This window comes from Mustela lutreola, chromosome 11 (assembly GCF_030435805.1).
Source record: "Mustela lutreola isolate mMusLut2 chromosome 11, mMusLut2.pri, whole genome shotgun sequence".
Taxonomy (NCBI): Eukaryota; Metazoa; Chordata; class Mammalia; order Carnivora; family Mustelidae; genus Mustela; species Mustela lutreola.
The window spans coordinates 64,442,543-64,564,405 of NC_081300.1; the positions used below are offsets into that span (position 1 = coordinate 64,442,543).

At 52.0% G+C, this 121,863-nt stretch overlaps 8 protein-coding genes across 14 annotated transcripts in view; 4 read left to right on the forward strand and 4 right to left on the reverse strand.

The window, feature by feature from the left end:
- LOC131811485 (immunoglobulin lambda-like polypeptide 5) overlaps positions 1-7,291 on the forward strand; it is a 7,608-nt gene extending 317 nt beyond the window's left edge. Inside the window, exons 1-3 of the mRNA XM_059140095.1 lie at positions 1-266; positions 5,588-5,706; positions 6,837-7,291. The exon at positions 1-266 is cut by the window's left edge and continues 317 nt beyond it. Of these exons, the coding sequence (XP_058996078.1) occupies positions 67-266; positions 5,588-5,706; positions 6,837-7,153 (636 nt within the window). The 5' untranslated portion in view covers positions 1-66 and the 3' untranslated portion in view covers positions 7,154-7,291. The remainder of the gene's footprint in view (positions 267-5,587; positions 5,707-6,836) is intronic.
- Positions 7,292-33,198: 25,907 nt separating this feature from the next.
- On the reverse strand, positions 33,199-41,588 carry ZNF70 (zinc finger protein 70). 3 transcript variants are annotated; one of them, XM_059139708.1, is made up of 2 exons: positions 41,348-41,588; positions 33,199-37,892 (listed from the first exon to the last, which is right to left on the reverse strand). In XM_059139708.1, the coding sequence occupies exon 2, from the start codon at positions 37,813-37,815 to the stop codon at positions 36,469-36,471; it is 1,347 nt and encodes a 448-aa protein (XP_058995691.1). In that variant the 5' UTR covers positions 37,816-37,892; positions 41,348-41,588; the 3' UTR covers positions 33,199-36,468. The 3 variants fall into 3 exon arrangements, with proteins under 3 accessions (XP_058995691.1, XP_058995692.1, XP_058995693.1); XM_059139709.1 differs by lacking the exon at positions 41,348-41,588 and adding an exon at positions 41,133-41,337; XM_059139710.1 differs by lacking the exon at positions 41,348-41,588 and adding an exon at positions 40,914-41,101.
- A 1,103-nt stretch (positions 41,589-42,691) lies between these two features.
- VPREB3 (V-set pre-B cell surrogate light chain 3) lies at positions 42,692-47,661 on the reverse strand. Of its 3 annotated transcripts, none has more exons than XM_059140179.1 (3): positions 47,574-47,661; positions 43,861-43,988; positions 42,692-43,093 (listed from the first exon to the last, which is right to left on the reverse strand). In XM_059140179.1, exons 1-3 carry the CDS (start codon positions 47,579-47,581, stop codon positions 42,825-42,827), a joined length of 405 nt encoding a protein of 134 aa, XP_058996162.1. In that variant the 5' UTR covers positions 47,582-47,661; the 3' UTR covers positions 42,692-42,824. The 3 variants fall into 3 exon arrangements, with proteins under 3 accessions (XP_058996162.1, XP_058996161.1, XP_058996163.1); XM_059140178.1 differs by having other exon boundaries at positions 42,692-43,141; XM_059140180.1 differs by lacking the exons at positions 43,861-43,988; positions 47,574-47,661 and adding an exon at positions 45,226-45,960 and having other exon boundaries at positions 42,692-43,141.
- A 317-nt stretch (positions 47,662-47,978) lies between these two features.
- Positions 47,979-49,551, forward strand: C11H22orf15 (chromosome 11 C22orf15 homolog). The gene is made up of 5 exons (XM_059140177.1): positions 47,979-48,106; positions 48,706-48,792; positions 48,884-49,021; positions 49,257-49,331; positions 49,412-49,551. Exons 1-5 carry the CDS (start codon positions 48,082-48,084, stop codon positions 49,549-49,551), a joined length of 465 nt encoding a protein of 154 aa, XP_058996160.1. The 5' UTR covers positions 47,979-48,081.
- Positions 49,552-50,466: 915 nt separating this feature from the next.
- On the reverse strand, positions 50,467-52,465 carry CHCHD10 (coiled-coil-helix-coiled-coil-helix domain containing 10). The gene is made up of 4 exons (XM_059140181.1): positions 52,306-52,465; positions 51,820-52,027; positions 50,786-50,933; positions 50,467-50,683 (listed from the first exon to the last, which is right to left on the reverse strand). The coding sequence occupies exons 1-4, from the start codon at positions 52,344-52,346 to the stop codon at positions 50,664-50,666; spliced, it is 417 nt and encodes a 138-aa protein (XP_058996164.1). The 5' UTR covers positions 52,347-52,465; the 3' UTR covers positions 50,467-50,663.
- Positions 52,466-54,774: 2,309 nt separating this feature from the next.
- On the forward strand, positions 54,775-65,100 carry MMP11 (matrix metallopeptidase 11). Of its 2 annotated transcripts, none has more exons than XM_059140789.1 (8): positions 54,775-54,921; positions 60,026-60,255; positions 61,193-61,336; positions 61,416-61,549; positions 61,689-61,930; positions 62,010-62,226; positions 62,831-63,088; positions 64,264-65,100. In XM_059140789.1, exons 1-8 carry the CDS (start codon positions 54,811-54,813, stop codon positions 64,395-64,397), a joined length of 1,470 nt encoding a protein of 489 aa, XP_058996772.1. In that variant the 5' UTR covers positions 54,775-54,810; the 3' UTR covers positions 64,398-65,100. The 2 variants fall into 2 exon arrangements, with proteins under 2 accessions (XP_058996772.1, XP_058996773.1); XM_059140790.1 differs by lacking the exon at positions 54,775-54,921 and adding an exon at positions 54,960-55,137.
- A 1,127-nt stretch (positions 65,101-66,227) lies between these two features.
- Positions 66,228-103,755, forward strand: SMARCB1 (SWI/SNF related, matrix associated, actin dependent regulator of chromatin, subfamily b, member 1). 2 transcript variants are annotated; one of them, XM_059140791.1, is made up of 9 exons: positions 66,228-66,498; positions 70,357-70,495; positions 72,144-72,273; positions 77,238-77,375; positions 79,398-79,525; positions 90,157-90,323; positions 95,796-95,986; positions 102,926-103,057; positions 103,408-103,755. In XM_059140791.1, exons 1-9 carry the CDS (start codon positions 66,406-66,408, stop codon positions 103,445-103,447), a joined length of 1,158 nt encoding a protein of 385 aa, XP_058996774.1. In that variant the 5' UTR covers positions 66,228-66,405; the 3' UTR covers positions 103,448-103,755. The 2 variants fall into 2 exon arrangements, with proteins under 2 accessions (XP_058996774.1, XP_058996775.1); XM_059140792.1 differs by having other exon boundaries at positions 70,357-70,468.
- Positions 103,756-105,646: 1,891 nt separating this feature from the next.
- DERL3 (derlin 3) lies at positions 105,647-108,072 on the reverse strand. The gene is made up of 7 exons (XM_059140794.1): positions 107,732-108,072; positions 107,554-107,619; positions 107,378-107,464; positions 107,138-107,227; positions 106,482-106,677; positions 105,971-106,085; positions 105,647-105,871 (listed from the first exon to the last, which is right to left on the reverse strand). The coding sequence occupies exons 1-7, from the start codon at positions 107,822-107,824 to the stop codon at positions 105,790-105,792; spliced, it is 729 nt and encodes a 242-aa protein (XP_058996777.1). The 5' UTR covers positions 107,825-108,072; the 3' UTR covers positions 105,647-105,789.
- Between the last annotated feature and the right edge of the window lie 13,791 nt (positions 108,073-121,863).

Below are 121,863 nucleotides of genomic sequence, written 5' to 3' on the forward strand. Positions count from 1 at the left end.
ACCAGGGTACCCACTGTATCTCCTCCAGGGATCTCCAGGCTGCAGGTCCTTTGACCCTGAAGGCAAATGAGGCCAGGGACAGGTCAGGTGGGCTCTGAGGCCCCCTGGGGGCAGAGACCTGGCCCCAAGTCATGCTGGCCCCTGCTGCTGCTGGGCTTGGCTGTGGGTGCCCAGGGCCGGCTGCCCCCCAAGACAGTAGCCCCACCGAACAGCACCCCAGAGCCCAGAGCCCCAGCAGGAAGCAGCTCTCGGAGCCTGTGGGACAGGTAAGGGACTGAGTGAGTCATGGGGGTGCGGGAGGAGAGCGTCTTTGCTGCCAGAACTGGGCCTGGGACACTGAGCCACTATGAGGGGGACAAGAAAGACAAGGGAAAAAAATCAGTGAGAAGAGAGGCAGCCTGGACAGACCCTGGCTTTATTTAAAGTGTTGACATTTTGTCCAGGGTATACTTGTTTGCTTTTTTTTTTTTTTTACTATTGCATTAAAATATTATTTATCTGACTTACTGCACTTTCTGGCACTCCAAAATTTTGCACCTAAGGCTAGCGGCTCACTCACCTCACCTTGGTCTTCTGGGTAGGGAAGAAACAGGAGGCAGGGGCAGGATATCCATGTGGGTGGTGGGTGCTGTGGCTGGGCCAGGGTGCCCAGGCCACCTCCTTTATGCTGATGAGTCACCTCCTTGCCCTTCTCCTGCTGGGCAGGGGTCACCCCCTGGAGCACTAGGGTGCAGGCTTCCTACCTCAGAGTGGGCCTTCCCTGCTGTCCCCAGGTCACTGGACCCTCTGCCAAGCATCTTCAACCAGAGCCACCTCCTGCAACCCACCCCCTAAGAACTCGAGCCACCCAGGGTGCAAGCTCCTCCATGGGAAAGGCCCCCACAAGGGTCTTTTGGGGAGCCACGGTCAGCCCCCACTTGCTGATTGAACCCAGCCCCCGCCTCTCATGTATGGGTGGGAAGTCCCTGGGCAAAGTGCCAAGTGTCTGGGTCCGTTCATGATAATGGGTGACACAACAGCACCTTCACTGTGGGCACTAATCCCTTTAGGGGCAGAATGTCCCTGAACAGCCCCACAAGGCACAGCCCACTGTCATCCCCATTTTACAGATGAGGATGGAGGTCCAGAGAGCTGAGGGGATCTGCTCAGTGTCATATAGCTGGTGCAGACTCCAACACTCATAACCAATGGCCTGCAGCTGTTCCCACCCCGATCTCCTAACTTGGGGGTGCTGACAGGTCTGCTCCTCGCAGCCTCAGCTGCCTACCCTGCAAAGCAATGGGTCCCAATTGGGTGAGGGCCTTGTAGTCTGACGCCCACCCTAGGGATGCTGGTGTCGTTGTGGTGAAGGGCTAGAACAGGATGAGATGCGTCTGTTCTGTACTGGCAGGCCAGCCATGGAGGGTGGGTCAGCACCTGTGGGGGTCGGGCAAGGACTGGTATCTCAGCGTCCGGCAGGGTCCAGGGAAACACGGAGAGAGAGATGGAGCCCCATGCAGGGTCAGGCCTTGTGCTGGGGCTGGGATACCAGGGGAGGAAGGTTTGGCCCCAGCTCAAGGTCCCTCGGGAGAGGGGCAGGTGAAACAGTAACCACACCTAAGGACAGTGGCAAAGGGGTATGGGTACAGAATGCCCGAAAAGCTGTCAGTGGTCTGCAGGGCTGGAAGGAGTGGGTACTGGGGCCAAGATGGTCTGAGAAAAGGCCAAACAGGTGACCAGCGCCTGACCTGGCGGACCCACCTCGAAGGACAGATTTCATCTGGGGCATCCTGGGGAATGTTTGCAAGGAAAGGACATGACCAGACTTGGGTGATTGAGGGTGGGAATCCAGGGCTAGAAAGACTTGGATAGGTGTGTGGCGGGTTCCCTGGCAAAGTGCCCGGATCCTTGGAGATTGAGGAGGTGGGAGTAACAGGAAAGGGAGGAGCCAGGATGCCCCCACCCCGGGTTTTTTGCTAGCCAGTTAAAGGAACGCTGCGACACACCAGTGTGTCCTGTATCTTAACAAAATGGTCCAAGAGAAGGGGTGCCTGCAAGGCCTTGGTCTCGCCCAAGGACGTCCACTCACTTTCCTGACACTCAGGGCCAGTGGATATAGAGAGAATGGGGCCCAAACAAGGAGCTCACATGCCGTCTTGAGGACAGACCGATAGACCATTTTCGAGCAGTAAGGTGGGAGGAGGGAAATGACCCAGCTGGTTTCACAGACAAAACGCTGTTGGCTGGTGATGGGATGTCTCCAGGCAAAGGAAGTAGCCAAGGCTGAGGGGAGAGTGAGGTGCGAAGGCCACGTCAGAGACTGGGGGAGGGAAGAGGGAGACTGGTGGCAGACTGCAGGGGCTTTCACGCACTGCTGCTTTTTCCTGAGATCCTTGAGGGACTTACTCGTGGGGACTCTCAGAGTCAGATCTGTGTCTTGGGAAAATGGCTGCGGATTTTTTGACGGCAGATTAGAGCTGTAGAGAGAGGGCTGTCCACACAATGACCAAGCTCACCTGTGAAACTGGCAAGTGAATTTAAAGTGATGACGCCAGAGGGTTGACGGAGAAGGACTGGGCATTCTCATGGATGGTCAGTGGGAGACGAAATTCTTGGAACAATGACACCATGTGTCAAAATTCATAAAAACCTGCGTTCCTTTTAACCAAGTAATTCCACTCCTAGAAATTTATCTTGAGGAAATAATGAGAATTTGAGCTAAATATTGTATGTGTGTTCAGAGGAAAAAGTAGAAACACCCTCAAAGTCCAACGATAAGAGAAGGTAAAATTAACTATGGCATATCATGGAAGAGAATAATAAATGATATATAGAGATACAGATATATAGAGATAGAGACATAGAGATATGTATTTGGTGGCTATAATAACATATTAAAGATTTCTATTTTTATTTTGCTTTAATTTATACAGAGTAAAATTCCCTCTTTTTGGTATAGTAGCTGTAAATTTTAATAAAATCATAGAGTCATGTAACTAGCACCACAATCAAGATAGAGAACATTTCCATCACCCCCCAAAATTTCCTTGTTTCCCTTTGGTAATCAGTCCCTTTCTGGGCCCCAACCATGGCATCCACTGATCTCTCTGTGACCCTATAGTTTTGCCTTTTCCAAACTATCATATACATGGAATAGTACAGTATATAACCTTTTCATAAATTAAACTTTTTATTTTTAAATCATTGTAGATTCACATATAGTTGTAAGAAACAACACAAGGGCCCCAGGTCCCCTTCACCTGGTTTCCCCCAAAGCCACCCAGGTGTCCCAGTTCTCTCTGTGTTTTCTATTTGTCAGTCTGGTAAACATTTCTCAAAGCTGTTAAACTTCGAAGAAGCAGCTTTTGATTATACTGGTTCTCTTTATTGTTTTTTTACTCTCTAATTCATTTATTTCTACTCTAATCATTATTATTTCCTTCCTTCTGCTAGCTTTGGAATTAACTTGTTCTTCTTTTTCTATTTCCTTAAGGTAGACTTAAGCTATTGGTTTGAAATCTTACTTCTTCTTCTTTTTTTTTTTTAAGGTTTTTAAATTTGGGGTGCCTGGATGGCTCAGTGGGTTTTACCCTGCCTTCGGCTCTGGTCATGATCCCAGGGACCTGGGATGGAGCCTCACATCGGGCTCTCTGCTCAGCAGGGAGCCTGCTTCCCGCTCTCTCTCTCTGCCTGCCTCTCTGCCTACCTGTGATCTCTGTCTGTCAAATTAAAAAAAAAAAACTTTGAATTTTTCATGAAGTCCAACTTGTCTAGTTTTCCTTTGTTGCCTGTGCCTTCAGTGTCTTATCCAAGAAATCACTGCCAATCCAATGTTGTAAAACTTTTGGCCTATATTTTCTTCTAAGAGTGTCTTTGTTTTAGCTCTTATATTTATGTCTTGCATTCATTTTGAGTTCATTTTTGTCTATGATGTTAAGTAAGAGTCCAACTTAATTCTTCTGCATGTGAATATCTATGTTTCCCAGTACCATTTGTTGAAAAGACTGTCCTTCCCCCATTGAATGGTCTTGGCACCCTTGTCAAAAATCATCATTTGAGGGGCGCCTGGGTGGCTCAGTGGGTTGGGCTGCTGCCTTCGGCTCGGGTCATGATTTCAGAGTCCTGGGATCGAGTCCCGCATCGGGCTCTCTGCTCAGCGGGGAGCCTGCTTCCCTCTCTCTCTCTGCCTGCCTCTCCATCTACTTGTGATTTCTCTCTGTCAAATAAATAAATAAAATCTTAAAAAAAAAAATCATCATTTGATTTTATGCATAAGAGTTTATTTCTGGGCTCTCTGTTCTGTTTATTCCATTGGTTTGTATTTATGTCAATACCACACTTTCTTGATTGTTGTAGATTTATAGTAAGTCTCAAAGTCTTATACTGTCATTTCTCCGACTTTGCTCTTTCCTTTCAAAATTGTGTTAGCTATCTGAGTCCTTTGTCCCTCTATAGAAACTTTAGAATCAGTTTGCCAATATCAACAAACTAATTTGCTGGGAATTTGATTAGGATTGCATTGAAGCTACAGATCTGGCCTGAGGGTTGAGCAGTGAGAGCACTCATAGTCACATGTGACAAGATGAAGACAGAAAAAGAGCTGGGTTGGGGGAACAGTGGTCAGTCTCATTTGGGTATGGTAAATTTGAGATTCCTGTTGAACATACAGCTGGAGATGGTCAGTAGCAATTTAGGAAGAGTCAAGGAGAGGGTTTGGAGCTGAAATAGACTCGAGCCTCACCCAATGGGCAGTAGTGGGAATCCACAATGTAGGAAGATGGCAAAGAAGGAGGATCCAGGGTGCTGGTCAGGGAGTCAGCTGCCATGCATGGGCAGGAGTGAAAGGGAGGTTAGGGGAGGAGAATGGGAGGTCTCAGGTACCAACAGGAAGAGGGTCACTGAAAAGAGAGGCTGACTCTATGTTGCATCCTGTAAAGACATAATGTACAGCAGGAATTGGGAAAATACCAGGAAGAGGGCCTTGTTGGCCTTGACCTGAGAATTTTCAGGGAGAGATGAAGATGAAAGCCAGGGAGGCCCTCCATGTCTCAGGATATGAAACAGTGCCTGGAGCTACTGTTGGATGGATAGATGGTAAGTGGATGGTTGGTTGGAAGGATGATAGATGGATGAACACATGGATAGGTGGACAGAAAAACAGCGGTCTGAGAGATCAGAGAAAAAACTTCATCAAAGAAGTGGGACTGCATTGTGCCTTGATGTGTAGAGAAAAAGTGGGGGGTCTTCACATGGGAGAATTATGAGTCAGGAATGTCCCAGTCCCAGACCAACCAGTAGGCCCAGAGAGGAAGCCACCTGGCTGGACCATGGGAAATTGTATTTTGAGAGGAACCCTTGGAAGCTCTATGTGAGGCTCAGCGCTTTACTGAACACCTACTCCATGCAGTGTCACCATCAGCCCTGAGGATTAGGAGATGACCAGGACAGCCTTGGAAAGGGGAGAAATATACAAGACATGGGCAGCGTCTACCTCAATCAGTGGGTTGGGTATGGGGACACCTCTGGGCTATGGGGTCATCCAGGTGTGTCACAGCCTCTAGGAGGCTGACTTCCCAGCCCCACTACTACAGCTTTATGCCCATCACAGGTTCCTATTCTGGCCCGGGCCCCACGGGGCAGGCCCCAGGTGCTGGCCTGGTGGATTTTGGCCTGAAAATCAGTCACCCTGGTATGTTTTCAGTGACGGAACCCAGCTCACCGTCCTAGGTAAGTGGCTCTCACCACATTTCTCAACCTGTCACACCCCTCTGTTGTCCTGGGAAAGTTAGTTTTCTTTGGGGGCTGCTTCCTGTCCACTCTCCCAACCTTAAAGACAGAGCCCCTAGCAGATCTGTGGGATCTGGGGGAAGTGGATTGGCCTGAGGGAACCAACAGGAAGGACCCAATGGTACAAACATTTATCTTTAGAATCTGACAGTTGAATGTGTTCAGATTGCAGGGGCCTATGCCGGGGTTGGGGGGGGTATCCAAAAATGGATGTTCCTTCCCTTCTTCCAGGGCAGACAGCTGTGTGGGGTCTGAGGCAGGTTCTGACTAGGGGTCCTGGGGCAGCCTTACATAGAGTCCCTTCAGGTCTTGGCCAAGGGCTTAATAACATCCAGGCTAGGAGGGCCACACAGGAGGCTGGGGACATGGCTGGGGCTTGTGAACCCAGCCTCTGGGGACACAGAGGGGAAGTCTGAGGGAAAGCCCATGGGAGGGGGACAGAACAGACTGGTTTGCTCTAGGCTGAAGTGCTGAGAACCTCTGCTAGGGCACGAGGACACAGGCACAGAGACAAGAGTGATGCAGGCCAAGGGTGACCAGAAATACAGCCATCCTAAGACATTGGTCAGAAAGGAGCAGGTCCCATGGGGCAGAGCCTTACCAGTTCCTGGAGCCCCATAACCCCCAGGTGTCTCACCTGTCCAAGGGCTGGCCTCCTGCTGGAAGGCAGGGACAGAGCCTTTCCTGAGAGTGACGGGGTCTCCATGCCCCACTGGGCGCAGGCTTGGGACCTCCCCACACACTGTCAGAGCTGTCCTGGCAGGCTGGATAGGGGACTCCAGTTCACAGGGCAAGTACCTGGATCTGGAAGAATGAAGTGGGCCAGATGCTGGCCTGAGGAAGAAACTGAGGCCACAGAATCACTTCTCACGCATCTGGGAGAGGTGACATGGCAGAGCTGCTGGGAGCCTCGGGGGCTGCTTGCTGTCCAGGGCTGGAGTTGAAAGGAGGGTCTCCTGGTAAACAAGCATGGACACCATGGGAACAGTCACAGAGGCTGTAGGTAAGGGAAGGGCGGCCCAACACTTTGACTCTGCCTGCATCTTTCACTCTCCCTTCTGTCCACATAGGTCAGCCCAAGTCTACACCCTCGGTCACGCTCTTCCTGACATTCTCTGAGATCATGGCCAACAAGGCCACCCTGGTATGCCTCATCAGTGACTTCTACCCTAGCAGCATGACAGTGGCCTGGAAGGCAGATGGCAGCCCCGTCACCCAAGGCGTGGAGACCACTAAGCCCTCCAAACAGAGCAACAACAAGTACGCGGCCAGCAGCTACCTGAGCCTGTCGCCTGACAAGTGGCAATCTCACAGCAGCTTCAGCTGCCTGGTCACGCACGAGGGCAAAACCGTGGAGAAGAAGGTGGTCCCCTCACAGTGCTCTTAGGTCCCCGACACCCTCCCCCACCCAGCGGGGCCTGGAGCAACAAGACCTCCAGGACGATCTACCCTCACCAGGGTCATCCCAGCCCTTCTCCCTGTATCTAGTCAACACTCAATAAAATGCTCTTTATTCAATCAGAAATCGTGTTCTCAGCTCATTGCGTTTCAAACACATTGTGTACTCAAATGTGAACATTTCATCCTGTTGGGAAAGGAGTCAAGAGGCATTGTCAGGTTTCTGGAAGGGCAAGTTTCACTCTCACCCAGAATTGCCAGAGAATATTCCAGAACAGGAGATACCGACAGCAGAACCCAGATAGGCCTTCCTCCACCATGTCTCCATGCTTACTTTTCTTGCATGGACCACATCGGTCACCACCAGTACCAGAAGCCCATCGCTTCTGGTTCCCTGTGGACTCCTGGATAACGTGTGAGCTCCACCCTCGATCTAGGGCCTCACCATCAGGGACTAGCTCTTTCTGAGATGTCCACTCTCCTTTCTTTATGCCCCCCCCTCATTGCCATGTTTTGGCTGGTTATCTACTCTGTATAGATATTCCCTATTGTCAGCCTAGAGCATTCACCCTTCCTTAAGTTACCCCCTGCTCCTGCCTCCCCAGGAACACTGTCCTGTGCTCCTCCCACAGACGTCTCTGTCGCACTCAGTACTGGACCCTCAGTCCCTGGACCCTAGTCACTCAATCCCACACTGCCACTGAGGACTGCTCCTCCTCCCACATGTGTCATCGGGTTCCAGCGTGTATTCAGGGTTCCTGGGAAGCAGGGACCCTTTAGAGTCCAATCCACCACTGACCCCACCACAAGCACTAAACCAAAATGTCCATGGGTAGTCACTGGGGCCAGGAGTTCAATGACAAGCTTACATTCTGGAGTATGTGCTGGACAACTGTGAGCCATGAGCCAGCTCACATTAGGAGTTGGCAATGGGCTCTGAGAACCAGGAAGACTGCTGTGCTAGGAGCTAGCTCAGGAGCTTGGGTCCCGGCTCCGTGTCCCACAGACTGGACACGTGCACATGCACGGTCAGGTCACATGCACATGCTAGTACACACGCATGTCTGCTATTGCACACATGGCCAGATTGGGCACGTGTCTAGGATGTGTGGTGGCATCCAGAAGCCTCCATGGGCCTCCGCTCAGCCAAGGTCACAGGCCCCATCATGTCTGTGTTGGAAACAGGTCTGTCGGTTCTGCCGGGTAGCATTCCCCAAGCAAGCTGAGCCACACACAGAGCTCCTTCCAGGAAGCTACCTAGGATGGGGTATGTCACTCAGACACTCCCCACTGCCCCTCCATGGCTTGGGATGGGGGGAAGCTCACCCTCCCCACCAAGGACCTGAAGATGCGAGTGGGGAGAGAGCCCCCTCTCAAGCTCCCATGACCCAGACCAGCCCCCACAAGGAGGAGGCTGGATCTTGAGCTTCCCTAGCATCTGCAGGTGGGCCTGGGTTTGGCGGGGCGGCTGTGTGCGGGCGACAGAGGGTTTGTGCTCCGGGCTATGTCACCATGTGATGTGTTCAGTGGAGGGACCCAGGTGACTGTGCTGTCTCTCTCTTTGAGAACCAAAGTGAAATTTGGACTTGAATTTCTCTCCTTTCCATTCAGTCTAGGACTGGGATCTGAATGCTCTGGCATTCTGGAAAGTTCACTTTTTGTCTGGCCATCTCACCACCTATAGCCTATTCCCGCTCTGCAGCACCTGGTGGGGACAGGATGGGCCAGTTCCCGTGACCCCTTCCTGCCCTCGTCGCTGGGACTCAGATCTGCTTCTCCAGTTGACCACCCCTGCTGGCCTCTGGGATAGAAGGAATCTTCAGTTTTCCTTATGGGGTAGTTTCAATCTTACCCAGAATAGCCAAAAGAATATAGAAGACAGACCAGCAGGACAGGACAGCCCACCCTCTGCTCCTTCCCTATGTTTACCATTCTTGTGTGGACCATGTCCTACCCCAAGCAGTCTCTGGGCTAATGGCTAAGCTCCTCCCTGGAATCCTGGGATCTCACTGGCTGGGAAGGGAGGAGAGCCTGAAAGACAGACACCATGTTAAAGACAGAAGGACCAAGCTGGACAGACAGAATCCCTGCAGGAAGATACTAGGGAGAGTTACCTGGGGGAGATCTCAGGCAGACCAATGCTGGAGGACAGACGGATTTCTCAAGGAGCTCTAAGGTCTTAAGGCTGATGCAAACCAGGAAAAGGACAGCTCAGGGCTGGGATGCCTCAGGGTTGGGATAAGGACAGCTGAACCTGCAGAAGGACAGAGACTAAAGAGAGGGTGCCAGGGCTTCCCCGACTGAGGCATTGGAATGCTCCCATGGAGCATGTCCACTCTTTCTGCTAATTCCTTTGGGTCTCATACTTGATTAGCAGCCTCTCCAGGATTCTCAGGGTGACGTGCATGAGATCAAGGTAGGAAAGTAGCCCAAGAGGAGCAGCCCACACTCTCCTTGGGGCGTCTCTCGGGATAGGAGGAGTCTGGTCACCAGAACCTCTGTCTCTCTGTCCTCTCCTTCCACCATTCCTCCTCCAGCACAGAACCGTGCCCATTCCCAGCTATCTCTCTGGTCGGAGAGGCCATGGCTGTGACCTCCAGATAAGCTCTTCCTCCCTGACCTTGTGGGGACCCTCCACACCCTGGTGTCCTCTCTTTCCTCAGCCTGGAAACCCTACTCTGACCTGGGCCCCCTCTGCTCCTGGCCCTTGTCCCCTTATGCCCTCCTCCCCCCACCCCATCCAGCTCTGCTTCTCTTCACTTCATCCCCTCCTTGTCGCTCCCTCAAGCTGGACCACCCATAGGGTCCAGGACACTCCAGTAGCTCGGTTTCACAGGCTCTTGAATCTGGGCTCGAATTCCTCACTGGATGGCAGGTTCAGAGATGTAAGAGGAATAGAAGAAAGCCAGGAAGAAAATGAACATAAGGCCTGCTGGGAGCTTTGGGCATCTGCAAAAGCTCTGAGCTCCCCAGGAACCAGTGCAAGGAGGGAAATAGGTGCCCCCCCCAGTTTCTCTGCTGGAGGGAAACCGGTGTCTCAATGCTGAGGCCAGGTATCTTGTACCATAATAAAAAGTGGGGACCTGTTTCACCCGAGACCTCCCCAGGGATGGGACTCGGGCTCGGACACACACACGGATAACCCTCCAGCAGCCTCAGGATATAGCAATGACCTTAAGGATGATTCCACTGCCTCTGCATGGGGAGCTCCCTATGTTCCTGTCTCCATTACTGCCAGGTCACTGTAGCCCAATGGAGCAGGGGTGATTACCTAGTTACAGTCCCCTGATTTGGCCCAGTGCATTCCTGCCAGGCAAGCTCCTGCCCCTGGACCCAGAATGGACCCTTGGCGCCAAGTCCCAACGCCCCACACCCACTGCAGGCCCAGCCCACACCCACTCTGCCTGATGGCCCCTTGGCTACTCCAGGGCCTATGAGCCACTCCCCAACTTGTGCCCCAGCTCTGCCAAAGAAAGATGGGGTACTGGCCCAGGTGTGAGGCTCAGAAAATCATCTGCCATCTTCTGGGGGCCAAGAGAGGCATCGCTTATTCAGAATTCACTCCACTCAACCCTGGAAGTCCCTGGGAAAAGCAGAGTCCAACTGGGGACATTCTGGGTGGCACTACGGGGTTCTGGGGGCATGGGGTTCCAGATACCCTCGGACATGAGGGGTGGTCAATAGACCCGGGCCCAGCACCCGCAGCCCTTCATGCTGGGTCCCTGGGCTCCCGCTCCCGCCTGCACTCTGGGGGGTTAAAGTGGGATGGGCCAGGTGTGTCACTGTGGGAGGTGGCCACAGATGGAGGTTGACGGTGATCCTCTGCTGAGTACTGCTTGAGGCTCGTGTTTGACCTCATGTGATGCACTGGGCAGCCTAGAAGGCAAGTACCCATACCCCACACCTTACAGACAGGGACACTGAGGCTTTCAGAGCGCTGGCAGCCTGCAGAGCTCTTTCTCTGGTCAGGTGGTCATAGTCACAGAGATGATGGGTACCCAGGCCTCTTCCTCACCCCAAGGTCACCCTCTTTCCTGGAGAAGTGACAACTATGCCAGGCCAGGAGAAGATGCTGAACACACAGACCCTGTTTATCTCTAGAGATCAAAGATACCCTTAAGGCTCTGTGGAGTGGGAGGATCCGGGCTCCTCGGCCCTCTGGTCTCAGCACTGGAACATGCTGAGTGTGGTGGCAGGAGTGTCCCTGTGTGTGAGTGGGGGTGGGGTGTGTGGGTGTGGGTTGGTGTGTTAGCGTCTGGAGCTGCAGGTGTGACCGGCTGTGAGTGTGGGGTGTGGCTTTGTGCCTATCCCTTTGCACCTCACAGGCAACTTCCTAGGGACAGGGTCAGTCAGTCACCACAGGGCCTCTCTGGACCACAGCCACGGACCCAGGAGTCTCCTACCTACTCCCCGCCTTCTGTTAGGCCTGCGGGCTCAGGGAGGCGCTGGCCCCTTCCTGGCCCTCTCCACAGGCCTCCTCCCTCTGACTCTCAAGTTCCCGGGGCAGGCTCCACACTCCTGTCCTCTCAGCAAGGGGACGTCTCAGAGGGCCCATGCACCCTCCGGCATGCTGAGTGTGAGCTCCCCCGGAGACCTGAGATTGGAGGATGTCAGAGCCTGTCAGCCGGCCCCTCGGGGGCCACAGGCTCCTGAACAAAGCAGGGGCAGGTGTTGTGTGCCCATTTCACAGATGAGAGAGCCAAGGCTCTGACAATGGGCTGGGGGGGGTGGGGGTAAAGCCTGGGGTCACAAGGTGAGTTCCTGCTGTCCTTGCCCTGCAGGCCCTTTCCTCAGCTCCACTCTCCTATGTGACATGTCACTCATTCACTCACACCCTCCTTTATTCAACAATCTGTGGGCCAGGGCTGGCAGCAAGGAGATGAGAAAGAATTCATGGCCAGGGACAGCCACGGAGACCTGTGCTGACCCCACTTTCATCCTCAAGCCCCCAGATCAGCTCTCAGCCCAGAGAGCGTCTGATGAACCTCAAGCTTCTTCCTGCTCACATAGAATAAGATGGAACCAACAGATATGTGTGCTGAGTGCCCGCAGCTGCCGTCACTGGCCACTACTCTGGGCATGTCACCGTCCCTCATGGACCCTTGACGTCCCTGTTAGGACTGTCATAGCCCATTTCACTGAAGGTCACTGAGCATGAGGGTTGCACTGGGGCTGCCCTGCCCAGGTAAGAGCAGGGTCATCCCTTCCTGGAAGGAGTGATGGCCCTGGGACACCAGGTAGGCAAGTCCACACAGGATGGAGAAGAGGGACGGGTCCTGGGAGGGGGGCTTGACCTGGCCCTGCCTGCCTAGTTGTAGGACCCAGGGCAGCCCCGTCCCTAAGGGCCTCTTTCCTGCTGGAGGCCTGAGCTGAAAGACAGGACCAGGACTGAGTCAGATGGGGGAGGGAGGCTGTGACTTCCTTCTCAGCCCAAAAGACAGAGCCCAGAATAGCCTCAGGCTGGGGAGGACAGAGGGACCTGGGGGAATGGGGGACCAGCTGGTCACCTGGGACCACAGCAACCAAATTCTGTTTGGCCAGGAATGCCACAAGTGGTGGACTCCCCCAGAGCATCTAGGCTCAGGGCCTCTGGGCGACGGATTTTCCTGGACATTCCCAATTCAGGCCTGTGTCCCAGTGTGATTTTTTTTTAAAGATTTTATTTATTTATTTAGCAGAGAGATAGCACAAGTAGGCAGGGTGTAGGGGATTCTGGGGGTCATGCACAATAAGCAAATGTGGTCTGGTGGCAGCAACAACTTCTGTAACCTCAAAACAGGACCTGGGAGCTAGACCCCCAAGGCTGGAAGGACAGAGGTAGGGAGAGCGTCCTGGAGCACAGCATGAGCAAAGGTGCAGAGGGGAACAGTAGCACCCCTCAGCTGGTCCTCTCCAGTTCCACTGAAGCCCCCGACCTCTCCACCTTTAGGACCCCAACCTCCTGTCTCCCATGCCACCTGGCCTGCCATCCTGTTCACCACCCAGAAAGCCCTTGGATTCTGTGCCACATGGCTGGGGCCTGCCCTAGGGAGGAAGGAGAATCAGACAGTGACCACTAGGCAGAGAAGGGACGTACCGAGGATGCTGGGAAATGGGCCAGGGCAAGGTCCCAGGGGCATGCGGGAGTTCTCTGGGGTGGAGGAGTGGTCAGTGCCGTAGGCCAGGAACAGACGGGGCAAGAGACAGAACACACATGCTGAGCCAGCCAGTGGGCTGGAGTGTCCAGAGTCCCGGAGCCTAGCAGAAGGGCAGGGGCAGAGCCCTGAAGGCCTCAGCACTGACTAGAGCTTTGGTTGCAAAAGCAACTGATCCCTGAGACCCTAATTAGTGGCTGATTGTCGCTGTAGCACTTACGAAACATGGGGCACATGGTATTCAGCTGAGCGCGTCAGGGATTCTGTGAGGCTGACAGCCAGGGCCATCGTCCCATTTCACCAGCAGGGAAACTGAGGCTCAAAAGGGTTATCCCAGAGTGAGTCGGAGCAGCTCCTGCGACTCCCAGCCTGGGACCTCGCACTGATGGATGGGGAGACTGAGGCCAGCAGAGGACGGGGCCCGCTGAGCTCACAGAGGGGTGCTCTGTGTGGAGAGCTGCCCTCTGCCAGGCACCAGACATGCTCACACGCGGTGACCTCCCTTTATCACTCTGCCGCCCCAATTCCCTCTCAGGGTGCAGAAAGGAGGTTCAAGTGTGGATGTCAGGCTGAGCCAGGAGTGCAGACCCCAGTGAGAGTCCATCTAACCCATGGGTGAGAGAAGGGAGGGCCAGAAGGCAAAAGGCCTCAGGGAGACTCTACAGTGGGAGCCCAGCCCCAGGGTCAGGCAGGCAGGAGTCCCCACCCACACACAAGCCTTCTCCGCCCTTGACCTTGGGTGATTTGCATCCCCTCTCTGGGCCTCAGTTTCCTCCTCTGTACAAGGGGGAGATAATTCATCTCTTCCCCACAGGGTCGGTGTGGGGATTTGAGACGATGCCTGTGGTGTGCCTGACCCATGGTGACCCTCGTTAACCACCAACAATTGCTGTCATTTCCTGGGCTCTTGCCCAAGGGACACCTCTGACATGCTGTGTGACCCTGGGCAAGTTGCTTCCCCTTTCTGGACCCTAGCCTTCCCGTCTGCTCAAGGACAATTGGGTGAGAGGTTCCAAGGGCCAGCCTGCTAGGAAACAATAAGATTCCTAAATGAAGGCATTGGTTAAGGAGGCCAGGGCCTGCCAGGACCCTGAGGCCTGAAGCAGAAGGGAGCTGGGCCAACTTGCCTTCCCCAACTCTTATGACCTTGCAGGCCACCTTGGGAACCCCCAGGCTAAAGTTAATCCTAACTTTTACCTAAACTAGAACTCAAAGTGATAAATGGGGAGCAGTATGAGGAAGAGAAACTGAGCCCGTGGTCAGTGGGGCATGGAACAGGTGACAAACAGAGCCAGGTGCAGCCCGGGAAGGGTACAGGGCAGACAGAGGCATTCAGCTAGAGCTGAAAGTTAGTGCTGCTCACAGCAGGGAAGAGCAGAGCCCTCCCCCTATGCCCAGCCCCCTTCCCCACCACTCCCATGCCTGGTGCTACCCCCCTGGCTGCCTCCCAGAGCTCCAATCTGAATCCTGGAATCCTGGAGGGCCGGACCTCAGGGACTTCAACCTTCTCCTTCCAGGACCTTCATGGACAAAGGAAAAACTGCTGCCCCCACGGGGTGCAGCCCTTCCTGGATGTGCAGCCCTTCCTGGATATGCAGACTCTATCTCATCCTCGGCTCAGTACCTGGGAACTGCAAGGCTCCCAGTAAACAGTGTGAATGAGGGAAGGAAGGCAGAGATGGGTGAGTAGATAGATGTGTGTGTGGGTGAGTGAGTGATGGATGTGCGGGTGGATGGATGGATGGTTGGGTGGGTGGGTGTGTGAACAGATGGAGAGACGGGTGGATGGCTGATGGATGTGCGGCTGGTTGGGTGGGTGTGGATGGATTAATAAATAGGTAGATGAGCGGGTGGATTAGATTGGTGGGTTCATGGATAGGTTAGTAATTGGATGGGTGAATGGATGGACAATAGTTGGGTGGGTGGGTAGATCTTAACCATGAGAAACACAGACCCTTGGTGCCTGGCAGCTCTGTGCCTGAACCCAACACTTGGGTTCTGAAGCTGATGTTGACTTGAGGGTGACCTTGGCGTTGTCATTGCCTTAATGTCTCTAAGCCTTGTCCCCTCACAGGCAACCAAGATGTGGGTCAGTACCTGCCCTGCACACCTCACCAGCTCAGCTTCTGGGAAATAACCTGCAAAGACAGACAGGCAAGAAGGTGCTTTAAGATCCCTAGAGGGCTTCCCGGGAGCACTCTTGGTGTGGAAGGACCTTGCAGGTCACTGAGCTGATCCTCCGGAGTTGGATCACAGCTTGTGGGAAGAGCCCCAGCTTGGAGCCCAGACAGACCTGGGTTCTAGTCCTGACTCCACCACTTTCCAAGTGCATGACCTTGTGCAGGTGACTGAGACCATATACCGGTTCCAAACAAAATAGACTTTGGGATAGAAATTATTACAAGAGACAAAGAAAAATACTACATATTGATGGACGGGTCAATTGGCAAAGAAATATAATAATTAACATATACATATCTTACTGCAGAGCCCCAAAATCCAAAGTGAGAACTGATAGAACTGAATGGAGAAATACAGTCCTCCAATTATAAAATTATAAATTCTACAATTATAAATTCTACAACTATACTTGGAGAATTCTATGCTCCACTATCAATAATGGATAGAAGGTCTAGACAGGATTAATAAGAACATAGAGGAGTGGCACCTGGGTGACTCAGTTCATTAAGTGTCCTGCTCTTGATTTTGGCTCAGGTCATGATCTCAGGGTAGTTTGATGAAGCTCCACATGGGACTGCACACTGCTTAAGATTCTCTCTCTCCCCCTGCTCTCCTTTCTCTCTTAAAAAAACAAAAAACAAAAAACAAAAAACTGTGGAGGCTAAGAAAATTAAGGCCATCCCACCTCAGGTTTAGCATTAGCACAAGTACAGCCATCTTAGCTTTGGCGGCATCTCAGGCCTAAGTGTTGAACTTTCCCCTACTTTACTTTAGTTCTAGGAACTAAAGCCCACCCTGCTTTAGTCCCAAGAAAGTATCCCACCCTACAACAGCCCGGCAACAGCTAATCAGCTCACTGCAGAAAAGTCTGAAACTTCTCCCCCAGCCAAGCCTCTTGTAATGACCCATAAAACCCCTGCCTTAACTAGCCTCGGGGTCCAAGTCCCTACTCCGTGCTGTGTCGGGTATACTTAGGCCCAAGCTTAAGCTTGTCAAATAAACCCTCGTGTGATTGCATCAGTGCTTGGATCCTTGGTGGTCTCTCAGACGCGAAAACTTGGGCATAACACAACATAGGGGAACTACACTATAAAACACTATAAAACACATCTAATAAGGGACGCCTGGGTGGCTCAGTTGGTTAAGCAGCTGCCTTCGGCTCAGGTCATGATCCCAGCGTCCTGGGATCGAGTCCCACATCAGGCTCCTTGCTCAGCGGGGAGCCTGCTTCTCCCTCTGCCTCTGCCTGCCATTCTGTCTGCCTGTGCTCGCTCTCTCCCCTTCTCTCTCTCTGATAAATAAATAAAATCTTAAAAAAAAAAATCTAATAAGACATATCTAATAACTACAAACGTCACAAAAATGTATAGAACATTCCATCCGACAATACAACACAAAATTTTCTCAAGTGCACATGAACATTCTCCAGAATAGACAGTTAGCTATAAAATAAATCCCACTAATTTAAAAGAATTACATTAATACAAAGTATCTTCCCTAACTTCCTTGGAATAAAACTAGAGATAAATAATACAGGACATTTTGTGAATTCACAGCTATGTGGAAAGTAAACAACACACTGCTAAGTCATCAATGGGTCAAAGAAAAAAAAAATCACAGGTGATATTGAAAATACTTTGGGACGAATAAAAATAAAGCCTAAGCTGAGATCATGACCTGAACCAAAACCAAGATTCGGTTGCTTAACTGACTGGGCCACCTAGGCACCCCAGTCATTTGTATTTCTATGCATTAGCAATGAGCAAACAAAAAAAGGAAATTAAGACAATTCCATTTACAATAACATCAGAAAGTACAAAATACTTAGGAAAACTATGAAATGTTGCTGAAAGAAATTTAAAAAGACCTACTAAATAAATGGAAAGACATTCCATCCCATCTGGTCACGGACTGGCAATACTGCCCAAACCGCTCTGCAGGTTTAACAACCCTACCCAAATCCCAGTGGCCTTGTCCACTATGGAAATGGAAAAGCTGATCCTGAAACTCATACAGAAATGCAAAGACCCTGAAGGGCCAAAAAAAAAAAAAAAAGAAAAAGAAAAGAAAAGAAAAGAAAAGAAAGAAAGAATAGGAAAAGAAAAAGAAATCTTGAAAAAGTAGAACAAAGCTGGAGGGCTCACACCTTCCAATCTCAAAGCTTACTAAAAGCTACAGGCAACAATACCATGCAGTATTGGCCCAAGGATCAAGGCAATGGAGTTGAGAGAAAGAAAACCACACCTGTGGCCAGCTGATTGTTTTCAAATATTTCACCTTAGAGCAGTTTTAGGCTCACAGCAAAACTGAGAGGAAGGTGCAGTTTCCCATGTGCCCCCTCCCTGCCACGCATAGTACCTCCACTGTGAGTGGTCTCTCCGCCCCCTACCTCCACCCCCCGCCCCTGAGCGGTAATGGGCTCTCACTGTCATGGCCTTGTTACCCAAAGCCCACAGTCCATACTAAAGATCCCTTTTAATGTTGTGCCTTCAAAGGTTTGGGAGTCAGGGGCGCCTGGGTGGTTCAGTTGGTTAAGCATCTGCCTTCAGCTCAGGCCATGATCCCAGGGTCCTGGGATGGAGTCCCGCATTGTGCTCCCTGCTCAACAGGAAGCCTGCTTCTCCCTCTCCCTCTCCCACTCCCCCTGCTTCCCCTTGTACTTCTCTCTCGCTGTGTCTCTCTCTGTCAAATAAATAAATAAAAATAAAATCTTAAAAAAAAAAAAAAAAAGGTTTGGGAGTCAGCCAAAGGTCCTGGAGGGACTAATCTTGGGAGGAAATAACAAGGCCTGGGGAGATATTTCTCTCTTACCTTGGGGCCATCCTGGCGCAAAGGTTTGGGGTCCCTCTGGGGCCCTAGAACTTCAGGCCCAGGTGGAGGCAATAGAGTGTGTTGAGCTCAGCTCAGCACAAGGGAGAATCACCTTATTTGTTTTCTGAGTTTCTTTTAAAATACAGTTTATTCATCTTGGCCTTTAGTTTAAAAATAACAACAGTTCAGTCAAGTAATGTAGAAAGTACAGAAAAGCAAACAGGAGAAAAAAAGTCACCCCTCATCCTTCACCCAGAAGAGCCACTGCTGATGTGGTGATGTACTTCCTTTGTTCTAACCGTGCACTAGAAGGACCATGACACCTGTTCAGAAAATATATCTGTGAACTTTGAAAAGTAGTAACAAAATCACTGTTACGTCCCACCTACGAATCAGAATGTGCCCAGGACCTCAGCAGTCCCTGGGTCAACCGTCCCGTTACTCCTTCCCGCAGTGTCATGTCTCTGTGCCCTTGAACCATTTCTCAGCTTCGCCTGGCTTTGAACTTCCCACAGATCTAGTGAGACTGCGTGTGTTTTCTCGCTCTCAACACAGCGTCTGGGCTCTCCAGCCCTTTGCTGTGTGACAAGGCTTCTTTGTTCGGCTGCACTGGTGCAGAGGAGCCACCATCTGGTAGCACCTGGTCCTGGGCGACACTGAGCAGGTGTGCCCCAGCTCCAGAGCCAGCCTCAGACACCTGTGGAGCCCAGAGTGAAGCTTTCTCTGGGGCCCTGGCACTGGACAGCATGTTGTTTTCATTTATTCTCTTTTAAAATGGAGACAGCTTAGGATTTGTTTGTTTGTTTGTTTTCCTGATTATAAAAAGAAATTTAAAGGTTCTTTTAAAAAAGAAAACGGAAGGAAGCCTGGGTGGCTTGGTTGCTTAAGCGTCTCCTTCCGCTGGGAGGAAGGATGGTGATGATCCTGGGATCCTGGCATCAAGTCCCCCCGCCCAGGGCTCCCTGCTGAGCAGGGATTATGCTTCTTCCTCTGCCCCTCCCCCTGCTCATGCTCTCTCCCTCTCTTCAAATAAATAAATAAAATCTTTTCAAAAATTAAAAAAATAAACAGCAGAAAAGTATAAAGAAGTAGCCAGCACAGCCTGGAAATTGTGCTGGTCTTATCAGGTGTATGTCCTTCCAGACTTGACCTTGCATTTCACACAGACAACAATTAGGCGATAGATGACAGATGACAGATGACAGATGATGGACAAGAGATGATAGACAGATGATAGGTGATTGATAAACAATAGACGAGAGCTAGATGGAGACCTTCTTCTGTCACCGAACAACACAGCCACAGAGGAGTGGGGAAACCTGGGCGTGCATTACCCTTGTGAGTGGGAGGCTCTAATGACACTTAGGCAGCCTGTCTTGGGTCCCGCCAGTACCACCATTCCATACAAGACGCATCCAACGGCCTGGCCTCCTTCCCTGTGCACCAGAACCACCACAGACCTCGGGTTGACCATCACCTCATGGATAGAAGGTCATGCCTATCTAACCCTATGGAAGCATGTTATAGACCAACTTCCAGAAAGGCAGCACATACCCCCCACCCATCCCTCAGAGCCTGGAAGTCCTGCCTAGACCCTGAGGAAGGGACAGCTGGGTCGTGGACAGAGACACACCTGAGGACACTGCCCTCCCACCAGTCCCACTCTGATCTCAGCTCTGCCCTGAGGCAGGGGCAGAGGGGGCTCTGAGACCTCTTTCCAGTTCCTTGGGGGCACCCACCATGGGGTAACCCTTCCTCAGGTGTCTCATTGGCAGGACTGAGCTCCAGGTAGGGGGAGAAGGCTCAGGGCTATGAGCTCAGCCTCTGGCTGGTCTCAGGGGGCTTGGAGGGTATGAATGCTGTGGGCCAGGAGCTGTGGAACCCACATGCATGGGGCTCTGGGAAGGCACAGAGGCCCTGCTGGTGGTCCCATAGTCAGGACCCAAGGAAGGGACTTGGTCCCCTCTGCCCCAGATAATGCACGGCCCCTCTGTTTCTGAGGCCAGAGGCCCATCTGGCCTTCTTGGGGCAGCTGCCCTTGATGTGGAGCTTGGAGGGGAGACCTTCAGCATTAGGGCCTGGTGCCTCCATCCTGGTAGGGAAGGGTATTAGAGCCTGGGCTGACCTTAGAGACTGGGCTACACATACCCATCTTTCTCAGGAGAAACTGAGGCCCACAGGGAGTGAAGGGCTTGCCTGGGCCCCACTGTGAGCCTGGTTACCAGCCCCAAAGCCCCGTGCTCTCTCTCACATGGTGCTCATATGTCCTTGGCCTTGAAAGCACTGCCCCCCCCACCCCACTGGGCTCCAGCTCTGTGACCTGTACCCTATGACTCAGCATTGCTTCTGGACTGTGGAACTGAAGCATATTTAAGCACATCCTGGCTCAGCTGGCACTTGTCCTTGGGTAAATCAGTAAAGAGAAACCTCACTAAAGCAGACTTCAGAGGATAAAGGAGAGGCTGGAACCAAGAACCCTACTACTCAATGTCAATTTCAGGAAGCATGGTCAGTTACAGATCTTCTGCAGAAGAATCATCCATGGAAAAAAATAATCAATTACAAAAGGACCAGACCTACCTTGAATCTTCTGTAAGAAATCCACTACCTCTGCAACTCAGCCAACCAGATACCATCTTCAGCCTCCCCTCCTGCCACTCCTCCTTTCAGGCCTGGGGGAGCAGAGTGAGCCCACTCCTCCACACCCAACATCCCAGGTCCCTTCTGAAAGGCCAGGCCTGTCAGTACTGCCCCAGCCCAAGGAGTCTCAGGCTCATGCCTGAGAGAGGAGCTTGGGCCTATCAGGAGTTGATGGCCCAGCAGTCAGGAGCCCCAGCCAGAAGGTCATCGTGCACAGCACAGAAGTGTCACCCACACAGGGACATCACCACTTCCCCTGGCTATTCTCCACGTGCTGCACAGTGTCCCAGATACATTCCTGGCCAAGACATCCCAAGGGTCTCTGTACAGTGTCCCCCCTCTCTCTCTCTCTCTCTCTCTCACACACACACACACACACACACACACATCCCAGATCCCAGGATCCTGCCAGAACTCAGAGGCTGGGACTTCTCCCAGGGCAGGAGTTGGAGCAGCGGAGCTGGCTGTCCCTTACCCCTCACTCCCTCACACACAGGGTGCACAACCTACCACATGGGAAGAAGGGATGGGGAAGAGGAATTTCCAGACCAGAGGGTCCCTGAAAGGGGTCTCCTCCATGCTAGATGGGGTGGGGAACCACAAAAATACCAAGAACGCTGACACAGATGTGGTGCACACAGAAGCATCAAATCTTAACCTGTGGTAAACCAACTCAGATATTTCACTAAGAGAAGAAAAACAACTAGTCAGGGCGCCTGGGCTTGATTGGTTAAGTGGCTACCTTCAGCTCAGGTCATGATCTCAGGGTCCTAGGATCAAGCCCCACGTTATCAGGCTTGCTGCTCAGTGGGGGGCCTGCTTCTCCCTCTCCTTCTGTTCCTCCTCCCACTTCTCTCTCTCTCTCAAAATAAATAAATAAATAAAATATTTTTTAAAAAAGAAAGAAAAACAATTGGTCAAACTGAACTCCCTTCGTCCCTGCCCTTGCCCCATAGTCCCATGCTTTCCCTACTTTTCAGGAAGAAACCCAATGTCTTTCAGTCTTCAAGTAGAAGCTGATCTTCTCTGAAGCCTGACACTGCTGTAGGGCCTGGATATGGCTGTGGCCTCAGAGACCACATCCCGGAGCAAAGTTCCAGTGAGTGGCAGAGGCCAGAATAAACATCATGTTCTACTGTAATATGTGGCGTGATGAGTTCCTTACAGAAAGGAAGGGGTTAAGGGGGAGAGAGTGACAACTGTTAGTTTAGGTAGATGCACAGGAGAGGCCACTCCTGAAGAAAGTGAGAGGACCATCCCAGGTAGGCAACTAGGGAAGGGTGCTCCCTACAGAAGGAACAGTAAGTGCAAAGGCCCTGGGGTGGGATGTAACTGACAAACTGCAGGAACAGCCAGGAGGCCAGTGTGGCCCCATCCAGGGAAGGGCAGGAGGCGGGAGAGGGAGCCAGTGTGTCCCTGGAGCCCTGCAGTTTATGCTGAGCCCCTTGCATTTTACTCCAGGTTCTCAAATGTACCTGAACATCACATGGACATATCTTGCTCCTTCTAACTTCCTACACAGATAAGGACTGAACAGGATGGCTCCGTGTATGAATAAACAGCACAGTACTGGCCATCCCGGTAGATGGATGAACACCGGGGCAGTTCTGGTTCCTCCTCCACAGACACTGGCCCCGGGAACCCTGGCGCGTCTTCCCTGCACACACCAGCGCTTCAGAGGGCCACATACCATACCTGGAACCGCAGGAGCAGAGGGCCTCTGTATTCCTCCAGCTGCGAGGACAATGGGGCATCTATGGTCACTTTTACTCTGAGCTGGAGCTGGCTCTCATTTACAGCTCAGAGACAGGCCACGCCCCGGGTCCCCATGTTCGTGCCCTTTCTTGGATTGTTGATGCTCGCAGGTTGCTGCCCCCGCGGTGAGCATACCTCCGCGTCACTGGGAACCCTGATAAAGCCCCCTGGCATCAACCGGAGGTCACTAAGCCCCCGATCCTGGTCCCCATTCTCCCCCGCCTAGTATAACCCTGGACTCTGGAGCCTCAGTTTCTGGTGATGTTACTCGGAGATCCCAAGCCCACCCCACCGTCCTGGTCTCCGCTTGTTTCAGTCCGTGCGCACGCGCGAGCCCTTCCCTGCTTTTCTTTTTTCTTTTCTTTTCTTTTCTTTTTTTTTTTTTTTAAGATTTTATTTGCTTATTTGACAGAGAGAGATCACAAGTAGGCTGAGAGAGGGAGAGAGGAAAGCAGGCTCCCTGCTGAGCAGAGAGCCCGATGCGGGGCTCAATTCCAGGACCCCGGGATCATGACCTGAGCAGAAGGCAGAGGCTTTAAACCACTGAGCCACCCAGGCGCCCCCTTCCCTGCTTTTCTAAAGATAGGTCAGAGACCTCGTGGCCAAGGAGGGTGAGGCGATTCCGGGAGCCCAGGCGAGATTGAAGGAGGCTAGAACGGGAAGGGACAGGGCGGCCTCCCCCTCCACCCCGGCAGCCCCATCCCCTCCCAGGAGAGCAGAGAGCTCTGGACCGCCTCCCTGGGACCCACACTCTGGGGAGAAGCTTGGCCAGCAGTGTGCCCAGAGAGAGGGCCCTCTCCAGGTCGCCCCTCACTTGCGAGCAGGGCAGCCCCACTTCTGGGGTTGAAGGCAGAAAGGTCTCGGAGCCCAAGGAACCCCTCCTCCCATCAAGCTGCGGGGCACTGCCAGCGCCTTGCACCCTCTCATCAGGTTCCCATCCTGTGTGCAGCTCTCTTCCTAAGCCCGTGGCCCTTCCATGTAGAGCAAGGATCCTCCCTTGGCTCCAGAGGACCAATGAATGAGAGTGAAAGACTGTGAGTCTTGAACAGGAGTGAGGGATGAAGGAAGTGCCAGTCTCAGACTCCTGAGTGTGTGAGTGTGGGGTGTGTGTTTAGGTGTCTGTGTGTGTGAGCAAGGGAGAAGGTATGTAGTTGATATTCATTCCTCTCCTAGCTCACACACACACACACACACACACACACACACCACCACCACCACCAACAACAACAACAACAACAACAACAACAACAACTGGAGCTGAACAGAAGTTTGTGAACATTGATAAAAGGGAAGCTTGCTGAAATAGAATGGCAGGAGGTCTCTGACTTACCGCAGGGACCCAAGGGTTGTCAATCACAGACCCCCAGCAGAAGCATCAACAGGAAAGAACCATCAATTACAGGCCCCAAGGGAGAAAGGAAATCCTGTTTAAACTATGCCCAGACACTTTCAACTGCCCGCTGGACCATTTGAGTTTTGGCAAATGGGTTTCATACAGCTTCCCCAATTCCATGGATAGGAATACGTTTCAGTCATGGTTTGTATGATTTCTCACTAGGCTGATACTTGCCCTTGCAGACAGGCTGCTGCTTTTTCTGCAGCTAAATTCTCTTAGAAAGGTTATCCCTGGGACACCTGGGTGGCTCAGTCAGTTAGGCATCTGCCTTTGGCTCAGGTCATGATCCCAGAGTGCTGGGATCGAGTCCCACATCGGGCTCCCTGCTCAGCGGGGAGTCTGTTGCTCCCCCTGCTTATGCTCGCTCTCTCTCTGACAAATAAATAAATAAAATCTTAAAAAAAAAAAAAAGATTTTGCCTATCGGGGGAATCCCTCTAGAACTTCATGGTAACCATGGAATCCATTTTACTGACCATGTGCTTCAGCAAGTGGTTTGACCAGTTTTACCACACTTCCATGGTGCAGACCATCCTCAATCCTCAGGGTTAGCTGACCACACTTATGACCACTGTTAAGACACGACTGGCCAAATTTGTGGAGACAAATACAAATACAAATACATGGCTGAAAGCAATGTCATTGGACCTTTTAAATCTCAGATCTACCCCCTTTGGAACGTGTAGACTCTCATCGTTTGAGATAATCCTGGGACCTCAAATGCACTTGGCACCAGTCTCCTTTGACCCACAATTGATAAAAGAGATCTATTTCAGTATTGTAAAAATTTAGTTGCTTCTATTAAAAATAACCGTTCTTCGGTAGAACAGTCTTTTCACCGTGCACTCCCAAGAGATGAAGTTCTTGACCAGCATGACTTGCAGGCTGGGGATTTTGTCTGTTGGAAAAGACACCTCCGGAAAGACTCTTCAACCTTGCCAGAAAGGTCCTTATCAGGTACTGCAAGCCATCCCTCGTGCCACTCATGCCACTCCAGGGAACAGACTCTTGGATTTACATGACATGTAAAGAAAGCACCAAACCTTCTCTGAACCTGCACAGCATGTGGTGACCTAGAATTGAAGCAGATGACATCTGACGAGACCACTTTGCCAAGATATCCAGACCAGGCCTGTTAGAAGGTTCCAGATTTGCAGAAGTTTTTCTTTTTCATCTGGACCATTGAATGACTCTGGATTCTTATCCAGGTTCATGGTTTCTGAATTTATTAGACTGTATCATGTATAATACACTCCGTTCCAGTTTGAGATAACAGTACTGTTTTAAAATGTCCTCCAAGTTTTGCTGTTTTGCGAAAAATTCATCTGTTATTGCTTCACATTTGTGCCTGCATCACATCGTCTCAAATGCACTTGGTTAATTGCAAGAAAGGGTGCTTTTGCAGTATTCATTATTTTGCTTTCATGGCTGCTTTAAGTGGGGACTTCCAAGAGGCATACGTGACGCCAAATTTGCCTCTACAAGAGGAACTTTTCTCCCTTAAGTTGAAATAAGTGACAACAAATATATTTAGTTGGTTGCTTTCAGACCTAGGACTTGGGGGTCTAAAACCTTTGGCTCATGATGCAATTTGGAATTGTCTGTGACTTTTGATTCTGTACTTGTTGGCTGTCAAACCTTTGTAAAAACGGTTTACCCAAAGGAGGAGATGGTCTCCAGGGCTTAGGATCTCAGTATGGACTACAGATGGGAAGTACCTGAGAATTCTCTTGCTTCCCCTCCTTGTTACTCGAACACGGTCTTAGTAGATTTCCAATCGGTACTGTTTCTCTCCAACGTGACACATGACACCCAGGAAAGGTCTTTCCTGGCACCAGGGGACAAAAGGCCAATGAATTTAAGAAAATCTGATTTTTGGTCAGCAATGTTTTCAGAGAAAGATCTTTTTTTTTTTTTTAAAGATTTTTTATTTTATTTATTTGTCATAGAGAGAGAAGCAAGAGCAAGCACAGGCAGACAGAGTGGCAGGCAGAGGCAGAGGGAGAAGCAGGCTCCCTGCCAAGCAAGGAGCCCGATGTGGGACTCGATCCCAGGACGCTGGGATCATGACCTGAGCCGAAGGCAGCCGCTTAACCAACTGAGCCACCCAGGCGTCCCTCAAAGAAAGATCTTGATCAAAAAGAAGGAAATGTGAAAAATGATAAAGGGAAAACCTTGCTGAGATGGAGTTGGGATGCCAGAAGAGGGAAGCTCTGGTGCCATACCACTTGATCAAAAGGTGTCAATTACAGGGGTGTCAGGTGGCTCAGTCATTAAGCATATGCTTTCTGCTCGGGTCATGATCCCAGTGTCCTGGGATGGAGCCCAGCATTGGGATCCCTGCTCAGTGGGAAGCCTGCTTCTCCCTCTCCCACTCCCCCTGCTTGTATTCACTCTCTCTGTCAAATAAATAAATAAAATCTTTTTTAAAAAGTTGTCAATTACAGTCTTCTCTCCCGCACCCCCAAAGAAGAATCCTCAGTAGGAAAGAATCATCAATCACAGACCCACATGAAAAGACATACATTACATTTCGTACAAAAAATCAACTACCCCAGCAACTCAAGCAGTGAAAAACAGCCATCACCTTGAGCTCTTTCTCCAATGGGCTTTCATTTAAAACAGTCCTTCCCAACTTCCTCTTTCTTTTCCATGAAATAATGTTCCTCTGCTTTGTTTGGTGGACTAGCCTATGATTTTTGCCATAACTTACTTGTCCCGAATTACAGTTCTCTGCTCTACATAATGCCAATTTTGCTGGTAAAATAACAGTGACTGCTGTGTTTTGAAGGTCAGCAAATTAAAGTGGCAAAAACAGGTTTTATACAGGCACTACTGCAATAAGGGCAAAGAGACTTAGTATAGAGACAAGTTCAATTCAAACACAGCATGGGCAAGAGAGCATTTGTCACCAAAGAGCAGGGTGAGGGGCAGTGGATGGAAGATTACTAAGAGGGGACACCATGGGTAAGGAGGATTCTGGCTATCCTGACTTAACACAGATTCTTTGCTGAAGACAAGCTAGGGCGATCAGACCTCACCTGGGGGATGGAGGAAAATGGGGAACACAGTCAATATCAAAGCTGAGGGATTCTGGTAAAACTAACTTCTGAGAGTTCTTGCTAAAAAACAGATTTTAGATGGAGTGGCCTGGGCGGCTCTGTCAGTTAAGTGTTCGACTCTTGATCTCACCCTGGGTTTTGGTCTCAGGGTCTTGAGTTCAAGCCCGGTGTTGGACTCCATGCTAGGTGTAGAGCCTACTTAAAACAAAACAAAACACAGATTTTAGAAGAATTTGTACAGATGGGCCTAGGAGAAGGTTCAGGAACCTGACTACAGTTTTAATACATCTAGTTTTAGATTGTAGGGAAAAGGAGGGAGGGCTTTTACAAATGCCTACATGGGCACCTGGCTGGCTCTGTTGATTGAACAGGCAACTCTTGATCTCGGGGTTGTGAGTTCAAGCCCTATGTTGGGTATAGAGATAACTTAAAAAATAAAATCTCCAAAGTAGGGGCACCTGGTTGCTCAGTCAGTTAAGCATCTGACTCTTGATTTTGGCTCAGGTACTGATCTCATGGTTGTGAGAGCAAGCCCCATGTTGGGCTCCGTGCTAGACATGGAACCTGGTTGAGATTTTCTATCTCTGCCCCTCCCCCCACCCACCTCCCTCTCCCCCACATGCCTGCTCTCTCTGTCTTTAAAAATAACTGAATAGGGCACCTGGGTGGCTCAGTGGGTTAAGCCGCTGCCTTCGGCTCAGGTCATGATCCTGGGATCAAGTCCCGCATCGGGCTCTCTGCTCAGCAGGGAGCCTGCTTGCCTCTCTCTCTCTCTCTCTTTCTCTCTGCCTGCCTCTCTGTCTACTTGTAATCTCTCTCTGTCAAATAAATAAATAAATAAAATCTTTAAAAAAAAATAATAACTTGGGACGCCTGGGTGGCTCATTGGTTGGGCAGCTGCCTTCGGCTCAGGTCATGATCCCAGCACCCTGGGATCGAGTCCCACATCGGGCTCCTTGCTCAGCAGGGAGCCTGCTACTCCCTCTGTCTCTGCCTGCCTCTCTGTCTGCCTGTGCTCACTCGCTCTCTCTCCCTCTATCTCTGACAAGTAAATAAATAAAATCTTTAAAAAAATATAATAAATAACTGAATAGACTGATGATTCACAGACCTGTACCCCTGAAACAAATAATACATTATAATTTAATAAATAAAATAGAACAAAAAATTTAAAAACTGAATAAAATCTTAAAAGTAGATAAGTAAACAAATGCACGTATGTTCATGTAGAAGCAAGAAAGAAATGCTGGGAACTACTGTTTTTTGTGCCAGTTCCCTGGCTGCAGCTGGTGCTTATTGCTTCCACTGCCTGTTCTGTATTCCCTTGGCCATCACCAAGCAACTCAGCAGACCTGACTACCTTGTCCAGCACAGTAATCCAAATCTCCTTTCTGGAGGATCTAGGACATGAGCCCTTCTGACTGAGGGAGGCAGGAGTAGTTGGCATGAACTGTCCTCTCAGGATGAAGGTACCCTGAGGCCCTCCGAGCTCCGCATTCCTCCCAGCTCCCAATACCGACAGGCTGATCACCCACGCCTGTTGTGCCCTGACATGAGATGCCCACAGTGGCCAAGGGGGTGGCCTCTTACTGCGTCCTTGGAAAAAGCATGCTTCTCTTGGGAATGAAAACTTCTCAACTAGCAGAGCCTGAAGTCGTGTGTATGGGAAACACATCTTGCTGCTGGCGCCCCGGCCTGTAAATCCTGGCTAGGGGGTGAAGCAGCTCCACTTTCTCTGCTACACGTTTATGGTTTCTAGCATCATTGTGCTATATTCCAAGAACATAATCTGTACTTCGGCCTAGCCCAGCATGTGTGCACTTTTTTTCCATGTGTCCTTGGAAAGAATGTATTCCGCATTTGGCACGCTCTGCTCCATAGATGGCTGTGAGGTCAACTGTCTTGTTCAAGTCTTCTCTAGCTTTTTTCATTCACAGCCCTCTTCTTCTACAAGTTACTGGTAGAGATGTGTAAAAATCTGGTAGCACTCGTGCATGTAGTAAGGGCCTCCAGGCTTGGCCTCCTGTGACCCCAGAGCTGGAGGTGGGCTTCAGACCAGTGGGCATGGCTGAAGCAAAAGGGAGAAGAGATGGTGTGGAGAGGCGGGAGGGGAGGCAGCTACTGGACATCCCATAGGCTGGGGAGCACCTGTCCTGTGAGTGGGTGGTGTGTCCTGCTCCCAGTAGCTCTATGGGGCAGGCTCCTGGCGCCCACTGGTGGCCTCTTGCTTCACATCTGATACTTAGCCTCTGGAAAGCACTGAGGTCTCAGACAAGGGGATCCCCCTGTTGTCCCAGCCCTGTTCTCCTCTGTCCCCGTGGATTGGCGGGTCTCTTCGTCTCCCTCCCTTTCACTTCCCTGCTCCAGGTACTCTGGACTCTTGCCCGAATTCTCAACATTGGTGCCTGAGGACACAAAACACTAAGGTCTCCCGTTACAATCTTGAAACGGACTCCAAGCTCTTCACTTTACTCTATGGACCGGCTTTCCCTCAAGAGTCCTGCTGGGCCCTGGCTCCATCACACTGGAAAGAAACCAAGGACAAGGTGAGCTTCAGTCACTGTGAGGATCTGAGAGCCCTGGCTATCTTGGGCAGGGGCCAGGCTGTGGAGGCTGAGGGCTCAGGCAAAACTGTAGTTGGGGATGCCCAGGGGGCTTGCAAAGTCAATTTTAGGAGATATGTAAATATGCCAGGTCTTGAGATGATGTGAAAGTGTCACCGTGAGACACAGAGGAGGACAGTCACCCTATTTTGGACCCACTGTCTTTTCTCATTCTCCACTAACTGAGGTGTTGACTCTCACCCTGAACATGGCCTTCTTCCCTGGTCCAGCTGCACCTAACCAGCACAGAGCCGGGAAGGGCGCAGTGGGGGAACCTGGCCTTCTCAGAGCAGCTAACCCTGGAGAAAGATGCCCTATCTTCAGCCCATGTTCTTTCTGTGGGTGGGAGACAACAGTCTCCCGAAGGGCACCCTTCCTCTCTTCCTGCCAGAGGAAGGCATGTTTGGGAAGACAGGGTTCAGCGTGGCAGGGGCATGGAGGGCCTGGGTGAGGACGAAGGGTCACATCTGGAAGGTCCTACAAGCTGGCCTCAGCAGAGGTTTACATAGAAACCAACAGGGATTGGGGTACCTGGGTGGCTCAATGGGCTAAAGCCTCTGCCTTTGGCTCAGGTCGTGATCTCAGGGTCCTGGGATTGAGCCCCACAGCAGACTCTCTGCTTAGCAGGGAGCCTGCTTCCTCCTCTCTCTCTCCCTGCCTCTCTGCCTACTTGTGATCTCTGCTATATAAACAAATAAAATATTTTTTTAAAAAGAAAGAAAGAAAGAAACCAACAGGGGTGTTTGAGAAAGGGAGTGACCCCATCCGACTGAGTCAGAATGATCACTCAGACATGGAGAGTAAGTCAGGTCAGTGGTGGGAGGCCTGCAGTGGGGCAGCGGTGGACAGCAGCAGCCCTGAGTAGGAGCAATCAAGTGACAGGAGGAGGTGGCCTTGAGAGAGCAAGGCCCTGACTTGGGGTGGGGAAGAGTGAATGAGAAGGCAGGAGAGGAGGTGGTGTCTGGCTCTTGGCTTATCAGCAAGTACGGAGAGAAGAACAGGTGAATGTGTGTTGAAAAAAAAACCCTTGCTATGCACAACAGGCAGGAGTAAGTCCCCTTCACACAGCATAGGCTCCAGTCTCCAGCCCACCTTGAGACATGGTGGCAGGTCCCTCCCCTCCAGGACTCAGGTAAATGGAAGATGGGCCATCAGAGGGAGGGAGAGGCATTGGGCTTTATTTATAAGACCCACACAAACCCCCACCGCCTCCAGGAAGGCAACTGTGCCCCCTTTCCACCTCCTGCACAAGCCTAGTACAACTCTTCACTTTTGGGGGTGCCTACAGTCCTGTGAGAAGACCCACCCAGAACCACACAAGGGACCACTTCCTTTTCCAAGAGGCAATGTGAGGGTTACATAAGGAGCACCTTACTACTTGGCTGTTTGTGACTCACTCTCACTTCAGGGGTTCCAGGACCTGGAAGACCTAAGTGAGGTCCAGAAGGCAGAAACGGTGGTGCTTCCAGTCATCTCCAGGGAGAAGGTGAAGCCTGGCTAAGGGTGTTCATAAAGGGAAGCAGGGACTGAAAGACACTTCACTTGGGGAGCTCTGGTAACAACATTTCACGTGTTTGCAGACGGCCACCAGAAGGCACTTCAGGACCTCAGAAGGCAGGCAACCCCCAAGGGGGAGAGTGTGGACCCTGGACAGTCTTCATGTGCTCCCCACCAGCATTCTGAGTGTGTGCAAGGGGATGGCCTCTGGTGCAGTAGGCATGGTCCACGTCCTGACACCCCAATTCCGCACTCACCAGGCAGCCTTCTGATGCAGTGTCCTGGGTCATTAGATACTGAAGATGGGGTTCTCCGACAAGAAAAGGGCTTCTCTTTCCCCATCCCCAGTAATTCTATGTGTTGGCATTCTGGCAAATACATATATCCACCTTTTGTGACGTTGGTGAACGTCCACTTGTCCCCAAGGGCTGAGCAGCTCTGAGCGAACAGAGAATACTTGGTTTTCACTTTGGACTGTGGTGACTAAACCACTTGCCACCTGAAAAGTCCTGCCAAGAGCTGCCCAAGGCTGCAGCAGAACCTCCAGAATTCCTCCTTCTCACAGCTGCCGGGGAGATCTGACACCAAAGCACCTCACTTATGCCATAGTCATGGCCTCTGTTTCCCCACCTGCCACAGGAGGGGCCGAGTGACCATATTCTCGAGCCTCTGCAATTGTGACAGTGCTTCCCCCTACCACCACAGGAGAAGGGGAAGGGGGAAGGCTGACCAGGGAAGCCACCTGGGACAGAGAGGTGATGGGGATGTGGGTTATGCAATCGGGGTTCCCGCTTCTCGTCCAGATGACTATACGTTGACTTGGGGGGTGTGGGGAGGGATCTGTGAGGTCTAATTCTTTGCTACATCTGGCAGTTTTTTTCTAAAAAGTAAGCCACAAGGTACCATTCCAAGTTATGTTGAAAGAACTTTGGGAGTGAGAATCGAAAATTGAAATATTTCAATCCTCTTTGCCCCCAGTTTGCCACGCAGGTTTGTATGTCTGACTCCTCTGAGTTCCACAGGGCTGTGCGGGGCATCAGCCAGGTGCGCTGCAGCCAGAGGCTGACTTCAAGAGTGGGCTCAGGACAGAGCCTGGCATTGACCAAGGCAGGAAAGAGTGGTGTACCCAACGACATACCCTCAGGATCCCCAGAAATAATACTCCACACATGGTGAATAGCTCCTAGAGATGAGGCTTAAATGAGCATGGCCTCTTCTGGGTTAAGTGAGTTCATCTATATAAAAACATAAGCATGAAGATAAATTATGCCTTACTCTAAATTGTGATATGAGTACTTCTTGCATAAAAAGAAAAAGAATTATAAAATCAGAAAATAAAATCCAACACTTTGCTGTTTATAAGTTATACAGCAAAATATATGCACAAATTTTGAAAATAAAATGCTGAGTGAAAGCAACTCTCATGCAGATGCAAATTGAAAAAAGCAAGGGGCTTCAATTGTGGTATCTGGAAAAGAGAAATGTAAGCCAGAAGCATTCAAAGAGGCAAAGAGGGCAGAGAAAGGCACAATTTTTCAATATAGTACTATTAAATATATATGCTCCAAATATCCTGGTACTTACTTAGTGATACCCTACTTCTCAAAAAGGATTTGAGGAAACTGCAGATCACATCTAACATTACAACAACAAACATAAAATAGAAACAATTGAAGTGAAACAGAAATAACAACGTAAAAAACACAAAATCAGATTATGATCTGATCATGTCAGTGAATGCTCCTAACTGTTTGGGGGCTCACAGAGCCTTTCCAGAATGTGGGGAATGCTACATGTCCCCCCAACCCCTGACCCCAAACAATCCATTCACATTCATAACCCCCAGCTTTGTTCCACCCTCTATGCCGACTCTACAATAGACCTGCGTGCTCCTGGGCTCCTGGGCAGTATGCAGACCCCAGGTTAAGAAATGTAAAGTAAACAACAGAGAAAATATGAACTTGAATAAAGTAATTTAAAAACAAGTTAACAAATAGAATGGATGGAGTACAAACCCATTTCTTGAGAGTACACAAATGCTTTATAAAAACTGATCGTATCTTCAGGCCCAGCGTTGTTCTATGGGCACTTAGAAATGTTGATACCACAGCACAGTAAGAAAGAATGGCAATGACCTATGCAGTCATCACTTGGAAGTACAGAAAAAATAACAACCCTTGGGCCAAAAGGCAATTCCTCATATGGTAACAAGAACTTGCATGTGTCAAGTTGAAAGAATGCAGAAAAAGCTCTAAGAAAAAAGTCCTAGACCAGAGTACCTGCATTTACTAGAAATATTAAAAATATGATTAGCTATAGCTAAATAAATTTAGAAATATAAAATATGAAGTTAAAAAAAAAAAGGCAGACAATACATACACTTGGACAAAACCATCCAATTAGTCAACAAAACCGAAAGCCAGAGCTTTATAACACTCAACATCTGCCATTAGAAGGAAAAAAAAAAATGTAAGACAAACAAAAACAACAACTAAATCCCAGGACAATTAAAATGTTACCAGGATGTTCTCTTGTAATACTATACTGTTCCAGAACCTAAATAAATTGAAGGATTTGAAAATATATAAAAGTAAAGGAATACGAACAGAAGGGACTAGGTCCTGCTCAGTCTTTGAAAAGTACCTGGTTCCACCATGGTTATGGGAGAATCCATCCACCCTTCTGAAAAGGGGGTCTCAATGTTACATAAATTGTCAAGAGGAAGGAGGAGACGGGGGTCAGGGGATGAGGAGGAGGCAAAAGTGCATATCCCAAAACGCAAGAAGGGCATAAAATGAGCTAAGGGAAGCTGGGAGACAAGGGAGCGTCCAGGCAGGGCCTGAAGCCCCTGTGGTCTGTTCCAAAGGAGCAAGCCAGATTGGCTGAAATGGGGGCTTATCCGTAGAACAGCCCCTGAGGGTTGGTTTTAAGGAAAGTGGTGGCATGTGCAAAAAGCTTTAGGAAAATCAATTTGGCTGGGGTGTGCAGAAGCACACGGAGAGACATCAAAGGTAGGAAACTGATGACTGCCAGGTGAGAACAAGCCTGGCCAAGGCGAGGTCAAATGGGGGTGCCAAGGAGGTAGATCTTGTGGGGGGTGCTGCTGTTCCACCCACGCTGAGCAGGGGTCTCAACTCTCTCTGCACTTTTAGTAAGTAACTGCAGACCCTCAGTGCAGGCCACCTGCCTATAATACGTGGGGCCAGCTGGTCAGGCTGGTCTAGCTGGTGGTACAGTAGGTTCTAGGAGACCCGGGTGCTGGCTCGAGGTTTCACACATTCATGCAACAGAGAGGAGCTTGACAGGAGCAGCTGCTGTCCCCATGGCTGGGACGCCTGCTGTCATCCCCCCAGCTGGAGACCTGGCCTTTTAAAGTCTCCAGCCTGCCAAGTTCCACTTACTAAGTAACCATTACTTGTCCATTTGTATTCATCAAAACAATACATGATCGCCAAGCTGAGCTGAAACAGCCAGTATTCCCATGATGGGGGTCATGGGATCCCAGCCATAAACTTTTGGAAAACTTCAGAATCGCTCAGAATGGCACTGAGGAGCCTGGGGGAAGGCAGTACCAAAGAGATCCTGGTGGACACACGAAGGCCCAAGGACCAGGGCCAGACACCTCTCAACCAGCCAGACATGGTTCAGCCTGTGCCGATTCCTGGCAGAAGGGAGGTGTGGGTCCTGAGACAGAATGGCCACCTTCAAACTCTGCTCATGCCCAGCACATTTGGGAGATGCTGGGGTCGTGATGATGCCTAGCATAGGGCTCACACCCTGGCTATGTACTAGAACATTCTAATCACCTAGGAAGATTTAAAAACATACCACTGTCTGAGCCCCACCTCTGGGGATGCCAACTGAATTGGTCTAGGCAGGCAGCAGGCAATGGTAATTTTTGAGCAAAGCCTGAGGAGAGGAGAGAAGCATGGGTATGCAGGCCGCACAGACCACACTGATGATGGGGAGAGCTTTAGGATGGCATCTGGAAAGGGTCCCTTTGTGGGAGGTGGCCCCACAGGGCACCCACAGCCCTGGGGGCAGGCAGGAGGGGGTAATGGAAAGCCTGAGTCTCGGTTCAACAAGAGGGTGGGCTACAGACCCTGGCATCCAGGGAACCAGCAGGGGTGCCTCTCCTGCCTTTAGGAAATAGATCTCTGGCTAGGGCAAGGGTCCCTCTTGGTCTCCATCCTCAACTGCCAGTTGCCAAAGAACTTCCTGGCTGGTTTCATTCTGAACAGGAGTCAGCCAGGTCCCAATAGCCCCATCTCACAGATTGAGAAACAGAGCCTTGGAGCTTCCTCAAGGTCACACAAGTAGGAGGAGTGGAACTGGGATCTGAACTGACTGGATGGCCATGCTTCCCACGTCCCCCAGCACTACAGAGCCACTGGACCAGAAACCGGCCATGGGGCCAACCTACACACACTGTGGTCTGGGAAGCCCTAGGTCTTGTGGAGAGGTTATAACTGGAGGGCACTAATGCCTTAGGCCAGGCTGAGTCAAAGCCAAGGTCAAATGTCCTCTGGCCTACAGGACCAAACCTCTACCGTCCTATGAAAGAGCCATCTGCCAGAAACTATTCTTATTCTAAAAGAACAGGGATCAAGAGACCATGCCAGGGGCTTGCCACCCTCTTCCCCAACCCCATAATGAGTCCTTTCAGACCCTCCCTTTCTTCTGTAAGGGAGGTTGTTGGTTGTCCCCACCAATGCTCAAGCCAGGTGGAAGATTCCACTTTGCTGTTAACTACTTCCAGATTCATTTTTCTTTAGCGGATTTGGACCGTGAACACAGTTCTGTCTTCTCAAAGTGCCAGACGGCAGCTGACATTAGAGTCCATCTGACATTTTTGTGTGTTTCACTCAACTTTCTCCCTCTGTTTATTCTTCTGGATTTTGACAAGGGCAAAGAGATGGCAAAACCCAATCTCCTAGGCTTGGGAGTCAAATGTGAATGACTTGAAGGCCAGGTCTCCTTTGGGGTATGCCTCTGTTTCAGGGGCCTTCCCATTACTCCACCCTCCCTGCCACTCAGTAAACCGGCCGTATGTGGGGTGCCTGGGGGTCCGTGAGGGGGCCTGGCTGCTAGTGTGTGTGGCCAGAAGCACTGGGGGTGGCACATTTCCATTTGGCCCTGGGATCAGGGAGGTGGGCAGGGTCTTTGACGATGGGGTATGGGCTCCATCTGGGAAAGGGTCTCAAGCTTTGGTGTGAGTTCCTCCTTCTAGAGCTTCTCCCCAGCATGGATTTTCTGATGCCGAATAAGGTGTGAGCTTCCCCTGAAGGACTTGCCACATTTGTTACACTCGTAGGGCTTCTCTCTGGTGTGGGTTTTATAGTGCTCAATAAGGGCTGACCTGTGCCGGAAGGCTTTGCCACACTCGTTGCATGCGTAAGGTTTCTTTCCAGTGTGGATTCTCTGGTGCTGAATGAGGGCAGAGCTGTGGCAGAAAGCCTTCCCACACTGGCCACACTCATAGGGCTTCTCCCCAGTGTGGATGCGCTGGTGCTCAATGAGGGAGGAGCTCTGGCTGAAAGCTTTCCCACACTTATGGCATTTGTAGGGTTTTTCACCGGTGTGGGTCTTACGATGTTCAATGAGGTTGGAGCTCTGGCTGAAGGCCTTCCCACACTCTTCACATTTGTAAGGTTTCTTCCCAGTGTGAATCCTCTGGTGCCGAATGAGGTGGGACCTGTGACAAAAGGCTTTCCCACAGAGATCGCATTCGTGAGGTTTCTTGAGCGTGTGGATTTTCCGATGCTGGCTCAGGCCGGAGCTCTGGTTGAAGGATTTCCCACATTCCTTACACTGATACGGTTTCTCTCCTGTATGGATTCTCTCGTGTTTTCTGAGACTTGAGCTCCGGCTGAAATCCTTCCCACATTCCCTACACTCGTACGGTCTCTTTCCAGTGTGGGTTTTCTGGTGTTGTGTGAGGGCTGAGCTCTGGCGAAAGGCTTTTCCACATTCCCGGCATTCGTAGGGCTTCTCCCCAGTGTGAATGATCTGATGTCTGAGAAGGTGTGAGCTCTGGCTGAAGGCCTTCCCACACTCACAGCACTCATAGGGCTTCTCCCCGGTGTGAATCACCAGGTGCCTGAGGAGGTGTGAGCTCTGGCTGAAGGCCTTCCCACATTCCCGACATGCATAGGGTTTTGCGGGTGGTGCAGTTCTGTGAGGCTCGTTAGGTCCTGAGTGTGCCCTGTTCGCCTTCTCACAATTGTGTTTACTGGGTTCCTCTCCACTGTGGATTATCTGACACATACTAAGGTCTGATTTCTGGAAGAAGGTTGGGCTGAAGATGTCATCATCCTGGGGTCTGTTCACCGGGGGGGTACTCTGATGCTGAACAGGGCTTGAGCATAAGCTGAAATTGCCCTCATAATCGTCATGTTCCTCGTCTTGTTCCCCGAGAGGGATCTCCTTATAAATAACAGCCATTTGCTCTAAACCTCTTTCCTGAAGAAAAGGATCCCCCAGGTCCTCCTCTGGGAAGAGTCCTTGCTGCATCTCTAAGCTGTCCCCAAACACAAAGGTCTCACCAAACTTGGCTGCTGGGGGAACCTCCATTGTGAATCTAGTGTCACCCCCAATAACTGTATTTCTTGAAAGATCGTCTTCTTAAGGGCACTTACTGTCCTCCCAATCTGAGAAGAAAACAAGGAACATTGTCAAGTCTGCAGATCAGGGCCCTAGGACGTACCTCCTGCCTGTGCCAGAATCTATCGTGGACTAAACGAAATAGGTATAAGATCCAAGCTGGCCCTTGAGATGATCCCCACTGAGTTAGAGACAAGTCTGATTTATCAGAAACACGACAAAGAAGATGGACAGAATCAAGTGCTATACCATGGGATCTAGAATCTAAAGACTGAAGGGGTTCAGAAAGGTAGACGAGACCAGAAGTGGAGCCACTGTGGAAAGGGGGCAAGATTCTGGCTAATGGAGGATCTTGACGATGGCAGTTTTTGAGAGTACAAACTTCCCTCCTCTACTAGGTTAGCTGCAGCCCCTCCAATCAGGTGCCCAAGCCACAACCCTGGGAGTCAGCCTAGACCTTCCCCCTCTCTCACCCCATACATCTAGTCTGTCCATTTCCTGAGGCTCTATGAAGAGGTCTCTGTCTCTCTGTCAGTCTGCAGCTGAGGCCTCATGCAGTTCCCCAGGATCACTTCAATGCTCACTGCCCAAATGACCACCGACCCCCAGCTTCTACTCCTCCCTCAGGTCTGTTCTCTACCTTGACACCAGCTTCAAATACCCCAAACACAGGCCCGATCATCTGCCTCAGGATCTCGCGGCAGCCCAAAGCCTTCACAAAGCCCTTCGCACTAGCCGTCCCAGCCCCAGATCCAGCCTCTCCTTCCATGTAGCCCTAGCTGCTGCTTCATGCTCCTAACAGGTTCCCCTCCCATCTCAGATTGCCACTGGCTCATCTTCCCAGACCCAGTCTTTTTTTTTTTTTTAAAGATTTTATTTATTTATTTGACAGACAGAGATCACAAGTAGGCAGAGAGGCAGGCAGAGAGAGAAGGGAGGAAGCAGGCTCCCTGCAGAGCAGAGAGCCCGATGCGGGGCTAGATCCCAGGACCCTGGGATCATGACCTGAGCCAAAGGCAGAGGCTTTAACCCACTGAGCCACCAGGCGCCCCCAGACTCAGTCTTAATGTCCCTTTTTCTGTACCCTAAGTCTGGTGATCTCAGGCTCAGGGACCTGCAGAGCTCGGTGCACGTGTCCATCAAAGCACTCACAACCCTGGACGGCAAACATGCTGCCTGAGAGCTCCCTGGGGGCAAGTACTGTGCTCCTTCAACGTGAAGCCCCCAGCCCCCAGCATAACAGGACAATTTCCACTGAATGGAAGAAAAGTCATGTTTTCCTGCTAGAACTAATGGCTACACTTTTTTGAGGGGAGGGGGGCACAGAACTCTATTCAAATAAATCATCTGGGAGATACAAATAAATAAAAGATAAAAGCAGAGATGCTCCAGTTAATGGGGGTTGTTTTCATAGGGACATGGACGGATCCCGGAACACCCCCCATTCCACTGTGGTGGCCTCCAAGGGAGCCTCTCGTGACCTCATTCAGAAATTGCTGTGCAAGGGGCGCCTGGGTGGCTCAGTGGGTTAACCCCTGTCTTCAGCTCAGGTCATGATCTCAGGGTCCTGGGATCGAGCCCTGCATCGGGCTCTCTGCTCAGCAGGGAGCCTGCTTCTCCCTCTTTCTCTGCCTGCCCCTCTGCCTACTTGTGATCTCTCTTTTTCTGTCAAATAAATAAAAAATAAAATCTTAAAAAAAACAAAACAGAGGGGCGCCTGGGTGGCTCAGTGGGTTAAGCTGCTGCCTTCGGCTCGGGTCATGATCTCAGGGTCCTGGGATCGAGTCCCACATCAGGCTCTCTGCTCAGCAGGGGGCCTGCTTCCCTTCCTCTCTCTCTGTGATCTCTTCCCTTCCTCTCTCCTACTGTGATCTCTCTCTGTCAAATAAATAAATAAAATCTTAAAAAAAAAAAAAGATTAAAAAACGAAACAGAAATTGCTATGCAAGCTGAAGGGAAACCCCAGGAATCATAACAATAACAGCTCGTGTTTATTGAGCATCTACTATGTGCTGGGCACTACTAGGCCTTCTATAAGCACATGTGCATTTAATCCTCACAATTCTATATACAAAGATACTATTAGCAGTACACTGAAGTGTAGACAAGCAGCTCAAAAACACACTAAATTAATCAGCATAGTCGCAATGGAGCTCATTCCTATTTGGAAACGATTTTTTTTTTTTTTAATGAATAATCAGGCGATACGAAGGCCAGGTGTGGAAAAAAAGCAAAGAACTGAAGTATTCTCAAAAATTCTTTGATCACTTATCTCCCCTTCCCCTCTTCTTCAGCAACCAGAATCTCCCATCCTTCAGGTTCTCTAGATTAATCTCATTGGGTCTAACAACCCACTGATTTCATCCTGGCTCTCCACTTCTAGTCCACCCTTCCCTGTCTAGCTTAGACTCTATTGTGGATCGAACCACAGACTCTGACCAGCATCACGTTCCTCACCTCCTTGCCCTGCTGCAACCAGCCGCCAAATACCAAAGCTCTCCGCCAATTCCTCCTAAGATGTTAAATGTTGCCAAAGAAAATCATAGGACTGTGTACTGCACCAAGACAAATTTCAAGTTTCCAATTCCAGCTGGGACTTCAGCATCTTCAGCTCTTCCATCCAGTGACCTCCTTATGGCCAATCCCTCTATTCTCAGACCTCACTTTCCCACCCCTTTTGGCAGTGCTCACCAAAAGCTCCCTTCTCAAAACCCTTCATTTCAGAAGTTGCAAATTGGCAGCCTGAGGATCCTGTCACAGACACGTTTTGTTTGGCTCAGGAAAGAGCTGGAACTTTTTCTTTTTGTTTGACTTAGCTGCCAATATTGGAAACTCTGTAGGTTTCAGGCTTTCTCTTGAAAACCTGAAAGATGTGATAAAATGGGTCTACCCTGTCATTAAACCCTCCTTGCATACCTGAACGCCTCAAGATTTTGAGCCCCCCACCCCCTTTCCCACATCCTTCTTTATTCCCTTCATTTATTAAAGTTCTTTCCCCCACTCCCTGTTTTGATGCTCTCCGATCCCTTTTTCTTGGCATCTGTGATTACAACTCTTCTTCCACCCACCTGTTAAATCCTGATGTTTCCAAGGTTCCCTCCTTAGGGGTTTCCCATTCCCACTATAGACCACCTACATGCTGAAGTCTCCACGCCGTTCACAAAGTTGGCGATCCTTTATCTATCCTCAACAATGTCTTAAATATTTTGGGACCGAAGATCCCAAGGTCTGGAACCCCAACTTCCCACCTCTCTCGGGGCCTTCCTCGGCTTCTCCTGTATGCTCACCCTATGCTTCAGGGAGCCCTCGGGGCCTGGGCACCCGGGAGACCCTCGGTCCCGTCAGGGTTTCCTGGCTGGAGGCCCGCGGGCGGCTGCGGACACGCACACGCCGCTCGAGAGGCGACGCGGAGCCCCTACAGGCTTCCCACCGATGGGGGACGCCCATACCCAGGGCCACCGGAGGGACAGGTGGTCGCACTGGCTGACGCGGAGCCACTCACCTGGGCCTGGGCGGGGCCGCTCACCTGGGCCTGGGCGGGGCCGCGGGCGGGCGGGGCGGGGCCGCACCAGAGCTGCTCCAACCCGCGGCCGACCCGGCCTAGCTCAGAGGCAGCTGCTGACGCGGAGCCCGCGGCTGCCCGAGCGCCCGGAGCCCCGCCCCCCACCCGCGGGCACTTCCGGGACCGCTCTAGGCCGCGTGGAGGTCCCTACGTCTCGGTGCTCCGGCGGCCCCTGGCGTCCGCGAACTCAGGCGCCACGACTCTAGGTTCCAAGGCTGGGACTGGTGGTCTCTGGGCGGTTCCCAGAACAAATCCTGGTCTTGGGGGAGACAGCTGGTTAGCCGTTGGCGGGAGTGCAGAAGAGGCAACTGAGGCCGGGAAGGGCGGGCGGACGGGCGGGCGTAGAGCCGCAGGCAGACAGCCAAGTTCCCGCTGCACTTGCCCTACGGGTGGGGGCGAGCTAGAGGCCACGCGGGCGGCGGGGGTCTTCGGGAGAAGGGAAGGGGTAACTAGAGCTGTGGAGCCTGTCACCTCGCGCAGGCCCAGGGGTCCTGCATGATTCACCCTTCCTGGGTAACCTGGTCCTGCCTGCCGAGCTGGTACCAGCAGAGACAGACGAGAAGGGGCCGAGTGAGGGCCCAGGAGACAGCTGGGAGTGGAGGCTGGACCCTGGAGACCCGGAACTCCAGTGCATGTGAGGGATGACCTCCAGACATAGGCGCCTCTTAAAGGAACCGGGAGGGACGAACAGTGTGTTTTTGAAGCCCGCTCCAACACCTCCCAACCCCCACCACACACCCAGACTCTCAGCTCTGCTTCTAATAAGGATTGCTCCCCTACCCAGTGCCCCCTACTCGGCCCAGTTGCTCAGGTAGTAGGCTGCTCTGCCTACTTGTGATCTCTTTCTGTCAAATAAATAAATAAATAAAACACTTAGAAAGATAGAGATGCTGCCACCTGCAATGAGCACCCTCTGTCCGAGCTCCGGGGTGCCTCCGAGTGGCCCCACCCCACATACATACTCATACCCCTCCATGCCCCATAAAGGAGTAAGCAGGGGCTCCATAAGAACCCAGTCCAGCCACCCCTTGAGCGCTGAACCACAACCAGCCATGCAGAGCTGGGAACAGCAAGAGCTGGTTCCTTTTTCTCTTCCTCCAGCTCCTCAGGTCACAGGAAGCCCAGTCTAAGCCCCCTGGGGGCCAGTGGAGAGGCTGGACCCCGCCCCAAGGATCTCAGGTGCTTCCTCTTCTGTAACAATCCCCAGAATCCCTACCCCCACACTCCCAGTCACTTTTTCAGCAGGAATTCCATGGCCCTCAGAATAGTTACTGTTCATATGTTTGATATTATTCTTTTTTACATGTTTAATACTGTTAACCCATTTTACAGAGGAGAGTTCAAAGTTTGGAAAAAGAGGGGCGCCCAAGATGAGAGTGCAGGAATGAGAGGCAGACAAGAAGCCCACGCTCCACCCCTAGGATGTGTAAGCCACAGAGCAGTAATAATCTGCTTCGTCCTCGGGCTGCACGGGGCTGATGATCAGGATGCAGGCATTGTGGGCGGCGTCTGTGGCTGCCGAGAAGCGGTCAGGGATGTCAGGGGGCCGGTGGTAGTCGTCCTCTGAGCGGTAGTAGAGGAGGTATCGGGGGGCACTGCCTGCCCGTTGCTGATACCAAGACACGCCGTATTCCCCGATGGTGGCATGGCTGGGGCTGAGCATGCAGGAGAGTTGAGCCACTTGGCCTGGAAAGACCAGCAGTGCATCTGGCTGGGGTAAGCCTGGCTGAGAGACTGAGAGAGAGAGAGACTCGTGGGCTCCTTTCTTCCTGTCCCCACCCCACAAAGGCTTGGTCTCTCTCCAAGGAGACTCTGACCCCCAAAAGGCTCACAGACCTGTGCATAGAATTGAGATGGGTGGGGCACAAAGCTGACAACCCCCAAGTCCTCATTTGTGCTATGTTCCCAAGAATCTGTGTTCAGTTGAGCACCTAGAGTTCAGAGTGTGGGACTGGTGGCCTCTGAGTCCTTCTCTGCCAGCCCCCATTCCTTACCCCTCAGTCACACTGGCTCTTCCAGACTCTGGCTACTGTCACCACCCAGAAGCCTCCTGGGCTGTCCCATCCTTCAGGTCAACCTCAGATAACTGGCTGCTAGGAATCTTGTCAAGGGTAGTTTGTCTTTGAGGCCCTTGGGGTAGCTTCCCACGTGAAAAACTAAAAAGGTGACCAATCAATTCCAATTTCTTCTGAGACCCCAAAGAATCAGAATCTGAAGGGATCCTAACAATCTGCTCGTTCCCCACTCACAAATGGGGAAACTGAGGCCCACACCGAGAACTGACATGCCCCGAGTCTAGGGCAGAGTTATTTGTAGCTAGTTCTCCCCTCCATCTTAATGCCCCTTCTAGAACCCTCCCACTGCCCACATCAATTTGTTTCTTTGCAGGGGCCTTCTGGAGCCCATGCCATCCCCCACCCGACCCCAGGTGAGCCAGGCCTGGGAGATCTCACCAGACAGGAGGGTCCCAGTCAGAAGGAGGGCCAGATGCCAGCAGGCCATGGCCAGAGGCAGGGAGGCAGACAGGAGTTGCTCTGTTGGGAGTGTCCCAGGTGCTTCAGAGCCCAAGCAGGGGAAGCCCCTGGACCATGACAAGGCATGCAAATCAGCCCATTGACTGGGGGTGGGGGCAAGGGGGTACAGTGGCTGGGGCCCAACGGCGGGCCCTATCTTCCCAAATGTGGATGGCCTGGCCCCACAGGGCCTCCTGAGAACAGAAATCCAGACATACACGTGCAATTATAGTGGGTAGATGCTTTTTTATTGAGGTGTAACTCACGTAGGGTAAGGTGCACAGATTTTTAAGTGTATGCCTTGATGATTTTCTTAATATTTTAATTTATTTATTTTAGAGAGAGAGAATAGGGGAGGAGCAGGGGGAGAAGGAGAAGCAGACTCTATGCTGAGAGTGGAGCCCGACGTGGGTCTCGATCCCATGACCCTGAAACCATCACCCGAGCCTCAACTAAGGGTCAAATACTCAACTGACTGTACTACCCAGGCACTCCTGGCTAGATTATTTTATTTATACTTATACCCTGCAACCTCTACTCAAATGACAATTTAGAATGTTTCTATCTCCCCAGAAGGCTCCCTCATGTGCCTTCCCCATCAGTAACAGGCTCTCTAACCCCAAGGGTAACCATCATTCTGACTTCAAGCACTTAGATCAATTTTGCTTGCTCTAGAATGCCAACTCTAGGGAATGGCAGTGTGTTCCTGTTGCTCCTCCTTCTTCCGTTCAGCGTTATAAGAGTCACCCATATGTGTACAGCGGTGTCTAATTTATTCTCATGATTGTATGTGGATAGACCACCGCAAAGCCATACCTTTCCCATTCTTCTGTTAATAGACAATTGGGTGCTTTCCAGTCTTTAGCCATTACAAATAAAACTGCTGGTGCACCTGTGTTCTCATTTCTTCTGGTAGACACCCAGGACAGAAGTTGCTGGACGGAGGGAACATGCGCATTTATCTCTAGTAGATAATTACTAGTGTTCCAATGGGGTTGTACGGATCTTGCGCTCCCCCTCAGCAGATGGGAGAAGTCTGGAGACATCCTCACTAGCACTTAACGTGGTCAGCTCCTTTAACTTGCCAGACCAAGGTACCTGGGTGGCTCAGTTGGTTAAGCATCTGCCTTCGGCTGGAGTCATGATCCCAGGTCCTGGGCTCCCTGCTCCATGGGAAGCTGGCTTCTCCCTCTCCCACTCCCCCTGCTTATGTTCTCTCTCTCATTGTGTCTGTCTCTGTCAAATAAACAAATAAGATCTTTAAAAAAATAATAGAGATAAAGAAACTACAGGGCTCTCTCTTACCTTCTGCCTGCTGACCCAGTGTGGGTGCTTCCCTATGTGTCCCTCTGTGGTGCCCCATGCCCCATGCTCTAGAGATCTGCAGGGAACACTTTTCTCAAAGGCAATCTCCTGGCCTGCTGGCCTTAGCATACCTAAATAATTATAAAAGTAATTAAAACAGCACGTTCTCATTAACTCAAAGCCTTGAGAGCTCCCTTGGGGGAGGTTATAAAGCCCCACCTCCCCGAAACGGGTCCCATTCTGTCTCTAACATCTCCTTAGGGCATCTCCAAGACACTAAGTTCAAAGACTCCTTCATGGCAGCACTGGAAATGAACCCTTGAGACAACAAGGATGGTTGCTGGAGCTGAGGCTTCAGGGTTCTGCATGGACATTCTTCTGGAATTTGGTTGCCACCCCTCCTGAGCTGTGGTCTGCCGGACACAGGTCCCCAGAGACAGTGGTGTCCAGTGTTTAAATAAATCTGCAAAATACTATTTGTTGTCACAGTGCTCATTCTGAGCACTTGCAGCATTCTGAGCACTTTTTTTGTTTTTAAGATTTTATTTCTTTGACACAGAGAGAGAGATCACAAGTAGGCAGAGAGTCAGGCAGAGAGAGGGGGGGACGCAGGTTCCCCGCTGAGCAGAGAGCCTGCTGCGGAGCTCAATCCCAGGACCCTGAGATTATGACCTGAGCTGAAGGCAGCGGCTTAATCCACTGAACCACCCAGGTGCCCCTACCCCTTTTTTTAATACATAATTTTTAAAAAGATTTTATTTGTGACAGAGAGAGATAGAGAGGGAACACAAGCCACAGGGGAGCTGGAGAGGGAGAAGGGGCTCCCAGGGAGCCTGATGTGGGGCTCAATCCCAGGACGCTGGGGTCATGAGTTGAGCTGAAGGCAGACGCTTAACGACTGAGCCACCCAGATGCCACCCCCATGCCCCAAGGTAGCACTTTAAAGTGTTAGCATGTTTAAGGGGCGCCTGGCTGGCTCAGTCGGTAGAGCATGCAACTCTTAATCTCAGGGATCAAACCCCACACTGGGTGTGGAGTTTACTAAGAAATAAAAGAACAGAAAAGAAAGAAGAAAAGGGGCGCCTGGGTGGCTCAGTGGAAGCCTCAGCCTTCGGCTCAGGTCATGATACCAGGGTCCTGGGATCGAGCCGGCATCGGGCTCTCTGCTCTGCAGGGAACCTGCTTCCTTCTCCTCTCTCTGCCTGCTTCTCTACTTGTGATCTACGTCTGTCAAATAAATAAATAAAATCTTTAGAAAAAAATAAAAGAAAGAAGGAAAGAAAGAGAAAGAAGGAAGGAAGGAAGGGGGTAAGGAAAGAAAAGAGAAAAGAGTTACCGCGTTTAATCCTCACGAGGACTCTGCGGAGCAGTGTTCTTACTGCCCATCCCCCACGGGGGCGGAGTACTGAGCTGAGTGCTGGGTGAGCTGCTCTGAGGATCCAGTCCTCCTCCGGAGTCAGTGGCCCAGCAGGTAGGACATATTATAGCCTAATCACCCTGGTAGGGAGTGAGGGGGGTGGTGCATTTCTAAAACCTTGGGGAAAGGGAGCTGGCAAAGGTCAGAAGCCTGCTGCAGACGCCTACCTGGCACTCTGGCTGAAGGGGTCTGGTAGGGGCTCATGGAGAGGGGGCAGGAGACAGAAACCGAGAGAAGGAGAGGGTGCTAAGGGGGAGGAAGGAAAGAAGATGATGAAGAGAAGAGAAAGGGGGAGAGAAAGTCAAAGAATGGATGGGCATGGATGGAGAGGCAGAGAAACACAATATCCTGTCTGCCAATGTCTATCCTGGCTTTATGCGTAACTGCAAAAAACTGAGAACTATCCAAACAATAGCAGGTGAATGGATCAACACACAGGCCCAACCCGACAATGGGACCCTCCTCAGCAGCAAGAAGGAACGAGCTGTTGAGTGACTTGCGTGCTGAGTGAGAGAGACCAGACTCCAAAGGCTCCATGCTGCATGATTCCCTTTATACAATTCTGGAAAAGGCAGCGGCAGGACACAGACCCATGGTGTCCAGAGGCTGGCACGGACTACAAGGGGGCATAAAGGAATTTGGGGGCTGGGGATGAGGGAAATGATCTGCCTCCCGAATGCAGTGGTGGTTCTATGAGATTTGTCAAAACTGGAAAACACGAAAAAGTGAATTTTACTGTATATAAATCATAGCTCAAGAAACTTGCCCAAACAAGGAGAGAAACAAGGACAGAAGGAAAAAGAGGGGAGGGTGGACGTGAGGAGAAAGGCAGAGAGGGCAGGGAAGTGAGGACAGGGAAGGGGGCCTTGAGAAGGTAGGGGATCACAAGGGTGCCGAGAATCCCCCTGCTTCCATCAGGCCATAGCCTTACCTGGTCATAGTTTTCCCAGGACCAGGGGCACTGATCCAGGAATCTCCCCACTTTCAGCCTGGAAGCTCTGTCTCTCTCTCTACTGGTGGGGGGATGTGGTCTTGGGCCATCCCTGGACCACAAGCCTTGAACCCCCATTGCAGCCCTGCCTTAGGGAGTGCCTGTACTCCTGCACCAGATCCTGTTACCGAGATACTGTGGGGTGGGGGAAGGCATTTCCTGCCTAGATGACTTGGCAGCTCCCACTGCCATGGAGACCAACTTGGAAGCTGGGAGGGCCTCAGTCTCCTCGGGTTGCTCTGAAGCAGCAGGCAAGAGGAAGAGGAAGCCAAAAGGACCCCTTTAGACTGGTAGAGTCTAGACCTAAGGGTGGCCAAGCAAGGACCTAAGCCCGATCCACCCACCCATTCCCCCCAACACACATTTCCTGGCAGTGCCATTCTCCCCATTAGATCTCAGCCCTAGATCCTTCCATAGCTGGAAAGTCTGTCTCCTCTCTCCTACAGCCATGTTTATCAAAGTGATGTTTGGAGGTAAGTGGGGTCCCCTGTTCCTACAGATGGGTAGGGAGGTGGTACATTCAGAGGCTTGCTTCCCTCTGACCTGGGGGAGATTAGGGAGGCAGTGTGGGGAAGGGGGATGCACTTGTGTAAAAGGATGGGGGAAGGTTAGGGAAACAGCTCTATGAGGAGACAGAGAGAGAGTACTTGGAGTCCGTTGTGGGGCAACCCTGATGGCTGGGTCCTGGGAAATTCTCATGGCTCCTCTAGAGGACTAACCACCACATCACCATGGGGTGTGTTGTTGAACTACACAATCTCTAATTCAGTGGGTGGTCAAGCTTCAGGGTTGATCAGGCACCTCAAGTTCTGGCCACAGTTGCAGATTTCCCGACTTCCAGTGGCAGGTGGGGCTGGGGTGGGAGGTGAGGTCCTGTGCAGAGGCAGCACTGCGTGCAGGAGACAGGAGCTGTGTGCCCTGGTCACTGACACCTCAAGAGATGGAGGGTCCAGGCTCAATAATGGAGCCCTATTCTCTGCTCTGGTTAGAGAAGGGATGGAAGAGAGACAGATGGTCCCAGATTGGGGGCAAGGCGGGGGTCGCATTCACTCACTTCTGCCCACCCCTACAGCTGGCTGCTGGGAGCTGGTGAACACCTGGTGCAGCCCCGTGACCCTCAGAGCCCACTTGAGGCAGAGGGGGCAGGTGCCCCCGGATGGTGAGGGGGCAGGGAGGGATGCTGGGGAAGAGGGGCCAAGGGCCCCCCGGCAGATGCCAGCCCTGTCTTGCCTCCCTTTCTGCCTTCCCAGCAATCATTGCCCTCCTGGCTGAGGACGGGCACTTGGTGAGTCTGGATGAAGGACTGGAGGAGGGGGCATCCCTGGCCCCTTCCATGGGCAGCCCCCTGCTGCAGGAGCGTGGAACCTACGTCCTCGTGCAGATTTTCAGTAAGTGGGGCCCAAGATCTCCCCCTGGAGTTATGTTAGAATGAGGGAGGGGGGCAGCAGTTGAGACCACCCGAGGCCCTGGCCAGCTCCCCACCTTTGGCCAGGACCTGGCCCTGACCCTTTCCATCCAATGCCTTGTCAGCGGCCCCAGCCAGGCCCAGCAAACAGGTCCAGAGTGAGAGGTGGGGGTGCGGACTAGCAGGCCGGTCAGGAATTGGTCTTCCTCCCTCCACAGAAGGGGAGGGTGGAGCCCCCACCCGCTATGAGTCCCTCCTGGAGAACCTTGATGACCAGTATCCAGAGCTTGCAGGTGAGTGTCATGGTTGAGCCCCAGAGGGAGGGTGCACCTTTTCCCCAGCACCCATAGGTAGGGCTTCCTGGGCCTTCCAGAGGAGCTTCGCCACCTGTCAGGCCTACACCCTGCAAGTGATGGCCGGAAGAGGCGCATGAGCACTCGGCGTGGGCACCAGGAGCAAGGTCCCCTTTCAAGGCCACGAAGGATGGGCTCCCTGCCATCCAGGACCCGCTAGTTGGGGCCAGAAGCTGGCCAGGTAAGGAGGAGACACGGACACCTGGGGGGATGCTCACACCCAAAGTCCCAGGGACAGGCTTATGTGTGCTGATAGACCACAACCACCATCCCCTTTACCCCACAAACACACACACACGCACACACACACACACACACACACACACAAATACCAACAAGGTGGAATATACTGGCCCAAAAGACATCCCTACCGCTCCACTTGACTCTGAGTACCCAAGTTCAGGAACATCCTCCATGGCCAGGAGATATCAAATAGAGCCTAGCACACAGTAGGTGCTCAAGGCAGGGCTGATGTACTCAATGAAGGCAGCAGCCCAGAGCACGTGATCGTGAGGTCTGCCTTGGCTGTGCATGGCCTGCTCGTCTGTTCCAGCAGGTCCTGTGATCTGGAACATCACAGCCAAGTGGCTGAGCTGGACTCCGATCCAAGGGGGTTGGCCGTGACCTCTACCATGTGATCAGGCCCAAAGAGCTGCCCAGGGCCATTCTTGCAGAATCTGGACTTACGAAGAAGTTGCATCAGCCAGAGGGGCAAGGTCATGGAGTAGCTGTGAGGGCACTATGGGGGGGTGGCCCCCAAAATGTGGGTGCAGAGAAAGGGATCCAGAGGCAGAGACAAGGGTGAAGGGAGAGGAGGCAGCCCTGAGAGCAGAAGACAACAAAGAGGCTTATCCAGGGATTCCAGTCCCCAGAGTCAGATGCCCTTGGGGGTCCAGGCTAATGCCTCACTCCTATCTGGACTGTCCAAGGTCATCAGATTACAACAGCCCTCCTCCCCAGCCCCCACCTAGGATGTCAGCTTAAGGTAAAGCAATTCAACCTCACAGATGGACGTCCGGTGATGCTCTTTGACCCCACCCCAGCAGACAAGCTAGTGAGAGGGCACACGGCAGGCTACAGTCTAAAATAAACTCTTTTAATTGCACATCTGTGTCTCCGGTCATTTGCGGGGTGAGAAACCCCCTCCTCACTCCCAATCCCAGCTATGTGGGTACAATCTGACGTCATGGTCCAGCTGTCGGTGAAGGGGGGAGGGTGGGTGGGAGGTTGCAGGGCTGGCTCATGGATCTGCACCAGTCTGCACCTGTCTCTTCAGGGCAGGGAGCTCAGACCTGCAGAGAGGGAGGGGTGGCACGGGCCAGTGGTCAGCCTGCAGGTACAACATGAGGGACTGCCCTTCCCACTCCAGCCTGGGTCAGGGGCTGCCCGCTCACCGTGGTTGTATTTGCACTGCTTCAAAGCCTCGCTGAAGCCCTCACATAGGGACAGGTCACTCTGAGTGGTGGAGCAGTCCAGGAACTGCTTGATCTCGTAGGAGCAGGGCCCCATCTGCAGGGGCTGGGGGCCAGGCCGGGTGGGAGCCTAGAGTATGGCACAGGAGGCAGCAAAGTCGGCTCCAGGTTGGCACCCAGAAGTGGGCTCCAATGCTGGGGGCCACCAGCTTCTCCCCACACCCCTAGCCCAGGTGCCCCTGGGCTCCCTGGCAGGCTGAGTGACTCAGGGGCCAGCCTGCCCTGTCCAGTCCCAGCTCCTCTGAGAATCAGGAGCCCACAACCCTTTCAAACCGATACAGCTGATGGCTAGTGCCGGTATGGACAGCATTTTCCAATTCCCTCATAATGGGCTCACTGAGTAAGCAGGGCCTGAGAGATGAGAGAAAGCTCTAGAAAAGCTGAGCGTTGTGCTTGTACTCTAGGCGTATAAGCCCCACCCCCACAAGTAATAGCAGCTTACAGGCTCAGCCAAAGCAATCCTCATGACCCCTGACCCTGCCACTAAGCCACATTTGGCTCAGGACTAATGGGGTGCCCAGTAGGGCAACGGTGAACAGGAAATGGGGCTCAGACCTGCTGCTGGCTACCCCTTGCCCTTGGGATGTGGGGACTAGAGGGCAGAACCTGGGAATGGGGAGAGTGGGGACTCAGAACTTCAACATCCCTCCACCAGGGTTAGGTTACCTTGAGCCACTCTCTGAATTGCTAAGGGCTTTGGTTTCCCCATTTTTAAAAAGCTGCTTGGTCCCTAGAAGTCTAGGGACCTTGGCCTCAGGAAAGGGGCTAGGAGAGCCTGCCTGTGATCAACAGGGGGCTAAAATCAGAGAGAGGAAAAAGACCCTTCTTGGAAAAGTCCTGGGCCTGAAGCAGCTCTGAAGGTGCCAGGGCACTTTTCGCTGGACATTCCAGCAGGTTCCTACTAGTGTGACCCTTATGGGAAGTCGGCCTCAGTTTCTCCTGAGCCCGCTGCTCACCTGCTGGACGGCAGGCTGGGCGGGCTCTGAGCTCCCCCCGCTGAAGGCTCCGGTCAGGGCACTACCCACGACGTGTCCCACAGCCGAGCCCACGGCCACCCCAGCGGCCGTGGACGCCATCTGCGCCATCAAGCCGGGCTGGCCAGACGAGGCGGGGGCCGGTGCAGGGGCCGAAGGCGGCGGGTGCGCGGGCGGGTGAACAGTGCGGCTGCGGGGTAGGGAGTAATTAAGTAGGATTAATCGCGGCCGGACCCCTAACTGGGGCCCCAGGGGCTCGCAGCTCCTGGACACGAACCCCGTCTTCCCCCTCCTCCCCTCTTCGCCCCGAGGGTGGGCGACCACCCTCTTAAGACACGCGGATGCGGCACCCCGCCCCTCCCCCACCAAGATGGCGCAGCAGCCGCCAAGGTCAATCTATTGCGCCCTTGCGCAGGAGTGCCCACGTTTCCCTAGCCCCCTCCCCAACCGCTCCTGTCCCGCTCACACCTGGCTGGCCGGGCGGTCGCGCTTCGGCTCCCCCGGGGCATGATGGAGGTGAGACGCAACCAAGCGCAATTAGAGACGGCGACAGTGACAGCGGTTCTGTCTCGTGGACGAACGCGACACCGCTAAACACTGCGGCGCAAGGGGGCGGAGCCTAGGGGACACGCCTCCAGAGGGAGTGGCTGAGCGTGGGGCGGTGCTCACCTTCTCGCGGGTCTCCGGGACCTGTCCCTTACAGCGTCACCTTGTCTCAGTACCCTTCTTACCTGGCGGTGTTATCCTGCGCTCTCTGCGCCTGGCCCGAGCTGTGTGGGCCCTGGGGACTCGGGCCAATGCTGCAAAGTGCCGAGGGCTGACCCCGCGGTGATGGGCCAAGTCTCTTCAAAAACCACCTCTGAGGGCACTCGGGTGCCTCAGTCTTTAAGTTTCTGACTTTGGCTGGGGTCATGATCCCAGGGTCCTGGCATAGAGTTTCACAACGGGCTTCCTGCTTGGCGGGAAGTCTGCTTCTCCCTTTCCCACTCCCCTCGTTTGTGTTCCCTCTCTCGCCGTCACTCTGTCAAATAAATAAATAAAATCTTTAAAAAAAAATCCACCACCGCGGAGCCCAGGGAGTGGAGTTGGTTGCTGTCCGATCGCCAGGGAAGAAAGAGACAGGGAGGCGACCGGATGAAGCCAGCAAGGGAGTGGCACCAGGCGCCAGACAAGGCTTTGGTCCCCCTCCTATGGACTGGGTTTACCCACTACGACTTGACCTCAGGGTCCCCCGCCAGGGAGGAGGGCAGCGGGGCTAGAGGGGAACCCAGCTGGGAAGAAATACCCAAAGGAAGGCCCGGCGGGATTCTTTTCCAGAGCTCCCGCCAGGGGGCGCCCGGAGCCCCTCTTCGACTCCCTGGTTCAAGTGCATGGCACCCTGAGAAGCCTCGCGCAGTACCCTCCTGGGAGGCGGGGATGACCGCCCCCTCCGTTTCGCGCAGTACCCCGCCTGACACCCTAACACGCAAAACGGACGCAGCGCCAGACACTGACAGCGTTTACGGGACATACAAGCAGCATGCCCATTCCAAAGGTGCCCAGAGGCGTTTGAATCCTGCGGCCTCGGGATTTTACCATCTTGGTTCCAGGCCAAGGGAAGGGTGGAGGTGCGGATTTAGGAGGCTTCCCAGCCCTTCAGGAACTTGAGGTTTATGGTTTTTTTTCTGAGTGATTTCTCGGTGACCATATTATTACCCTTGAACTGAGAGGAGCTCTGATTTCTTTACCCTCCTCTATCACTGTCCCATGTGTCGTGGGGTGGGAGGTGGGTACAGGGCTTGTGGCACCAGGATTGTAGAGAGGATGAAATCACCCTAAGCAAAAGTGAGTCACTTTAAAGAAATAGATTGCTAACACTTGAGGTCTGTCTTCTCTTTCCTCTGTGGAGCCTTCCTGGAGAGGCTATGAGGACTCCCAGGACTGGGACCAGTAGGGAGGGGTTGAGTGGATCTGATTGCCCCCCCTCTCCCTCTTTGACTCTTTCCCTTACTCGGCCCAGACTGGGTGCCCACAGTCTCACCTTGCAGCTTCTCAGGAACCTGCCTGGCAGGATGGGAGCCACTGCCTGGGTCTGGGCTGTACATGGTTGCCATTGATGGAGCAGATTGCCTTAGTGAAGTGACAGGGCCCCAGGTAATGAGAGCAGAGGATCCCTTCCAGAATATGGACACCACCCTCTCCTTTGATTTTCACCTCCTTTCTCTCAGATCTCAGGGGTCTTACCCCTAGGGCCCCTAGGGTTAGTCTCTTGAGCAGCTGGTGCCCCACTCAGACACTGTCCCCCCACCTACCTCAGCCTGCTGATAGCACCCTCCCTCCCCACCCCTTCTCTTGCCTGTTGGTCTGGGAAAGCCTGATCTGGTCCCTTCCTCTTGGGCCCTCAGTTTTCCCATTTACAAACTGTAGTTCTGTTCCAAGCTGGGGGGCTGGCCAGCCTCCTCCTTATGCCTCATTTTCCCTTGAGACACACCCTGGTATCAGAAGGGCTGTTGTGGCATCTTCCAGATGGATCAGCTAAGGCTGTACCAGGTAGAACTTGCCCATGGGAACAACCACCTGTCATAGGCTAGCAATAGGTCAGAGGTCAGGCCATCAGGGAGACCAGCTAGGGAAAGCCTTCCAAAGGTGGGGGGTAGGGACCAGAAGGAGTAAAATCCCAACTTCTCTCAGACTCCCCATAGCACAGCAGGGAAACTGAGGCCCGGAGTTGCGCCAGTTAGCTTGGGTCACCCAGCACTGGGCCTCAGAGACCTCAGGCTCTGCCCGACCCCTGGAAGGACTGGGTCGCCAGCCCCTTGCCCCACCCGGGCCAGCCGCTCCCCGTCCACCTCCCCCACCCTGGCGGCGGCCACCACCGGGAGAGTTTAGAACAAAAGGCACGAGGGGCGGGGCCAGGGCGGGCCGGAGGCGGGGCAGAGGCTATAAGGGGCGGTGGCCCGGCGCGGCCCAGCAGGCCCAGCAGCCCCGGGGCGGATGGCACGGGCCGCCGGGTTTCGCGGCGCGGTCCTGCGCGTCCTCCTGCTCCCGCTGCTGCTGTTGCTGCTCCCGCCGCCGCCGCTGCTGGCCCGGGCCCCGCGGCCCCTGGTGAGTGCCCGCCGCTGGTCGGCCGCTCCTCTCGGAGGGGGTGCCGGGCACGCGGGCTGGGCTCAGGGGCCGAACTGGAGCCACGGGGGCGTCCGGGGTAGCCTGGAGAGGCCCATTACCCGAAATGCTTTCTGGGTTCCTGTGAACGTGAAAGATAGTGAGCTTTCCGTCCCTGGAGGTATGCAAGTGGAGCCTATGCCGGGATCGCTCCGGCTGGTGAGGCGAGACTCTGTGCTAGACTAGCACGCCCCTTCCCAGCGTGGGGACCTGCTCCTCGGTGGCCTGGGGACTTGCTCCTCTGTGGCCGCAGCTGCAGATGCTGGGCTGTGTGGTGCTGGGCCAGGTAGCAGAGGGAGTGGTTACAGGGCCTCCTATTCATTGCGGGGACAAAGACTCGGGCTGGTGTCAGCCTCCAGGTGTGTGGCCTCCGTGAGCACACCTACACCCGTGCAATGAGCTGGAGCATTAAGGAAGAGCTGGGAGGGCAGCACTGTTCTGCGGCACATGGAGTCTGAGCCCGGAAGAAGTGGCACCACCTGGGCACCTACAAGTTTGGGAGGTGTGAAACCAGGACAGAATGAGCATGAGAGCTCCAGGGAGGGTGTGTGTGTGTGTGTGTGTGTGTGTTCGTTCGTGCATGCTACAGAGAAAGAAGAGCCGAGAGTGGGCAGCAGAAACCCTGAGAAAGGAAAGGGATGGGGAGAGAAAGGGAAGAGAGAAGAACTTGTGATTAGGAGAAAAGATAGTCTGGGTGAGAGGGCAGCAGAGTGACCAGAGGAAGGGCAGTCACGGGATGTTGTGTGAGAGCCTGTGTGCCCAGCTGGAGCCTCAAGGGACCACTCACAAGGGTGGCCAGGCAGAGTGAGGGCAACTTCAGGCCCACAGGCCCCTTGGACCTCAGCTGGGGCATCCAGAAGCTCAGGCTGGGATAGGAGCATTAGCAGGTGTGGCAGGCAGGAGTTGTGGGATGGTCTGGTGAGGCAGGAGATCTGACCAGCCAGGCCCCCTCTGTCCACTCACACCAGCTCTGCCCTGGCCAGTCTTGCCCCATCCTGGCTGGGAGCAAAAGAGGATAGGATGGGTAGGTTAGGGAGCGGGGGGCACCTCAGTCCAGAGGCTCTGCCTCTTCCCCAACTCCTCCCAGTCCCCTTGAGCTTGGGGCAGAGTCTGGAATCCCCATGGGTAGCCCCTGGGTTCAGGAGTTGGAGATCTGGTTTGAACCATGTGCCCTAGGTGAGTCCTGTTGTGTCTTCGGACCCCACCCCTCCATCTTGGTTGAGAGGGGGTGGATAACAGTGCCCACTGCCGGACACCTAGGATTAAACGAGGTCATGGGAGGAGAGGGCACAGCCAGTCATGCTGGACACACACTTGTCACCTGTGGCTGCCACTTTGACGCTCGTGCAGGGTCAGTCGGGGCTGGGTCTGAGCTGGGCTGTTGTCTATCACTCCGCAGATATGCAGGGAGCACTTGGGGTCGCTTTCACCGTGTTTATCCGCAGGCTGCCGTGTCGGCAGGGCCAGGAAAGCTCTGTAAATATTTATCCATCCCAGTTTGCAGCTTTTAAGCTTGATGAAAGCCCCGCAGCCCTGTGGGACCGATGCTGTGTTCCCTCTTGGAGCCAGTGGGGGAGGCGGGCAGTAGAGGGACCTGCTTGTTGCCTGGTGTACGACTTGGGTGGGCTGCTTGACCTCTCTGAGCCTCACCTTAGAATGGTGTGGTGATGCTCCCCATTCTTTCCCACAGTCTGACCACGTGCCCTCCTATCACGGTCACCTCCTGCTGACTGTAGAAGGCAGAGCTGTTATTAACAAGACTCCTTGGACCAATAGCAAACTGACAATCAGAGAGGGGCGAAACTGGCCGGTCTTACCCAGCAGTTTTTTGGTTTGGGGTCCTTTCTCTCCCCTCTATGGGGTGCCTCCCATTTTCTAGATTAGAAATTGACCCAGGTGCTGACCCCAAGCCTCTAGCTCAGCCAGGACATGGAGTCACCTCAGAAGGTCCTCAAGTATGTTTGAGGCTGTGGTTTGGTGCCCCCAAGAGGAAGGCAGGGGTGAGTGAGCTCAGTGCCCACCACATGTCAATCCCAGGAGAGGCTCCTGATTGAGGAAAAGGAGAAGGGAAGGCATCAGAAAAAGAAATACTTCTCAGGAATGTGGGTTTTGGAGCTAGGCCAAGAGTTGAAGAGGTAAGGGGAGAGGGCATGAGCCCCAGGTCTAGACCCAGCTCTTCTCTGACTTGCTGTGTGACCCGGAGCAAAGTCCTTGACCTCTCCGGGCTCTGTTTCTTCCTCTGAGAAATGTGCTGGTGCCTGCTCCACAACCCTCCCAGGGGTGTAGAAGAGGCCAGGCATGGTCAGTGCCTACCACGCCACCTCACTGAATCCCAGCAGCCTCGGAAGAACGAAGCACACCAATCTTAGGGATCAGCAAGAGGCTTTGTGCCAGGCCTTGCAGTTAAGGTGCCTGACCCTGGGCCAGAAAAGACTCAGAAAGATGAAGTGTGGGAGGTCTGCAGGTCAGGGAGCATGTGTCCCATTCCAGTAATGGGGAAACTGAGGCCAAGAGCCATTAAATGATGGGCTCCAAACCCCAAATATTGGAAAGGAAACCTTGATTCTAGCACCTCCTGCTCACTCACTCCAAGACCAGTGAGTGTGACATGGACAATGAGCCTGAGCCTCTGGCTTTGGGGGAGATGCTGCACCAGTCCCTCTTCTCTGGGCCTGCAGGCTCCCTGCTGCTAGGTGCAATTCCTGTTTATGATTTGGTCTGAGAACTTTGGGGGAGCTGGCCCCCAGGCGAGTGCTGGGAGCTGTAGCACAGCTGGGGAGAGCAGATATCTAAGTATGGGAGGGGAAGGCCCACAGGGCCAAGGAGCTGGGCCAGGAAAGAGGCTACAGTAGGCAATATAGAAGAAGGTTATTTAAAGCCCTCTGCTATGGTGCCATCCTCAACGGACAGAGAAGTCACAGCTAAAAGAGGGAAGAGACTTCCCTCCAGGGTGACCATGACATAGGACTGGGCCTATGTCACTGGGCCTATCTCATACTGTGGCTCTTTCTGTTGGACTGAGAGTGCTATGTTCCAGGGGTCTGGGCGCGGATCTAGAGTTTCATGAAGACAAGAGAGGAAGGGATGGTGTGTGTGTCCATTACTTACCCTCACTACATGGCCCGCTGCTCCAGGCCTCACGGGAGGGCAGAGAAGATGAGAGAATTCTGAACAGAGGTGTGAAGAGACCTGGTAGGCTGGGCTCTGGGCTCTAGGCCCCCAGGGCAACCCAGTCTTGCCCGTTCCAGGGATGGGGGAAGGAATCTGGTTATCCAGAAAGTCAAAGGGGGCAGTATGGGGAAGAGAAGGGGCAGGCTCCCATGGCTAGGCACACAGACCTGGGATCCACATCTGCAGCGTGAGACCTCGCATGTGTATCTTCCCCATCTTACTGGGGGTGTTGGGGTGGAGGTTCAGTGAGCTGATGGGGGCCCTGGGAAGTAGCAGGTGCTTAATAATTTTCCCACTCCTTCTCTACTGTCACCAAGGTGAGGCCAGCCTGGATCCCTCCTCCAGGGGAAGGGTGGCTCCAGCTTGAAGAATACAGCCAGGTAGCAGGTAGAGAGTGGTAGAGAGAACCTACCACCTGCCAGCTATTCCCTGGGGCAAATTGCTTAACTGCTCTGGGCTCTGTTTTCTCACCTGAGAAATGGGCAATGAAGACAGTGGAGTTAGTGAGAGATCCCACACGGGGATAAGAGCATGGCTGTGAACTGTTGGCAGGGTCCAAGTCTAGATACAGGTGGACTGCAAATGAGAAGTACTTACCAAGCAATAAGTCCAGTAGTGACGGAAACCTATAAGTCAGTGAGGCTGGGCTCTGCCAGAGAACTAACCAACCATTCAGGAAGCAAGCTCTGAAATTAGAAAGCTGGTCTGAAATTAGAAAGGCTTCTTCTCATACCCCAGGTAGCTGTGGCCTCTGGGTGTTCAGAAGACCCCTTCCTAATGGGGTGTTCTTGGGGTTGAGTCTGGGTGGCTCTGGGAGGTTGAATTATTGGTAGCTCTGGAATTGGGAGACTGAGGGTGCTGGGCGTCAGAGTCCTGGGACGCCTAGAGCCTGGGAGAGCTGCCAGAGGCTAAGGGCGAGGGTGGAGCCTGGGTGGCCTGGCTCCCACCCCAAATATGGCTGTGGGGAGGCCCCAGCCTCCCGCCCAGACCTGTCAGCCCTAACACTTAGTCCTTAACAAACAGCATGGCTCTGTACTAGCCTCCCCTTTGCCTCCTGCCTGGGACACCAGAGTCTGTACCTGGCCCTGCCTGCGCCCTTGCTGGGTGACCTTGAAGTATCTCCCAACTTCCTGGAGCTTCTGCTGTTTTTAAGGCATGAGAACTGTGACCTCCCCCCTACCCCCGCCCCGACCGACCATGGAGGTTGCAGAGGGTGGGAGCTCCAGGTTAGAATTCAACGCCCATCTGGTGCCAGGACTCCAGCAGGGCAGGGTTGGATGGGGGCTGGGCAACTGATAATGGTCTGTTTCCCCCTGCCCACACATGGATCGCCACTGGGGAGGTATTCTCCCCATTTTTCAGGTGAGCACATCAAGGCTGCACTGCATGGCTACAGCTCTTCCACACTGGGGAGTGCTGGTGGTGGGTGTCAGAGCCCATTCACCTAACTGGAGAGGGCAGAGTTGGTGGGGCTTGGCGGGGAGGTTGGAAGAAAGGAAAGAGAAAAAGTGGGGGCCAGTTGGTGGAACAGGAAGAGCTTTCCTGGCCTTTGCTTGAAAGCTTTGTAAGATCTATTCCTGGGTAAGTGTGGAGAGTCAGGCGCCTTACTGTAGTAGTCAGTAGACCTTACTGGCCCAGGGGGCTGGATTGGCAGCCCAGGCCCTCCTTTAGTGGACAGGAAGGCAGCAGGGTGCCTTGGAACAAATCTCAGCAAATCTGAGCCTGTCCATGCCGAAGGGCCCTGCTGTGTGATGACTTGTACCCCTCACCCTCAGTTTGCCCATCCATTAAGTGGGCTGGGGCTGCACATGGGTATGCTGATGGGCCGGGAGGACCCAGGGCCTGATTAAGCCTTGCCGTCCTATCTCCTGCCCAGGATGCACACCGCCGCCACCCTCTGAGGAAGGGGTCACAGCCCTGGCATGAAGCAGCTTCCGGCAGCCTGGCACCTGCCCCTACTGCCCAGGAGAGTCCCCGGCCTGCCAGCAGCCCCAGACCCCCCCGCTGCGGTGTGCCTGACCCGCCTGATGGGTTGAGCGCCCGCAACCGACAAAAGCGGTTCGTGCTGTCAGGTGGGCGCTGGGAAAAAACGGACCTCACCTACAGGTAGGGGCCAGTGGCCATGCAAGCAGATTCTACATGTCTCCACAAACCTGAGTGTCTGTGTGGGAACAGCCACTCTCTTCTGCTTCTTGATACATGTACTGGAGCTAGATCTCTGTGGTTAACAGGCCTTTCTGTCCACTGACCCCCGAGTCATCCGTGGACCGACTGACTCCCTGAACCCCAACTTAGATGCACACACAGGCAGCACTCTATATGGCCATGCCTGCCCGCGGAGGGGGCCGTAGCTCTGTCAACACTGGAAAAGGCTACAGCTGATGGCTCCCTTGACATGCAGGGGCGTGGCCTTCCATCACCCAGGCAACCTCTAGTGGGGACCTAGAAAGTGCCAGGCCCTGGGATTTTGTGGTAGTTGGAAGAGACATGGCCTATCCTCTCGGGGAGCTAGGCATTAGCTATGTCATTGTTCAGACCTATGATGAGAGCTTGGAGTCCATGCGGGTGGGAACCATGGTGAGCGAGCAGGACAGGTAACCTGGGCAGTGATGCAGAAGCTGAGGCTTCTCCTGCAGGTGACGTGGGGAGTTGCCCTGGGACAGAAGGCACATGAAGGATGACGGTGTCACACAGATCAGAGCTCAGAAATGTCCTGGGTGGGGAGCTAAAACCAAGTTGGGGGCCAGAGGCTGGGGTCCCCCCCACAGCAAGTGGCACAGTCAGGTCTAGAAGGTGGGTCCTGGGGCTCCTCCTGGTTCTGCGTTCTTTCCACCAAATGCAGACACCTGTGTGCACCAAAGGACATACAAACCCTTACAAAGATGTTGCCCTGTGGAAGAGGGATCGCAGCTGAGGCCCAGAGCACACCTGGCTTGTGTCCCCCCTGCATGCCTCCCCGCTGAGCACCCAGGGGCAACTCCTGGCCCATCAGCCAGCAGGGAGCTGTCCCAAGCGAGGCCCAGGCCCCTCCTCCTCCCCCCAGGATCCTCCGGTTCCCATGGCAGCTGGTGCGGGAGCAGGTGCGGCAGACGGTAGCAGAGGCCCTGCAGGTGTGGAGCGAGGTGACACCACTCACCTTCACCGAGGTGCATGAGGGCCACGCTGACATCACAATCGACTTCACCAGGTGAACCAGTGGCCTGAGAACCCACAGGGAGCTCACCCCACTTATCAGCGGCAGCTAACTCTGCCCCACCCACCCATAGGTACTGGCATGGGGACAACCTGCCATTTGATGGGCCCGGGGGAATCCTGGCTCATGCCTTTTTCCCTAAGACCCATCGAGAAGGAGATGTCCACTTCGACTACGACGAGACCTGGACTATCGGGAACAACCAGGGTATGGGCTAGGGACCCCCTTTCCAGCTGGGGCAAGTGAAGATCATAGCCAATGGGGACAAGTCCTTGTGCTGGGCTCTGGAGCCTGGGTATCTTGCAGCAGGAAGTTCGGGGATTGCTGGGCTATCTCCCTTTTCCAGGCACAGACCTCCTGCAGGTGGCGGCCCATGAATTTGGCCATGTGCTGGGGCTGCAGCACACGACAGCTGCTAAGGCACTTATGTCCCCCTTCTACACCTTCCGCTACCCGCTGAGCCTCAGTCCAGATGACCGCAGGGGCATCCAGCACCTCTACGGGCGACCACGGCCAGCCCCCACCTCCAAGCCCCCAGCTGTTGGCCCCCAGCCCGGGGTGGACACCAACGAGATTGCCCCGCTGGAGGTGAGGCCCTCTTCCCAGCTCCCTTCACCCTCCGTGGTTCCGATACGGGCTCTTTCAAAGCCCTTCTCTCCCGCACTAGCCGGAAGCCCCGCCGGATGCCTGCGAGGCCACCTTTGATGCGGTCTCTACCATCCGTGGCGAGCTCTTCTTCTTCAAGGCGGGCTTCGTGTGGCGGCTGCGTGGGGGCCGGCTGCAGCCTGGCTACCCGGCGCTGGCTTCTCGCCACTGGCAGGGACTGCCCAGCCCTGTGGATGCAGCCTTTGAAGATGCCCAGGGCCACATCTGGTTCTTCCAAGGTGAGGGGGACTGGGGTTTCTGCTCAGGAGACTTCTGGGAGCCGGGAGCATCATGGCCAAGGAGAGGGCCGGTCAGCCAGCCAGCCAGCCAGCCATACAGGGCACAGTGCCCTGAGGGTGGTTATGGGTGACTAGCATGCCTGCCCTAGAGATGAGGTCTCTGGGGAGTAGATGGGGGGCAGTGTCACCTGAAGGCACAGTGTAGAAAAGGCAGAGCAGGGATTCGATCTAGTTCTGGCAACCCCAGACCCTGTGCTGTAACTTGCACCTGGGAGAGACAGGAGCCTGGAACATTCTAGGTGGCAGGGACTTCAGCCACAGAGGCTCAAGCCTGCTGTGGCAAGGGTGGGGCACAGGGACTGGTCAGAAGTGCTTGCCACAGGTAGCTCTACCTCTAGAGCATGCAGCACCTCAGCTTATCCCCACTGGCTCTAACTTCCCTCTGGGGATAAGGGTGTCAGATGGGATTACTGGCCTGAGTGTTCTATGGACAAGGAAACTGAGGCGCGGGGGAAGGTCTGTGGCAGTGGTGGTGGCCACATGGGTCCACACTGGCCGGGCACAGCCGTCGGGCAGCTCCATTGCAACCTCCCCTCTCCGGCAGGTGCTCAGTACTGGGTGTACAATGGTGAGAAGCCAGTCCTGGGCCCTGCACCCATCTCTGAGCTGGGCCTGCTGGGGTCCCCCATCCAGGCCGCCTTGGCCTGGGGTCCTGAGAAGAACAAGATCTACTTCTTCGGAGGCGGAGACTACTGGCGCTTCCACCTCAGCACCAGCCGGGTAGACAGCCCTGTGCCCCGCCGGGCCACTGACTGGCGAGGGGTGCCCCCGGAGATCGACGCCGCCTTCCGGGATGCTGATGGTGCGTTGGGGTGGAGTGGCTGGTTGGTACCAGTAGTGCCAGAGCTGCACCTCCCCCGCAGCAGTTGGCTGGGCATTAGCTCCTCATCTCAGGTCCTCTCTCCAGGGCTTTCCCCATCCACCCTCTTCCTTGCGCCAGGGCAGTGCTCTGCCCCCATGCTGCAGATGGGAAGCTGAGGGTCAGAGTCATAATTCAGAAAATAATAACTGCTGCACGCTGAGGACTGATGATGTTCTGGGCACAGTGCTAAACTCCTGGTGTGTCTCCTGCAGTTCTCAGACCAGCCCTCTGACCTAACACTTTCTTTCTTTCTTTAAGAGTTTATTTATTTATTTGACACAGAGATCACAAGTAGGCAGAGAGGCAGGCAGATAGAGAGGAAGGGAAGCAGGCTCCCCGCTGAGCAGAGAGCCCGATTTGGGGTTCAATCCCAGGACCCTGGGATCATGACCTGAGCTGAAGGCAGAGGCTTTAACCCACTGAGCCACCCAGGCACCCCGACCTAACACTTTCTACAAAGCCAGTTTTCAGAGGGGCAAACAGAGGTTCAGGTGATGAGGTCCCTAACTGTGCCTCTCAGGTGGATCATGGGGAGCCAAGCCTCCCACCCAGGCAGTCCCTGCTGCTTAGCATGGAACCACCAGGCTGGCTTCCCACAATCTCAAAGGACTAGAGCAGGACTGATGTTCATTCCACTACTTTCTCCCCTGTAATCTCAAGCTTGCTTCTGTGCTGTCCTACCTTGGTACCTGCTGGCAGAGATATTCTGTGGTGGCTCTGGGGCTCTCGGTCACCCGCATGGTACACCTTGCCTCAGGACATCTGCTTATAATCACTGGCAGGTATAGGAATAGACTGACATGGCAGGGAGGGGGTCGGTGGTGTATGGAGAAGGGAGGGAGACTTGCTTTCCTGAGAGGTAGGGTTTGAGTTTCTGAGACTCCAGGCATCTGTGAAGCTGGACAACCTGCAGCTCAGACCTGGGGAAAGGTAGGATTCTGAAGGATGGAAGGTTCTGGAATGGCCATGCTGGGACCTGCAGGTTTCAAGGAGTGCAACAGTGGTCAAGCCCCGGCAATCTGACCTCCCCCTTTGCCTGGACCTGGACACATTCTGACTGGCAGGTGCAGGGCCCAGTGTCTACCCATGCCAGCCTGACCCTCCTCTCTCCTCAGGCTATGCCTACTTTCTGCGTGGTCGCCTCTATTGGAAGTTCGACCCTGTGAAGGTGAAGGCCTTGGAGGGCTTCCCCCGCCTCGTGGGCCCTGACTTCTTCGGCTGTACCGAGCCTGCCAACACTTTCCGCTAACCTCGACTTCAACGCTCTCAGGGCTCCTGACCCCTGCCAGACCACTGGTCTGGGGTAGAGACCAGTGGTCATCTTTGTGGCTGTGGGTACAGGCACAGGATGGAACCCGTGTTTCCTCAGGGGGGTTGGGGGTGCAGGGAGGGCCATGCAGGTCATGGTCACCTGCCAGCAACTGTCTCAGACTGGGCAAGAAGACTCTGGTGTTACTTGAGGGTGACAGTGGTCTTGGGCCAGCCCCACCCAACCTGTGCAGGTCACATTCAAACCCTGCTGCCCTCAGTCTCCATCCCTGTCCCTCAGGTTAGCACCTCAGCCGGGCTGGGAAGCTGAAGCCCTCATTCTGTCCCTGCTGTGAGGTCCCTGCAGGGTGCTGGCATGTGGTGGGGGAGCCTTCTGCCTTTTCCTGAGAGGTCAGCTCTGGGTAGGTGTTTGGAACTGGCTGCCTTCTAGCTGATGATCCTAGTGATGTGTTCCCCCAGGATCCAGGCCAAAAGGTCCAGAGTCAGCTTGGGGCAGGGGCGTTTCCTGCTGGAGACCCTGGGCCCTAGAAGCCCCAACATACCTCAATCCTGGCTTGGGCTAGATCCTTCCCAGCCCTCATTCCAGCACTGGGACCCTCTGAAGTCATGTAAATGTGTGTACAGTGTGTACAAAGCCTTTTTTTTTTCTACTGAGTACTGTCATTAAATATGGTTATTTTCTACTTGCGTGCCTGAGTTCGTTCTGTAACTATGAGGCCAGGAGAGGAAAAGAGCTGGGGAGGTGGGAGCCTCCTGTCTTAGGAGCCAGGGTCACAGCCTACTCCATCCACACACCCACCCAAGCTTCTGCCCTTGGGGACCAACGCAATGCCTAGGGCTTCTCTTGCTCTATTCCTTCATTTTGTCTGGCTGGACACCTGGAGTGGCTTTGCAATTGATTCTAGGCTTCCCCACTGGCCCCTTGGGGCATCCTCCACCAAGTGGTGGTCACTTTATCTGATCCTGTCCCACCCTAGCCCCTCTCCTCTAATACTACCTGTCGCACTGCTGTCTTTGAGAACAAAACTCAATGGTTAGCACAGCCGATCCCACCCAACTCTGAAGGGTCACCTTGCCGGGCCAGCCAGCCTCACCTATCACAGCTGCAATTGTATTAGACTGAACCACGTGAAATTGTCAGTGGTGGGCTGTTGACCTGCTGCGTTGTGCAGCCAGACACACGGAAGCTTTGATGCTTTCAACAGTGTTAGCTCCACTCCCAGCTGTAAGCTCTGCAGGCCAGGGCTATCGAATTTCCCTCACCACCCCACAGCTGCACCTGTTGTAGTCACAAAGTGCAGAGTTAAGGAAGGAATGGAGAAGTTTGCCAGCCAAACCAAATACCACCTGGGCCTTGGAATGCTGCCAACCCTGGGGAAAATTTGCCCATGCCACTCCCCCACCCAGTGTTGTCATTCCACCCATCTCCACAGCCGCAGGCACAGCTGTGGGCCCGGAAGTAGGGTATCTGTTCTTAGGATCCTCTTATCTACTCAACTACACTGGGTTTTTCTGGGTGGGGAAACTGAGGCACAGATAGCTCTGGCCTCAGGCCCCACTTCACTCCTCCTCCACTGAACTGAGTCCTACTCCCAGAAGTGAGGCTGGGAAAACCACCGCTTGAGTCAGGGCCTCGGCTGCTATTTCTGTCCCTGAGAAGTTCTGTCGGGTACCTCTACTTGGGAAGCAGCCTGGAGGAAAAACCGGTCATGGCTCCTTTAAAGGGCCCGAGGGGGCGCGCCCCGGCCTTTTGTTTGGGCGGCGGCGGCGGCGCGCGCGTAAGCGTCAACGCCCCGCGCATGCGCACCGAGGGCGGCCTGGTCGTCGTCTGCGGCGGCGGCTGAGGACCCCGGCGGCGGCACCAGCCCCGTATCGGCCCGCTTGTCGCCTCCCGGCCTCGGCTCTCCTCAGCTCGGCACGCCCCGGCTCCTCCTCAGTCCTCCCGATCCCTCGCAGCCCGGCCCTGGCCGCCCGCTTCCGCCGCCGCAATGATGATGATGGCGCTGAGCAAGACCTTCGGGCAGAAGCCTGTCAAGTTCCAACTGGAGGACGATGGCGAGTTCTACATGATCGGCTCTGAGGTAGCCCGCGGCGCGTTCTCGTCCTCCGGCTCCGGCCCAGCGGGAGCCTCGGGGCGGGTCTGCGCGCCGGGAACGCGCATCTCCATTCATCGCGGTGGGCGGGCGCGCGCGGGGGGGGGGCCCGTAGGAAGGAGCGGGGCGGGGCCTGTTTGACTCCGCCCCGCGCACCTCCTCGTTCGGGGTTCGCTTACTCTGTTAGTTATGGTCGGGGGCACGCACCGCGGCCAGGGCTTAGGGCACCACGAGGAGCCACTGGTTCCGCCCTGAGTTGGTACAACTCCAGGCAGCCGCGGAGAAACAGGATGTTTCGGTTAGCCTCTGGGGCGCCTGGGGGAGTGATTTTGAAAGTTTCGCATGCATCCCTCCTCCATTGCTGCATCTGGGACCCCGAAATTGCAGGTTGGAAACGGGGCTCACTGATGTTTCATGCCTCATTGTGTTGGTTACTTTTATTCACCAATGAGAAAATTGGGAGGAGGATGCTTGCTTTTGCGTGGATGAGGCCCCAGTCCCTGAGCTAGATCAATCAACAGTTCCGAAGAAATTGACACTTGGGACTATCCTGAACTTACTTAGAATTTTCAGGGAGAGATTCTAAATATTTTCAGTTCTTAACCGGAAGTGACAGCATTTTGTTGAAACGGCTGCACTTTAGGAAAACCCTACAATTGGTCTTTCTGTGAGAGTTTGTACTAAAAACTAAGCTTTTCTCTAGATTGCCTCAGACTAGCCCTTTTTGATCCAAAAGTAATCCCCAGCTAGTGTGTAATTGGGGATATGCAGTTCAGATGTGCAAATACCAAGCCATAGAGTCTTTTTTGGGTAATGAGATAAGTGCCAGTCCCGGAGAACTAAAACAGTTACAAGATGCCCTGGGTTGTTGCTCCTTGTGGCAGTGTTCAGTATCATATGCCAGCATTTCCTTCCCGTTTTTTAAAATAATGGGGGATTTAAGTCTTTATGATTGAACATAGCATGCATGAATGGAGCCTCATGATGGTCACACTGAGGCTTTGAGGACACCCTGTGTTTTCTGGCTTGTTTTAGTTGTATCGGGTTAGGAGACCAGTGTTGTCAGTAGCATCAGGACTTTAGAGTCCATTTTTCACCAACTTTTATAAAACAAAAGGGCAGGATTTATCCATCAACTTTTCACGTTTTCACATCAGTGCTGCTCTTCAGACATAGTGGGGAAGCGAAGTCCATGCCTGTCCGTGTGCCACAGCTCAGAATGGTTCTCAGTGACCTGTAGGAAGTGCCCAAATGCAGGATACAGGGCATTTAAGGAGTTTTCTCTATGGTACTGGATACATTGTTTAAAGAAGCCCATACCTGATCTAATGGGCAGGAAAAAGCACTCAGTTTGGCCTTGACTCTGGGTGGATACTTTTTTTTTTTTTTAAAGACTTTATTTATTTATTTGACAGATAGAGATCACAGATAGGCAGAGAGGCTGGCAGAGAGAGAGAGGAGGAAGCAGGCTCCCCGCTGAGCAGAGAGCCCGATGTGGGGCTCGATCCCAGGACTCTGGGATCATGACCTGAGCCGAAAGCAGAGGCTTTAACCCACTGAGCCACCCAGGCGCCCCTGGATGCTACTTTTGAAAAGCAAGCTTTCATTTATTAGGTGGAGTATATTGAGAGATGGGAAGGCGGAGGTCTGGTTCCAGCTCTGCTCTGCCTCCTCACTTTTCTCGTGTGTGAGAGATGCTTAGACTCAGTGTCTCTAAGATCTTTCCCATAACACCTCTTGGTGTCTCGAAGGCTAATTGTAGTCTTCTCTTGCAGCCCTGTTGAGTGAGAATTGTCTTTAGACCCAGTCTGTAGAAACCTAGATGGGAGAGGGGAGAGCCGTCTGCTTTCTTGGGCCAGGCTAACAGTTGTCAGACCTCTGGAGGTCTGGGAAGGATGTTAGATCAGGAAGCTGACTATTGATAACCTGTGACAACATTGGGTAGATGGGCTCTGAGCCCCTTCCCCTTGGAAGGGTTGCGTTGGCCATAGCAACACCACTGGGATTGCCTGGGAGGCAACTGCAGTTGCAGCAAGCCTATGTGTCATTGTTTTCCTGCCATCTTCAGGCAGCTGTGTTCGCCAAGCCAGAGTAACAGAGCTGACGGGACCCTAAGAAGTCCCCAGGTTCACACCTTCTTATTTTATTTTATTTAAGATTACTTATTTATTTATTTATTTGGCAGAGGGAGACACAGCGAGAGAAGAAACACAAGCAGGGGGAGCAGGAGAGGGAGAAGCAGGCTTCCCACTGAGCAGCGTGCCCCATGCGGGGCTTGATCCCAGGGATCAAGGGATCATGACCTTAGCTGAAGACAAACGCTTAACTGACTGAGCCACCCAGGTGCTCCTTATTTATTATTATTATTTTTTAAGACTTATTTACTTATTTGAGAGAGAAAGAGAGCACGAACGAAGTGGGAGGGGCAGAGAGAGAAGAAGAGAGAATCTCAAGCCGACTCCCTGCTCAGCACAGAGCCTGACTCAAGGCTCCATCTCACACTTCTGAGATCCTGATCTGAGCCAAAACCAGGAGTCAGGCGCTTAACTGACTGTGCCACCTGTGTGCCCCAACCTTCATTTTATGTTTCACCCTCCAGAGAGGGTGAAGGCTGGTGTAGGGGAAAGCCAGGAAGGCAAAGCCTAGTCTCCCAAGTTCCAAAGGGGTCTTGGGGAGGATGTAAGTGTTCTGGAGCCCTACAGGACCCGCAGAGTAATAGTGGAGGGCATTGTTGTCAATTTCTTTCCAAAAACCTAGTGGAAACTATCTGTTTGCCCCTGAATAGTAATGATACTCAGCCAAATAATGCAGAGAGGGGTCTGTGCCTTCTGTATGAAGCATGAGCGACTGACTGCCTGTGGCCACTCCTTTATCAGGCTGTTCCGCAGCCCTGGTTGTCAATCGTAACAATCTTTGATTTGTGAAAATGGGAGAAACCCATTTTAATTTAACAAATATATCGTGCAGGTAGGTAAATGGAAAAAATAATAGAAATGGCGCTCCGTGGGGCAAAGTTCAGAGTTGCTGCCTGTTTGACAGATGAGTGAGGAGACCCAGGAAAGGGCTGGGCTTCTCACCACTGGTGGAGCCACACATGGCACTCGATCTACTGACTGTCCCCTGCTAGGGGACCCAAGCAGTCATTTTTGCACTGTCAGTGAAATAATTGAGTTTCTTGATGAAAACTTGGAGACTAGATTTCATTTCATTAAGGAAGTCATACTTTGACTATCTGGGGCAGACAAGCTGAAGCAGTTGTTTGGGGTAGTAATGATTTATATAGCAATCTGGTGATTGCCAGTAAGTGCTTTTTAAACTCTTCGGAAAATTCCTTTGGTGTCCCTGGTTTGAGTTTTGTTACTAAACAAAGCAACAGGGGCTGTGGGGAAATTATCCTGCATCTGTCTAAAATTAAAAGACCTTTTTGGTGTTTATTAGATCGTAAAAATATCAAAGTCTTGTTCTTAGGATAAAAGAAAGTCAAAGAGGCCTTACATTTCTGGAAAGGGCCCAGGATCCTCAGTCTAAAATCAAAATCCCCATGAACTCCTCAGTGAGCTCTGGGAGCCTGCATCAGAAGCGTCCTGTCAGGCCTTTCAGAACGTGGTCCTGTCTTCAGGAGGCAGATGTGGCCCCTGCCATGAGGGGCAGATGGGGGCCAGATGTGCACTGCTGTTGAACCCTCGATGTCAGCAGAATGTGTTTTTAAGGCTGCGGAAAGCCTGGGGCCCGGAGGGTAACTCATGTTCAATTTGTCACTCAGCCGGACAGAGCCTCTGCACCACGACCCTCTCTTTCTGCATTGAGGTGTGACCCTCATAATGAGCCTTCTTGCTTTACTCATAGGTGGGAAACTACCTCCGTATGTTCCGAGGTTCTCTGTACAAGAGATACCCCTCGCTCTGGAGGCGACTAGCCACTGTGGAAGAGAGGAAGAAAATAGTTGCATCGTCACATGGTAAAAAAACAAAACCTAACACTAAGGGTGCGTCTTCACGAGGGTTTGTAAACCTGTTTCAAAACCACTCGCTTATGTCATGAAGATAAAACGTTTTCACTCCAGAGTGTCTTCACTGCAGCCCTGACCTTAGCGGGGCAGGGTTGCCCCGGGGCTCGCCACACAGCTCAGGCGAGACAGCCAGCGGTCCCCGTCAGGTATTTTTAGCAGGGCCTGTGGGGGCGTGAGGGCAGCGGGGCCGGGACTCAAGTGGGTGCTGTGAAGACATGTTGGTCTCAAAACGTTTTAGGAATGCTGTGATGCTCTGCCATCTGCCGTGGGCGTGTCGCCATCGTCACCCTTCATGCAGCCCGAGTGGCGGGTGGTGGCCCCAGCTCCCACTCCCCTCTGGGGCTTTCACTGCTTCGCTTCCCAGAGCACATCCATCCCGTAGCACCTCATCCTGGCAGCTGGCGTGCTAGTGCTCTCGTGCATGTCCCTGCTTGGTGTGCCTGAGGTGTGCCTGGGACCTGCTGGCTGAGCTGCCCGACACTCGAGACACGGGTGGGCCTTGGCAGTGGCAGCTCTGCACAGGGCCAGAAGGTGCTCTGTAGATGCTCAGAGGGCTCTGGCGGGAGAATCTCGCTGTACCTTCCAGTTTGGATGCGGCGCAACGTGAACTTGGCAGTGACGCCTTACACAGAGCTGCCCCGGGCCTGGGTTAAGACTCCGCCTTAAGCCGTGCATGCGTGCGTGTGTGCGTGCGTGTGTCCGTGCACGTGCGTGCTTGTCTGTCTGCCCTGTGTCTGTAGGTGCTGCTGTGGTCTTGTCCACTGTGGGCAAAGTAGTGGTTCTTTTAATGCAGGAGCCGGAGCTGCTTTTTTTTATCTGCTGCTATAACACTGCCACTCACTTGCTTTAAAAAAGTCTCCTTTTTGTCCTCCGTCTGCCCCCTGCCCCCCAGTGGAGCACCAGTCACTAACGCAGTGAGTTCCTAGCTTTGCGTTCACCCTGGCAAGCCTCAAGTGAAAAGTCTCAGTGACTCTTCTGCCTTTTGCTTCGGAGACACCTTCCCCATAACTGATTTGTTTCTCCAGGAGAAGCCAGTTGGGATGCGCAGACAGCTAGCATCTCTTGACTGAGGTTCCGCGAAGAGCTCTGGGTCGAGTTGCCTAGCTTCTGTCCTGCTTCCCAGACGGCACGCACTGACTGGCACGGGGCCGGGCATTCATGTTTGGTGTGAAGCAGCTCTTTCTAACTCTCTGGGCTCTTGTCTTAAAAGAAAAGTATTTCTCATCTTTCATTCCATCTCTCCACTTTGCTTCGTGTCGTGGATTGCTGTGGTGTCAGACCTCTTCCCACTGGTGGTATTACTCTGGAGCCTCCCTTCCCTGCCCAGAGAGAACTGGTTGGCTGTGCTACGCTGTAGCTGCTGCTGCCCTGTGTGCTTCCTCTGTGCCAGTGCTCCTGGCACAAATCAGTGCGAGTCAGTCCTCTGGGAGTGTTGACTCGGTAGGATCCCCAAAGCACTCCATCCAGATCGCCCTTTTGGAAGAGGCCAACATTTAGCAGTAGTAAGGGTGACACCTGCTTGTCCCTCCTCGTGCATGTGAGGACCTTGATGTGCCGCATCAATTGGCTGCTGCTCCCCGCTATCCCACCAGCAGGGTGACCGCAGCCGCGTCTCTGCTTACAGATCATGGCTACACGACCCTGGCCACCAGCGTGACGCTGTTAAAAGCCTCAGAGGTGGAAGAGATTCTTGACGGCAATGACGAGAAGTACAAGGCAGTGTCCATCAGCACGGAGCCCCCCACCTACCTCAGGTAGTGCACCCCCCGGCCAGGGCATGCTCTTGGGGCAACACCCACAGGTATTTTTCTCCTACTCCAGAAGTGACTATGATTCAGCTGAGCTGAAATATTTTTCAAAGATGTATTTATTTGAGAGTGGGAGAAAGAGTGAAGGCACAAGTGTGCACTCGCACATCCAGGGTGTGGGGTGGGGCAGAGGGAGGAGGAGAGAGAGTCTTTTTTTTTTTTTTAAAGATTTTATTTATTTATTTGACAGAGAGAGATCACAGTAGACAGAGAGGCAGGCAGAGAGAGAGAGAGAGGGAAGCAGGCTCCCTGCTGAGCAGAGAGCCCGATGCAGGACTCAATCCCAGGACCCTGAGATCATGATCTGAGCCAAAGGCAGCGGCTTAACCCACTGAGCCACCCAGGTGCCCTGAGAGAGTTTTTTAAGCAGACTCCCTGCTGAGTCTGGAGCCAGAGGCAGGGCTCCATCTCAGAACCTGAGATCACAACCTGAGCTGAAACCATGAGTGAGAAGCTGCATGCATTGCTCCACCCAAGCACTGCTGAACCAAAATACTTGGCAACACTTTACCCACTATGCTAACAAATTGTCTTCGCCAGGTTTCCAAGTTTCTTCTGTGTCTGTGGAATTTCTGAGAAACATAGGCCAAGTCTTGGCTTCTGGAAGGCCATTAGGAATGCTTTCTTTTTTTTTTTTTTTTTAAACATTTTATTTATTTATTTGACAGAGAGAAATCACAAGTAGATGGAGAGGCAGGCAGAGAGAGAGGGAAGCAGGCTCTCTGCTGAGCAGAGAGCCCGATGCGGGACTCGATCCCAGGACTCTGAGATCATGACCTGAGCTGAAGGCAGCGGCTTAACCCACTGAGCCACCCAGGCGCCCAGGAATGCTTTCAAACTGGGACTAATCTGTTTGAAAAAATGAGTGGCCCAGATAAATTCACAAAAGAAACGAACAATAGATTTTAAGATTTATTTATTCTTTTAGAGAGACAGAGTGCGCATACATACAAGCCTTGGGGTTGGAAGGGAGAGGGAGGGAGAGAATCTCAAGCAGACTCTGCACTGAGTGCTGGGGGGCTTGAGCCCATGACCCTGCGATCATGACCTGAGCGGAAATCAACTGCTGGATGCTTAACTGACGGAGCAACCCAGACGCCCATGGTTGATAGATTTTAATGTATGAGTTCATAACCTTTGTGTGTTTACAGTATTTACAGTAAGGATTAGGTAAGTAATTGGGTGGTGGTTACATCATAGAGTCTGTTCGTTCAGATTTACTTTCTAATTTTTTATCTTGTTTTTCATTTTCATAGGTAGGCTTTTTTTTTTTTTTTTTTTTAAATTTATTTATTTGACAGACGAGATTATAGGTAGGCAGAGAGGCAGGCAGAGACAGAAGGGGAAGCAGGCTCTCCACCGAGCAGAAAGCCTAATACAGGACTTGACCCCGGGTCCCTGGGATCATGACCTGAGCTGAAGGCAGAGGCTTAACCCACTGAGCCATCCAGGTGCCCCCATAGGTAATTTTATTTGGTATTTATTCATTCAGGTTTATAAGAGAAACCTGGATACTCCAGTATCTAAATAGGTAAAGAATGCCCCCCCCCCCCCGAAACACAAGGAGTAAACAAATAGAGGAGACGATGTTTGTCCCTGTGTAGTGTTTAGAATTCGGAGTAAAACAAATAAACAACTAGCTACATAAAGAACCAGGGAAGGTAGGCTAGAGCTCACACACTCAGGCACCCTGCAGAGGCTTTGTACAAGGCCATGGTGATGACACCAAACCTGTTTTCATTCTCTGGCCCATTAATGTCACCGCTGGGAGTGTGTCCCAGACAAATAATTTAAAAGACCGCCACCACCAGCAGAGACCATAATATGCACCAGAGGCACTTGGTAGCATCAGGAGTAGTAACGGACGATATGGAGCCCCTTGGGCGTCCAGCCTTAGGGAGAGGCCTAGCGAGAAAAGGTGCGGCCAGCTGAGTAGGCTTGGGTGTGACATCCTAGGACATAGACCAGGGCAGACTATCCTCAAACCAGATAGACTGGGATATTGGTGACTGTTTAGGTCATAATTAAATAGATTCTGCGGCAACCAGAAACATGGCTTCGTGTGCATGAACTGTGCAGAATACCTCTTTTACCCTCTCAGTTCTCAAGAACACGTGCATTTAGATGCACAAAACCCCTGGGGGCACCAAGAGGGGGTGGGAAGGGTTATTGTTTTGAGTGATGCGGTTATGGAAAAATCCTTTCTTTCCAGATTTTCTTTCAACTTTTCCATTGGGTCGTTTTTTCTAATCCTCCCCCCCTCACCCCTACCCCCACCCAAAGGTGACACACATCCCACTTGGCCAATGTTGCATGTGTGCTCTGCAGATTCCTCTTTCCCTCTGGGGATGTGGTAAGAGCATAAGGATGGCTAGACTTTCCTAGGGAAGTGGCAGAAGGAAATTATGTACATATGGCTGGGGCTTTCAAGTCCTCACATGTCAGCCAGGAACCTTTTATGGGGCAGTAAACACTTCTTGATGATCATGTCATATGAGGAACAGCTGAGGGAATAGAGTACTGCAGTTACCCCAGAGCCCAAAACTACTGGGAGGGGGGGCTCCTGGGTGGCTTAGTCGGTTAAGTGGGTGACTGTTGATCTCAGCTCAGGTCTAGCTCTCAGGGTCAGGAGTTCCATCCCCGCATTGGGCTCCACACTGGGCATGGCCTACTTCAAAACAAAACAAAACAAAACTGCTGGGAGTGTTGGGGGTAGAAGTTGAATGAAGCTGGTTTCCTTGTGCTCTGTGCTCAGGAAGTGCCCACTACCCAGTCACCTCCATAGGAAGACTGGGGCCTTCCCTCCTTGTCACTGGATGGGTCGGGCTGAGGCTGAATGTCCCCTCTTGGGCAGACCTACGTGTTGCAGAAGAAAGGTTGAATCCCTTGAGCCAGATTCTTGGATTCTGTGTCTGGCTTACTCCCTGTGTCTGGGACAGGATTTGCATGCTCCTTGAGACAGCTACCTGACAGAGGGGCATGGCAGAGCGACCCAGGCCTGGGAACGAATGGGATCTCTACTGAGATAAGGCAGGATTTTTCTGGTGAAGGAGGAACCACAATGCCAGGTCTGAGAGGCTCGGGAAAAAAGTGGTGTTTTTGACCTGTTCCCAAATATAGGGCCAGCTGCACCAGCATCGCCCAGGGAAGTTGTAAAGAACTTGTATTCCTGGGCCCTCTTCAGAGATTAGAGTCCCTTGATACAGGTGGGGCTCGGAGATTTCCTACCAGAAATTTTGCACTTTTTTTTTAAGATTTTATTTATTTATTTGACAGAGAGAGAGAGACAGCAAGAGAGGGAACACAAGCAGGGGGAGTGGGAGAGGGAGAAGCAGGCTTCCTGCAGAGCAGGGAGCCCGATGTGGGACTCAGTCCCAGGACCTGGGGATCCTGACCTGAACCGAAGGCATACGCCTAACGACTGGGCCACCCAGGCACCCCAGTTTTGAACCCTTATGTGAATCTGTGCAGCCAGGATTCAAAACCACTGGCCCATAGGTACTGTGGTAGGGGACCCCAGTCTTGCTGTCCTAGCTATAAGCTCTGCCCAAATTAGTTGCACATTTCTCCTTTGCTCAGGCCTCTTGTATGTGGTAAGGCAGGTCATCAGATCAGAGTAAGATGTGGGTATGGGAGACTTGATAAGAGTCCCAGCCAGGAGTTTGGTACTCTACATCTCTCCCTGCCCCCACCCTCAGAAAAGGGGCGCTCTGCAGTGGCCGCATTGAAGGTGCAAGTGGCCCCAGCTTTAGAAAAGGAAAGAGTCGAAGGGCCTGCGGCCCTGCAGGTCATGGCCACTGCTTCTCCCTCCACCATCCCATGGAAAGAAGGGCTGCCAGCAGCGTCTCCCTGCCCCTCCTGTGAGGACACCGAGGGGAGGGGAATCGAGCAGTTGCTGTCCCGTTCTCAGAACTGTAGCACACAGTCATTGAAGGAGACGCAGTGTGGCCATTGGGGATATAAAAGCAAATGACACACAGTCTCTGCCTTCACGTTGCTCAGACTCACTAGGGAAGGTGGCCTTGAGGATGAAAAAGTCATGCACAGGGCACGGTGGGAAAGTACTTGCCTTTCAGACTAACCCAGCCCTGGAGCCTCGACTTAAAATAGCCTTCTGGTATTTTCCTAGTAGTAAGAGAAGCCTGTAATTTGTAGAGAGGAGTGAGTCCTTTATGGTAGGTCACTTAAATTACTTGGAGCCTCACTTTCTAGAAAGTTTTTACTAACACAGCTTCTCATCCGCCCTGCTGGTCTGGAAACCTAGAAGCCAGAAGTGTTGCCTTGTCCATCTCAAGCTGGCCTGTGTATCTAAAAGAACAGCCTGATCTTGTCTCTCCTCCCTTCCGACTCCTCGGGGACTCCTAGCTGTCCTTGAGAGCATGCCGGCCCCTGGGATCAGGACTGTCTCCATGTCCCACCTGTCCAGCCCTGCCAAGCCCACAGCCTAAGTTTCCTCTCTCCCGCCACTTGTGCACTTCTGGACATGCCCTCCGCATTCCAGTTACTCCCCTATCCTGACTCCCAGTGAGCCCCAACTCAGTGCACAAGGCTCCCCTCCAAGGTCTTTTCTCCTGGAAGCTGCCACCTCATAGACCTTCCCTCCAGAGGGGACAGTGCTTCCCAGGAGTCCTGCCTGGCAGGTACCGTGTTACACTGCGACTCGGGCACTGGTCTGGGCGCTGCTCTGCTGTTTGGGGTCCCTGCACCCTTCGTCTAGCCCGGGTGCCTCTGAATTGGTGCCAGTTGGAGCCTGAGGAGTAGACATGTGCAGAATTTGGGGTGCTTAGGGGCTCCCACAGGGTCCTGGAGCCCAGCAGGGGTGCAGTAGGTGTCCACTGACCGTGACTTGAAGCCTGATGGCCAGTAATGGGCTCCTAGACTGAGCAGGGGTGTTTCTTGCATCTCCCCAGGGAACAGAAAGCCAAGAGGAACAGTCAGTGGGTGCCCACCTTGCCCAACAGCTCCCACCATCTGGACGCTGTGCCCTGCTCCACGACCATCAACAGGAACCGCATGGGCCGGGACAAGAAGAGAACCTTCCCTCTGTGGTGAGCATGCCTCAAACCCTTCCCCGCCATGGATTCCACCTCAGTTTTAGCCTCTTCCCTCTGCTTTGACCTTGTGGTCCCTAAATTGCTATGCTGCCTTCTTGAAACTTGTCCCCCTCGGCTTCGAGGACAGCCAGTGTCACGCTTGCTGCTGCTCCAAGGCTCTGCCTGCTTTAGTCTCGCTGCTCTCTCCTGTCTCCAGCACCTCCAGTGGTGCTCCTGAAGGTGCAGCCCTTGGATCTTCCCTTGTGGTTTCAGACGCCATTCCACGGAGAAGCCTCTGGTTTGTTCCCTGCGGCCACCGGAGCAGATCACCACAAGCTGGGTGGCTTAAAACAACGCACGTGTATTTCTCACAGTTTAGGGGCAGGAGTTTCAGTGCAGCAAAATCAAGGTGTTGGCTGGACCCTACTCCCTCTGGAGGCTCTCGGGAGAAGCAGTTCCTGCCTGTTTTGGCCCCTGGTGGCTTGTGGTTGCATCACCAGTATGTGCCCCAGTGGGTCACAGGGCCTCCTCATCTTAAAAGGATGCTTGTGAGGTGCATCAGGGTCACTTGCAGAATCTTCTTCTCTTAAGCTAATTAAATCTGCAAAGTCCCCTCTCCCCCGTTTTGCCATATAATGATCACAGGTTCTAGAGATTAGGACTAGATGTCTTTTGGGAGGCATTTTTTTAAGTATCCACTCCCACTTTCATCTCTGCAGCCCGGCCTCAACCTTACACACTGTCCTCAGGTGTCTGTCACACGCTGTTTGCAGACCGTCCAACCCAGGACATAGCAATCCTAGCCTTCCTGCGCTCAGGCCAAAGCCTCAGAACTCTGCCCTCTTATGCCCCAGAGCTAGTCTCAGCAGATTCCTGCCTTCTCGGCCTTCCAAGTGTCCAGAATTGGACCACCCTCAGCCAGCCCCCCACTCAGGTGTGGGCCCCCTCGCCCCAGGGCAGATTGCGCCGCTCCTGTTGCAGGTCTTCCAGATACCCTGTCACGTGTCTGCCAGGACTGGAGTCCTTATAGCGGCTACCACTCTCTGGCTGCCTTCACTCTGCCTCAGACATACGAACCTCCATGCTGCCTTCAGAGCCACTCAGAAGCTTCTGCCCTTGTAGTTCCCTCTGCCAAGAGTTCACCCCTTGCCAGCATCTGCATCGCTGACCCCTTTTCCCTCTTCCTTCATTTTTCCCTTTCCTTCCTTTCGCTCTTTGACCTCACTTTCTCAGCACTGCTTTCCCCTCTTGTCCCTTTCCCTATCTGTACTTCCCAGAGCCTTGGTGTCTGGCCTTTGTTTGTCTGTCACTTTTGCCCCACCTGAGACAGGTCTCAGCCCTCTGTATTCCACAGACTCCCTTAGGGTCCCCTTACCCTCTGGCATCTCCCCCATCCCCTTCTGTCTCCCCCATCCACCGCAGTCTGTTCCCTTTTTGTCTGCCTAAAATACAGTTATGACCACAGAGCTGCCTTGCTTTGGGTTCTCCTGGGGCTCCCTCAGGGAAGAGGCTGGATTCCGTAGCCTGAGGTGGAGAATCGTGGGTACTTGTGGACGCCTGTAGCTTCTCTGCATCCCCCACGCTGCTCCCCCTCTTCCTTCCAGTCTGCACTCCTCCTCCAGGGCTCTGGCTTTTACTCCCCCAACAGCTCCTCACTGCTCCCGCCCCTTGGCTTTTGCTCAAGTGTTCTTCTTCTGGAAATATCATTCCTTTCCTACAGTTTTCTGTGAAAATTCTGCCTGCCCTGGGGCTTAAATCTGCTTTCCTTTGGGGTGCATCAGGGTTATAGCTCACTGCCCAAGGCCACAACTCCCTCTCCCTTCCCTATATGTCCTTGAAGAGTGAGCTGTGCCCTTGTGGCTGCAGGACCCCTGCTGACTCGTCTCTGCCAGCTCAGCTCTCAGTCAATGAGTCGCCGTAAGAAATGGGATTTTCCCCTCTGGCCAGGTTCACAGTGACCAGTAGTGCAGGGAGGGAGGTCCTGAGCGTGGAGACCCACAGCACCCCTTGCTGAATTTGCTGCCACTTCACTTCCAGCTTTGATGACCATGACCCAGCTGTGATCCATGAGAACGCATCCCAGCCTGAGGTGCTGGTCCCCATCCGGCTGGACATGGAGATCGACGGGCAAAAGCTGCGAGATGCCTTTACCTGGAACATGAATGGTAATGTTGGGCTCTGCGAAGCCCAGGCCCGACTGTGGTGGAACGGTTCTTTTTCTTACCTACTGCCCATTGGGATCCTGGACTCTGAACATGACATTCAGAGTGTCATGGCATAGATGGGGAGGGTGTGGACTCTGTGTTCAAATCCTGCTTCTGCACCCCCATAACCTGAGGGTTGGACCCATGAGCTTCGGGTTCCTTCCTCTCCCACTGAGCGTGGGCGGGTCAGGGGCCAGTCACGATGCAGGCTCTCTATCCACAGAGCTTGATGATGACCTTGATGCTGCTTAGACCAGTTTGGCCACGTGGCCATCCATACACCTCCCATCAGCCCTGTCCACCCCTCTGGTTTTTCATATCTGTGTGTGTGCTAATACCTTGCTGGGCCCCATAAGGTCTGCCCTTGCTCTGTTCTTCCTCTTCCCATCCTTGGCTTTGTAAGTCCTGGGTCAGGTTCCTGCTTTGCCCTGGCTCCCAAAGTCTGAGCATGACTCCATGCAAAGGAGCAGACGAAAGCATAGGGGATGTTTGCCGGAGTGTTGGGTTCTCATCCCAACGAGGAAGGAGGATTGCATCTGTGTTTATTTTTTCTTTATTGTTTTCCTGAATCTTTCAGACTGTTTGCAATAAACAGACTATTTATTTTCAGATCCAAACCAAACAACAACAATGAAAAACCCCAGTCAGTATCATTTTTTTTAAAGATTTTATTTATTTATTTGACAGACAGAAATCACAGGTAGGCAGAGAGGCAGGCAGAGAGAGAGAGAGAGGAGGAAGCAGGCTCCCCGCTAAGCAGAGAGCCCAATGCAGGGCTTGATCCTAGGACCCTAAGATCATGACCTGAGCCAAAGGCAGAGGCTTTAACCCACTGAGCCACCCAGGCACCCCATGAGTATCATTCTTAAGTGAAGGAAAGTTGAGACTGTCCAGAATCTCACCATCCCTGCTAATAGTTTCCCTGCCAGTCATTTGCACATGCAAACATACTTAACAGACTTGTAGTTAGAGTGCAAGTATAATTTTATTTTAATTCACTTATAAGTATCTCTCTGGTTTCTTTGGTCTTCATAATTAGTGCACGATTTTCTGATGAGTATAGTGCCTCTGTTTGCTCAAACTCCTCTGCTGTTAAACCTTTCCATGGCAGAGAACATCATTGCTTACAAGTTTTTTCTCCCAGAGGGATTTCCTCAGGGAACAATGTGTGTAGTTGTTGATATACAGTTGTCTTGAGCTTTCTGGAGGAATCCGGGTGCTTCCTGTGGTCATCTCCTGGCACTTGACATGCCAGGCCTGAGTCCAAGGGCCTCTGCCCAGCTCTGGGAACAAGACCCAAGAGCCAGGTGCCTGTCCTCCAGGGCCCATGGGTTAGTGGGCTAGAGAGAGGATATGGCCAGTGGGAGTTGGGATGAGGGGTTCCAGGAGGTTGTAATGAGCATAGACAGGGCAGGTATGGTGCGTTGGTGATACTCCAACATGGGGACAGGACAGCTGATGAGCCCTAGGCCATGGCCAGTGCTGCACAGCCTCTGTTACACCATTCCCGGCTTATCTCTGCTGGTGTGTGTTAGAGTTCATTGTTAATTCATCTTTCTCTCTCCCTGTTTCAACCCCTTGAGGTCAGAGAGCTGTTTTTGTTTGTTTGTTTGTTTGTTTTTTAAATCACTGCTCTTCTTACAACATTTAGCATAGAACCTGGCCTTAGGCCATGGCATAGGAACGTAGCTGTTCAAACAGACGCCGTACACGTATTATGTTATCCTTCTTCAATAACATGTAGAAAGCTCAAACTATTTATCTCTACTCCCACCCTATTTTAGAAGGGAGAAGGCATCTTACATGGGAACGCTGGGTACAAAAGAATAAAGCAAATGCAAAAGATGTCATTAGGGAAAATTGGATGAGGCAGAAAATGAAATGAGAAGATGCAAAATGAAGCCAGTGTTCTGGTTCATATACTCAGTTCAGTAGGCGTACGGTGTGAGGGGAGGGCATGCCACTCGGCCCTTTAGAAATGGGCAGAAAGCGACAGGATGATCGGTTCTGCAGTTCCTGGTGTGGTCAGGATGAGCAGCCAGTCGAGGCTCAGAAGCGACAGAATCACAACGTACTGTTTGTATCCAAAAGCACCTTTCCCCCTGGCTCTCAGAAAGAGGACACTGTAAAACGCAGTGAAGACCTGTATCTTTCTGGGAACACTGCCAGGAGTTTCTCTGGGCTATTCCTCAAAGGAGTCCTCTGGTAACATATCCTATCCCCCACTAAGTATAATTTGGTACAAACCCTTGAAGAACCAAAATAATTTTGTTCTGCAAGCTCTTTATCAGCCCACAGTGGTACTTAGCCTGTCTAAGAACTGTAATTCTTAACTGGTGATTAGGAAGCTCTGCCCCTGGCATGGGAGTTAAAATTGCATGTTCAGAATCACTGGTGTTCTTTGTGATCATATCTCATTTACTTCAAAATTTCAAGTAACTATGGTGGGTGTGAGATACTTTATCGTATCACCAAGGGACTGAAGATGTTGAGTGCCGTGAATGAACTACATATCCTCCAGAACCAGGACAATCTTCAGACCTGGGATTTGGCTTCAACAAACTTTTTGGAAGGAAGCTGTTAATAATGAGTTCAAGGTTATCTTCTCTTAGAAGGATATGAAAGAGAGCTTATGTGAGTCACTGGTGAAGTATGACATCATCTGTCTCAATAGCCAGCCTCCCTGGGGTGTGTTAAAATCCTCCAGACAGGATGAGCTGCTGAACAAGTGGAACATGTGGACACCAGTGTGGCCCCACCAGGGGCTGAGGGCATCCCAAGGCAGTGCCCTGAGCTACCCCAGGAGAAGGTGTGGCATCTTCTCCTGCACACGGGCCAAGGGTGACCAGGGCCCTGCAGGTTAACTCTGTGGGGCGTGGCTACAGGAAGCAGGCTCTAGAGATTTGTGTCCATGTGTTCCCTTTGGATGCTTAAAAACCCTAAGTGACAGATTCAGGAAGCCAAGTGGATCCCAGCAGCATAAACCCAAAGAAATCCATGCCAAGGCCTATCTTAATTAAACTTCTAAAAACTAAACCCAAAGAAAAGATCTTGTAAGCCGAGAAAAAGAACACCTGACTTAGAGGGAAAGACCTAGGCTGACAGCAGATTTCTCATCCGAAACCATGGAGGCCGGAGAAAATGGCACGTGGTTTTTCAAGCACTAGAAGAAAAGGACTGCTGATCTTGAATCTTAAGACCCAGTAAAAATATCCTTCAGGAATGAAAGGGAAATCCTCAGATGAAGGAATACTATCGCCTAGAGACCTAACCTAAAAGAAGGGAGATGATAGGGCACCTGGGTGGCTCAGTCGGTTAAGTGTTTGCCTTCAGCTCAGGGCATGATCCCAGAATCCTGGGATCTAGCCCTGTATCAGGCTCCCTGCTCAGTGGGGAGTCTCCTTCTCCTTCTGCCTCTGCCCCTCCACCTGCTTGTGCTCTCACTCACTGACTCCCTTTCAAATAAATATTTTTTTTAAAAAAAAGAAGGAGGGGCACCTGAGTGGCTCAGTCAGTTAAGTGGCTGCGTTTGGCTTGGGTCATGATCTCAGGGTCCTGGGATCAAGCCCTGCATCAGGCTTTGTACTCAGTGGGGAGCCTGCTTCTCCCTCTCACTTCCCCTCTATGTGCCCGTGCTCTGTTTCTCTCAAATAAATCTTATCTTAAAAAAGGGTATTATAAAAGAAACTTCGGAACATCATGAAGGAAGAATGAATATGATAAGCAAAGGTACGGGTAAATATAATAAGCTTGCTTTCTCCTCTTGAGTTTTCTAAATTGTGTTCAACAGTTGATGCAAACGTGGTAATGCTGTCTGATGTGGTTCTAAACATATGTAGAGGAAATATATTAAAGATACTCATATTATAAATGGGGAAATGTAAAGGGACGTGATGAGAGGTAAGGTTTCTATACTTCACTTGAATTGGTAAAAATTAAGAAACCATAGACTGAAAAGTTATGTGTATATGATATTACATGTAGAAGGGCACTTGAAAATTCTCCACAAAGAGATATGCTCAAAAATACTACAGATAGGGAGCCTGGGTGGCTCAGTGGGTCGAGCCGCTGCCTTCGGTGCAGGTCATGATCTCAGGGTCCTGGGATCGAGTCCCGCATCGGGTTCTCTGCTCAGCGGGGAGCCTGCTTCCTCCTCTCTCTCTCTCTCTGCCTGCCTCTCTGCCTACTTGTGATCTCTCTCTGTCAAATAAATAAATAAAATCTTTAAAAAAAAAAAAACTACAGGGGCGCCTGGGTGGCTCAGTGGCTTAAGCTGCTGCCTTCCGTTCGGGTCTTGATCTCAGGGATCTGGGATCGAGCCCCGCATCGGGCTCTCTGCTCCGCAGGGAACCTGCTTCCCTCTCTCTCTCTCTGTCTGCCTGCCTCTCTGCCTACTTGTGATCTCTGTCTGTCAAATAAATAAATAAAAAATCTTAAAAAAAAAATACTACAGATAAATCAAAATGGAATCCTAAAAAATGTTCCAACTAATCCACAGGAAGGCAAGAAAAGAAAACAGGAAAAACAAAAACAAAGTGGCAGATGTAAGCCTTAATATGTCAGTAATTACCAGTTAAAAAAAAGAGATTCTCAGAGTGCATTTTTTTCAACACTTCATTTTTTAAAAAAATATTTTATTTATTTATTTAACAGAGAGAGACTCAACGAGAGAGAGAACACAGAGGGAGTGAGAGAAGCAGAAGCAGGCCTCCCGATGAGCTGGGAGCCCAATGTGGGGCTCAATCCCAGGAGCCCGGGATCATGACCCGAGCCAAAGGCAGATGCCTAATGACTAAGCCACCCAGGTGCCCCTCAACACTGCATTTTTTATTTATTTTTATTTTTTATTTTGTTTTAAAGATTTTATTTATTTGACAGACGGAGATCACAAGTAGGCAGAGAAGAAGGCAGAGAGAGAGGAAGGAAAGCAGACTCCCTGCTGAGCAGAGGTCCCAGGACCCTGGGATCATGACCTGAGCCAAAGACAGAGGCTTTAACCCACTGAGCCACCCAGGCACCCCAAAACTTCATTTTTTAAAGTAACCTCTACACGCAACATGGGGCTCGAACTCACAACCCCAAGATCAAGAATCACATGCTCTACCAACTGAGCCGAGTGCATTTTTAAAATGATAGATTATCTAAATGAAACTTATGTCAAATATAATGCTATAAGTAAGTTGGATGTAAGAACACAGAAAATATACATCATTCAGGAATTGATCAGAAGAAAGCAGAAACGGTAGCCTTAGTATCAGATGAGGCTGACTTAAGAGCAAAGCAAATGACCACAGGTAGAGAGATGAAGTACAGTCATACCCCGTTCTCCATGGGGAATATGTTCCAAGGCCACCAGTGGGTGCATGAAACTGCAGATAGTGCCCAGTCCAATGTATACCATGTTTTTTCTTATGCATACCTACTTACAATAAAGTTTATAAACTAGGTACAGCAAGAGATTAACAATAATAGGACAATTATAACAGTGCTGTAATAGAAGTTGTATGAATGTGGTCTCTCTCAGAATACCTTAGTGTACTGTACTTACCCTTGTTCTTGTGATGATTTGAGATGATAAAATGCCTACGTGATGAGATCTAGTGAGCTGTAGGATTAGCCTACTGTGATCTTCTGATGATACCTCAGAAGGATGGTCATCTGCTTCCAGACCAAAGTTGGCAACAGGTAACAGACTGTAGAAAGCAAAACCACAGATAAGGGTTGGGGGTGTCTGTAATGATAAAAAGGCCAGTCCACCAACAAGACATAGCAATCCTAAATATGTGCGCACCAAACAGCAGAGCTGGAAAAAATGGGAAGCAAAAACAGAACTGAAAGGAGAAACAGACCAATCCACAATTACATTGCAGACTTTGGTATCTCTCTCTCTCAGCAACTGATAGAGCAACTAGACAGAAAATGAGCAAGATGAGCGGCGCCCGGGTGACTCAGTTAAATCCTCTGCCTTCAGCTCAGGTCATGATCCCAGGGTCTTGGGATCGAGCCCCACACTGGGCTCTCTGCTCAGCAGGGGGCTTGCTTCCCACTGCCCCCCGCCCCCATCTGTTGCTCTGCCTAATTGTCTCTCTTTCTGTCGAATAAATAAATAAAATATTTTTTAAAAAAAGAAAGAAAGAAAATGAGCAAGATGATAGAAACCCACCACCACAAGCAGCAGCCAGCAGTGTCAAGCATTTGTGGAACACTGCATCTGTCACAGCAAAATGCATACTCTCTTTAAAATCTTTTTTCTTTCTTATTTATTTATTATTTATTTGACAGAGAGAGATCACAAGTAGGCAAAGGCAGGCAGAGAGAGAGAGAGGAGGAAGCAGGCTCCCTGCTGAGCAGAGAGCCCGATGTGGGACTCGATCCCAGGACCCTGGGATCATGACCTGAGCCGAAGGCAGCGGCTTAACCCACTGAGCCACCCAGGGGCCCAAAATGCATACTCTCTTTAACTTCCTGTGGGACATACACCATACAAACCATGTCATGGGTCATAAAACAAACCTCAACAAATTTAAAAGAATTGAAATTGTACATTATGTGTTCTTCAACCAGAAGGGACTCAAATGCTTGTAAACTCGGCAACATGTTTCTAACTAATTCATGCTTCAAAGAGGAAACCTAAAAAAAAAAAAAAAAAAGAGGAAACCTAAAAGGAGATAAGTGTATACATGAACCTGAATGAAAATAATCACATACCAAAATTGTAGGATACAGCTAAAGTAGTCCTGACAGGGTAATCTGTAGCATCAGAGTTTACAATAGAAAAGTAGAAAGTTTAGAATCTAATCTAAGCTTCTGCTTCAAGAATTGAGAAAAAGAAGAGCAAAATAAAACCAAAGCAAGCAGAAGGCTGGGCATAATAGAGCAGAAATCAACAACATTAAAAACAGAAAAACAATGGAGAAAATTAATGAAATACAGCTGATACTTTGAAAAAGCTCAGTAAAACTGACACACCTAGCAGGACTAGCAACAAAAGATGAAAACAAAAATTATCAAGTTCACTACAGATTTGGTAGATATCAAAAGGGAATACCACAAAAGCTCTACACACATAAGTTTGACAATTTAGACAAAATGGAGCAGTTTCTTGTAAAACATAAGCTACCACAGTTCACTCATTATCAAATAGATAATTTGAATTGCCCTATCACTATTAAGAAATATGATTCATAATTTGAAAACCTCTCCAAAAGGAAATTTCCAGGCACAAATAGTGGCTCTGGGGAATTTTACCAAACATTTAAAGAAGAACTAACATAAATTCTCTGCAGTCTTTTCCAGAAAATAGAAGAGGGAACACTTCCCAATGAATTTTACTGCCCCCCTGCATTCCACAAAGCTCATACTACCTTGTTATCAAAACTAAAGACAGTACAGAAATAAATTGTAGACCGGTATCCCTAATGATTATAGACATAAATCGGTTTGTTTTAAAAAGATTTTTTTATTTATTCATCAGAGAAAGATCACAAGTAGGCAGGGGGGGTGGGGGGGGTCAGAGAGGCAGGCAGAGAGAGGGGGGGGAAGCAGGCTCCCCGCTGTGCAGAGAGCCCGATGTGCAGCTCGATCCCAGGACCCTGAGATCATGACCTGAGCCAAGGGCAGAGGCGTAACCCACTGAGCCACCCAGGCGCCCCATATAGCCACCCAGGGACGCCTGGGTGGCTCAATCAGTTAAGCCACTGCCTTTGGGTCAGGTCATGATCCCAGGGCCCTGGGATCCAGTCTTGACAGCGCTCCTTGCTCAGCAGGGAGCCTGCTTCTCTCTCTGCCTCTTCCTGCCACACTGCCTGCTTGTGTGTGCGCTCTCTGTCTCTGTCTCTGTCTCTCTCTCTGACAAATAAATAAATAAATAAAATCCTTAAAGTAGATTTTGTGCTCAGCACAGAGCCGAAGCAGAGCTTGAACTCACAACCCTGAGATCAGGAACTGAGCTAAGATCAAGAGTCAGAACAAATGACTGAGCCACCCAGGCACTGGGACACATAAATCCTTAACAAAAGAGTAGCAAACAGAATTCAGCAATATATAAAAAAAATTGTACACCAGTGACCCAAATAGGGTTTGTTATTCTGGGGATGCAAATCTAGTTAAATGTTTGAAAATCAGTCTACATAATGTACCGTATTAACAGACTAAAAAAGAAAAACCAGGCGATAGCAATTTGTTGCAGAAAAAAAATTAACAGTCATTCTTGACAAAAACTTGAAGCAAAATGAGAATAGAGGGAAACTACTTCAATATAATAAAGAGTATATTCAAAATATCCTATAGCTAACATACTTAATGGTGAAAGACTGAATGTTTTCTGCCTATGATCAGGGACAAAACAAAGATGTCTGCTCTCATCACTCTTGTACCTAGCCAGTGCAGTTGGGCAAGAAAATTAAATTGAAAACTTAGAGATCAGAAAGAAACTGTCCCTGTTTGGGGGTGGCGAGGTGGCTTAGTTGCTTGGGTGCCAACTCTTGATTTTGGCTTGGGTCTTAATCTCAGGGTCCTGGGATTGAGTTCCACGTTGGACTCTGCACTCACCAGGGATTCTGCTTCAGGATTATCTTTCTACCTCTGCCCCTCCTCCTGCTCACACACACACTCTCTCTCTAAAATAAATCGTAATAAGTAAATAAGTAAACTCTCCCTATTTGTAGACGACATGATTGTCTACATAGAAAATCCCAAAAGATCTACAAAAAACCTGTTAACACTAGGGATGCCTGGGTGGCTCAGTTGGTTGGACGACTGCCTTTGGCTCAGGTCATGATCCCGGAGTTCCAGGATCGAGTCCCGCATCGGGCTCCCAGCTCCACGGGGAGTCTGCTTCTCTCTCTGGCCTTCTCTTCGCTCATGCTCTCTCTCATTGTCTCTCTCAAATAAATAAATAAATAAAATCTTTTAAAAAAAAACAAAAACCTGTTAACACTAATGATGAGTTCAGCAGGGTCATAGGATACAAGATAAACATGCAAAAATCAATTGTATTTCTATGTACTATTGGTGAACAATGGGCACTCAAAAATATGTTACCATTTACATTGACATAATAAGAAAAGGAATACTTTGGGGGCACCTGGGCAGTGCAGTTGGTTGAGCAACCAACTCTTTGGCTCACGTCATGATCTCAGAGTGTGGCATCAGGCTCCACATTCAGCATGGAGTCTGCTTGGGATTTTCCCTCTACCCCCATGCACACACACGAGTTCTCCATCTCTGAAAATCTTTAAAAAGAGAAAAACAGTACTTTGGTGTAAATCTAGCAGACATTTATAGGACTTATATGCCAAAACTAGAAAAACGCCAATAAAACTAATTAAAGAAGATTGAAATAAATGGACAGGCATACCATGTTCATGGATTAGAATACTCAAGATGTCAGTTCCCCTAAATTGACCTGCAAGTTGAATGCAATTCCTGTGAAAATTTCAATAAGACTTTTTGTATATGTAGACAAAATTACCTAAATTTGAATGGAAAGGCAAAGGAACTAGAATAACTAAAGCAGTTTTGAAAAAGAATAAAGTAGGAGGAATCAGTCTCCCCAGTCTCAAGTCTTAACATATAGCTACAGTAATCAAGTCTGCATGTTAATCTACAGTTATCTCAAACTAAAAAGTTTAGTAATGTTTTGCACATTGTACTCATAGGGTGCTTCATAGGGCACTTCAGCTCTATGCTGCAGTTTCCAAAATTAACTATGCTTGCTTGCTATATGAGTTACTGATCTTACTGGCTGAGTGTTCTGGGTCTGTCCTGGTGGTACTGTTAGGATGGCTGGTCTCTAGCCCTTCTGGGCTAGTGAGGAAATAGTAGGGTAAGTTGTTGAACAGACCTTGTTCCTGATGATGGAATCATGCTGTGTACCAATAAGGGGATGCATCCTTTCTTGTCTGTGGCTCATCCCAGAAGTGGTGCATAGCCATTACAGTTTGGGTTACAACAATAGGGCAGAACAGATAGAACATTTGATCTCATGGTACCTTGCTAACTGGCCAGTTGCAGATGGCCCAGTGCAAATTCATAACCTGGTATGGCTACATTTCCAGCATCCAGGGTCCATTTACACCTGCATATTTGTCACCTTTTTATGTATATGTCCTGCCCTGAGAGAAGCTGAAGTAAGGTCCCTAAAAAGCCACAAGCAGCCTAATATCTCAGGGATTTCTCTTTTGGAAAGGAAGTGGTGAATGATGGTATGCCAATGGGACGCTGACCTCAAAGTGACTTATCTGGAAGGAGACTATTATTTTGGTCAGACTTCCATAACAAAATACCAGACTGGATTATTTAAATGATAATTCATTTCCTCTCCATTCAGGAGTCTAGAAGTCCCAGATCAAGGTGTCAAAGGATTGTATGTGGAACGAGGGCCAGAAGCCGGTGATGCTCTTCCTCCACTTCCTCCCCCGGCTCCATCTCTGGGAGGGTTACCCACCCTCCCAGAGTGGTCATTCCCTTCATCCTCAACTTTGTTGGGGAGGTCTAGTAGAAAAGGAAGGGGATGGGGAGGCTAGGGCCAAACATGGCGAAGTTAGGTCCTGCAATCAGTTGGCAATTCCTGCCCTTTTTCCTGATTTCAGAGAAGCTGATGACCCCTGAGATGTTTTCAGAAATCCTCTGTGATGACCTGGATTTGAACCCGCTGACATTTGTGCCAGCCATCGCCTCTGCCATCAGACAACAGATAGAATCTTATCCCACGGACAGCATCCTGGAGGACCAGTCAGATCAGCGTGTCATCATTAAGGTGGGCAGTTCTTCACCCTACTCCAGAGCCTGTCTTGTCCTGGGTGGTTATAGGGTGCTGAGAGTACATTGAGTCCTTGAACCTCCTTGGCCTTAGGGTCCATGCTGTGGAATTGGACTTCTGGAAAGCTATCCTAAAGGTAGCATGTGACTCTTTACCCCAGGAAGGGTTGTGGCTGTTTTCTCTGAGTAAGAGATGTATTCTGGGTGTATTCAGGGCATTGCCAGGTGTTGAGCAGAGCCCGAGTGGTACAGAGGAGATGAAGCCGGCTGACAGGCAGAACAGGGAAGCCCACAGTGAGATGGACAGCAGTGCCACATTCTTCCTGTGGACTGGCTGGGTCAACCACACTTCTCACTATCTAGTAACCCACTTCAGTTCTGGAGGAAGATGTTGCCTTACCCATTGTTTTGCAGGTGAAGAGCTTGCCACATGAAGAGGTGAAATCACCTGCCCCATACTGCCCAGCTGATAAGTAGTAGTGCTGAGATTTAGGCCTAGGCCTGCTTGCTATAGCACCTGTGTGGTGTGAGGTGTTATTTCATTGTGGCTTCGATTTGCATTTCTGTTAATTAGTGATGCTGAATATCTTTCGTGTGCCTTTTGGTCAATTATAGATCTTTGGAGAAATGTGTTCAAGTTCTTTGCCTTTTTTTAATCAGGTATTTTGTTCTTTTGTTGTTGAATTTAACAAGTTCTTTATATATTGTGGATATCAGCACTCTATCAGATATGTGATTTGTAGATATTTCATCCTGTTCTGTAGGTTGCCTTTTTACTCTTTTTTTCTTTTTAAATTTTATTTATTTATTTGGCAGAGAGAGAGAGAGAGATCACAAGTATACTGAGAGGCAGGCAGAGAGAAGAGGGGAAGCAGGCTCCCTGCTAAGCAGAGAGCCCGATGTGGGGCTGGATCCCAAGACCCCAAGATCAAGACCTGAGCCAAAGGCAGAGGCATATCCCACTGAGTACCCAGGTGCTCTGCCTTTTTACTCTTTTGATGGTGTCCTTTGATAAATAAAAGTTTTTATTTTGATGAAGTCCAGTTTGTCCTTTAATTTGTTCCCTGTGCCCTTGGTCTCATATCTAAGAAATCACTGTCAAATCCAATGCTATGAGGCCTTTTTCTGTTTTCTTTTAATATATTTATAGTTTTAGCTCTTACATTCGGGTTTTTCATCCATTTTGAGTTAATTTTTATATATGGTGTCAGGTAAGGGTCTAACTTAATTCTTATATATGTGGATAGCCTGTTTTCCCAGCATCATCTGTGGAAATGACTTTCTTTTCCACATTGAATGGTATTGGCACAATTTGTCAAAAATAATTTGCCTGTATATTTGAGAGTTTATTTCTGGGAATTCTTTTTTTTTTTTCTTTTAAGATTTTATTTATTTACTGACAGAGAGAGAGAAATCACAAGTTTGCAGAGAGACAGGCAGAGAGGGAAGGGGAAACAGACTCCCTGCTGAGCAGAGAGCCTGATGTGGGGCTTGATCCCAAGACCCTGAGATCATGACCTGAGCCCAAGGCAGAGGCTTAACCCACTGAGCCACTCAGGCACCCCTATTTCTGTTTTGTTGGTCTCTGTGTTTGTTTTTATGTCAGTACCACACTGTTTTGATTACTATAGTTTCTGAAATTAGGATGTGTGAGTCTTTCAGCATTGGTCTTCTTTTTCAAGATTGGTTTTACTCTTCAGGGTCCCTTAGATTCAGTTCAAGATGGATTTTTATTCTGTTTCTGCAAGAAACATTGTTGAAATTTTGGTAGAGATTGCAATGAATTTGTAAATTGCTTTGGATAGTCTAGACATCTTAATAATACTCTGTCTTCCAGTCCATGAACATGGGATACCTTTTCATTTATTTATGCTCTCTTTAATTTTTTTGAGCAGTTTTTGTAATTTTCATCATACAGGCGTTTCACCTCTTTGGTTAAGTTAAGTCATAAGTATTTTATTCTTTTTGACGCTGTTCTGAAAGAAATTGTTCTCAATTTTTTTTTCAGATTGTTTATTCATGTATAAAAATGCAGCTGATGAGTTGTATGTTGACTTTGTTTCTTGCTGCTTTGTTGCATTTGTTCTAACAGTTTTCTAGTATGTGATCTTTAAGATTTTCTATGTATAAGATCATATCCTCTATAAATAGAAGTAACCTTCACTCTTCCTTTTCCAATTGGGATACCTTATTTCTTTTTCTTGGCTAGAAATTCCAGTATTCTGTTGACTAGAAATGACAAGAGCAAGCCTTGGCTAGTTCCTGATCTTAAAGGAAAACCTTTCTGGTGTTACCATTGAGTATGATGTTAACTATAGGTTTTTCATATGTGGATTTTATTAAGTTGAAGTTTTTTTCTTTTTGTAGTTTGTTGAGTTTTTTGTATGAAAGTTTGTCAAATTTTGTCAAATGCCTTTTCTGTATTAATTCAGGTGATCCTGTGTTTTTTGTTTTTCAGTCTGTTGATATGGTGTGTTACATTGGTCAGTTTTTGTTTTGAACCATCTTTGCCTTGCTAGAATAAATCCCATTTGGTCATGGCATATAATTCTTTTAATATTTCACAAAATTCAGTTTGCTAGTATTTTGTTAAAGATTTTTACATCAGTGTTTATGAAGAATATTGATCTGTAGTTTTCTTTTCTTATAGTATCTGGCTTTGATATCTGGACAACAAGCTATGAAGTGTGTTCTTTCCTCTTCAGTTTTTTGACAGAATTTTAAAAGGATTGATGCTGGTTCTTCTTTCAGTGTTTCATAAAAATCACCAGGGAAGCCATTAGGACCCAGGGCTTTTCTTTGTGGGGAAGTTTTTGTTTACTCATTCAGTCTCCTTACTAGTTGATTTCTTTTCATTCTTTCCTTTTTTTTTTTAATGTGGGCTTGAACTTGTGACCCAAGATCAAGAATTGCGTGTTCTGGAGGGCACCTGGGTGGCTTAGTCAGTTAACATCTGCCTTCAGCTCAGGTCATGATCCCAGGGTCCTGGAATCAAGCCCTGCGTCAGGCTCCCTGCTCATCGGAGAGCCTGCTTCTCCCTCTTCCTCTGCCTGCTGCTCTGCCTGCTTGGGCTCTCTATCTTTCTGTCAAATAAATAAATAAAATCCTTAAAAAAAAAAAAAAAAAAAAGAATTGCATGTCCTGGGATATCTGGGTGGCTAAGTTGGTTAAGTGTTTATGTTTGGCTCAGGTCATGATCCCAGGATCAAGTCCTGTGTCAGGCTCCCTGCTTCTTCCTCTCCCTCTGCCTCTGTGCGATCCCTCTCTCTCTTTCAAATAAATAAAATCTTTTTTAAAAATTAAATTAAATGTAAAAAACAATTAAAAACTGCATGTGCTACTGATTGAGCCACCCAGGTGCCCCACTGGTTAATTTCTTTTGAGAGAAATACGAATCTGTTTTTCTTAACCCATTCTAGTTTCGTATTTTGGCTGGCCAAGCAGCAGAGAAAGGGCATGCTGAGAGGGAAGGGGAACTTCACAGAGAAATGGGGGCAGTGGGAGCCTCACCTGCATTCTCATGCCTAGTCTCTCATCTCTGAAGGATGTCCCTGAGGACTCCGCCCTGTGCCAAGTCTTCGAATCCTCGCCTGTAACTATAACCGTAGTGGGGAAGTGGCCTTACGGATTTAGCCACCCCCACCAACATTTTCCAAATAGTTGGGGTTGGACATGAATAGGGTCCTCATGAATCTGACCAGCTGGCTTCCTGATATTTTTTTCTCAGGATTTTTGGGTGTGTGTGTTGTTTCAAATCCTCGTGGAGCTTATGGGCAGCCATATAGGAAGTTGTCAGGTGGTTGAAAATCTGCTGAGGGTTGCCACCATCTCTCCTGACCAGAGGCTTTCTTGGCAACTAGGCAGCTGTGGGGCCCCTTCAGGCCCTCCATCCCACCTGTCGTCCCCATTCCCCGCCTCAGGTGGAGTTTCCTGCCCGGCTCTGACACAAAGGCTCGCTAGCACTAAGGTCGGACACAGCTGGCCCAGGGAAGTTTTGCTGCTCAAAACATTCCACAGGCCTTCCAGATCCCTTTGTGGAAACTGGAGCCCTTAGGAAACTGGAGCCTTCAGGCCCAGCTCTGCCTAAGATCCTTCTCTCCACGGAGCCCCATGGTCTGCTCTCTATGTCCATTCAGTTTTTCCTAAAATGCTGCCTTCCCCCAGGAGGCCTCAGCCTCCATTCACATATTTCACTTGCTTTGGTGTCTCTTCCCCAGCTGGAATGTCAGCACATGAAGATGTTTTTTTGCCGGTAATACTCACCTTTCTGTTCCCTGTGCCTCTCTTTGACGACACACAATCTGTATTTTTTAATAGATGCAAGTGTTAATGACCAGTTATTGGCAGGGGACAGGCCCCCAAATCTGCGCAGTTCTGCCTGGTGGCCAGGAGGACTCCTGCCATTGCACCTGGGGCAGGGCCTGCTTGGGTTGCGTGGGAACAGCTACACCCATTGCTCCTGTTTGATGTTTTTCTGTGAGCTGCCTGCTGTTTCCCATCTTTTTGGTCCCAGCATGCCCTTGGAGCTCACTGGGCATTAGGTTCCTGTTAGGGGAAGAGGCAGCTCTTTTGGTTTCATTCTGCATACCATCACTGGTCAGTTGCCCAGTATGAGCAGAACACGGAAATGGGAAAAGATGGGGCTTGTTTGCAGTGAGGGAAAAGTGGTGTGTGGGGTACAGAGGTGCAAGGCTTTGTGACTAGGGAGAGGGAGTGAGGTCCCATGCTGCTCTGAGGGCAGCAGGTGGTCCCTGAGCAGTGGCCACCCTGATCTTTGTCTTAAAAAGCTGAGCACGCAGGGATAATAGCATGGATGGGCAGGTGCATGGTGGCACTTAGCTGGAGAGCAGTAAGGGGTGGTCCCAACCCCACAGAGCCATAGGAGGACCCTCGTGGGCACAGTGCCCAGAGAACACGGCCAGACCCTGATGAATCCTTTCTGTTTCAGAGCAGGCCTGCTCATTTGTGGCGTGATGAGTAAAGGTAGGGGTTCTGAATGCAAGTGTTGGTGGGGAGCTCCTGTGGCTCAGGCTGTGTCCCATCTCGGTCTGGGGGCTGCACAGCCACGGCCCGGACCCTCTCCTGGCACCAGGTTGCATGTCAGGATGTTTGCTGGGAGCATGGTGGGCTGGGCTGGCCGTGAGCCTCTGCTACCTGCCCCCAGGCTTTGCGCTACGGGCTGTTCGAGTGGGATGTGGGTCTGTGATCACACTTACTAAGCAAGATGGGTGACTCTGCCAGGTCTTAGCCACAACCCCTCAGCAGGTATATGGTGTCATCTCCGTTATCTAGATGAGAACCTGTGTGGCCAGAAGGACAAGGGCCAGCCCCGGTTCTCAGCGAGCAAGCTGTGGGCAAGGTCCAGCCCAGCCCGGTGGCTCCCCAGTCAGCTGTCTCACCTCTTTGAGGCCTCCCGAGGTTGGGAGTGGTTCTGACTCCTCTTCCTTGTGTTCTTTGGCTCTTGCCCTAGCTGAACATCCACGTGGGAAACATTTCACTGGTGGACCAGTTTGAGTGGGACATGTCAGAGAAGGAGAATTCACCAGAGAAATTTGCCCTGAAGCTGTGCTCAGAGCTGGGGCTGGGCGGGGAGTTCGTCACCACCATTGCCTACAGCATCCGGGGACAGCTGAGCTGGCATCAGAAGACCTATGCCTTCAGGTAGGAGACCAGATGCGGCCCGCCCTCATTCCTTTGCAAACCTCTTAGGGGGAAAAATCATCTCCCTATGTGTGGTGATGCTTTCGGGTCTCTCTGGAGCCTTGGCCAGCTTAGCAGCCCTTTGGTGGCTCACTCCTCCCGCCTCTTGTGTGTCAGCAGCAGGGCTCCCCATCCTCATCACGGTGGGGGGTGATTCTATCCCCTCTGTACCCAGTAGTGCCCCCCCAACTGCCTAAGGCCACACTCTACTGCCCCGCCACCTCTGTGCTTTTGCCCAGACTCTTCCCTCCATCGGGGGTAGACTGCCCACCCCAGGAGCTGTCATCTGGTGGACTTGCCTTCTGTCTCAAATAAGGGCTGGTCCTCGGGAGAGTCAGGGATCTCTAGCAGTTTATTTTTACTGTTGTATCTCACCATTAAGTCAGAGGCTAGTCGAGCGCCCACTTCAGCAGGACCCTATACTGGGCGTCGTGAAAGATAAAGAGTCATATCCAGGCTGCCAATGAAGGTGGAAGTGTAAACAGAACATTCCAGTTCTGTGTCCTTTGTGGCAGTGTGGGGGTGGACCAGGGGATGGCGGCTTCTGGAGAGGCAGATGTGGCTTTCCCATTGATGGTGGCCCCGGAGTGCAGAGTACAGGTTTGGTAGGGGATGGGGTTGACGAGTGATCACGGGGAGTAGAGATTGCCCGCTGCAGAACTGTTCCCTGAGCTCCTTTTCCCCTTGGGAAAGTGCAGTCTGTGGGTAGCGATGAGTATCATGCATCAAAACAGGATGTTAGCATTTATTCTGCTCATAACTGTCGTTGTCTACATTTGGCGATCATTACTCAGGGACGGCAGCTTAAAATGGCCCGTGAGGAGCCAGTGCGAAGGTCTTTTGGCAAAGATATGACAGTTAACGGAGCTCTTGAGTATGTTTGTGTCTCAGCTGATTTTCCCAGAAATCCCAGGAGACTGACTGCTTCTGACTGGTTCCTGTAAATCTGAGCAAGAGAGAAGGAATGACCATACACTTTTGGGGCTTGAGGATCCTGGCCCTGGGAAACCACTGAGCTCCTGGGGGGTGTCCAAGCGCCACCTGCACTCCCAGCATCTGGGCTGGGACAGCACACGTGTCCCCTCCCATAACCTCCCAGCAGCCCTGCCGTCCAGGTGGTCCTGCTGCACAGACAGGGTCCAGGCCCTGCCTGGGAGGAGGCATCCATGAGCTGCGATGTGGTGGCGTCTGACCCTTGTGAGAGTCCAGCTGGAGGTGCAGGCCTACATGTCCGTTCGTGCTGTACCTAAGCCAAGGCCAATGGGCCTGATAGACCAATCTGGGGTGGCCTCACTTGCTGGAGTGCCCCTCTCCAGGTCCTGGGAGGTGGTGATGTGGTACAGGTCATGGGAGTGACACCGACGCTAGATACCTCATCCCCCAGATGCTGATCAGGTCAGAATCCACATTCTGACCAGCAGATGCTGTGGACTGGGGGTGCTCAGAGCAGGAAGACCCTGAGGGTGGTGGCGTCCTCCTGCTCTTATCTCTCGGGGCGATCCCAGGTAACCTCCCATAGCCCCTGCCGAGGATTTAGGCCATTGGTGGTGTGCCAGACAGCTCACAGAGCAGGCCCCCTTGGGAGTCCCTGGTGGCGACAGGTCAGGACTTATAGACAGCCCGCACGCCCCCATCTCAGAAGCCACTTAATAAGTTCCAGCCGGCTGGATGGGTAGCATTCCAGAGCCCCAGCCTGCTGCGATCTGCAGGCTGTCATGCTGAGTGTGCAGATTTCTCGTCCTGGCGGTGGAAGGCAGGTCCGCTGACTGGAGACTGGGGTAAGCACATACCCCTTCCCAGCAGCCCCAGCAGCCCCAGCAGCCCCAGCAGCCCTAGCAGGCCAGGCCAGCGGGACGCAGCCTATCTGGATCTGAGAGACATCCCAGTGTCTCTTTTGTATTGGGACAGCTGCTTGTGATTTCCCAGCTGACCAGGCCTCCTGCACTCCTCATGCTAGGCCTGGCCTGTCATGTGTGCTGTGTGCGGTGTGGGCATCTGGACTCTAGAGAGAGTTTGCAAGACAGGAATGGGAGCTTAGGTTCAGAAGCTGGCTTGATGTAGGCTTCATCGTCCAGGGGACGATTGTGGCCTTCTAAAGCAATCAAGGGAAGGGACTGGAACTTCTGTCTCTTGCCCCTATCCCACATTGTCACTGCTGCACCATGTCATCCTTTGGGAGCTCTGACCGCTCTTGACTCTCCCCAGGGAGCCTGGTGTCAGTCAGTCTTTCTGGGGGAAAGGCTGTGTAGTGGGAGTAGAGTGGGCTCTCAACATCCCCAGGGCCAGGGGCCACTTGGTCTGTGGAGGGTGGGATCAGGAGTCCTGGCCTGGTCTCTGCTACACCCAAAGCTTGGCAACCGCTGAGTCACATGACTCCTTCAAAGGGGCTTGAAATCCAGGGCCTCCGTCATCCTGTGTTATAAATGCTCTGAATTCCCGCCATCTGGTCCTTCCTGTCTGTCTGCCCCCCGGACCAAGCCCAGCATCCGGCTGCGGTGCCATCTGCAGTGATGGTGGCACTGAATTGTGTCCACAGTGGAGCAGGGCAGGCTGCTGGTCACAGGGCATGTGTGAGCAGAGGCAGACAAGTCTTAGGAGCTAGGCCAGAGGACAGGCTGCTTCCCTCCAGCCATGGGACGGGCAGGCCTGATGTGGGCAAGCATGAGGAGGGAGCATGGCATGTAACAAATGGATAGGGGGCCCCAGACTCCTAGCAGGAGGGGTACAGGACTCCACCAGGGTAAGGGCCTGGGCCAACTGGCACATGGGAGGCTGTCAGATACCCAAACCTGCAAGCTGTTACCTCTGAGAAAGTTGTGTCAGTCCCGTGGCTGCAGCTGGGTGCAGAGAAGAAATAGCACCCTGTCCAGCACGGGAGACTTGTGTGTGGCCACTGAAAGTACTGGAGGGTGCAGGCCCGGGGTAGGGAGCATGAGACCCCAGGGTGGGGAGGGAGGACAGAGTGCCGGCCAGGAGGAAGCCAAGGACATGGGGAGGGGCCAGAGAACTTGGGATCTGGGCCCAATAGGGGACAGAGAGGCAGTGTCCCTGGTGCACATCAGGGTTGGGAGACACCAGGGTCATTTTGGATTTGTTGACCAGGAGCCACACGGGTTCCTCCTGGAACTCTGCCCACCTGCCAGTGGCAGGCATTTGCTTGCCTGCTTATCTGCTTTGAGAACCACTTCCTGGAGGTACAGTGCATGTAGGGTGCGGTCCAGCCAGCTAGCACGGGCTCTGTAGGATCCGCAGAGCCCCAGCTGTCACAGCTGGCAGGCCTTTCCTCACCCCAGCAAGCCTTGCCCCCTTTCACCATTGCCCTGCCCCCATGGCTCTCAGCCCCAGGTGACTACTGATCTGCTTTGCGTCAACTTGCCTCTTCTGGTATTCAGTATAAATAGAATCCCAGATCACGTGGTCTTTTGTGGCTGACTTCTCAGTGTCACTTCTCCCTGTGGCAGCCTGTATCAGAGCTTCGTTCCTTTTGAGGGCTGTGTGATACCTTATCATACAGATGGACCATATTTTATCTACCCAGTCAGCCGTCGAGGGACAGGTGGGCTGTTGTCCCTTTGGGGCTGTTGTTAAGGGTAGTGGGGTGAGCGTTCATTTTTGTTTCAGTGCCTCTTTTCAGTGCCCTTGGGTAGGTGCTAGGAGGGGAGTTGCTGGGTCACATGATAGTTGTGTTGAGCACTTGGAGGGAGGACCCGACTGCTTTCCAGAAACCACCCCCCACCCCATTTTATTTCCCAGCCAGCAGAGCCAGGCTTCTGGTATCTCACTTTTAAATCTAGCACTCCTAGGGCAGTGGGGTAGGGGGAACTCGGTGGTTTGGATTTGCATTTCCCTGACCCCTGATGACCTTGGGCATTTGTACATTGCTTTTGACAAAATGGCTGTTCAGGTCCCCTGTTTTTTAATAGGGTCATTTGCATTTTTATTACTGAGTTGTAAGTGTTCGTTATATATTCTAGATAGGAGTCTTTATCAGAGATGGGATTTGCAAATATTTTCTCCCACTTTTGGGTTGTCTTTCCACTTTCATGACAGTGTCCTTCAAAACACAAAAGCTTTATGTCGTCTTTTTTTTTTTTTTTTTTAATATTTAGTTATTTGGTTTGGTTTGGTTTGGTTTTGGGTTGGTTAGTTTGTTTTTCCCAGTAATCTCCACACCCAACCTGGGGCTTTAACCTACAACTGGGAGACCCAAAATCTCATGTGGCACTGACTGAGCCAGTCAGGTGCCCTGAAACACAGAAGTTTGTGGGTTTTTGTTTTTTTTTAAGATTTTATTTATTTATTTGACAGGCAGAGATCACAAGTAGGCAGAGAGGCAGGCAGAGAGAGAGAGGAGGAAGCAGGCTCCCTGCAGAGCAGAGAGCCCGATGTGGGGCTCAATCCCAGGACCCTGGGATCATGACCTGAGCCGAAGGCAGAGGCTTTAGCCTACTGAGCCACCCAGGCGCCCCAAAGCACAGAAGTTTTAAGTTTTAATGTAGTCCAGTTTATTTTTTCTTTTGTTGCCTGTGCTTTTTTTTTTTTTTTTTAAAGATTTTAAGTAATCACTACATCCAGCGTGGGGTTCAAATTCCCAGCCCAAGATCAAGAGTTGCATGTTCCACTGACTTAGCGCAGCGCCCCCACGGTCCTTTTTTTTAATGTGACACCTATGAAATCACTGCCTAATCCAGCACCATATGTTCGAAAGACTGCTCTCTCCCCATTGCGTGGGCTCCCACACCATGTCAAAATGCGTTGACCAGGAAGAGGAGGGTGGTGTCGGGTTTTGTCCCCTGCCCACTCCCAGCTGAGCAGCCATGGACAGGTCATTTCCCTCCAAGAGTCTGTCCTTCTCATTTGTGAAGTGGGCCTAGTAGTGTTTCCTGGCTTTTGTGTCATGCAAGGGCATAAAAGTGAGATCACAGCAAGACAGCCCTACAAGCTGCGGCCCAGGGCCCTCTGTCACCTCAGCTACAGCCCTCCCCTACCTGGGCTCTGTGTCCCCACCTGGACTCTGCAAGAAAGTAGGAGAATCTGGGGTCCCAGGTGACCTTGAAGTCGTCATGTGGAATCCCCTCAGAGGAGGAGTGGGAGGCAAGGTGGCTCTCCCGCCTTTGTGTTTGTCCTAGATCCGAGGCAGGCCTACTGGCCCAAAGCCCATTCTTACAGGGTTGGATCGAGCAGTTCTTATTTTAGAACAAACCCACAGGAGTGGAATCTTCCCAGAGCCAAGGGGAGGTAAACAAAGGGACCTCCAGAACCTACTCACAAGCTCTTGTTTAAATTAAGAGGAAAACATGTTTTGCTCCCCTCAGCATGGGCTTGGCGCCTTTCATGTCTGTCCTCCCAAGGAAGGCGGCAGCTGGGAGGCCTTGAGGTGCGGGATGATGTTTGGGTCTGTGGCTGGGTGGTTTAGGATTGCCAAACCACGGCCCTGGCTGCAGAACAGCTGTTAGGAGCTGCTGAGGAGGCTCGGCCTCGGGGAACCTCGGGTGAGGGCTTGGTGCATCCACTGGCCTCTGAGTCACCAGCACAAGCTCGGGCTTCGGGGACTAGCTTCAGCAGCAGGAGGTGAACCTGACTCCTGCAGAGGGGCCGGAGGGAGCCCTGGGCTGTGGTGAGACCTTAGCCCATGTCTGCTCGCGTTCCTTGAGACTCTGGGATGAGGAAAAGAACACGAGGGAGGCCAGAGCTGGCCCTCGGCTGCTATGTGCCCACCAGACGCCCCTCTCCAGTGGGCCACACACACAACCTTGAGCACCAGTTACAGGGAGACTCTGTGACAAGGCTCCTGGCCCCTGGGGAGCCCCTTCCCAACACCAACATAGTGGGCATACGTTGGCTGGTTTAAATAACAGTAAAGCTCTGAAAAGTTCCCACAGCTGTGATATTGTTCCTGGTTTCCAGATGAAATATCAAAACCAACAATGCCTGACCAGAGCGAACAGTGTTCTGCAGGGGGGCAGACATGTGATAGGACTGCATTGGAGGGGGCTGGCCTTCTTGGGGTGCTGAGCCTCGGGGAACAGGTGCAGGCCACCCAGCTGGAGAAGAGAGAAAAGGGCTGGTGAGGTGGCGGTGGTGATAGGGGAAGGGGCTGGGAGAGGTCACTGTGAGGGCCATGCTCTGAGGCTTGGAAACCAAGGCCTGGAGAGGTGGCAGCTCAGCTGTGTCCTCCCTCCCATGGTGTCTGCTCCTCCCCCTCTCCCCATGCCCATGCTGTGTCTCTTTGGCAAGAAGGGGCTTAGGTGGCCATCAGAGTGGTCGTTTAGAGGCTACAGAGTGTAGTGATTTGGGGACAAGGGTCCCAGGCCCAACTGTTTACCTTAGGCAAATAGCCCAGTTCTCTGGGGCTTAGTTGGGCCAGTGAAGTGGGCTGAAGGGCAAGTGTACAGAATATTCAGGAATAGGCCGGCCCAGCAGCCTTCAGTGGGATGAGTCTTTGAGGCTGGTGGGTCCTGGCCCTGGACACTGAGTGGGATAGACTGCCCTCCCCTGCCTCCCCAGCAACACTGGTCACGGGGAATGCCCTCTCCAGGCTTATAGACAGAGACACCTCGGCAGCAATCTAGAGCCTGTTTGAGAGTGCTTTGAAGAGAGGCTGTTATTGGTGGGGGGGGGGGGGGGGGGCTGGCATCTCCAGTGACTCTGCCTTGAGGTCTGAGTGACAGGTGATGACTGGGCCACTCCTCTCAGGAGTGCTGTTCTGAGGAGCCAGGCATGGAAATGGCCCAGTAGGGAGGAGACAGAGGAGGTAGCAGGAAAGGCGTGGGCCTTCCTGCCATGGCCTGGCTCCAGCATTCTGGCAGGGGGCGGACACTGTTTCTGGGGGCGTTTCTAGCTGCTACTCTGTGAACTCAGCAGTCACTACCCCCCACTCCACCCCACCCTGGCCCACAGTGAGAACCCCCTACCCACGGTAGAGATTGCCATCCGGAACACAGGGGATGCTGACCAGTGGTGCCCGCTGCTGGAGACTCTGACAGATGCCGAGATGGAAAAGAAGATCCGCGACCAGGACAGGAACACGAGGTATCCACACCCCCACCCCTCCAGGTCCCTTACAGCTGGCTCTGTCTTGAAGGCAGGTGAGAGATGTGGTGACCTGGTTTTGTGGGGAACCAACTTGCCAAAGACAGGCCCCTGCATGGGTTTCCCTGCAGGGAACAAAAATAAGCCCCTCTGGAGCCCTGGAGAGGTAGGCGGGACCTGTGCAAGCTGGAGAGAGAGCAGACGCAGGGCCTCCAGCAGCAGACAGGCACAGGCCGAGTGGGGCTAGGGATCCTCCCTCTTACCATCCATGTCCTATCTCTGTCCCCACTCCCCCAGCTGCACTAGAGATCCCTGGGGGGCTCTGGGTCACTCCTTCTTTCCTCCTGCAGGCGTATGAGACGTCTTGCCAACACTGCCCCAGCCTGGTAACCAGCCTGTCAGTGCGTGGCTCCCACGGAGCGTTCAGAAGATCGGACCGCCTCTCCATCATCTCCTGGCAAGGCAGGAGGCAAAGGGGGCAGGCCGGGGCCATCCTGAGGAGCATGGGGTGTGGGGAGGGCTTACGGTCACCCTCCCCTGGGCACACATTCCAGTTTCTGAGCCCCAGTCCCCACCCAAGTCCCTGGTCAGAAAGAGGCCTCATTTTTGGATTGTGTTTTGTTTTTGTATAGGAGCCCCAGGTAGGGCTAGCAACACTTTTTAAATAAAGACAACAGGTCATGTTCCATTTTTTCAAAGTGGTAGCATAAAAATAAGAAAGGGAACGAGGAGCAGGGTCTGGCTGGGTGGAGTGTGGCCAAGGCCAGCACACCAGGCCTCTCGCCCTTCTGTGCCTCAGAGCCCCAGGTGGGCAGATGGGGGCTGATAAGGCTGCATCCGAGGCCCTCAGACCCCCAGCCTGATACCCACCACCTGTGCCATCCTCCAAGGAACAGAAGTGAGGTTCAGAGGGCAGGGGGCCGGCTTTCCTGTCAGCAACAGCCCCACCCTGTTCCAGCTCCACCCCAGCTGGAGCCCTGAGCCCTGCCAGCAACTCTCTCAGGTGGGTCTCAAGGAGTAAGACATGTGGAGCGGCACGCCTGCCTGGGGCTGGAGTGGGGGTTTGTGGTGTGCCGAGAAGGGAGGCACAGCCCTGGGCCTCTCCTCAGCTCTGCATCCTTGTCTCATGGGGAAATGTCCCCACTCTACACAAGGCACATGGGCTCCACAAGGGTGGCACGTGTGGGTCTCCTCACGGAGCCAAGCAGTGCTTGGTGAACTGAGCCCATGGCTGCAGTCTTGCCGAAGAGAATAGACCCCAACACCGGGCAGCTGCCATTAGCTGCTGCCGCGTCTTCCCTGTTGGGTCAGGGCAGCTCTGCTCCCTGGGTGTGGCAGGAGCATGGTGCCACCTGGCTCCCAACCTGAGCCCCACACTGGCCAAGGGCAGAGTTCTTGAGTAGGAATTGGGGTTTTGGTGCCAGGATATAGGGGTAGATGGGCCTGGCCCTCTGGGCTGGGGGTCCTGTGATCATGTCCTGGGACATGACAGCTCCTAGCTCCTGGGGAGTTTGTACTCAGGCCCACTGCCCTTCATCCAGGAGTGCAACTTGCTGGAGCGAAGTTGGGCTTCACTGGAAGGCCCTGAACAAAGAGGAAGATTCCAGGACTGGGTTCTCCTGGCCTTGGAGACAAGTGGGCTCCATTGCTGAAGGGTTTGCTTGGTCCATGTGCCCATGCAACTGGTGGGATGGACTGAATACTGCCCACCCCAGCCCCTCTGGGCAACCCAGCCCAGTGCTCCTACAGAGCCAGCTGCAACTCCACACGGTTTGCCTACAAAATTTAGGTCAGACTCCATGATGAATACTTGTGTCATCCGTGAATGTGACAGCCTAGGGCTGGAGGAATACCGTTGCTGTTGATCATCCAGGAATCAACCGTCATTATGACTAGTCTAGGGCAATGAGGAAAGTTGGCCAGGCTGTCTGGTACCCGCTTTACCAAAGTAAAAAGTGAGCTGTGGTATCAGATCAGGCTCCCATGGTCCTTAGCTACAAACATCAGGGAGAGAACTTTGCAGAACTCTGCTGAGGTGAAAATTTCTCAAAGCTTTGGGGTTGCAGAAAGGGCAGAGGACCCCGGTCCTGGCCCTCTCCTGCACCTGACTTCATGGAGCCTCGGCCAAGTCCCTTGGCTGCTCAGCTGGAAAATGGGGCAAAGGTCCCCTTGTTGCCCGTGAGGGACAGAAAGAGTCAAGTGAGGCATCAGCCTGAGGGTACCATGGGCAGGAGCCCCTAGGCCTGGCATGATGGGAACATCCCAGTCCTGGCCCCAGCCAATGAAACCTGGCCAACCCCCTTGCTGCCTGGCCTAGAGCAGAGATCAGTACAGGTGGTATTTTCCCAAGGCTCCATCAAGGTGTTGGCAAAGCTGGAGTAAGAACCCTGAGTATGCCATGTGTGAGCTCAAAGCTGCTGGGCAACTGTGGGCAGGTTCTTGACCCCCTTTGGGCCTCCCATCCTACCACCTACAATTGGTCTGAGAGGGCCGGCCAGGGTTGGTGGTCCTAGGTCAAGGCCAGCAACACCTGCCCAGCTCCGTGGAAGGATGTGGCCAGCCAAGGCAGGGAGCCAGTGCTGCGGGCAATGAGATGCAGGTCATTCTGTTTATTTGGGTGGGCCCTGGGCACCAGCCCAGTCTCCAGGACAGGTTGCTCTCCTGTAATCGGGAGTTAGGGGTAGAATGGAGGCCTGCCAGAGGCCAGGAAAACAGGCTGGTCCTGGGTAGGATCATTGCTGCAGGAGTCCTGGCTCCTCCTCCGGGAGGGGCAGGTAATTGGGGTCCTCCTGTGGGGCATCCAGTAGCAGCTTCCTGTAAGGAGGGGCCCACACTGAGCTGAGGCCAGCGGGCGTTCCCACTGGTGCAGGAAGCCATCTGAGGGAGGGTAGCAGAATTATCTCTAGCACTCACAGGAAACTGGGGGTCAGTAGCAGCCTCTTGCCTCCAGGCTGGTTGGGCAAGACGTCCTCTAGGAAGTAGTAAATGTGGCCCACAGCAATGGTCCAGAGCCCGAGGCCCTCACAGCCTACTCCCTCCTTCCATGCACAGGCAGGCAAACAACTCAGGCCCCAGAGTATGAGTACCCAGTGTTCTGCACAGACTGCCAGCACAGGGTTGACCTTGAAGGACAGGCTTACCTGGCCCAGAAGTGGGCAGGACGTGGGGAGGGGAGGGCCTGAGAACATGGGAGGAATAGGAGTCAAGGCTGGCACCTTGACACACCGTATGCTCATCTCTGGTCAGGACCCACATGAGCATCAGTACACCCGAATATGGGGAGCCCATAGCTGGCTGGGTTATTCAGGGGCTGGGAGAACAAAGGAGCTAGAAAGTCTGGAAGAGGGGGTGGGAGGACAGGTGAGAGTCCTCCCAAAGACCATCAGGTACCAGATGGGGAGGGCGGATGCACAGGCAGGCTTACCCAGCAGGTCCACAAGAATGGAGTTGCCCAACAGCAGAGAGAAACCCATAAGTGCCCAGGGCAGGAATGGTGCCTGGAAGGTGAGGAGGCCGAAGAAGTTGACTCTCACTTGGGGGTTGCGGCGGCTCCATACATACACCAGCATGACTGTGAGTGCCTGGCCCAAGAAGAAGAGGCTGCCCAGGAGCCCCAGCAGCTGAGCCAGAGTCAAGGTGCTGGAGGCCTCCTCCTGGTGCAGGCCTCAGAGCTCCTGCCCAGGGCCCCTCTGACTTGCTAACACCCTGGAATCATCCCTAGTTTCCCTTCTCTCATCACCCCTCTGTGCCCTTCCAATCAAGGCCACACTATGGCCTCAGGCCCCACAAGTGATCTGCCCTTCTTGTCCACCCCCAGCCTCCAAACACTGCCTGTCATTGCCCCAGTTTCTCCTGACAATGGGCATGCAGGGCTCAGCCCCCAACCACGCCACCCGGCTCCCCTGCACATTGCCCTGTAGTATTTTGTGTACAGCATTGAAGAGCTGGCGTTGACATCCGAGTCTGCTATGTACGGTAAATACATCCTAAGCTGGAGGGAGCGACTCTGTCGCTCACCGGCCAGCACAGGCTGGACCAGAGGCACTGCGGCCTTCAGTTTAAGAGCCCAGGAAAGGATACGGTCATGAGGACACCCCCGAAAAGGAACATGAAGACGAAGTCGGCCGTGCGGCCACGGAACGAGCCTCCTCCAGCATCCGCCGAGCGAACCTGCGGCTCTAGAAGCGAACCCTCGTCACAGGCCAGAGCCCGCGGCTGTCCGTAAAGGAGTGTCCACAGGCAAGCCTCAGTTCCCACCGCGCCGCGCATCCCAGTCCGGCGACCCGCCCACTCTCGCCCCCCGCTTGAGGTCGGCTACACGTAGCAGGATACACGAAGAAGCATGTTGAAGAAGAAGCTGAATCCCAGCGGCCCAAAGAAGAGGAAGTTGGTGACGAGCCTCCAGACCTACAGAGATGGGAAGGAAGGCGGGCGGGCGGTCAGGCGCAGGGCAGGCAGGGCCCGGCTGTCAGGTGCCATGAGCGGGGCCGCCTCACCTGGAACTTCCGGAACACGAGGTGTGGGTTGAAATAGAGCTGGAAGGGGCTGAGGAGCTCCAGCTGCTGCGGAACCAGGGACGCGTCAGGTGGTGCCCCCGGAACGCAGAGGTAACCATGACGACACCCCTCCCGGACTGCAGCCACGGAGATGCCCCCACCCGTCTAGCCAGCTTACCACAGCAGCGGTGGTAAGGACGCAGGCCGCGGTGTAGGCCCGCGTCACCGCGGGCACCTGCAGGAACTCGGCCATCAGCCCCTGCCACGCCATTGAAACTTCTTTGACACGCGTGGCCCAACTTGCTGCGCGCTCTTTAACCCGCCTCCAAAGCCCGCCTCACTCTCGAATTCGGCCAATCCGCGTCGGAGGCGCCGCACGCCCAGGGTCGAGGGAGGGACCCTGGGCCCGGTAACCAATAGGAGGAGGAACTGGGAAGCCGGGGGCGGGACAGGGTAGTGGGCGGATCGGAACTAGGGACCAAAGAACAGGCCCCACTGTTGAGCACGTGGCGGTTGTTGTGATGGCTGGCGTGGCGGCGCGGGAGAACGTGTGACCAATGAGGAACGGGTCGCTTCACGGCAAGCTAGAGAGAACCAATAACGAGGACGCACAAGATTTTGGGGGCGGGACTGAGGTTACTCCGCGAGTGAAGAAGAGAAAAGACCGCGGAACTGCGAGACCGGAAGGGGCGGGGCCACAGTGGGCGGTGGGCAAGGCGGAATCGTCGGGAGTCTGGTCTTGGAGGCTCTGTGAGTCCACCTAGCGCCGCCAAACACTTTGTCCCGTCCTCTCTCCTACTGACAGCCAAACACAGTGCCACCTGACCCTTAACAGAAGAGGCGCTCAGCACTGTGTCCAACCACCCCACTCCCGTACCCTCCTGCAGTCCACTTGACCCCACGCCGACTCCTGCGGACAGTCTTTGAACCCAAAACGCCAGAGTGCCAACACAGGCCAGAGCAAGTGAACGGGCTGGAAAGGGCCTCTTCTTCTTCTTTTTTTTTTTTTTTTCCTTTCTTTGAGCACGTGCACAAGCAGGGAGGAAGCCGTGAGAGGGAGAAGCAGTCTCCCCCACGGAGCAGGGAGCCCTACTGGGGGCTCAATTCCAGGACCCTGAGATCATGACCTGTGCGGAAGGCAGACGTCTTAACCAGCTGAGCCACCCAGGCACCCCGTTTTAATCATTTTGATGGAAAAGAGAAACTCCATTTATTCATTTATTAAGTCCACTGTTTACTGAACACAGATTGTGTGCCAGGCGCTTTTCTGGATGTGGGAGATACAGCAGCCAAGAAAAGATGAGGAGACAGGTAGTCATAGGCTCGTACTAATATGAGAGCTTGTGTTCCCAGGACAGTAAACTGACGCAAATAATGCCAAGACTGGAGGGTTGGGTCGTGAGCCATCACTGCAGGTGGGGTGATCTGAGAAGCCTCTGCAAACAAGTGATGAGCAAGTGACGCTTGATTGTCACTTTTAAAAGACCCCTGTGGCTGCTGCAAGGACAGTAGACTGAAGAATCAGTGAGCAGGGGAGGTTGCAAGGCACAATGGTGGCTTGGGCAGGGTGGAGCCTGGAGCATAGGGGAAGGGCGGGAGACGCTTTTGCCCATTGATGGGACGGAGCTGTGAGAGAGCAACCAAGGGTGACTTGAAGGTCTGAGCCATAGGGCAGATGGATGGTGGTGGCTTTTACCAAGATGAAAAAACGCTTGGGGAAAAGGAGAGCGGACGGAATCCCTTCATGGCCCTGTTGAGTTTGGGGCATCTGTGTGACTTCCACCTGGAGAAATCTAAGGGTGGTGTTGGGGGAGAGATTGGCCAGGCAGTCCAGTTGTGGATATCAGTCCTCTGTACACCAGTGGCCTGTGTAGTCTTGGGCCTGTGTGAGGCAGATGAGGCCCTGCCTGGGTGGCTTACCATTCAGTAGTCAGAGAAGGCAGACCTGGCCAGGGAGGCCTGGGGAGGCTGGAGAGGGCTTCTAGAAGCTGAGCCAAGAAAGGGCTTCAGGAGCAAGGCAGCGAGAAGCTCACAGAGATGAGGCCCGGGAACGGTGGGGTGCAGCCATGCCAAAGCCGCTGTGGCCAGGACACTGGAGGATAGGAGGAAGAGGAAGGTGCCCAAACAGATGTGCCTTTACCAACATGGGGAGCTCAGGTGTGGACGTAACTGTAGAAGACTAAGAATGCCCTGGACCAGGGCACTGAGGCCCCCCGAGGAGACTGGAAAGGCTGAGAACCAGCTGACAGAGTTATCTCAGGTGGATCCTGAGAAAACAGAGGGCTAAGAAGGGTTCCCTAGGGAGTGGCTCAAGGAGTCCCCAGGGGACAGAAGCAGAGGAAGAGGCTGAAAGCATGAAAGGGCACTGTGCATTTGGCTCCGGAGTGAGAACAGGTCTGGTCTGATAACAGTGGGAATTGGATTAACATGCTGAGAGTTTGGGTGGTGGGACCCCCCCCCCTTTAGATGGCCCCCATTGTCCAGCAAAGCAGGCCAAGGTCATGTTTGAGGTGGGCCCAGTGGAGTAGATCCCATCTGGGTGGAGGCAGGGCTGCAGATGCCAGGGCTGGCACCTGCCAGGCAGGAAAGCCATCCCGGGAGGTCAGGTTTCATGCCCGTGTGGGGAAGAGTGGGTATTCCTGCCTCCAGGCACCCAGCAAGCTCTAGGCCCTCCACTCAGGGTCAGGCCAGGGCTAACAGGAGGGTTTGTCATTGTGGACAGGGGCATCTGTCTCCCCTCTGATTGCAGCTGATAAGGCAGGCGCCTCGCTTAGGTACAGACAGAGAAGCACATTCCCCGGGGAGCCTGGGAGGCTGGGACAGGTGGGGACATCCAGGGGAACAATGGCTGGATTTTAGGGCAGATGCTCCCTCCTCAGAACCCTGGCTGTTCTCAGAGGGGGAAACTGAGCCCCAGTAGGAGGTACAGCACAGCCTGAGGCAGACCTCCATCACCAGTCCAGGCTCTTCCCGTCAGTTGCAGGCCCAGGGCCGTTCCACTTCTTGCCTCAGACACCTGCAGACAGTTATTTACGGAGAGGAACCCTGGACTCCCCATGGTCCCAGGAGCCTAGAGATGTGGGCAGGCAGCCTGACGTCTATGTGGCTGCTGGTCTGAAGTGGGGGTTGGGGGGTGAGGGGTGCCAGCTGGGCCTCTTGGGCTGAGGATGAAGCTGAAGGAGGGCCTGTGGTCCCTGGGCCAGGTGACAACAAGCCCTGCTCCTTAAGCTGCCTCTCTGGCCTTGCTGTGTTTTCCTTTTGACATGAACCTGCCCCTTTCAGACCCTGGGCCTCCTCCATCAGGGGGGCTTTCCCTCAGGAGCTGGGAGCTCAGTGCCAACCCCCTTCCTGCACATGGGCCCCCAACTGTGGTGGGAAGACCGCCCCCGCAACTCCAGCCAGCTCCTCCCAGGAGCAGCTGTGTCCCCACTGGCCCTTCCTGTCTGGGTTATGGTGTATTTTTAGCACTGAATCCGGAACCTACTCCGCAGCAGCTGCCTATGGCCGGAGTGCAAGAACAATAAACCGTCCAGGTGGGCTCTGTCAGGCCAGGGCTGGCCCTCTGAGCTTGGTAGCAGATTCCAGACTTTCCAGGAATTAGCAGGTCTCTGGGGTGGATGGAAAGGGAGGAGGTAGCTTGGGGCTGAGGAAGAGTAGCATGAGCCAGGCCCATCTGGGGAACAGTCTGTGCAAAAGTCCTGAGGTGCCATGGTGCAGGTGCAGAGAGAGGCAGAAGGCATGGCAAGGAAGAGGGGCTGTATGCACTGTGAGGCTGAGCAGGGCTGTAGAGGCTGTGGTCCCTGCCCTGAAGGGCAATGAGGAGCCCTCTGAGAGTTTTCAGCATGGTGGTACGTGCCAGTGAGATGGCAGCTCTCGGGAGGAAGAAGGAGACAAGAAGAGAAGCACTCATTTGAGTGGAGAAGGATGGCAGCCAGCCTGCATTAGGGGTGAGTGACAGAGGAGGAGGTGGAAGCCACAAACCTTCGTGACTGATTGGCAGACAGGTGAGTGTCGGGGAGGGCCAGGTTTTGGAGGGAAACCTCCCACTGGCTTGGGACATGTCAATTCAGGTGCTGTGGGGCATGACCACCTCAGGGAAGCCCTCCCTCCCTGGCCACCCCAGCTTGGTTCTCCCAGCCCCTTGTCACCTACAGCACGGGGTAGGTGCTCTCAGCTCACCATGCTCTCTATCCCTGGAAGTCCTCGGTGACCTTTGAGCCTCAAGAAGGCCGAGACCCGTCCTCCAGTGCTGGATCTGCGGCCTGGGGGCTGGCACTGAGACTTGACCGTGCCAGGTGGGCCTCTGTGTCCTGGTCTGTGAAATGGGCTAGTGGGAAGAACCCATTTGTAGAGCCTCCTTCAGCTGTAGTCTGTCCTGATGTGGGGAGTATCAGATTTCTGGGCAGGGGCCCCTTCCTGGGACACAGTCATGGCTGCCCCTCCTGGCCCCCAGCAAGGTAGAGACCCTGAAAGAACGAGAATGCACCAAGGCAGGACTTTCTCCCCGAGGCTGGTTTTCTCACCTGCCTCCTCCCAGTCCAGAGCTCTCCCAGGGCTGCAGTGGAGAACATTCACAGAGGAACATTCACAGAGGCCTCAAGAGCCTGGGAGGGAGGCAGTAGGGTCTGGCTCTGATGGGGATATGGGGAAAGATACCGACATTGTGCAGGGAGGGGCCAAGAGTCGTGGGCTTGCTGAGGAAGGACTGCCGGGCGGGCAGAAAGACTCTGGACTATGACAGTGGAGAGGGCACCAAGGCCAGGAGAATGCCTTGAGCAAAGGTGTGGACACATGGAGAATCCATGTCTCGGGCCACCTGGGTGGCTCAGTCATTAAGAAACTGCCTTCGGCTCAGGTCATGATCCCACGGTCCTGGAATCGAGCCCTGCATCAGGCTCCCTTCTTCAGGAGGGAGCCTGCTTCTCTCTCTCCTGCTCCCCCTGCTTGTGCTCTTTCTTTCATTCTGTCAAACAAATGAATAAAATCTTTAAATTAAAAAAAAAAAAATCCATGTCTCACGGAGGCAAGGACAAGTGAGGTCCTGAGAGCCAAGGTTGGAGCCAGTCGCCACGGTCAGAACAGTGGCTTAGCGACCCCCTCACCGGATTCTGCACCCCTCACTGAAGCCCCTCAGTGGGTTCCTGGACCCAGTTCCGATGCATGCGTGTGGGGCGTGTGTGTGCTCAAGCTTCCCCACAAGCAACCAGACCCCAACAGGGTGTCCAAGAATTCCACTCAATTCTAACACTCCACCCTGAGATAGCATCAGATTCCACAGGCTAAGGGCTCAGTCCCCCCAAGATCGCCCCCACTTCAGGGGAGAGTCCAAAGGTAATAACCTTTGGCTCTATATCAGGTTCTTCTTGGCTCTATATCTTCCTCTTGGCTCTATATCAGGTTCCCACGAACCCCCTTTGGGCTCCACTAATTTGCTAGAGCGACTCACAGAACTCAGGAAACCTGTTTACTCACTAGATGACTGGTTTAAGTCAAAAGATATTAAAGGGTACCAGTTGGGGCGCCTGACAGGCTCAGTCAGAAGAGGCTGCCACTCTTGATTTTGGGTTTGTAAGTTCGAGCCCCACACTGGGTGTAGAGATTACTTAAAAACAAAACAAAAACAAAAACAAAAAAGGCGATCCATCAACAGCCACAGGAAGAGATACCTAATGTGAGGTCCCAAACAAAGGCGCTTCTGCCATTGTGGAAGTTGGAGTTCTGCACCAGGCCACATGGAAGCCTTCCGGTTCCCCAACCGGGAAGCTCTCGGAACCCCATCCTTCTGGAGGCTTCACCACCTAGGCACAAATGATGAAAGTGTGGGCTGCTGATGCTTGAATCTGCCTTTAGCTCTTCTCCCCCACCCCCTATGTCATGGCCTGGGACTGCAAGCTCCACCCCTTTATTCGAGGGTGGTTTCCCTGGCAACCGGCCCCCATCCTTAAGTGTTTTCCGAAAAGTCACCTGCTTAACATAAACCCAGCTGTGACGGAAAGGACCTTGTTATGAGTAATAAGAACCCCATTTCACCTTCATGGCTCAGAAGAGCCTTCAGGAATTTATGAGACAACAAGTAGAACACAAGAGGCTCCCCTTGCTCTTATCCCCCCAGGAATTCCAAGGATTTGGGAAGCTGTCAGCAAGGAACTGTAGATAAAGATCTAACAAATACGAGAAATATATTTTGGTCATCGGAAAGACTAAATCTCTCTCTTTTTTTTTTTTTAAGATTTTATTTATTTGACAGTCAGAGATCACAAGTAGGCAGAGAGGCAGGCAGAGAGAGAGGGGGAAGCAGGCTCCCCGCCCAGCAGAGAGCCCAATGCTGGGCTCAGTCCCAGTATCCTGAGATCATGACCTGAGCCAAAGGCAGAGGCTTAACCCACTGAGCCCCCCAGGTGCCTCCCAAGTATATCTCTTATCAATCACACACTATCACATGGCCACCTTACCAAAGAGGTTATTTTTTTAAATATATTTTTTTAAGATTTTATTTATTTATTTGACAGACAGAGATCACAAGTAGGCAGAGAGGCAGGCAGAGAGAGATGGGGAAGCAGGCTCCCGGCTGAGCAGAGAGCCCGATGCGATGTGGGGCTCGATCCCAGGATCCTGGGATCATGACCTGAGCGGAAGGCAGAGGCTTTATCCCACTGAGCCACCCAGGCACCCCTCAAAGAGGTTATTATTACAGAGGAGGAAATGGGCTCAGAGAGATTAAGTCACCTACTTGAGGATACTCAGCTAGAGAGAGAGGAACCAAGACACCAAGATGTCCATGCTGACTTTGCCACCATGAGGACGGATGGAAAGGACTGGTGGCAGTGAGCTGCTCCTAGATCTTATCATAGGGCACAGGGGTGTTCAGCGTGGGGAGTGAGGGACATCACCTGCGGGTGCCTGTGGAAGGTAGCCCCCCCACCCCCTCACCCAGCCAGCATCTCACAGCCTCATACGGTTCTCCAGCCAGAGTTTGGAGGCAAAACTTCTTTGCCATCTCTGGGCTTCTGGAGTGTCATGAGCATCAGAAGCACGTCCGGCAATACTGCGACACTCTCCTGCTGAGTGGTGTGGGTGCCTGGCTCTCTGCCTGGGCCTCAGGGTCACTGTGTCTGACCCTAGATGGCCGGATGGGCGCGTCCTTTCCCAGCTGGTCCCCTCCCAGCTGTCTTGATCCTCAGCAAGTGCCCTTAATTCCCACTTCCTTCTGTGGCCACTGCCGGAATGTCAAAGCCACCTCCGGCCAGCCACTGAGGAGTCCCCAGAGCATCTGGCAGAGCCTCTCCCTGGACTCTGCTATTTTGGGGCTCAGTACTGTGGGTGGTGTTTTGGGAGAAGCGGGAAATCCGCTTGTCAGAGTCAGCGGCATGGCAGGGCCACAATGCCCGTTCACCCAGACAGGAGGAGCGCAAGGCGCCGTAGAAAGACGGGAGAGCCCTGTGAGTGTGTGCCGCTTGTCTGCACATGGGGCGGGGTGGGTTGGTGGGTAGCACACAGAACGTAGTTGTGGTTTGTGCGGCCCTGACGTGCGTGTGCGGAACCGGGGCCACACTGTCCTACAGTCTTCCTGCTCCTTACAGGATCATCAGGCCGTGCTGGCCTGTGGCCTGCCTGTGGCCTGTCTGCCTGTGGCTGTGGCCCGTCAGCACTGTGGCCCTGCCACCAGAATTCCACTTCTCTGCCCTTGGTTTTACCCCAGCCACTGGGGCCTCGTTAACAAAACAAAAGCAAAATGAAAATGGCAAGATTTGGTGGCAAGAGGGAACACTGACTTCAAATGAGAACTGAAACAAAACAAACACTACATTCATAAAAGCTGACAAATACCGCCCAACATCATAAAACCCAGAAAAAAATCCCTCCATCTTGAGAAGCATGTGGCCAGATGGTGTGCTGCGGCAGGTCAGGCAGGGACCCCTCGGGGCAATGGAGGTGGGGGGAGGGGTCCAGGAAGGGGTGAGGGGCTACCCAGGAAGGGCTGGGCTGCCTTTTCAGCTTCCACATCCTCCCCCATCCCCCCCGTAGCGGGTGGCCACAGGGGAATGGCCGCTTTGGTGCCCTCCCCTCTTCATCCCTGGGCTGTGCTGGGAGGAAGTCCTCTCCTCCACAAGGAATGCAGACATCAGCGCTTCAGACTTTGGCCTGACCACCACCCACCCCACCCCCCGTCCCCCCACCTCCCACCCTCCCCTCCAGATGTGGACACAGCTGTATTTTTCAAGCAGCCAACCGCAAGGACATTCTTTCCTTCTAATTACGATGGCTTCAAATTTCCTAGCCGCAAGGGTCTCATTGTCCTGTCCTCAAATATCAGAAGGTGGCCAGGAGGAGCCGCTTTGACTGGTTGTAGCCCGCCGGCCCTCCCTCATTCCCTCCCTTCCTTCCTTCTCTTCTTCCTTTGAACCATCAAATTGGAAATGAGACGCAGAGCCAGAATGGATGCCTGCCAGCTCTGAGGAAGAGGGTGAAGCAGGATTCAGGGGTAGGGCCTGCGGGCCTTGCTTTCTGCACCCCTGCCCCCACTCGGGATGTCCAACTATGCTGCTGCCCTCTCCGTGTTCACACAGCCAAGGGCCTGTCTGGGACAAGTGTGAGGGTGAAAAGAAGGCCTGTCCTCAGGATGCTCAGTGCAGGGAAGGTCCACAGACACACACACGGGCCTGAAGACGCAACGCCTGTGCAGTGGGCAGGCCAGGGGTTATGATGTCCGCATTTTACAGGTAAGCAGACAGAGACTCAGACAGAGGAGGGAGCTCTTGGAGCTGCAGAAGCCCCACTGGGTGTTGGCTGCAGCCAGGCCTGTGGCTGCCATGCTGTGCTTGGTGACAGCCGGCGGCCACTCTCTCAGCCTGGTGTCCAAGGTCAGCAGGTCTGCCAACCTCTGCCCCCATACCTCCCTGGGAGACTTCTGGGATGGGGCAGAGGTGCCAGTCCAGGTGGGAGGAACAGGAAAAACTGAAAGGAGGAAGGGCCTTTGAGTGGCCTTGAACCAGGAGTTAAAAGCCCACTCTGCAGAACTTCTGGGAAATGGAGGCCCAGAGAGGCTAAGAGGTAGGCCCAAAACGGGTCAGCCCTAAGTCACGTGCCAGGTACCTCAGCCTGGACTAGTAGTGGTCCACGCACCACTCAGTCCCAGTGATGGCCTGGCCTTCTCCTGGCCTGAGCCCTGGAGGAGAGGCCAAGGGGCTCTGGGTCCAAACTGAGCACCGGTTTCAGGGGGAAAGGCGCTAGCTCGGAGGAGCCAGCAACGGCACAACCTGGGATTTGTCGCCCCCTCGTGGCCAGAGCGGGTGGCGGCGGCATCGGGGAAACCTCGGGAACCCAGCAGGGCGGGGCAGGCTGAATGGGGGTCTGGAGGCCCCATCTCTGGTAGCCCCCGCCCCGCCCGCGCCAGAGCTGGGACAACAGGCAGAGGCATTTTCTGGGACAGGTCAGGTGGGAGTAAAGGGCAGCAGAGCCGGCAGGCAAGAGGTGGGTCCCAGGCGCTTCCAAGGGAGTTTTACTGGCTTTTCTGTATTGATTATTATTTTTTAAATTTAAATACAGTTAATTAACATATAATGTAGTATTGGTTTCAGAAGTATAGGCCTGTGGTTCATCAGTCTTATATAACACCCAGAGCTCATTATATCACATGCCCTCCCAATGTCCATCACCCAGTTACCCCCACCCACTACCCCACCCCACCACCACCGCCCCAAGCAACCCTCAATTTGTTTCCTATGATTAAGAGTCTCTTGGGACGCCTGGGTGGCTCAGTTAGTGAAGAGGCTGTCTTTGGCTCATATCATGATCCCAGGGTCCTGGGATCAAGCCTGCTTCTCCCTCTGTTATCTGCTCCCCCTGCTTGTGCGCGCTCTCTTGCTCCCCTCTGGCAAATAAATAAATAAAATCTAAAGAAAAAAAAAAGCCTCTCATGGTTTGTCTCCCTCTCTGGTTTTGTCTTGTTTCATTTTTTCCTCTCTCCTCCTATGATCCCCTGCCTTGTTTCTTAAATTCCACATATAGGTGAGATCATAAGATAATTGTTTTTCTCTCATTGATTTATTTTGCTTAGTATAATACCCTCTAGTTCCATCCACATTGTTGCATGTACTGGTTATTTTTATTTTATTTTAATTTTTTTAAAATTTATTTGACAGAAAGAGACATACCGAGAGAGGGGACACAAGCAGGGGGAGTGGGAGAGGGAGAAGCAGGCTTCCTGCCCAGCAGGGAACCCCATGTGGGGCTCCGACCTTAAACAACTGAGCCACCGAGGTGCCCTGTATTCATTAATTTTAGTGTGAGCATCATTCCTCCCTGCTTCCTGCTGAGTGCCGGGGCAGATCCAGGCCCACTCTGGGCCTGAGTTTCTCTATCTCTAGAGTGAAAGGCTCTAGCTTGTAGGAGGGGGCATGGAGGCGTGGCCTCATACCCAGTTGCACCCAGCTGGAGGCCAGCCCCTGATCTACACTAGCCCCTGGTAAGTGTCTTTTGTGAGTGGCTGGTGGCTGTGGCAGGTTACCCCTCCTCCCCTGCCCCTCACTTCCACCTTCTCAGGAGACCCACTAGGTGAGAATCAGATGCAGAAACCCAAGGGCTGGAAGAGTCAAGTGGTGTTCTTTCTACACTCCCCCCAAAAAGAAAAAAAAAAAATTCCTTACTACTTACAGCCCATTGACGAGTCCTTGACACAGAGTAACGTTCCTTTGGGAGCTCAGCAACCTATACGTTAATACTTTGCTAAGGGCAAAAGGCCCAAACCCCCAGGATCCTCTAAGATCTAAATTCCTTTGGAAACGGCCTTTATCTCTTCTCCTCAAGATATACATTTGCACTGTCCCCCAAGCACATCTGAAGGATCTCATGACTAGGGCTTTACTAGACCATAATAAATTACCTTTTCCTAATGGCCCCTAGCCTCTCAAGGTCCTGGAAACCTTGGTTCCAAATTCTGTACAGACTTAACCCCCTCCTAACTTGAAAGTTTATAATCAGCCACTGGTCACAAGCCCAGTGCAGCTCTTTCTGACCATGGGTCCTGTCCCCGTGATTTAATAAAACCACCTTTTTGCACCCAAGATGCCTCAAGAATTCTTTCTTCACCGCTGGCTCCGAACCCCAATCATTTCTCCACTATCAGTGACTCCTTTGCAAAGGATACTGAAACCTCCCACTAGGCAGTTGCCGAGAGGATTAGCATACAGCCCTGGGGCCACCCACTGCTCACACCTTAACCTTCATACTCAAGATTAAACTCCCAGTTAATGTTTGCTGAGGAGAAACCTCAAGCTTCCTGACAAGGATAGTAATTAAGGGTTGCCTGGACTGCTCAGTCACTGAGCGGCTGCCTTCTGCTCAGGTCATGAACCCAGGGTTCTGGGATTGAGCCCAGAATCAGGATCCCATTCAGCGGGGAGCCTGCTTCTCCTTCTCCCTCTGCCTGCTGCTTTGCCTACTTGTGCTCTCTCTCTTTGTCAAATGAATAAATCCAGTCTTTTTTTTTTTTAAGATTTTATTTATTTACTTGACAGAGAGAGATCACAAGTAGGCACAGAGGCAGGCAGAGAGAGAGAGGAGGAAGCAGGCTCCCTGCCGAGCAGAGAGCCTGATGCGAGACTCGATCTCAGGACCCTGAGATCATGACCTGAGCCGAAGGCAGAGGCTTTAACTCACTGAGCCACCCAGGCACCCAATAAATCCAGTCTTTAAAAAAATAATAAATAAAATCCTCAGGATGCCTGGGTGGCTCAGTGGGTTAAGCCTCTGCCTATGACTCTGGGTTGTGATCCCAGGGTCCTGGGATGGAGTCCCTCAAAGGGCTTCCTTGCTCAGTGGGAAGCCTGCTTCTTCCTCTGCCTGCCACTCCCACTACTTGTGCTCGCTCTGACAAAACAATAAAATCTTTTAAAATAAAAATAAAATTTTTATGAAGGCTTCATAGTCTGTGCAATTTTCTGCAACTTTATTCATGCCTTGTTAGGAGTCACCTAACTTTATGTTAATGCTGTTCTAGCTCATCACTTTCCACTGATGACCGGCATTCTCGGCTCAACCACAAATCATTCTCAGGACAAACCACAGATGACTGACATCTGGGCTGTTAACAGTATGCTGCATTTGTGAACAGAAGTTCTTGAGAATGGGATTAAGAGTTCTTATTTTCAGGCAGACCTAGGAGAGGAACTGTTGGAATTTGCTGGCTTGCCAGGTGTTTGCAACTCCCATTTTCTAGATATGCCCAGATGGCTCTCCAGCCTCATTGAACCCATCTACATTTTCATCAACAGTGAGCGTTCCAGCTGATCCTTATTGCCTTGGTATTGTCAGAATGAAGCTGCCAGTCTGTTGAGTGGGACATAATATTTTGTTGTCAATCCAGTTTGCATTTCCTCATTGCTGAAACAAGCAAGAATCTTTTCATGTTTTTTTGGCCACTTCCGTTTATATTCTATACATTCCTGGTTCAGAGACTTTGCCCATTGTCTTGTTTTATTCCGAATACTAGTACTTTTTTGGTGATATGCTTGTGGACATCCTCTCCAACATGGTAGCTTTTAGTCTCACATTTTTATGGTTATCTTTTAACATAGATTTTTAATTTTATAATTTTGTTTAAGATTTTATTTATTTACTTGACAGAGATCACAAGTAGGCAGAGAGGCAGGCAGAGAGAGGGGGGGAAAGCAGGCTCCCGCTGAGCAGAGAGTCCGATGTGAGGCTCAATCCCAGGACCCTGAGATCATGACCTGAGCCAAAAGCAGAAGCTTTAACCCACTGAGCTACCCAGGTGCCCCAATTTTATAATTTTATTATTATTATTATTTTTTAAGTAGGCTCCAAGCCCAACATGGGGCTTAAATTCATGACCCCGAGATTAAGAGTTGCATGCTCTAACACTGAACCAGTCAGGTGCCACTTGATTTTTAGTTTTAATGATATTAAATCCTCATAAGAAACCTGCGTGTTTTATCCTTATTTATACTGAGTGTTATGCACCAATAACGGGTCCGTGATTAAAGGAGCGAGACTGATATAAAGCGAAGGTCAAGCAAAGCTTTATTTCGCGCCAAGCATCAAGAATCTAACCCAACATTCGGGGACGCACCTCTTACAAGAGAGGGTGACCCTTCCCCATTTCATAGACTAACTTTTTTTTTTTTTGACAGGCAGAGATCACAAGTAGGTGGAGAGGCAGGCAGAGAGAGAGGAGGAATCAGGCTCCCTGCCGAGCAGAAAGCCTGACATTGGGCTTGATCCCTCACCTGAAGGCAGAGGCTTTAACCCACTGAGCCACCCAGGCACCCCCAAAGACTAGCTTTTAAGGGCAAAGGCCATGCAGTCGAGCCTGGCCACGCACAGGTGACTAATGTGATTGTAACACACACAGTGATGCTAGGTGACCAACTGAATTACAATTTACCCTAGTAGACATTTGACCCAGCCTATCACCTTGGTTGGGATTGGTGCCCAAAAGGGGCCCATACTCTTTGGTAACCAGGGAGACAGTATGCATCCCTCCCACTGATCAGATGTTCTCTACCTGGCCTGACCCACCCTTGTATCTGGGCTTTGTTACCTGGAGTGGTTTCCGGGACTTGTTTCTAAGTGAATCTCCTGGGGGAATGGGAGCAGGGACAGTTTAAGGGTTAAACAACAAGGTTTTTGTTTAACCTCAATGAAAGCCTCTTGCTAAAATATAAAAATAGGTCCTTACACTGAGGTTATTGTAGAAGCCGCTTTTAGGCAACCAGGTTGCACAATGGACACCTGAGTAGGGTAGAAGGGCTCACGGTGACCACCTACCCCCTGGGTGAATACAAGCAGGCCCATTGAGTGACCCACCTCAAAATATGTTCAAGCCCTAGCTGACCAGCACAGCTATTTGCAGGGGGGGGGGGGGAAGAAATTTAAATAAAATATTAGCAACTGAAACCAACAGTGACAACACTATGAGCAAGTTGTGTTTATCCTAAGAATTAAAGGATTAATTACCCTTAGAAACTCTTGATGTAGCTGAGCTCATAAACAGTATAGTAGAACCCATATGATCATTGCAACAGGTGCAGAAAACACATGCAATTAGCAACTGCTACTACTTTATTGTATTTTTCCTTAATAACGCATGGTGTTTTTAGAAAAACCTTTTAAAAAGATATTTATTTATTTATTTGTCAGAAAGAGAGCACAAGCACAGAAAACAGCAGGCAATAGGAGAAGCAGACTCCCTGCTGAGCAGAGAGCAGGGACTTGGGCTTGATCCCAGGACTCTGGGATCCTCCCCTGAGCCTAAGGCAGAGGCCCAACAGACTGAGCCACCATGCGTTC

Excerpts from the sequence above, each read along its gene's own strand:
- ZNF70 (XM_059139708.1), bottom strand. The coding sequence starts at position 37,815 with ATGGAGGTTCCCCCAGCAGCCAAGTTTGGTGAGACCTTTGTGTTTGGG.
- SMARCB1 (XM_059140791.1), top strand. The coding sequence starts at position 66,406 with ATGATGATGATGGCGCTGAGCAAGACCTTCGGGCAGAAGCCTGTCAAG. Across the intron at positions 66,499-70,356 it reads TCTACATGATCGGCTCTGAG|GTGGGAAACTACCTCCGTAT; the intron begins GTAGCCCGCGGC and ends CTTTACTCATAG. Across the intron at positions 70,496-72,143 it reads AACAAAACCTAACACTAAGG|ATCATGGCTACACGACCCTG; the intron begins GTGCGTCTTCAC and ends CTCTGCTTACAG.
- VPREB3 (XM_059140178.1), bottom strand. Across the intron at positions 43,142-43,860 it reads GACTGGGACCCTCCTGTCTG|TCTCTCAGCCAGGCTTACCC; the intron begins GTGAGATCTCCC and ends TCTCTCTCTCAG.
- MMP11 (XM_059140789.1), top strand. The coding sequence starts at position 54,811 with ATGGCACGGGCCGCCGGGTTTCGCGGCGCGGTCCTGCGCGTCCTCCTG. Across the intron at positions 54,922-60,025 it reads CCCGGGCCCCGCGGCCCCTG|GATGCACACCGCCGCCACCC; the intron begins GTGAGTGCCCGC and ends TCTCCTGCCCAG. Across the intron at positions 61,550-61,688 it reads GACTATCGGGAACAACCAGG|GCACAGACCTCCTGCAGGTG; the intron begins GTATGGGCTAGG and ends TCCCTTTTCCAG.
- C11H22orf15 (XM_059140177.1), top strand. The coding sequence starts at position 48,082 with ATGTTTATCAAAGTGATGTTTGGAG. Across the intron at positions 48,107-48,705 it reads TATCAAAGTGATGTTTGGAG|CTGGCTGCTGGGAGCTGGTG; the intron begins GTAAGTGGGGTC and ends CCACCCCTACAG. Across the intron at positions 48,793-48,883 it reads GGGGCAGGTGCCCCCGGATG|CAATCATTGCCCTCCTGGCT; the intron begins GTGAGGGGGCAG and ends CTGCCTTCCCAG.
- CHCHD10 (XM_059140181.1), bottom strand. The coding sequence starts at position 52,346 with ATGCCCCGGGGGAGCCGAAGCGCGACCGCCCGGCCAGCCAG. Across the intron at positions 52,028-52,305 it reads GCGACCGCCCGGCCAGCCAG|CCGCACTGTTCACCCGCCCG; the intron begins GTGTGAGCGGGA and ends CCTACCCCGCAG. Across the intron at positions 50,684-50,785 it reads GCAGTGCAAATACAACCACG|GTCTGAGCTCCCTGCCCTGA; the intron begins GTGAGCGGGCAG and ends CCCTCTCTGCAG.
- DERL3 (XM_059140794.1), bottom strand. The coding sequence starts at position 107,824 with ATGGCGTGGCAGGGGCTGATGGCCGAGTTCCTGCAGGTGCCCGCGGTG. Across the intron at positions 107,620-107,731 it reads TCCTTACCACCGCTGCTGTG|CAGCTGGAGCTCCTCAGCCC; the intron begins GTAAGCTGGCTA and ends CTGGTTCCGCAG. Across the intron at positions 107,465-107,553 it reads TCGTGTTCCGGAAGTTCCAG|GTCTGGAGGCTCGTCACCAA; the intron begins GTGAGGCGGCCC and ends CCATCTCTGTAG.